This window comes from Tiliqua scincoides, chromosome 9 (genome assembly GCF_035046505.1).
Source record: "Tiliqua scincoides isolate rTilSci1 chromosome 9, rTilSci1.hap2, whole genome shotgun sequence".
NCBI lineage: Eukaryota > Metazoa > Chordata > Lepidosauria > Squamata > Scincidae > Tiliqua > Tiliqua scincoides.
Window position 1 is genome coordinate 34822968 of NC_089829.1, and position 144179 is coordinate 34967146.

Sequence of the window (144179 nt, forward strand, 5' to 3'; positions counted from 1 at the left end):
GAAAAGCTGAGAATGAGATCATGAAGTAGCCAAGGCTTCAGGAGCAGAAAATTGTTTTGTTTAGCATCTTCTGAAAGAATTTTAAAGGAAGTTAGTGGTCAGAGTGGATGGATACAGTGATGCAAATAATTTTTAAAAAGCTGTGGTAAGGACCTCATGAGAATTTCTTTCAAGTCAGTCATGGGAAGGTTTGTACCTCTTTACTGAGGTTCAAGACTTAATGTTAAAACCCTGACAGTCAATCCTATGCCAGCTGCTGCCCTGCAGTACAGCAGCACTGAAACAACCACTGCTGTATCCTGTAAGAGATGCAGCCAGAGGTCTTCTTGGAGTAAGGGAACATTGGTTCCCCGCAGCCCCATGGGTCTACTCGGATCTGCTTCAGCTGTTTAGCTGGTACAGAATCAAGGAGATTTATGTAGGGCTCTGAAGCCTGGGGGTGGGGGGGATGGATAGCATGCAGCAGCAGCCTCTGCTGTCACCCTGCCCCCTTCTCAGGCCTGAACCACCCCCAGTCTGCACTCCCTCTGTCCAGTTTTGCCCCTCCTTGCTTCCCCTCCATTCTTTCTTTTGGCAGAGAATTTACCATTGACAGGTCCCGGAGGTTGTCTGACCTGCTCAGAGGCCCAGTGGTGTCTGCTTCTGGCCTCCCCACCAGTGCATTTCCTGTCCCAGCCACAATGATGTGCCTTGCAGCATGTTTGTGATGGCCATTGCCAGGACAGTGCACAGGAGACCACCACTGCCCAGCAGTAGGATTGGGCCCTGAGAAGAATAACAATGGTGACATTACAAGGTGTGCATGCCTTGTGCCATCATCCATGCAATTCCCAGTAATCTAATTGAAAAACAATAGCAAGTTTCAGCATGAGAAATCATGATGTGGAATTTTGCAAGAGAAAAAAAATAACCTCAAAATCCACTGGAGCAGAACCCATGCATCAGCTAGTTGCTAGTCTTGGGTTGTTTTTAACTGGAACTGATTTTCCATTCTTAGGATCTCTGATACTCTTGAGGCAAATGGAGAAGACAGTTTCTCTTCTGAAGAAGAGCAGGAAGATAAAAAGACAGATGTGAATGTGGTTCATGATGAAGAACCAAATACTCAGGGCATCTTTCAAAAAGAAGTAGCCAGCTCCGAATTGCTCGTGGATTTGGTTAATGGCCCAAATCATTATTGCAGTGATGATGAGGATGATTTAGCCATTGCTGAGAATGCTGTACCGACAATATGTTTCTCTCATACTGTGGAACCTAAAAGGGTTTGTATTGCAAGCAATGTTCGATATTTTTACTGTGGGGATTGTGAATTAGCAGTACTGCCAGGATTTTCTCAATAATCATGAAAGCTAGTAAATTTTATGTAGGTGGAAACTGAAATTTATTTTCCCCAGAATCTGACATCCTCTTCACTTGAAATGAGCAACCAAAAGAACAAATCTGTATATCTAATCTCTGTTCTTGTTGTTCAGTTTAAAATAAATAATTGGTTATAGGTAGGAAGTGGTATTTTCTGGCTGTCCCTGTACCCTATGATCCTTAGACATGTGGCCAGAGTGGATCTCTTGCTGTCATACATACTGAACAAAAGGAACTTTCACTGTAAGTTCCCACTCTTGTTCAGATGATATAAAAGGACATCAAGTTCGCTGGCTCTGTCCTCTGACTGAACAAGAGTTTTGCATTACATTAAATTTGATTGGGGCTGTACCTGGTTAAGAGTTCAGATGTGCCATACCAGCAAAACTGTTTCTACAACTCTTAAGTACATTTCTCTTCTTCAAATTATATAAGAAAGTCTGATGTAACATCAGCTTAATGTCCAGTTGATCAGATAATAAAAAGTCGCGTTACTTATTCGATTAAAAACTTGATTATTCATGCAAGTTTTCACTTCAGGTACGAATAAACACAGGAAAAAATACAACTTTGAAATTCAGTGAAAAGAAAGAAGAGGCAAAACGGAAACGGAAGAATAGCAATGGCAATGGTCATTCAACTACGGAATTGCCCAACATCAAAACACCAGCAGACATTTACCGGTATGGCATGAGAGAACTGGTGGATGGGGCATGGTTCTTCCTCCATGGTACAGTTGGTTACATATCAAGAGCCAGAAGCTCCAAGCTAAGAATCTTAATTTTGTTACATGCAGCTAATGTAATTTATATAGCACGTTCATTTAGCTTTTGTCCATCAAATCACAGCTGATGGGAATATCTCACCTCCTCTATGTTGCTTGTATTTGGCAATTATTAACTCAGTGTGAAACAGCTCCTTTAAAATGACTTGTATATTATGAGAATGGGAAAAACAATAAATATGTGTTTCATTTTCGTTATGTACTCGTTTGGGGGAAATTTAGCAAATGTAAATGTACATTTACATTTAGCAAATGTACATTTAGCAAATGTAAATGTAAAAATTTGCAAAAGAATACCAATAGACAGCCACTAGAAAAGACACTGCTGGGGTGAGGTGGGCCTCCCTCTGCTAAATAAAAGAGGAGCACCCACTAGAAAATCTAGTGCCTCTTACCCAGTGAGCAGGATAATTCATACTGGAATGTCATATTCCCTACCCCGTAAAACAGTATATTCTTGGAATCTGATTGCATCCATGGCAAAACATCTCATGGCCTCAACAGCTCTCTAAAATAGTACTTTGAGTTTTGTTTAAGGATGTTCCAACTTCAGCTTTGCTGTCTAATCCACAAAATTGAGAACTTCTGAGTGGATGGTTTGATTTTAATTTTGATAGCTACAACTTTGTGAATTGCCCTGATTCTTGTTTACCCATGCTTCCCATACTTTTATTTTCTAACTACGGTAGAAAAGTGTCTCTGATACTCATCAGAACTCCATGGATGTGATACTGATGCACCCATCCAAATGAAGGATCTGGTTTCTGAATGGAAATTATCTTGTTTGGCTGATGGGTAGTTGCACTGGCTATTTGGACAGTGATAATCTCTTCTGAAGGATGATCAAACAAGGCAGGATGAATCTGAGTTGCAGAACACGATCTTTCCACCTTGCTGTGAAGTCGTGAATTGTCATGTCTAGGAATTTTTAAAAAGCCTCAGTTGGAGAGTTGGGCAAGCAAAGTCACCATAATTAATTTGTAGCAGAGACAGAGCGAAATTATTGTGGATTTGTCATGCAATCCCCCTCCCACCCAAAGAGTTTATTAACACTAACGTTTTCCTTTACAGAGTCTTTGTTGATGTTGTGAATGGTGAATATGTCCCTCGTAAATCAATTTTGAAGTCTCGAAGCCGGGAGAATAGTGTTTGCAGTGATACCAGTGAAAGCAGCGCTGCTGAGTTTGATGACAGACGAGGAATTCTGAGGAGCGTGAGCTATGATGATACGACTTACAGTGACAACAGTGAAGGCATCTTGGAGGAGGAAGAGGAGGGTGAGCAGCAGCACTTTCCCCCCAAAACCTCACCTGTGTCAGGAACTTATGAGGTAGTGTACCCTTTTATTTTTTCCTCCCTTTATAGGAATAATTATTGGGACTGATAAGAAATCTCTTGAACATTAATTTCATATCTCGTAAAGTGGTTCATTGGCTCTGCTCACCCTCTTGGGCAGAATGGAAAACTTTTCCAAGGGGGAGGAATGATTCTCTGCCTAGAGCTGTATTTCATTGACTGATGCATACAAGCAGACATCTCGGCAAACCAAATTATTTTTTTCAGACCATATGGAAAAAAATGTGTCACAGTACTCTTTCTCAAGTCAGTTTTTTGAGGGGTGTCCAAAGTCTGTAGCAGCAAAAGGCAGCAGAGACTGTGGCACCTTAAAGACTGACATATTTATTGCAGCACAAGCTTTCACGTACTACAGTCCAGTTGAACAGTTGCATGCATGGAAATCCTTAGACAGGTATATGTTGGTGTAGATTAAAGGGGAGGAAAGGAAAATGGTAGAGTCAAATGTCAAAGGAAATACAAAAGACTGGACTTGTTGACATGCTTGAAGTATACAAGATAAGCAGAGTGGCAATTCACAATTGGGGATAACAACCTCCTAGCAATGCTAAGTTAATTGGCTCTGCCATATGATGATTTCTTGTCTCAACTAAGACCTGATGTTATAAATTCTAGTTTAGGCTCTGATCAGGCTCTGATCTCCCTTTTGAAACTTCTCATTTGAAGAATTGTCACTGAGATCTGTGGCAGAATGTCTTGTCAGGTTAAAACTCTTCTCCCACTGGTTTTTGCTAAGAAGAAATGCTTAAGCATCCACTTGTGAAGCTTGATCCTAGATGCATTTACCAGAAAGTAACTCCCACTTATTTCAGTAGAACTTGCTTTCAGTTAAGTTTGCTTAGGGTTGCAGTAGAGAAGAAAATAGACTCTTGCTTTGTGTTCAGGTGCAAAAAGATCTAAAGGCTCACACAAAGGCATACCTGGAAATAAGTAAGGTTGCCCAAAGTTTGATAAAAGTCTCCGTGAATTTATTGAATCGCCCTTTAAAATATTTTAAGCCAATGACGACATCACATCTTAATTCCATAAGCTAATGATGCATTTGGTGAAGACATTCCTTCTTTCATCTGTCTAAATTTCCTGCAGATCAGTTACAGAGGGTGATCCTGAGGTATTATAGGAGGAGAGAATTTCTCAATCACTTGCTCCACATCTTTCTTAATTTCTAAATAGTCCCAAATGCTTTAGCCTTTCCTAAAAAGAAAGTTCTCCAACCCCTGGGTTGAACTAGAAATAAGCACATTTTTCTCACGAACTCATTAGCTGCAAATGACAGAACAGAAAATATGCAAATCTTGACCATATTTTTAAGATATGGGAGAGCTCAACTATCATGCAAGCCACCATTTCAGCAGTGACACCTCAGCACAGCTGATGGTGGCGCCAGAAGAGCCCAAGGGCCAGATAAAGAGCTTCCACTGGTTGCTTCTGGCCCCTGGGGCCTTATGTTTGACACCCCTGACGTAGGCTGTAATCCTATCTTACTCACAGGAAACAAACTCCTCTACTAATAGTGCAGTGAGCACGTTCAGCTAGATAGGCATACACCCTCCTAAAAATGTGGTGTGGTGATAAGATTAAAGAATATGCCCCTGTCACAATGAAAGGAGTCTTCACCTCACTTTTCAATTACAATGGCTTGATTTCGATTATTGGTAACCAGTATTTCAAATATTCATGATTTTACTTTGGCATTTACCGCCTGGTTTTTTTCTTTAACTTTTTGGTTCTGGATGTTGCTGAGTTATGATCTGCGGTTATCACACAGCTCTATTTGGTGGCAATGGGGCTTTTTAATTGGTAACTTTGTGGGGTGGGGTATGTATGTAAAAGTATGATTGTATTTGAGTTCAGTTCAGCAGACGGCTTCTAACTTGGTGGCAGAGCACCGTCTTTGCCGGAATTCCCAGGTTTAGGCTTTCATATCTTCTGTTAGAAGGCTGAGAAATATTTCTGTCTGAGCTTCTGGAGAGCTGCTGCCTTTTGGAGTTCAGACAACACTGAGCATACAAGTACTTGAAGCTAACTTACAGCCCACTCCTAAGGGCTTGAGCACCAGCATTACAAATGTACCACCGGTGCTGGGTGTCACAAACATGCCGTGAAGCACATTTGCAGCAACTGGGGAGAAGGGAGCACCTGTGCTGAGCCTCAGTGCTGCAAGGACGCTGGCAAAGAGCGGCTGGGAGTAAGTAGCACTGCTTGGTGGCGGTGCAGTTTCTCAGAGTAGGGGGAGGCATTCCAGGCGGGGGAAGGTGTAACGGGGAGGGCCTGAGCCAGGAGGGAGGTGGGACCTACAGAGACATTCTCCACCAGATCCTATGCCCTGCACCAGGCCACAAAGCACAACACAAGACTTCTCAAGTCTGCACCTCCAAAATAGCTGGCACAGACTCAAGTAGCCCCATTGCAGGGCCTGGGGCTTTCTTCCGGGGAAGGGAACAAAAGTTCATTCCGTACTAAGCTGGACACTTTAAAAGGCAGCAGCTTGTGGCATTAAAAAAACAGCCTTGCCCTCCTATTATGTCAGTCCTGAGAAAAGGTGACTATTGTGGATTGGTTCCTTTTATATATATTTTTTAAACATGCAAAAGCAAACATGGAAACCTATTAGGTCATACACCTGATATTCCTTCCTATCAATGATGATAAACATTAAAGTCTTGGAAGTCATCTACTTTCTGTTCTTTATCTGAGAGTTATGCCTTTGCTTATATATATTTGTGTGTGTATGTGTAAAATTTAGGGCTTGCACAGAATGAAAAAAGAGTCTTGGTAGGGCATCTTCCTAGCAATCTTCCTCCCCTTAAAAAATATATTGAGCTTGTCTGGCGCTTTCCGCATAATCTTCTTTAACTGACTTCTTTATTATTGTGATAAGGGGAAAGGAGACACAAAATGCGTTGGTTGCCAATTTGTATGCCAGGTGTCAGCTGGAAGCTATTTAAGAAGGCTAAGATATTAAACTATGAGAACGTAGTATATGATGGAAATGTTGACAGACCCCAAATCTGCAAAGTTATCCTATTTGCTAAGCAAGCTTCAAAATTGCCCATTGCATCATCTGTGATGTTCCTGAACATATGTCAGGAAGAAAACCAGTTTTAGTTTTGCTTGTTTGTTCTGGATCCCTTATACAATTACAAATGAGTGCATGTAGTATTTCTTACGGCACAAATGTTTGTTCAGATTTTCCTTGAGGAAACCAGATTTCTTTTTAGATTAATTATCGGTTCCATATTAATTATCGGTTCCATATGTAAGACCCTGCCACCAGCTTTAAGGAGTATTTGTATTTTTGACTTAAAAAAACATAGCCCTTGTAGTAAGACTGACAACAGAGTAACAACATAGCAAGCCGCCATATTGAGTCTTGCCATTGGTCTTTCTAGTATTACCTGCGTTGTCCAGGCAGCAGATCTCCACAGTTTCAGACAGGGTTTCTTAGCCCTACCTGCAGATGCTGCCAGGGATGAAAACTGGTGTTTTCTGCATGCAAAACCTGTGCTCTTTTGCTGAGCTGCTGCTGTGTCCCCAGCCTTTAACCCCAGCTTCGCAACTGCATCTCAGGAGCTCCTTTTTGAGTCATTGTTTTTTCTCGTAGGCTTTCTCAGGGACAGTAGTCGAGAAGGAACCTCTGTCTCCTGCTTCTGCACCACACCTGCTCATCGCTCACCCTGTCCTGCCTACCATTCCGGAGCAGAAATCTGAGGAAGTTCTTTCTGAGGCCTCGGAAGAAACCACAAAGAGGGTTTCAAAGTTCAAAGCTGCCAGAATGCAACAGAAAACAGAGATCCCACATAGACAATGGAAGTTTGGATGTTAATGCCTCCTGGCACAATACATTGAGGTGGTTTCCCTCTTGCTCATGAAGCGACAGGCTGTTGATTCAGTTTTGTTCTTGTTTAGACCTCTGTTAATGGTATTTTTTTTTCTAAATCCGTAAGGAAACACTTCAAAAATTCTCCTTATTTTCTTAACATCCCAATATGCAGTCAGCACCTTTGTACATATTTGCCTTACAATAACAGCACTTGGAATAATTTTCAAACGAATAATCTTCATAAAGCTTTTTTTCTCTGTGTGTTTTAAACCTAAATACAGGCCGTTTTGTGCCAGATGTGATGTTCTACATACCATATGGGTCGTTTGAAAGAAACTTTGCAACTTTCAGAATAGAGCCAACAATTATATTTCCTGACTTGCTTTTGCATTTTAAGACTTGCTTGTATCCCCCATTGTTTTTGTAGGGTTTGCTTTTTAAGTGTCTGCTGACGAATCATTTTTTTCCTACTAGCATAAAACCTCTGATTACTTGTATAGAATCTGTGAAACAGGACACCGTATTCACCTACTTTGCAGGGATGTTTCGTTGATGGACAAAAATGGTATTTTATAAAATTAAACTTTTCAAGTAAAACAAAAAAGAAAATCCAAAACGTTGAGAGCACTTTCCTTTTTAGGTTGTAATAAAACAGGATGGAGACGTTTTTCTTACTTTCAAATCCCTTGCAATGTTCTTTGACCTTCGTAGCATAAAGCAGTCTCTTATTCTCTTTTCTTTTCTTTGTGTAGCAAACGTCTGTTAATGTCAACAGAAATTACATGCCTCTAAGTAGAAGAGTTTGACCCTAAAGTTCTTTAGACTTGGAGACTCTCCCATTCATTTGTGTATTAAAAAATTTAATTCAGTTGCCATGAGGTGCTCCCAGAAGATATCAGACCTATATTGTTAACAGGAGTTTGCAACGTGGCCCTGTAAATGAGAGGAAGCAGCCTTATAAGCCCACTTCTTACAGATTGATTCAGCCATGTGCACAAACACCAACTTGCACTGTTTTTCCTACAGCAGCATCCTCTGCTTAGAAAATTATAGAGATCCAGGTAGTAGGAGTCCCTTCCAACCATCATTTTTACAATAGGAGCAAATGCTAGTGTCCCCCTACAGTTTTCTGAACTCAGTCCTACAGTCTCAGTCGTTTATTGAGTCTACATACAAAATAGTCTCCAACTCTGGTCCACCATGAAGTGGAAATGCTCTTGTAAGTTTATGCAAGCAGGGCTGCAAGGTCCTCAATGGTTGCTTCTGGATATTTGGAAGCTTTGGAAGTTCGGAGCCTGTGTATCTGATGCAGCCATGCCAACAACCACTGCATTCTGCAGTGGAGAGGGGGCAGTCACGGAGGCTTCTTCAAGGTAAGGGAACGTTTTTTCCCTTACCTCGGGGCTGCATTGGTGCTGCAAAGTTGGATAGTATTGGGCCCTTTGAGAAGCAGTGAATTCAAACTGACTTTTGGTGAACTGGAGTGACATTGAGGTTTGGTCAGGTCAAGCGCTGGTCGAAAGCCCAAGTCCAGTGGCTGGACCAGTCTCTGAACTCTCAGTGCCAGTCCTAATGCATCAACAGGGTATGGGGGGGGGGGTCCAGTGCAAAGCTTTGCCCCACAGTCCCCCAGCGCTGTGCCTAAAATTCAGCAGAAGAATTAGCGCTATGTTAACCACCTTGCATTCTTGACCTGGGGTACTCTATAAGCCAGATAAATGATTGGAAATGAATTACCTCTTTTGTCTTGGGCTTGGCTCAATTTTTCATGCCATGACTGCATTCTGCACCCAGTGCCATCTTTCACGAATGAAGGTAGCCCTGAGCAAGTGCTAAGTGGAAGCATTTTACAGTATGGATTCAGTATGGATGTAAATCTCTAGATATGTAACTTCTTTCTAGAAGTGCTTTTCAGATTTCTTTGGTTAGTGCACAAGTAAGGTATGGAACTTACAGTTCAGCATAAACAAATTATCTGTTATACCTGTGGAACATGGAGCTCCTGGTTGTTGGGGAGTCAAATTAAAGTTCTATAAAAAGAAAAAACATCCTTGCAGCTAAGAATCGCAAACTATTGCTCTCCTTCCTGAACTTCTGTTGGTCTTTTTTTTTTTTTTTTTTTTTTGTACAATTTAGCCACTATTAGAAGATTGGAGACTGATGGAGAAGCAAAACCTGAGCATCTTCTAACCCCTCTCCAGCTTTGTATTAGATCCAGTCTGGAGTGATGCTCGTTATGTTAATATACAGGGTGACCCAAAAGTAGGTGTACAGTAAATGATAACATTTATTCCACCTACTGTCCACCTACTTTTGGGTCACCCTGTATGTACCCCATCTTTCCCCAACCAAAAGGTGTCAAAGGCAGCTAAAAACATGAAATATTACCATAAAAACAAGAACCCTTAAAACATATCCAAGTCTTAAATTATGCTCTGTGTAAACATGAAGTATGGGACCTCTGCACTGCTTCATAGGATAGGGATGAGTGTTTGAAAATAAGGAACATCTGGCGATCTTCCCTGGGAACTAGAGTAGTTTGGTGGACAGGGTGCCAGGATTGGCTGTGGGAAGTCCAGGCTCAAATCCCTAGTTAGCTATTAAGCTCCATGGGTGGCCTTGGGGAGGTTAGTCTCACTTAGGCGATGGGGCCAAGCTAAACTGGCATTTTGGTTGAAAGAATGGATGAAAATGTGGCAAGCATCTTTTAATTCAGAGGCATGTTTGCAATTTTAGTACTGCTCATTAGGATGTCAAAGAGAAAACAGTTTTCTACTTCTGTGTCATGTACTTGATCACTGCATAATTGATGTGGGTCATTGGCCATGATAGAGACTGGTGTATCATGCTTACATTCAAGCACTCCCTGGAATAAGTGTACTGAGCACAGCTGCCCTGCCTCTTCTCCCCCACCCCCCACCCCCAGTTTGAAAAAACTTGGTGGAGATGTCATTCTGATCTGGACCCCTCTTGATTATTTCTTTGCATCAGGGCAGTTATTTGGGATGCAGGCTTGCAAATATACTCATTGTAATTGGATATCGCAAACCTCATTGGAGGTGTTAATCATTAGCTTGATACATGCTGAAATGTAGATTTTATGACTCTAAAGCATATTGCGTTAGTACTAAAATAAGCCATCAATGCCAGTCCACCCTCTATTCACGGCTAAATATTTAAAGGAGGTTATTTATAGCTTCTTTAATGAATTCTTGGCTAAACAAAATGAAATTATGTCCTAGAAAAGTAGGAGCTATTTTGTAACCAGAACAGTGCATCTATAAAATATAGTGCTATGAATATGTATTTTAAATAACAAAGAGATTGAGATCTCATCGAGCAGAGCTGGTTAATTAGACAAACAGGTTCTGATCCTAGCCATTCTTACACTGCTGTAAGTCCCATTCCCTTTGTAAGTCCCAATCTAACAATAGGATCCCCTTTTCTCTTCCTTCCAGCTACCATATTGCAATGCCAGGACCTTATCCTGTTATTCTCAATGGCAGGCATTGACATGTTACATTAGGCTGGAAGACAAGTAGGTCTTGGCCACATTGCTCAGGTGCTGGCAGATGACTGTTCCAAATTCATCATAGCATTACAATCTTCCCTGTTCAGGATCACTACCATTCTGTGATATGGGCACTGCTATCTTAGACTGAACCAGATCATTGAACCAACTAGCTCAATATAGTTTACACCAGAGGTCTCCAAACTTTTTGGCCAGAGGGCTGCATCAAATGTCTGGCACAGTTTTGAGGGCCGAAAAATTTTTTAAATATAAAGTTTATATAAATAAATTAGAGCACCCTCCAGATGCAACCAGAGCATAGTTCAGAGCATGTTTGGCAAAGTGGGCCAGGGACTTTCAAGGGACAAGAGGCTGGCCACGGGCCAGATAGAGGCTAGCTGCAGGCCGCATCTGCCCCCAGGCCGGGGTTTGGAGACCCTTGGTCTGCACCAACCAGATGGAGATCCCAAAGAATTGAACCCAAGACCTTCTGCATGCAAGGCAGGTACTCTACCACTGAGCTACAGCCCCAGGGCTGGCCCAAGTCCTCCTGAGGCAGTGCATCAAATGCCCTCCCTTAACCCAATGATGTGCCAGGCTCTGATCCACACACTATCATTTTTTAACTTCTTAACCTGCCTCTGAAGCTGATTGTGGTGGCTCCTTTTTTTTTGAGTAGAGCTAGTTGCTAATGTACAGACTAGATAAATCCTCCTAAAAGTACCTACTTTGGGCTGGTTTGCACGCATCTCAGTTCCATAGGACCTGGCATCCGGTGCTTGCATCTCTGTACCTATATAACCTGGAAAGACAAACGCCCAGTTAGACAAACCAGACCTATATGCATAGTGGAGCTTTTAATTTCAGAGTATGTTGAGGGGAAGGAGGAACAAACCCAAGCCTTGCTCTTTCGCCCACTGTGTGTATTGAGTATGCATCCAGAGCATGCACAAACTGCCTTGAAAATGTTTCATACGTTGACATCCCTTCTCTAACAGGTGTTGGCATTGTTGGGCATCTGCCAGTGCTACTACAGCCTGTTTACTCTGCTTCTCCTTGACAAAAGAACCACCTTCCCTACCCCTACAAACAAGCAAAGGGGCAGCAGCCTTGGTTCACCAGCTCATCCACCCTCTCGTAGAATCACACAGTTGGAAGGAACCTACAAGGTCATCTAGTCCAACCCCCTGCTTGTGGCAGGAAAGTCTCCTATAGCATCTCCAGCAGGCCTCTGTCGAACCTCTGCTTGAAGATATCCAGGGAGGAAGAATCCACCACCTCCCATAGCAATCTGTTCTATCCCTGTGGGCTGTGGTAGAATCTGGGCCAGACAGCCAGGAGAAAAGATGGTAGCAGTGAAATGTAGACACACACAAACACAGCGCAGGAGAAAACCCCATCAGACCCACACAATTAGGCATCAGCAGGGTCTGTAAATGGTTTTCTGAGCTTCAAGTTAAGGCATATTCTTTGTGCAGCATTATTTTGTGCAAAGCTATCTGTAAGTGCGTCTCTTTTGTTTTCTGGTAGCATCAGAGACGTTTGTTGCCACTTAAATAATAATGAGGATGATCTATTTATTTCTTTACTTTTAATTTCTCGATTGCTTTTTTCCTCGGAGGCAATGAAGTGTGTCTGATGGGCACCCTTGCTGTGTTATTGTGTCAGAGTGTTTAAAGGGCATAACTGGGGGGGCATGCCTATGGCGCAGATGTGTGTGTCTACTCAGAAGTAAGCACTGTTGAGTTTAATGACGCTTACTCCCAGGTAAGTGTGTATGGGATTGCAGCCCTAATCACAGACTTGGTCCTGCCCCTTGGCCGCAACTCCCTCTCTTCCCTTTCCTGCCTATACCATCTCTGCTCTAATTCTCTATGATCCGAGGGCTGAGGCAGGTGTGCAATCCTACTACATGTGTTCACTTACCATGGGCATTTCAGGTGTACTTTTCCTTGCAGCCAGGCTCTATATTCGGAAACATCAGTTATTTTAAAAGCATAAGAAAATCCCCCCCCCCCAATGGATCAGGCCAAAGGCCCATCTAAAACATCACAGCCTGTTTCCTGCAATGGCCACTAGCTGCTTCTGAGAAGTCACAAGCTGGAGAGAAAGGCAGGCCAGGAAACACTCCTTACCTCTGGAAAGCCAGCACATTTGGAACAAAGAGCTCTAGTCTCACCTTTGCAAGCTAGATTTCTATGTGCAGGGTTGAATTTTTCAGTATAGTGGAGCATTCAAACATTCCACACAACCCCCCTCCCCAGTCTGAAATTACACCATTGTAGGAGGGATGTACCAGGTGATATCTTGACTGTCGTCCAACTCTTATTTAGTCCTAAAGAGCTTCTAATAATAGGTGCTGTAACCAGGGGCAACGGCCACAAAAATTTATAAGAACTTTAGAGCACTTGGTGGGAATCAAAGAGATGAAGTCTGAATCAAGGAATGCATAAAACTTTTGTAGCAGGGCCAGCCCAGGATAAAAGGAGATTTGCTTCGAAAACTATAACACTTTTCTGTAGCAAGCTTAATATAAAGATTCTTGAGAATATTGTTCATGCAAGATGGACAGCCTCAAGCTGGAGGATGAGTTTTTTGATCCATTGCTCTTTTCTAGAGTGCTAGGGATAGCATCATGAGGCATAAACTGGCCTCACCCTCTTCTTCTGTTTGAGGACTAGCCACGCTGCCCCTTTCAAATTCATATATTAAAGAGAGAGAAGCAGATTTCTGTGCCTTTCAATACAGTCTCCAACAGATGTTTTAGCTGTTCATTTTAACAGTGATTTATGTTGCAAACTATGAGCATGGATTAAAAGGAATCAGATTGTGTGTGTGTGTGTGTGTGTGTGTGTGTGTGCGTTCGCCATGCAATATTTTTGTAATACAAATAGCTCTGTTCTAACCCACATTAACCCCATGATATGTGAATTTTGCCAACTCCCACTGTGTCTTTTAAATCAAATCCAGCTCATCACCAAGTGTGTTCTAATTTCTAAACAAACTTGTCTTCCAGTGGAAGTCCTTTAATACTCTCCTGAAAATTAGACAACCTAAGATGAATGGAGTATCTTTGTTAATTATGGAGTTTAATTGATCAAAACAACTGGACAGGGTTTTATTTATAGCAATTTCACGCTGGATTGGATTCTATAATATTAGCCAGTATCTTTTTTTTTTTTTGTAAGGTTAAGATGTGTTTTTATTCAAATAACCAGATAGTCAGATACAGAAAAGTTCTGTTTAGTGGTGTTGCAATGACACAGGTGTGTGAAGAGGGAGTAGGGGAGGAGCAGTGAGAAGACAGAAAATTCAGATATCTAGTGGCCATTTCATATGTTGCTTTTACTCAGTGCATGGTTGGTCTGTAGAACTCCTTGCCACAGGATGTGGTGATGGCATCTTGCCTGGATGCCTTTAAAAGGGGATTGGACAAGTTTCTGGAGGAAAAAACCATTACAGGTTACAAGCCATGATGTGTATGCGCAACCTCCTGATTTTAGAAATGGGCTATGTCAGAATGCCAGTGCAAGGGAGGGCACCAGGATTAGGTCTGTTGTTATCTGGTGTACTCCCTGGGACATTTGGTGGGCCGCTGTGAGATACAGGAAGCTGGACTAGATGGGTCTATGGCCTGATCCAGTGGGGCTGTTCTTATGTTCTTATGTTCTTAATTGTATCAGATCTATAGCCAACCAAGCAGCCACTAATCTTACAGCCCAATCCTATTCATTCCTCCCCTCCACCACTGATACAGCAGCACCAAAATGGTGGGGAAAAGTTGTGGAAGTCTCCTCTGCGTAAGGGAACAATAATTCCCTTACACTTGGATGTAAGACTTTGTGGCGTGGGGGGGGGGGTTCTACTCAGACCTGCACTAGCTAAATGGCTGGTCTGCATGGACTTGTGTGGTGGGATCAGGTCCAGGAAGAGGGATAGTAGTTAGCATGCCCTGCTGCCACCAAACCCACCCACTTTCAAGATAAAATCTGCCCATCTGCTGCCCCACCCTGCTTCATTTCGCCCCTCCACTGCTCCCCTTCCACTCTCCTGTCCACTCTCCCCTTCCACCTTCCCTGCCATCTTACCTCTGGTAGCAGCTGTCTGGGGTCCAGCTGGCACTGGCGGGAAGGCTCCAGCCTTCCAGCTGGTGCTCCAAGCAGCAGACTGACTAGTGCGCTGTTGGAGTGCCTTTTACAACTGGCACTGAGTTCTATGACAGCTTTTACAGCAGTCAGTACCAGCGAAAGATGCCAGACAGCGTCACAAGGTGATTATAGAATTGGGATCTTAATTTCACAATTATCAGTATAGCAGTATCATAAGCATGTTACAGTCCTACCTTTATTAGGGCCAACCAAAATGATACACAATCTTGTGCAGCCCTAAAGGTATTACTATAATGTAGCATTTGGAGTAACACAGTTACCTATAGTTTATAAGATGCATTGGCTGGTTTGGATTACACCCCCTCACCCAGAGTTAGGAAGATTAGGAAAGTGAGAAGAGTGGTCAGGATGTTGCCCTGTGAGCATGCATATCATTTAATGCACAGGCTTGAGTGAATGATGGAAGTATTGTCCAAAACCATCCCCGTGTGTTTGTCCCATGATGTGTTGTTCCTTCTCCAGGTCTCAGAACCCCAGTGGAGAAAGTTCTGTGTCAGCCTGAGTCATTCTCCAGGTAGGCCAATCGACTGGGGCTTCTATGGAATCCAACCCATCAGCTACCAAATCTACCAAAAATGGCCTTCCCCACTTTTTAAAGAGAGCATGGAATGCTGCACTTGCACATTAGAAGTTCTTGGCCTCTTGTGAGACCGCAAGGCATTCTTGGGCACTATCTGGCCACTGCGGCCAACAATGGGTCACAGTGCTAAAAAGATAGGGAAGCACTGTGCTAAAAGATGTGGTGATGGCCATGAGCCTAGATGATTTCATGGGGTTTAGACAACTATATCTAGGATGAGACCACAGCGGCTACTAGCCACAGCTACCTCCAGTATGCCTCGGAGTACTAGATGCAATGAAACAATGTCAGAAAATCTCCTTCTTGTGGGCTTTCCAGAAACCAGCTTTCTGTGGGAAACCGGATGCTGGACAAGAAGAGCCTTTGGCCTGATCCAGCAGGGCTCTTCTTAAATAAATAGGACTTGGCAGGGAGCAGTATCTGGTGGATGCTCTTTCTGATCTCGACAGCAGTTTCTCCAAGCTTCATTTTCCTTACATTCTTCAGCCAAAACAGGGAAAGGGCCTTTGCTCTGAGCCTGTCAGCAGAGCTGAGCTGCAAATCCCACCACACATTCGGGGAGGAAGCAAACCTCTCCTCTTGGGTCTGCTTCTCTGGCTCCACAGGATCCCGACCCTGCTGTTCAGTCTGTAATTAATTTTGCATGCCAGTAGGTAGCAGTACTGAGCAGAAGCCACAACAGAAAGCTGCCAGTCAGTGATGATAATTTATTATTCATTTCTGTTATAGGTGGGGTGTGCAGACAGTTACAGTAATAATTACTAAGACCAGAGTGTTTCCTAGGCAACCGGTTTTTTTCCCCCTCATTCATGCTGTTGCGGGGAGTATGCCTGTAAAGCATGACATTGCTGTATTCTGAGGTTTGTTGCCCTCCTGCTGTTCCAGGTTTGAGGTTAGTTACAGCATCATAAGGGGCTCTCAAGCATAAAAAGCTCAGGCTGGGATTAAAGCCCAGAGAGAATGCTATCACCAAGTCTCTTGCTCTCCTGTTTCACTTTTAAGTAACAAGGTTATAAAAATGCAAATGCCATTTCTAGGTGGTTATAACTAATATTGGTAAGGATTCCTTTAAGTTGGCAAACATTTTTCCCCTTTGGTTTTTTTTTGGGGGGGATGTGTTCACGCACACACAAAACGCCATTTGATTAAAAACAAAATTGCAAACAGGGCTTTCTTTTTCTTTGCTTCCTTTTTTTTTTAACTAGAGGGTTGATCAAGCTGAAATGTTTAGCATTATAAATCAATGGGAAGCTGCACTGTGGAGCTAATTGTCAGTGGCATGTTCTTGTTTTTTTCTAGCCTTTTATGATGATGGTTTTTAAAGAGCAAAGGAACACATTTCTGCAAGCAGGAACTGGGTTCAATCCTGGATGTGGTCACACAGCAATGGAAGCCGGCACTGTTATTGGAAATCTATCAATGGATTGCATTTTCCTATATTGCTAGGCTTTTCTGTGTGTGCGTGTGGGTTTTAAAGAGGCATTTTCCTAGCATCATCTGATGATGAAATGTAGCAATTTTCATTTCGCTGTGCCAAGCCAAAAGAATTTGTCACAAGGTCTAGGAGGGGCTGTCTGGAATTTCTGACCCCCTTCCATTGGGAAGGGAGACATCAAAGCAAACTTCAGCTGAGACCAGAGATCTTATCGCCTGTTGGTAGACGTCCAAGCTTCCTGCTTTGAGATGATCTATCCTTTTCTTCACGGGTCTTGAGATATATGATTATTGCATTTATATGTCTTTAAAAGGTTAATGGTGGCAAGGGCAGTTTGGGATAAATGTGGCTCTGACATGGGTGCCTGCTACATTACAGGCCATACAGTATTGCTGGTGAAAAACATGGCTCCAAAGAGTTCTGTAATGTTGATGTGCAGACTAGTGCAGAGCAATTTTCGGTCAGGCGGAGGTAGAAGGAAGATGGGGATCTACTGAGAGAAATATCTGAGTAATTTGCAATAGATCGCCTAGATTCCCAGTGGTTAACAGACAATTAAAAGACTCTTTATCCCTTTCTGGATGAGGCTGCTGGGGAAAATCTCTGGGAGCGGGAACCAGGACTGGATTTTTGTGTGAGTTCATTTCTGATCTTGCAAATGAATTCTAGGGCTGAGCAGAGGCTCAGAGACACCCTGTTGCAGTTTCTGTTTCCACAGCATTACTATCAGTGCAGAGACAGATGTTCCTTGCCTAAACAGATCTTCAAAGGGTAAGGTATTTGCTCATCCGCCCCTTTTCTCGTTCGGTGTCACTTCTGCATTTTGGACAGCACCTGTTGCATTCTGAGGAATACGCTTAAAATGGCAGTCATTTTTGCCAATGGGGAACTTCTGGGTTAGGAAAACAAGGGGACTGCTCCTTTAAACCAGCTTTGATTTAGTAATTTGCTTGGTCACCTCTGGTGACCCAACTCCCCACCTGGTGACGAAGCAGCCAAATTTTTATAAACAGGAACAGAACTGGGTTTTATTCTTCTCCTTTCTGGGGTCTAGGCAGAAACCACAAATGGCTGCTGTGAGCTTCGTTGTTACTTGGGAGAAGGTAGCCGCACTGAATGTCCAGCGCAAATGGGATTACTTCTGAGTAGAGCTGCAAAGGATTGGGTCGTCCTGGTAAGCCTTGCAGCTGCTGCATGTGACCCTCTTGCTGCTTCTTTCCCTGCTTCCATGCAGTCCGTCCCACCCCTTCCCACCTTGTTTACAGATGGGATGGGGACAACAGGAGTGTGGTTAAAGAGAACTCTCTCTCTCACTCACACACACACACACACACACACACACACACCCAGCAGCAGCTTTGTTTTTTCCCCATGGAATTGTGGCTTGCTTTTTAAAGGGAAAGACTCATTACTTGCATCTTTTTGAGTCACGAAAATGCTCTGGGTGACTGGGAAAGTGCCCCATTAAGACTCATTTTAAAGTCAAGTGGGGGGGGATACTCCTGACTTGCCCATCCCTGCCAATCCCCTTTTAAGGCCAGATGCCATCACCACATCCTGTTGTCTCTGGTCTTCTATTCTTCAGGTAAAGACTTCTGCTTAATTCAACAAAGAAAATAGGAGATTTCTTCTTTAATATGCATATTTAAAACAAAATGAAACCAAGATTACCTTTCAAGTCTGTTTGAGAAAAATTGGCTGATGTAATACAACAACGCTGATGTCACAAGCAGGAATCTTAACGTCTATTTGCTTGAAACTACTGTTGACCTCATTTTGCAAGAAAAATGCACAGCATTTGGCTGTTAGGTTCACAACATGCAGTTTCTTTTTTAAAACTTGAAAAAGTTCAAGGTAGGTGTGTGTGTGTGTGTGTGTGTGTGTGTGTGTGTGTGTGTGTGTGGAGAGAGAGAGAGAGAGAGAGGATCTGTAGCAGCTCAGTGAAGTTTGCTCCCAAATCAGTGTTTGTTGAATCACCCCTTTACTCTCCAAAGCAGCAAATTCCAATGACCCCATCATCACAGAAGCTGGGCTGAGAACTTGTTTGCTGAGGCAAAGAAGACTTTCTGGGGCAAACTCAGCACTGGTAGGAAAGGTTTAGCCTGCAATCCTAGAAAGATCCACTCAGATGTAAATTCCATTGTGTTCAATGGGGCTTACTCCTAGGAAAGTGTGTCTGGGATTACACCCTAAATTTAGCTACCAAACATTCTTCATCACCTTTCAGAATTTTATCTTACTATCTAGTCTTTCTTTTTTCCTTAAGAGGAATTGTTGCAATATGGTATTAAGAACACATGCACCCTCCCTTCCCACCCCAATTCCAAATCCATTTCTCCCCCTTCCTTCTTTTGGTTTAAGATTACTCTGCATCCTAGACAAAGGAAATATTTAAACTGTTAAATCTGAACAAAGATACAGTCTGCATATGACTTCTCTGAAGCCCTATAAAAATTCTTTAAAATTGCCTATTCACTCAAATTTACTGAGTGTAGCAAAAATGTCAAAGGCATAAAGTCAGAGAAGATTGAATAAAATAATGCAGAAAGACAGATTAGTCATGCACAGACCCACACAGCTTTTCACAGCACACAATACCACTTTTTATTACCGCTCTAACTTTACAAAGGCTATGCTCAATACATAGAGGATGATACATGGTCAGTCATGTAATCTGCCTTTGATTCGGAGGCTCATTTATCTGGGCCCTTTTCACAAAGACATTGATGAGAGATTTCACTGTTTCCACAGCATTGTTTTATTTATCATATATAATGGCTGGTGGAGGGGGAAAAAAGTCGGAGTTATGTCACAGATTCCCAAATAAAGGGACTGGAGAAAAGAGGTGGTTTGACAAAAGTTTTCCAAACACATATCTTTACACATCTCTCGCCCAGGGCTGATCCTCAATGGGGTAGAATCCTGCTTCAGGCAGCAAGTTTCACAGGGAGAAATTGTTAGGGCAAATTGTCAGATATTGACAGTCCGATCCTTTGCACGCTTGCCTGGGTGTAAGCCCTGTTCAAATCAGTGGGACTTGTAGACACACATAAGTTTGCACTGTTTGTTTATCTGATCCTGACCACCATGGGGTGGTGGGGGCACCATGTGTGTTTCCTGCCCCAAGCATTTAACATCTTGGGTTGTTTCTGTTCTCATTCTTCTGTTCTCACCCCCCCCCGCTTTACCCCCTTCCACCCCTTTTAATATTGAAAGCTGTCAAAAGCGATTGAGAAACAACATTTTCTAACTTGTTTACAACACACGCTCTCCCTCTATTCTCTCTCTCTTTCTCTTTATATATAAAGCTGTCTTGAAATTACCTCCCTACCTCCCCTGCTCTTCACCATGTTTTAAATTTGAGCAATATTTTAATTATTTTTAGAGCGGGATATTTATTATTTATGCATTCACAAAAGAAAAGCGACTATTTGTCAGTCACAGTTTTGTATCTTGCAAATTTAATAAAGAGCAGCCCTTAAGATAGAATTTCTGAGCCTGCCAAGATTGACAAAAGCCAGCTAATGCAGAAATGTCAACAGCAAACCTTGTCGGCCACTCTGCGATGCCTTGCAATCAACGGAGAGCGGAGGCTGGATGTAAACAAAAATGTATATCCAGCAAAATACCTGTGGGGGTGCATGAGTAGAGGAGAGAAGCCACCAGGGCTTAGCTCTGGCAGAGGTGGTAAACCTGTGCCTGGCCTGTACCACTTCCAATTGGAAGTGGGGGGCTCAGAGAATCAAATCTGTTCCCTTCTCCCTGAGCAAAATGGACCAATTCAGTACCAGGAAGCTTCCTGTGAAATCTGGATTTAGGAAATCAGAAAAGACCAAAGAGGAACAAGCAGAGCCTTCTATTGGCTAGTTTCTGCTAGATTTTCCCCACACAAATGCAGCTGAAAATCAAGATTATGCCTCTAAGGTGGAGTCTAGTGAGGAGATCTTGTATGTTGTCCTATTTGTGCGTTACGGTTACATTTCATGTTCTTTCTGCACTTTGGTGGAGGTGGATAATATTTATTTGCTTACGTACCCTTCTAGACACGTTATCACCCCATTGAACGAAAGTGTCCAAAGTGTCTTATGCGTTTAAAAACATCGCACAATATAAACCTCAACTTCGACAACAAAATGAGCAACTGCAAAACAAGTTGTGCAGCCATAGCGTGGTGGTAGAAGGCCTGCTCTGCCTGCAAAAGGTCCAAGGTTCAACCTCCCATGGGCAACCTTGAAAAGCCACTACCAGGCAGTGTAAGCAGTACTGAGCTACGTTGACCAATGGTCTGATTTCGTTTAAGGAAGCTTGGTATGTTTATGTTTAAAATCATTAGATGCTATTCAGCTTGACAGCATCTTCGAAGCACACTGAAATAAGCGTGTTTTTATTATTTGTCACAGTGTATGGAGAGACAGGGCCAGGTGGAACTTCCTTGGGAGGGCATCATACAAAATGTTGCGGCATGTTCACCCACCATCAGATCTCTGATCATGGATGTTCACAGAGCAGATTCTCTAATGATAACCTCAGTGTATGGACAGATTTAAATGGGGCAAGGAGGTTTCTTAAGATAATGCAAGAAGCAGTTAGAAGAGAGTAGTTGGAGCAGTTGCAGAGACTACATTTAGAAACCACTCATTAGACTGGTTCATACAAGCATGTTCACCAAGCAGTATCGAATGGAACCTTGCATGTGCCCCTGAGGCATTACAGATTCAAACCATTGAAAGATATTTCATAAGGCTCCAAAGACTCCCAATGCTTTTCAGAGATCTACATTCAACTGCAATGTTCTACTGGTGGATATGTGCATGTGCGAACCAGCCCACAGCCACTCATCCATATTTCAGCCATTCTTTAGCACGGTTGGAGAGGCATTGGCAGGGTATCCTCTGATAAATATAGCAACTGTCAGTAAGGGAGAAATGCTAACCTTGCATTTAACAAAGAAGCCTATGATTTAATGCTGAAAGATTTTGTGGGGAAATGAAATATCTCTTTGTTTTTCTTTTTTAAAGGTAAGAAAGAACAATGTCAATGGAATTTCGATGACTTTGCTCAGCCCAGGAGACAAACATCTTTGAATAGCCTGTTGTGTTTGGCTTTGACGAGTCAGAGAATCTGAATGGGAACATATTTAAGAGTCGTGCTAAAGCAAATGAATAGGAAAGAAACACTTTTTCAAGAGAACAGCCAATTAGATGGAAGTCAGTCCACCCTTAATGTTCTTAGGGACTCTGTGTGTCAGTGACACTTATTTTGTCTGTCCTAGGTTTCTCAGCAGGACAGGGAAAAGCTAATACCACCACTTTGTTTCAAGAGGGAGTGTAGACAATGGTGAGTCTCTGAAATATGGAAATTACTTTTGAGTTGAAAGGAGAGAGGGAATGAATATCTCCACGTAGTCTGTCCGACTCCAGAGAGTTTAACATTTTCATTTCTTAGAGGTCAGTTGCAAGATTTTGCAGAGTTTGGATGAAGTTATTATTTAACCTTTACAAATTTGCGCTAAACAGGCTGTGTTGGGTAGCAGTTTGTGCTGCCCGCCAACTTGACAGAAGTTCCTTGGGCCATCAGTATTTGTAGGGGCTCTAATGAAGCAACATGAGTATGTATCCCAGAATGTTTTGTAGCATGCCAAAAAATGCCAAGGTGAAACTCTCAGATCATACATGCACCATGAGACGTATCCCAGCATCTTGTTGCCTTTCAAGGATATCTGTTCAAAAAACCCTGGAGAAATTTCACTTGTCTTAGAGAAAGTGTTTCAGCTTCTCTTGAAAGTCTCAGATGTTTCTCCTTGGGGGGAACTCTGAAATTTGTTTCATATAGCACTTTTTGAAATGTTGATGGGATGACACAGGGCACGTATTGCAATGGCCTGCCCAGCTAAGCACATCCACACACAACCTTTGACTTTTGCTTCAACGCTGGCACCTGCAAGTGTGGCTGCATGCTGCCCCTCCTGTCCCCTTGCCACTGCCCACCATATACCATGGCAGCAGAGAATGGATACTTATGACCACTGTCCCTCGCCTCAGAGCTCAAGAAGTCGCAGAGTGAAGATGCTGAACTTTGAGAGCAGAGAGTCCACCCTAAGTTCAGACGAAGTAAGAAATAACTAGAATGGGAAAGAAGGGCTCCCTGTCTGCTAACAAAGTATCAAAGTGTTTTGTTGAACAGTTTCAATGATAGAGCAGCACCTGAAAGAGAAACACAGAAGTTGGGTAGCTGATAACCTCCCAGCAGGGCTGTTGGGCCATTTGTTGGATAACTTGCCAACTAACAGATCCCTGAGAAATCCGGATGCACCAATTGGCTCACTGTATGCTATGGAGTTTACACCACACCTGCAGTGACCACTGTCAGCCCAGCTGCAACCCAGCAAGGTATCTGACCTACTCTTTCCAGTCAAGCCTTTGTGGCTTTGCAAACTGTAAGTGCACCTTTTCTGTGGTGGCACCCATTACATAGAACTCCCCCACCACTATGATTCCATTGGCCCCTTCATTGTTTTTATTTCATTGCTTGGTAGGAACTTTTATTTTTGGCCAGACCTTTGGAGTTTACTTTTCTCCTGCTGATTCTTACTTAATTATTTTGGACTGGCTTATTTTGAAGGTAGGGTGGGCTGCCCCCTTATTATTCTGTGGTTTTTCTATTTTTTTCCTTGTATATTATGTTTATATTTTAGGTCTATAAGCTACCCTGGCTGCCCCCCATTGGGAGGGGAAAGGCAGGATCTGAATACTTTTCAGTAAATCAATGAATATAATATTTCTGCTGGAATAAATAGGGTAGTGTTGGACTTCTAGAACTGTGCCGTTGTTCAAATTCCCCTGTCACATGAAGGAATCTATGAAATAGATTCAGGAGTGCCTAGAATGGATCCTGAAACAGTCCCATGAAAAGAAAGGTTTCTTTTGTTTTCAAACAGGTTAGTATCCTATTCTGAAACTTTTAACCCCTTGCCCTCCTGATCAGGAGTACGGCTCCCAGTTTCAACCAAATTAAATGGCAAATGGAAACAAGTGCTGCTTTTGGGCAAAAATTTTCCCTGGTTCCGGCAGGGCAAATCATTCTATAAATGGCACCCTGAAATAGAAATTATTCATTAAGCCAACATATAGAGCCATATGCTTGTAAGTATAGTAATGATGACTTAATGCATGTGCTACAGTATGAATTTTATAGCATCTGCAGCTGAGAGATCGTCTTGAAAACAAAAACCGGGCCGACTGAAATGGAAACTTTTGTTACTTATAATGTTAATGAAACCAGTTTATCAGGCAGTGCAGAGGAAGTGGAATATTTAGTGCCATTTAATGTCTAATCATCAGCATTTCTTTGAATAAATCACATTACATTGTCTAAGACCTGAAAAGCGTATGCTTGTAACACTTTTAATAAGGAGTTGTTTTTATTAAAGGGACACCCTTTCTGCCATTGCTGGTACTATTGTGCCTTTTAGAAAATGTATATTTGGAACTTCCTGATGCTGTTGTTTTACTTAATGCCACTGAACTGGAGGAAGTCTTTAGTGCTTCCAGGATTCTTGCCTCACCAAGGCAATAATCCAGGGGACTTTGACCCAAACTCAGCAGATACATACTAGCAGATGTCTGGATTAAAATGTATGGTATTGCCTTGTCTTCCTTGCTTTGCAGTGGCTTAGTCAAGAACAATGGCTGCTAATTTGTGGCCATCCAAAGATGGCAGGACCACCTGATTTTTCTGAGATGGCTTTTTGCAAAAATGTGGCCAGAGAGAAAAGAAAGAAAGAAAGGATGAGAAGAAACATCACCAAACTATGTGAGAATGTCATGATTTAAAGTACCCTCCTCCCTTTTCCTGCCTGCAAAAAGCAATTGTGGGGAGGCTTGATTTGGTTTGGGACTAGAATGAATTGAAGGGATGTCTAACCCCTCCCATATGAGACAACCTGTCCCTTTAGGTCAGGGGTGCCCAAACCCCGGCCCGCAGGCCACTTGCATCCTGCTGTGGGTCCCCTTCCGGCACCTCCAGTGGGCACTCGGCCCTCACCCTAGCCCATGCTGGCCCGCTGCGTGAGCTCCGCGCCTTGCTTACCCTCACTGCCGCTGAGGTCAGTGGCAGCAAAGGAAAGACGAGCCCAGCTGGCGTGCAGGGCCTTTTATAGTGGGAAGGTAACATGAGACTTGCAGGTCTCGCGTTACTTCCCACTATAAAAGACCCTGCGCACTTGCCTGCTAGTCTCTTCTTTCTTGCCCATGGGCTGGGCTGGGCTGGGATCTGCTCTGTTTGGCTCGGCTGCCCTCCCCTCCCTCCCCTCCCCTCCTGCAACCTGAGCCAGGGGAGAGAGAGAGATCATGAGGGAGGGGAGTCCAGCCCAGCTTGTAGCACATCTCCCTCCCGAGGGAGAGAGGGCTGGTTGGCTGGCCAGCCGGCCAGGTAGGCAGGCAGCAGCAGAGGCACATGGGCAGGCAGGTAGGCAAGCAGCTGGGCAAGCAGGCAGGCAGCCCAAGCAAACAAAGGAGGAGGGCGAGGGGGCAGGTGAGCAGGCTGGTATATGTGTGTGAAAGTGTGGAAGATCCCCCCCTCCAACTGTATGTGTGTGAATGGGATCATAAACTGGCATGAAGATTCCCCCCCCCCTTATTAGGGTGAATGGGATCATAAACTGGCATGAAGATTCCCCCCCCTTATTAGGGTGAATGGGATCATAAACTGGCATGAAGATTCCCCCCCCCCCCTTATTAGGGTGAATGGGATCATAAACTGGCATGAAGATCCCCCCCTTATTAGGGTGAATGGGATCATAAACTGGCATGAAGATCCCCCCTTATTAGGGTGAATGGGATCGTAAACTGGCATGAAGATTCCCCCCCCCCCCATATTAGGGTGAATGGGATCGTAAACTGGATTGAATTCATTCATTCATTTTCCGGCTCTAATATATTCATTTATGTAAATTTATTCAAATTTGAAATGTAAATTAATTCTTTTTTTTTCCGGCCCTGACACAGTGTCAGGGTGATGTTGTGGCCCTCCTGCCAAAAACTTTGAGCACCCCTGCCTTAGGTCATTGTGGGGGAGGGCTCCTACATGTGCCATCATTAGCTGAAACTAGACTTGCAGCGATGTCAGCAAAGGCCTTCTCTAAGGTGGCACCACCTCTGTGAAACTCCCTCCCACTTGAGCTATGAATGGCATCCTCCTTGTTTAGCCTTCCAGGCAGGGCTAAAACCCTTTTTACTTCATCTGGGCTTTCTCCCTTTAATTTTGTTGCTTAGGTCTCCTTGTTTTATCCCTTGGGACTATTAATGGTTTAAACTGTGTTTTTTTCCTTTAAAATTGCTTTAATTGCTATATTATTTTAAATTATTATTTCATTTGTTGTATCGAGCACCTTAAATATAAGGGAAAAGGAAGAAGAGCAGTATTTTTAAACCAGTCTATCCATCAATCAATAAGCAAGCCCTTTGACACTGCACCCCAGTCACAAACCAACCCCCTTTCCTCCCAAAGTTGCTATTAGTTGTGGTAGCTGAAACCCAACAGGCATCCATTTCTGTGGCTCATAAGTGCCCCCTGAAAGCTACCTGTCCTTGCATTTGAAGCCATTCTCAGCAGCAAGAACAAAGCGGAGGCATCTCCTCCACGTTGGTCTTGCCTCTGGGAATGACTCAAATGGTGAGGGGGAGGAGCAGCTTACAGGGTGTATGAGGCGCCCTGCAAAACTAAGCACTTTGCCCCTCCCCCCAAAGAACACTGCTGCTGCTACCCAGATTCACCCCTCTCTAAATGCATATAGTGATGATCTCAGGTTATTTTGCTTATGTGACTCCACTGCTCTGATTGGGTTCTATACATAATAAATAATAATGTGTGCCTTTAGACCCCACACATGCAATGGTATCCTGCCAAGATACTGGCACCATAATTAGAATCTTCTTCTTTCTGGGAATTCGTTTATGTCAGAGCCTCAGTTCCATGCCACTACTTGCTATTGAGCTGTAAGTCTCAATTTTCACTCACTTTGTTTGGGCACCTTGCTGATGAAGAAGGTTGCTATGCTACCCCTCAGTGTAACCTATGCTTAGGGTAGGGGCCAAAGCTCAGTGATAGAACACTTGCTTGGCCTATAGAAGGTCCTCAGTACCATCCTTGGCATCTCCAGGTAGGACTGGGAGAGGCCCCTGCTTGAAGCCTTGGGGGCCTTTGCCAGTCAGTGCAGACAATGCTGAACTAGACGGACCAGTACCTGACTCAGTCAAAGACAGCTCCTTATTTTCAGGTACTTGCCAACATGAATGAATCTATGGGGCTGTTGTGATATCCTGATAAGCACACCCAATTCTGGAGAGTGGTAATTCTGAGTGGATATATGACCTCAGATTGGGCTTCAGCAATTGTAGTGTAGCGTACAGCTGGTGTAGTGTAATGGCTGGAGCTGCAATTCGAAACACACCTTCCTGAGAATAAGTCCCATTGGTGGCACCATGGCACTTACTTTTGAGCAGACACATGTAGGCGTTGCGCTGTGAGTCAGAACTTCTGCCGGTTTGATTCTCAGCCTTGGTCTTCCCCATCTGTGATATAGGGATAATAATAATGTACTTTACAGGCCTGTTGGAAGGATTCCATCAAGATAATATATGTGAAGCACTTGGCACACTCAGAAGGCACTATACAAGGCTATGTATTATGTTTGAAGCCTTTGTCATTTGTGTTTGTAAGTATATGTTTTTAATCCCCACGGCCCAACATCCAGCTGCGGCCCAAAGCATCTGGGCCAAACCATGACATTTGACGAGTCTATCTGAGGGCTTGCAGCATAGAGTCGAGCTGCATCGTCAGTGGTTCATCTCATTTTTCAAACACACAAAAAAATTAACCTAGCTCCATTTGATGCTCTTTTGGTTGCCCACAGCTGTCTGGCGCACCGTAACATTTAAGCGAACTGCAATGAACCTATAAGTCATCATAAATGAAAATGATGGCAGTCATCTTCAGGTCCCTTGATTAATGGAAATATGGGCAGTTGGACACAGACTAGATGGTTATAAATGCTACTGTCGGAGCAAAATAATTACTGTATTAATAAGGAAGCAGTGAGAAACCGGACCCAGGGAAAAAAATATTATTTTCGCTCCTGTGTCATTTTGGTGTTGCATGCTGATTGTTTTGTGTGTCTCTGTGTGCATCTAGGTGTGCGGGCATGTGTGTGTGTTGTCTGGAAGCTTTTCAGATAATCTGATGCACATTTTACTACAATTACTATAGAGCAGCTTGGACCCTTTAGATCCTTTTCTACACACATCTCCCAGAAGATGGATTTTTTTTATTGACATAATACTAGTTCTAACTAGATCTTGAAGATTGACTAAGTTGGCTGTTGTGCACATACCATTTTGCGGGGGGTGGGGTATTTTTAAAATGAGAGAGAAGGGAAAAGGAAACAGAAAGGAAGGGGGGAAAAAAAACTGGCATATCGTATTGTACCTGAAACACTATTCTGATATGTACTAAATATTATGACTACCACAAGCCCAGCAATAATTGATTCACCCACACAGCCATTTAGTCTGTGAGCTGTTCGTTTTACAAATTCTACAATCTTTTAGAAATTCTTTCAGTGGAGAAGATTGCTGCTTGGCTTCAGATTCATTATGGTGATTGAATCCTCTTCAAAAGAGAACTGTTTAAAAGGAGCACATCCATGTGTGTCTCACTCAGAGCGAAGGCACATAGGTTAAAAGCTTGTCTGTGTGGCATAATTCACGACTGCTATGCCAAACAATCACTTTTTATTGTGACCTTCATAAGATACAAAAAGGCAACAGTACAGAATGAAGCTTTTCTTTTTCTTTCTTCTTTCTTTCCTTCTTTCCTTCCTTCCTTCCTTCCTTCCTTTTTTTTTTTTAAACAGCACAGTTTTAGCTATCCAACATCTAAAGCTCCTGGAATTTTTAATTAAACAACCAATTAATAATGTAGAATAGAAAGAACTCTCTCTTTTTTTAAAAGATGCAAAATCCAAATTAATCAGACTTACATATATATAAACTCTCACCCACCCAAACCCCTAACTGTATCAAGGAAAAATATGTAGACTAGGTATTTAAATATTCTGGCACACCTGAACCTTGGCCATCCGTCATTGTTATGACTTAAAACACCGCAGACTAAATTAGGTTTTGTTTGTATAAAACCGAGAGAGTCAGATGGTTTGAATGACAAAATTAGAACATGCTCAGATCACTGGAACAAAACTGCATTAAAGGGAAAGAAGGCTGATAGGAGGAGGCAAGGGCTGCTGGTGTATTGTAATTATTTTGTGTTTGTGTTTTTCCTTCTGTCCTCCACAAATTACTGTAACAGTCAAAAGCTGAAACTGTTCCTTTGGTGGAACAACAGCTGTTTACGTATATACACTTCCTGGGTATCACGGTTATAGGCGGAAGAAAACCTTTTAGCATATCACAGAATCACAATCTCTGTTGTCTCCATTGTGTCAATCAAGCATCATAATAAGAATGAACATCTGAATCCTCTAGGTGCATTTACCCCAGAGTTTGTCTCATCAGGAGCTTGCAATTCTGCACTGTAGCAAATCCACCAAGCATTTGGGAAGCAGTACTGGGATGAGATGGGTGGGGAGGGGTTACCAGGTTGACCAGTATGTTGTAACTTCCCACAACATGGACTCTGCCTTCTGTCTTGATTCCATGCTTGAACCACTTTGCTGTATCGCTGCCAGTTTGATGCCACTCAGCACAGGATCAGAACATGCAAGGTCTTTGGTGGATTAGACGAAGAATCTATCTGGGCAGGGGTTTGAACTGAGCAACAGAATAATTGCTTGGCATGCAGGACCTGTCAGGGACAACCCTAGATGGGGAAAGGAAGCACCCCACCCGAAATGCTGGAAGTACTTCCAGTTGGTGTAGATCAGGGGTCTCCAAATCCCGGCCCCGGGGGCCAGATGTGGCCCACAGCAAGCCTCTTTCTGGCCAGTGGTCAACCTCTTGTCCCCTGAAAGCCTCTGGCCCACTCGACTGAACATGACCAGAACTGTGCTCTGATTGTGTCTGGAGGGTGTTCTGAGGGCCAGAGAGGTTGAATGAATGAGACCATTCATTCATTTGTTCACTTATCTAAGTTCTACCTCTAATTTATTTATTTAAATTTTATATTTAAATTTTTTTTCCAGCCCTCTACATCACGCCAGATATTTGATGTGGCCCTCTGGCCAAAAAGTTTGGAGAACCTTGGTGTAGATGATGATAACCAGTATTTATATACTGCCTTTCTGGTCACCTGATTGCTCCTTTGATTTTATTCAAGGCAGTTCACATAGGCAGGCTTTCTCACTGCTCATGGAAGCTTCCAGTGATCTCAAACTGGCAACCTTTAAATGTTATCTTTGGGCTAACGGTGGCTGTACCCTCTAGACTAGACCTCCTACCCTACCTGCCAAGCTGTGTGGACTGTGCAGTTTTTCAGCCATACTGATATGCCACGCAGTTCACAATAACAAAATCAGATTGTATATAGGAGAATGCAGTCACCTTCTTTAAGCTACCTGCCTTTAAAAACTAGGTGCAGTCGATTGCACAAAATGAAGCCACCCTAATGTCCAGCTGCAGCCATGGCTCCTGGTATGGCTTCCATTAAAGCAAAAAGAGATCCTAGGAAGCAGATGTTTTTCAGAGTCCTTTCCCCTACTCTGCTAGGAGACTAGGGGGACAACCGTGCCCTGTTGTTGCTGTTTTTGATCTGGGCTGATGATATCAATGCTTCCCAGCCATAAGAACGTCAGGGACAATCCAGTCCTCTTGCTGGGGTTGCTGCATTACTAGTAGCCCAATCTTAAACCACTTTTCAGTGCTGATGCAGTCACAAGGTAAGGGAACAAATGTTCCCTTACTTTGAGGAGGCCACTGTGACTGCCCCCCCCACACCACAGGATGCAGTAAGTGCCCCACTGCCATGGCTACATCAGCACTGGAAAGTTTGTTAGGACTGAGCTGTTGGTTAAATGGTCTCAAAATACAGGGTTACAAATAGGTTACTGCTACTACTACTCAAATTTTCCCCAGCCGCAACTCACCTGTTCTGTGGAGGAGGGCACCACAACCCACCTCCTTCTTCGGTAATGGGCCTCTGCTGGCCTCTGGAAGCAACTGGAAGTCACTTTCACGAACCTGGAAATAAATTGGAAGTGACTTTCTAGTTGTTTCTGCAGTCCCATGGAAGCCTTTGGAGGCCCAGAGCAGCCTCCAATTGCATCTGGAGGGCTCTAATTTGGGCTCCAATTTGGAGCTCCAATTTGGAGCTGACCAGATGCAAGAGCAGGCAATGGGCCCTGCCCAGGACCCACCAGACATTGGGTCATGACCCACCAAGTGGGTCACACCCACAGTTGGAGAAACTCTGGGTTGCTAGGTTTATCCTGGTATTCAATCTAGCTGTGCCCAGCCAGAGGCTTCCTGCATAATTGTGGGAGGCTTATACGTATAACAGTCTTCGACTGTACTCTGCCTCCAGCACCTAATACACAGATTAACCACTGAGCGCCAAATCCTGTCCAGTATCAATCGTGCTGCATCCTGCAATAGGGGAGCAGTCACAGAGGCCCCTTCCAGGTAAGGGAACATATGTTCCCTTTCCACAGTGGCTGCACCAGTGCTGGAAAGTTGGATAGGATTGTGCCCTGAATGTTTCTTGTCGTGACCAATAGTTATTGATCCCCCAAGATAGACCCATCAGTCAGAGGTATGGTGTCACAGACCAGTACTTTTCAACCAGTGGTTATGCCAGCAGGGAGGCCTGTGCTGCCCTGCCAATGCTACATCTAAGAGATTGACTGGACAGCACAGGTAAAGCTGCGCCGGGCAGTGGAGGAGCATGGGGAAGATGGCAGGGAGGTGGGGAGGGGGTGTTTCTGGGTGGCAGAGAGTGGAATGGGGGTGGATTGCATCTGGAAGGTGAGTGGGGTTGGATGCGGCCTCCTCTGCCATATCCTAACCCCCCAGCCCTCCCATAGTTGCATCAGGTTCCTGGATTTGCACTAACTAAATAGTGAAGCCCTATGAGGTCTTGACAAAAATATCCCCTTACCCTGAGGAGACCTCCAGCCACATTGTAACCTGTGCTGGATACAGAGCAGACCGTGAAGGCTGGATGTGCCGGCGCAGATTAGGATTGGGCTACTTGATGCATTAGCCATCATTCATTGTTGTTGCTTATTGTTTGAGCATCTGATCTCGGAAGCTAAGCAGGGTCAGACCTGGTTAGTACTTGGATGGGAGATCGCCTGGGAATACCGGGTGCTGTAGGCTTATACCATAGTCTTTTGAGACTGAAGGTTGCCAAACATTTTTCTTCCCCAATGAACTGGCAAACAAAGATCTTGTATTTCAAACAGTTCATTGGACCAGGATGCCCATATTGGCAACCTTCAGTCTCGAAAGACTATGGTATCGCGCTCTGAATGGTGGTTCTGGAACAGCGTCTAGTGTGGCTGAAAAGGCCAATTGGGTTTCCAAGTGCAAGAATGTCAAACATCTGAGTGACCTGCCCTTCCCCATAAAAGGCCACTTGGTCAGATAAAACAGGATCAATGCTCACAGATAATACAAAGTAGGGACATACACATACACTTTGTGATCTGCATGGGTTTGACGACAGAAGCAACAATGTTTTATGGGGGCTTGTCCACTTACCTTGCTACAAATGGGAGCGTTACCTCAAGGATCATGGAACAGTGTGAGAAAAGAAAGAAATACTGCCTAGAAAAGTAGCATCAGGACTTTTGCTTTATTTTGTACCTTGTACCTTGCCCTTTAACCTGCTTGCCACCCACTCCAACTCCACTTGCTAACTGAGCAATGCTTAACTTTCATCCTCTGCATGTTATCCTTTGACTTTTCCAAACTTTTAATACACTTCTTGTATTTTTTGTATTTTGTATTGTATTTTTACTGTTTCACTTGCCTGGTCTCAGTTCATGGGAGATAGTGGGTTGCCGTCTTTCTCAGTCCTTCACATTGTGCAGCTGGCTAGTTTTAATCCTTCCTTCTGAGTTTGGAGGCATCTGTATTAACCTGGGAAAGAGACTTTTTCCAAAACACTCTCTGTCTTGGCTTTTTAGCTTTGGGTGGTAGCAGTGACTACCATTTTCTTCTTAATTCCCAATCTACCAAGTAAGATAAGTGAAACTGAGAGCAAAGGAAAAGTGCTGTCCCTAACAACTAGCCATTGTGGCTGGTTTGCTTCTGTCCTTTCCTAATAGGCCATTTCATTGGAGAGATACATCTGTTTGGATGCCATTGACTACCAAACAATTTGTATATACTGTATATCAAAGGTTCATCTACCTCCATACGAATCTGCCCTTTCCCTAAAATCTTCTGGGGATACCAGAAGATTCCATAGTTTTTAGCTTTGAGATGTCCATTTAATACTACCATGTGAGAGATATTTTTGGGTGTTGCTTCAAACATGTGGAATTCCTTCTACAGGAGGGGAAAATTGGTTCCCTCCCTCTTAGTGTTTTGATAGTGGCTGAAAATGCTTTTGTTTCAAGCTTTCTCTGATGAGGTTATATGCCCCCCTCTTGATATTATTTTTATTCTCTGCTCAATTTATTTTTTGCTTTTACTTGGATTTTTATATATATATAAAAGCATGTGTGTGTGTGTGTGTGTGTGTGTGTGTGTGTGCTTGGATTCTTTTAAAATATTGTTGATAAAAATTGGATGACTCTTGGAGAAGAAAAGTGGGATATAAATCTTTTTAATAAATAAAATATTAAAATATTGGCTTTAAGCAATATGTTGGCCTTTGAAAAAGAAGCCCTAGATTGTTTCATATTCAAATTTTGTTTAATATCAATAGAAAAACGCTGTTGAATCCCACAGTGTTTAGGTCTTGAATAAGAAACTCAGATTTCCAATTTCATCTTCTGTTTCTTCTTTGTCCAAAGAAAAGCAACATTATTAATCTCAGAACTGTAATTTTTCTGTGGAATTGGAGTTTTTCAGCAAAATCTGTCATTGTCCCTCCCACACATTTTCATTTTCTGTTTTCATCTTATGATTTTGAATTGTGTTGTTTCAATATGTTGTATTCAAAAATTAATTTTTTCTATGATCATTTCAGCTTGAATCCATACTGCTTGGGGTGACCTTTAACATGTTCACAGAGAGCAAAAAAATGCAGGCACTGAGACACACAATTCTATTGCATTTAAATACGTTGCATGTTATTCTGTGGGTTTATCATAAATCAGTGGGTAGAGCACTCTGGAAAATGCAAGGCAGGTCAGCGGAATCTTTTTATTTGTTTTTTAATTCTTTATAGTTCTGCAGCTTAACACAGAAGACCCCCGTCCACATAAAATTTGTTATTGTAGTAATAATTTCTGGTGACATTTATAGCATAAAGACTTTCTGCAATTTTTTATTGATAAATCTGCTATGAATCAACATACATGAACACAATAAAAATGCACAAAATATATGCACTATAGGGGAAGTTTTGTCAATAGGGCCTCACATTGATCTGCGCTCTTTGGGGCCGTCTGCAGTGCTGCAGTGTGCATTTTGCTAAAGATGCAAACTGTTGAGCTGTCTCCAATAAAATTAAGTATAATATGCATTTGAAGTGATATTCACCTGGAAATTGAGCTGAATGTTCTGAAGCCTGGCTTTTAATCAGTGTTAGATGATGATACCCTCAGACCACCTATCAAGCAATCAAATTTAATTAAAGTCCTTTCCTTGAAGGCCAGGATCCTACAAATTGTGCAAGTTCAATACAGCCAGGGGACCTTAGACTTCTCCTTCTTGCACAACAACCTTCCGTGCAGTTAGCAAACTACTTTGGAAGCTTGCTGTTTCATACAAACTCACATGACCTAATCCTAGACCTGTTCAAGTCAGTGAGTTTAGGCATACCTGATTCACAGGACTAGCCCTACCAAGAAACAGAGCTGCTTGAGCCAATGGATTATGGGCCACCTTGGGCACGTACACACATACACACAAAAAAGGCCTGGAAGGAAAGGAAGGCAAAATGACTTCACATTGCTTTTCTCTGGCTTTCCCAATAGAAAAAGAAGGAAGGGGAAGATATCTGAAACAAGGCAGGAACTGAAACACATTTTTGTGAACTGGCATGGCAGTTGTCATTCACAGGAGGACGAAAGGCAAATCCCAGGCATGCTGGTAAGAAGGCTGGAGCCTTCCCTCTGGCGCAGATGGTTGTCAGGGGCCTGTTGGAGCAAATGCGTTCAGTGTAAGGGCATTGGGATGGCAGAGAGGTGGTTGAACGGGGCAGGGGAGGGCAGAACATGGTGGCAATAGGGAGGGGCGGAATTGGCGGAGCAGTACATGCCATCACAAAACCCCCTTCCTGGACATTCCACCTGCATGGATCAATGCAGCTTGCACCAGCTATATTGCTGATGCAGGTCCAGGTCAACCCATTGCAGCTGCTTGTCCCCTTACCTTGAGGAGACCTCCAGCAGCCAAAAATTTCCCATGGGATGCAGTGTAGCCCGTGCTGGTGCTGCTGCATTGCTGTGCAAGAATTTATGTTGGATTGGCTGTTAGTGCTTAAAGTAACACATTGGATTCTGTAATACAGGCACGATCCCTGATTGCTGGTTCTACTGCAAGGCTGCCATTAAATTTAGGAGACCAGAACATGAAGAAACGATATGTAGGCATGTATTTATTTGCTCATGTGGCGGACGCTGGAACAGGCAGGCCGACTGGCCTACCCTGTATTCAGCACAGGGTTGGGGCTGGCTGCAGCTCAACCCAGGGCATGGGGAACCGATTCACCTTACTGCAGGTAACGAGACAACAGCCCCAATGGGGCTACTTAGATCTATGCCACCTAAAGAGGTGGCACAGATCTGAGTAGCTCGGCACTGAGCTGAGTCACCTAGAAGTGGGGTTAGGATCCAACCTAAGTGCTGGATCCTGGCCCCACCCCTGCTCCATCCCAGGCTGCCCACCAGCCTACCTGCCACCCACTGTCCCCATCCTGCAGCACCTCCATTCTGCCCTCCTCCCCAGACCCCTGCACCAACCTGACACAGCCAGCGCAAACATATATCTCCTCCAGTGCAATGGGCTGGAGGTGGCCTTTTTATCCTTACAGCACTTTTGCAACACCTCCAGGCCAGTGCAAGAGACTTGCGCTGGCCCAACAGCTGGTTTGGATTGTGCCCTGTGAACAGATGGAAAACAGCTGCAAATGCTGTTTTGCAAAAGCTTGTACTGTTTGTGAAGAGCTGTCATAGGTAAGCTCAACAGCAGTTGTCTCCATGTGTTCTTGGACAAATGCAAGACTATGTTTGGATTAGGTTCACTATTTTCACACAGTGGTCCAGTGTGAAACAGCCCTTCTGTGACTGACATGTGGAAGCAGACAACCTTTTGCTTTTATTTTAAAAAAATCCTAGAATCCTTTGGGTAAGATGGGAGGAGTCGTGCCTCAGTGGTAGATGGAAAGCTTTATATGTAGAAGGTCCCAGGTTCAATCTCGGGAATCTCCAGGTAGGGCTAGAAAAGAAAGAAAACAGATCCCTGTCTGCAGCCCTGGACAAGTTGGTGGATCAGGTGTATAACCTACTATAAAGGCCCCTCATCAGGAGAATCCATAGCTCTGGGCAGGGCACCTGTTTTGCATGCAGAAGGTCTCAGGTTTAATGCCTTGCATCCCCAGGTAGGACTGTGTAAGATCCTGGACAGTTAGATGGACCAATGGTCTATCTCTGCATAAGACAGCTTCATATGTAAGGAGAATTTTAATGCTGATTTGGCACTAGACATAAACTGCTTTCACTTAAGCCAAACTCCTTGGAATCTTTTGTATTTCATAAAAGAGCTTGCTGAGAGTAACTCAGAAACAGATAAATATCACTGTGGAATAGGTTTGGTAGTTACTCTGTATAATAAAGTATTCCAACTTGCAATTGTTTGTGCGTTTAAAAACAGTAAGGCTAAGACATCTGAAAATTAGAATTCTATGTCAGACTGTGAATAGCCCACAAGCACGCAGCCTTTCATTAAAATCTGTTTGACATTTTTGTTTTGTGCAGAGAGCCAAAAGATGCCAGAAAGCTTGATATTTGTGATTACATCCTTCTGCTAATACAAGACGCTCAAAAAATTGTATTAAAACATTAGCTGCAAAAGGCTGAGCAGTGAAAATACAAATAAATAAATGTAGCTTTGGGTTTTTCCCCCTGATTTAAAAGGGGACTAGACCACAAGATGCTCTATTGAATTTAAGACTTTTCTAAGCAGAATTTAATTTTTGATTCACCTTCCTTATAACAGAAGTGCATTGACAAGGGATGTGTTAATTCTATTTTTTTTCAATCCAATGTGGGGGAGAAAGAGGGGGAAGTGCAAATTTTTAATCGTTCTTCAGGAATCATGTAATGATCGCATGTCACGTGACCCAGTAGAAAAAGATATTATTTTGTCACAATAATGCGAGTAAATTATCTCACCGGCAACTCGCTTAAAGGTCACGGAGATCATCTGATGCAGAAGATGGAAATTTCTCCTGCCAAAACAATATTGACAGCTTATCAAGCAGGATGGGGAAAATACAATGATATAATAGAATGTAAGGTAAGATAACACTTGCTACTGGAGGCAGAAAATATGACATGGCATTTCAATTTTAAGGTTATGTGCACGATGATATGGTATAGAAGCTTGGAGTCAAAACAGGGTTCCTTGCATGTGAATTTTATTAGCGTGAATCCAAAGACAGTATTTAATGTACAGAGAGCTCATTATATGAATCTTATGGAACGAAAAGGGCCCAGCCATAGAGTAATTTGCAAATAGCTGATGTTTCCTTGTTTCAGGATGGATGTTCTTCATCTTCTTCTTATAGACTAAGGATGTGGTCCACACATGTAACCAAATGGGTGATGCTATTTCTCAGTTTGCAGGTGGGGATTGCATTGACCATTACTACCCATGTTAAAAAACAAAACTCCCTGCAACTCCCTAGCCAACTCCTGATGTTTCCCCTGGCCATTGACCAGAGGAACCACCACCACTGGGACACTGCAGGAAGACCATAATAGTAAGGGAAAGATCAGCATCATCTTAGTCAGCAGCCAGGAGAAGAGCAGCTGCAAAGAGAGAGAAGTCTCTGCTCCAATTGTCACTGTCCTAGAACTGAAGGGAAACCCCATCACTGGCTTGATGATTAAGGGCAGCTGGGATGTTCCTGTCTTGAAATTTGCTGTTAGTCACCTTGGAGAGTATTTTGATAGAAAGTACAGAAATAAATTTTCAAAATCAACTCCAAGTTGTGATATGCATCAATGCAGACTAAAGTAGTACAGCCCACTCTACCGTCTGAGGATTTTACCACCTCGTTGCATGTGTGGACTAGGCAAGGGGACAGAATCTAAAATACCATTCAACTACTTCCATGCATCTGGCGGTGGGGGGGGGGGGCAGGGCTCAGTATATCTGCAAACCTTCCAAGATTGGCCTGGAGTGCCCAGGAGGCTGTGAAAGCAATCCTGAAGATTTTGACAGGGCATCCAGGAGGTATTGCTGAGGATTGGGCTGAGATGGGGCAGATCTTAGTGACACTTGTGCACACCGAATCCTATACCTGGGGGCCATGCCTCCAGAAGGCTCTTCAAGGCTATGTCAGCAAAAAAGCTGACATAGCTTTGAGTCCCATGGGGCAGGGGTTCCCAAAGTGTGCGTCGCGACACCTTAGAGCTGCGTTTTTCAAACTCTCCAGGTGTTTGAAAAGTGCAGTAAGTTGTTGTGGGGGCAGGGGGAGGCAGCGGGGGCAGGGGCAAGGCAGCGATGCGATCCCCAGGATTGTGCCGCTCAGGGGGGCTGCAGGGACTGGGATGCACTCACCAGTCCCTGCAGCATCGTCCTGGAGGTGTGGGGAGCCATGTTCGAATGCCTGCAGGGCTCCCCAGCTGGTTCAAAGTGAAAGCAGAGCGATGGTGCTCCATTTCTGGTTTTGCGGAAGTGCAGCATGATCGCTCTACTTTCACTTTGAACCAGCTGGGGAGCCCTGCAGGCGCTTGCACAAGGCTCCCCGCACCCCAGGAAGGCTGCTGCAGGGACTGGTGAGTACATCACAGTCCCTGCAGCCCCGTTAGCAACGCAATCCTGGGGGTTGCGTTGCTGCCTTCCCCCCTGCCCCCGCCCCTTAAGGGGGGAGAGGCCAGGGCCTCAGTTGTGACGCCTCAGTCTGAATACCACTGCCTTAGGGCATAGCAGCACACTCACGGGCAATGCGGGATGTCACTGATGGCCACTCCTACTTGTTTCCCAGGTGTTGCCAACTTTGATCTCACAAAATTTCACAAGATTTCGATGCCACCTTCTTGGATCTCATAAGATTTTGCAAGACCCAAGATGGTGGTGCTCAGCTGGGCCAGGAAGAAGAGGCAGTGGGGGGTGTCATAATCCAGGTAATTTTGGGAACCACTGCCATAGGGGACTATGGAGTAGTGGAGGAGATAAGTAAATATTTTTGCTACTTCCTCCCCAGTTGGCCTTGTTCCCAGCTGGCCCATAAAATGCAGCAGCCACTACGTCAGAGGTTCCACACCCTATGGGCTGACGCAAGATAGGATTGGGCCATTAGTCACAGAGACTAGTATGTCAGGGATATGTTTGTAGATCAACCTTCTTTTCAACATGCTAGTTTTCTGTGTAGAGGGGTGTGTGTGTATTCGCTTGCATGTATGTGCATGCAAGAAATATTATGGTGAGCCTGTGGGCTTCAACCAGAAGTTTGAAATGGCGCAGCCCAAATATACTGAGGTTTACCTCCTCAGTGAGACCTAGACTTAAATGGGTTAACAATGTAGTGGTTTTATTTTAATTGTCTTGCTCTAATGTGTGCTAAGATGAATTATTTTATGGTTTTAATAATTGTAAGCTGCCTGGAGGGCTTCTGCAGAGATGGGATATAAATGGACAAAATAGAATAAAATCAAAATCAAACTGGGAAAAAAGAGATGCAGCTCAAAGCTATCTACTTTTACTATAGCTTCTTCAAATATCTTTGAAGCTACCTGAGCTCCAGGGAGGGTGAGGCATTCCCCATTATGGCAAAACTAGGTGGACCTGTTGAGGGCAAGGGTGGAGTGGAACTGTGCACAGTGTGGCATGTAGCACAGCGAAACATGGAGTTGGAAGGGACCTTGGAGACCCTCTAGTTCAACCCCTCTGCTCAGTGCAGGTGACAAAGAGATGTGTAGTTGCCAGTGATGAACCGGGGCCAGGGGGGAAAATGCCCCGGGCGCTGTGCTCTCTGCGTGCTCGCTGCACTCCCGCCACCTCCGCCTGTCATGTTGCATTGCTCTGCCTGCCCATCCGAGTCATTCCATGGGCAGGAGACATGGTTCTTGGTTCTCAGTATGGTTCATGGTTCTCAGTATGGTTCTTGGCAGCCATTGAGGAACCTTTTGAGGCTTCTCCAGCTGTTTTAAGCAATACTTCTGGTTTTGTCAGGAAACCAGAAATATTGTTTAAAACAGCCGGTGAAACCTCAGAAGCCTTCTTGATGGCTGGGGAATGTCACATGAGGCTCTGTGAGCCTCGTTAAGTATCTGGGAGGGGGTCAGCATGCTGGAGGGGGAGCAGCATGTTGGGGGGGAGCGACATGTCATAACCCTGCCCCAGGTTGTCCTGAGGGCAGGTCCGCTACTGTCAGTTGCTTCATCACATGACCAATCCATAATGAAAGCCATATTTACCGTGTAAAGCACATGTTGTGCATGTAGGCTAGTTTCAACTTCTGATATCTCCAGGTAGGCCTGGGAAATCACTCCGGTGAGAGAAACCGAGGAGAGGTATTGCCAGACAATGCTTCCCAAATCCCTAAGACAGCGGTTCCCAAAATAACCCTGATCACAGTGCCCTTCTTTCACAGCCCCCTGTCATGAGAGGATAAGATGGTCACCAGCACTTCTCCGAGACAGTGCACAAACCGTGCCAGAATCACATGAGATCTCTCTCAAACTGTGCAAAATCTTGCTCAAATTGTGTGAGATCATGCATGATCTTGGCCCAGCAAAGGTGGCAACACCTGGGAGAGGCACAGAGAAGAGGCTGCTGGGGACATGCTGCTGTGCCTCTGAGCTGAGGTGCCCTTGGGCACTGCGCTACACAATTTGGGAACCACTGCCCAAGACCATACCATTGCAAGATTGTACTGATCCTTCATGTGAGCTAGGCCCAAGTCACAAGTTCTGCATAACAGCGCTTGAGCATAATAAGAGCAGTGGGTGGAAGGACAAATTAACAATATTCTGGTATCCGACAAGAATCTCATTTGATGCTGCCTTCATTTGAAATTGAATGGAAAAAAACTTTAGACGCACATGCAGATTATTCTGATCTGTCTTGATTTATATCCTTCCAGCATTTGACAGTAAGCTGTTTTTGTTTGTTTTTTTAAAAAAAACCTGATTTCCACTGAGTAATGACCCCGTGGGTAGCAGGTAAAGTAGACATTCTTTCTCCCAGATGATATTTTACAGCAGACAAGAAACAGATTTCTCAAACCAAACAGATTCCAGCTGAAATGCAATATATTTTAGAATGGCTATCTTCTTGAACATTCATAGCGCATCAGAAGTTAGAACAGATAGTTGCTGGGTGTTAAATACCCTTTACTTGTGCTCTAGAAAAGGGAGACAAGGAAGCTGGAGAGAAGAAAAGGAACTGAACAGCAACACGGCAATGAGATGAATAAGCAAATTGCTCCTGAAAAAGGAAAAATCTTCAGAAGCAACCAGGTAAAGAACAGACTCTCAACTCCACCAGAGAGAGAAAGGTTCAGACAGACACCTCAAGACTCAGAAGGTTTCCTTTGCCTTTCCCTCGTGTGTGGGCATGCTGCAGACAAAAAAGACTTGTGTTTCTGATTTTCACATCATCAATGCAGATTCACCCTCTTTAATGTCGTCTCTTCTGTTCTAAATGCACCCTTGGACAAATACCAAGTAAACTTTTCCCTGTCCTTTGCCAATAAAATTTCAACAAAGCCTGTTCTTACTCTGCTTTGACATGGCAAAAATCTGCTCTGAATTGTCCTCACAAACATAGGGCCTAAAATGATGTTGAGGGGCGCATGAGGTGGCTGCTGACCCATGTGTGTCCCCAAGCTGCTCCGTAAGAAGGTCAATTAAAAGAAATGTGAGATGTGAGGTTACTGGATTGGATGCATCATGAAACCTGAGGTTTCTAAGGTGGGGCCTGGTGATGTCAGACATGACTGCCAACCAGTGACATAGCTAGTGGGGGCAGTGGGGCCGTCTGCCCTAGGTACCAGCTTTGGGGGGGTGGCACCACAAGTGACCAAAATCGCTAACAACGCAGTCTTTAGGGATAACACCATCAAATTATGTACCATTTGATGAGGAATTCACAGCAGAATGCAAAAAAAAATTTAAAAAAATGGAGTGAAATATTTTCATTCTCTCAAAAGTTATGGCCAAAATACCAGACAACAAAAATGTATGGAACCCTATGGAAAGTGAAACTGAGCCATATCACGTGTTTACTCATGAATAGGCAAGCTTGTCTTAGTCCAGAGGTGTCCAAAGTTTTTGGCAGGAGGGCCGCATCAGCTCTCTGACACTATGTTGGGAACCAGGGAAGAAGAGAATTAATTTACATTTAAAATTTGAATAAATTTACATAAGTTTACATAAATGAATATATTAAAGATGAACTTATATGAATGAATGAAGGTCTTGCAATATCCCAAGGCCTATAAAAGGCCTTGCACAAAGCAAGGCTGGCCTTTCCTTTGCTGCCGCTACTGCATCACAGACGTGAAACAGCAAGCAGTGGAGGAAGCCCTTATCCCACAGCTCACATGAGAGGTCAAACAGTTGCCCTCACGCTAAGAGCAATTGCATTGGGCCTCTGCGGGCTCCAACAAATCTCCGGAGGGCCAGAGGCATATTGGAGACTGGGGGGCTCTCTGAGGGCTGCATTGAGAGGCCTCGAGGGCCGCAAGTGGCCCCAGGGCTGGGATTTGGGCACCCCTGCCTTAGTCCATCAGAAAGGGCAGGCTGAGAGGAATCCAATGACACTAGAATGGTCTTGATCAGATGAACACAGCCCCCAAAAAGCATCAGAGAAGAAAATCTCTCCCTCCAAACTGAAGAATGTATTGAGCCCTTTGGAAAGCAAAACTAAGCCACAAGGTCATGTTTACCCATGAGTAGGCAAACGTGCCTAGGCTTGTGGTCATGTTGGGAAAAGAGGACTACAAGGCTACCAGAATGGTCCCTGTCTGATGAATGTGGAGCTCAATAAATGCTCCAGAAGGCAGCTCCTCCCCCATAAAAATAATAAAACAGAGGCTTGAGCTGGTAAGGTGAATTTTTTCTATTTTAGATTTCTCAAGCCAGGTGGGGCCTGATAGTGATATGATTTAAATTTAAGAACTTAAATTGAACTAGGTACCGGGTACGGCTGAAAATCTCACTGATTTTTTTTTTTTTGGAGGGGAGGAGTGATATTGCAGGCAGGCTACAGAGAAAATTCACTTGGTGGAACAGGGCTGGCTTCCCCTTTAATTATTTGTTTTTCTTTAACTTAATTATTTATAATTATTTGTTTTAATTTGCTTAATAATGTCACTTCCAGCCATGACATCACTTCTGGTGGGTCCTGGACAGATTGTCATTCTAAACAGTGGGTCTCAGTGCTAAAGGTTTGAGAACCACTGTCTTAACTCGAAACGGACCAATGAGATATCTTCGGGGTGGGGGGGTGAAACCCTAGTGACCAAAATTGTGGAAATCGGGGCCCCTTTTAGGAATAATACCATTGTGCTATATACCATTTAATGCAGAATTTCATGCATTGCTTGTAGGAAAATATTCACTGCATTTATTTTACGGCCATTATTATTATTCATTTCATATCATGTCTATTGCTATCTCTCAGTCTCACCTACTTCACAGGGTTGTTGTGAGGACAAAATAAGGGGAGGAATTGTGCACACCACCTTGAGCTCCTTAGAGGAAGGGTGGTGTAGAAATGTTAAAAAATCAACCGATCAAGTTTTATAGGAGTGACAAAAATTTATGGGCACTGGGTGTCAAATGACCTAGCTACGCCATTGCTGCCAACCCTTGAAAAATATGTCCAATAGTAAAGGGGTGGAGCCTATTGGCAGTCCAAAACTGTCTTGAGATTAACCTTTACTGCCCATCCACCTGTGGAAAAAAGTTCAAGAAATAGGATCATCTTTGGCTTAGGTATAACTCCAGTGTGACATGGCTGAGTATCTTCCTACCCTGATCTGATAAATGGCCACCATTTGCAGGGGCCAGAGAGGATATTTGGGATACACACATCAGCTGCTGTTACATGGAAGATGTTCGCACGTGTGTGTGTGGGGGGGTCTCCTGAAAGACAAAGAAATTCTTCACTCAGGAAATAGTAACTGTTGCCTGTGATGAAGAGTTCTTATACTTGAACTCTGTTAGATGTGACAGAAAACTGGAGCACTTCTTGGAAAAAAAATCATACTATTCGTTTCGGCGCATTGAGAGATGTGCCTTTCTTTTTCTCATCCAGGTTCAGAGCCATGCAACTCCTGTACCCTTGCAGAATAAGGCTCAGATTCTCATTGCAGTTTTCAGGCAGGATTGTTGTGTCTTCTGCAATAAATACCTTGCTATGCAAACTGTTTTGTGAGTTTTTATTTGTGGAAAAGTAGTATACAAATATTCTTATTGATAATAAGAAGAATGATAGAAAACCATTCCTGAAAATCTTCAGTATGATCTTCAGCTCATAAAAAACTAGTTCATGAGACTGTAAGAGACTGAGGGCACAATCCTTTTGGCTAGTACAAGTCCCTTGTGCAGGTCAAAGAGTGCTGCGAAAGTGCCGTAAAGCACTTTTGGGGTGGGGGGAGGGCGAGTGGTGGGTGTTCCTGGGGATGGGCAGGCAGGCAGGGAGTGGGAGGCATGGCCACCGATTTAGGTGGCGCAGATCTGAGTAGCCCCATTGGGGCTGCTGCGGCTCTCCCTAGGGTAAGGGGGAAAGTTTCTCCTTGCCTCGGGCCCAAATAGCCCCAAATTTGTGCTGAATACAGCGCAGGACTGCCAGTCTGCCTGTCCAGTGCAAGTTAGGATTGAGCTGACCAAGCCGAATCCTGAGTTCTTCAGTGCCAGCAGTACGGGGTACCACTGGTATTGGATGTCATAAATGTGCCATAAAGCATGTTTACGGCACCCTCTGTGCAGGGGAGTGTGGCAAAAGAAATGTAAGAGGGTGATATGGGAGGCCAAGTGAGACTATGAGGAATGTATGGCCAGCAACATTAAGGGAAATAATAAAAGCTTCTTCAAATATGTTAGAAGCAGGAAACCCGCCAGAGAAGCAGTTGGCCCTCTGGATGGTCAGGGAGGGAAAAGGGAGATAAAAGGAGACTTAGAGATGGCAGAAAAATGAGTTCTTTGCATCTGTCTTCACTGCAGAAGACCCTGGGCAAATACCGCTGCCCGAACGGCTCCTCCTGACCAAGGAATTAAGTCAGATAGAGGTTGAAAGAGAAGATGTTTCAGACCTCATTGATAAATTAAAGATCAATAAGTCACCGGGCCCTGATGGCATCCACCCAAGAGTTATTAAGGAATTAAAGAATGAGGTTGCTGATCTCTTGACTAAAATATGCAACTAGTACCTCAAAACGGCCACAGTGCCAGAGGATTGGAGGATAACAAATGTCATACCAGTCATACCAGCAAATGTCATACCAAGGGAAAAAGGGGGGACCCGGGAAACTATAGGCCGGTCAGCCTAACATCTATGGTGGAAACTATGGTAAGATGGTGGAATGCCTCATCAAAGATGGAATCTCAAAACACATAGATGAACAGGCCTTGCTGAGGGAGAATCAGCATGGCTTCTGTAAGGGTAAGTTTTGCCTCCAGACCTTTTAGAATTCTTTGAAAAGGTAAACAGGAATGTGGATGCGGGAGAACCCGTGGACATTATATATCTGGACTTTCAGAAGGTGTTCGACACAGTCCCTCACCAAAGGCTACTGAAAAAACTCCACAGTCAGGGAATTAGAGGACAGGTTCTCTCCTGGATTGAGACCTGGTTGAAGATCAGGAAACAGAGAGTGGGTGTCAGTGGGCAATTTTCACAACGGAGAGAGTTGAAAAGCGGTGTGCGCCAAGGATCTTTCCTGGGACCGGTGCTTTTCAACCTCTTCATAAATGACCTGGAGACAGGGGTGAGCAGTGAGGTGGCAAAGTTTGCAGACGACACCAAACTTTTCCGAGTGGTGAAGACCAGAAGTGATTGTAAGGAGCTCCAGAAGGATCTCTCCAAACTGGCAGAATGGGCAGCAAAATGGCAGATGCGTTTCAATGTAAGAAAGTGTAAAGTCATGCACATTGGGGCAAAAAATCAAAACTTCACATATAGGCTAATGGGTTCTGAGCTATCTGTGACAGATCAGAAGAGAGATCTTGGGGTGGTGGTGGACAGATCAATGAAAGTGTCGACCCAATGTGCGGTGACAGTAAAGAAGGCCAATTCTATGCTTGGGATCATTAGGAAAGGTATTGAGAACAAAACGGAGAATATTATAATGCCTTTGTACATATCGATGGTAAGACCACAACTGGAGTATTGTGTCCAGTTCTGGTCACCACATCTCGAAAAGGAAATAGTAGAAATGGAAAAGGTGCAAAAGAGAGCGACTAAGATGATTACTGGGCTGGGGCACCTTCCTTATGAGGAAAGGCTACGGCGTTTGGGCTTCTTCAGCCTAGAAAAGAGACGCCTGAAGGGGGACATGATTGTGACATACAAAATTATGCATGGGAATGATAAAGTGGATAGAGAGATGCTCTTTACACTCTCACATAACACCAGAACCAGGGGACATCCACTAAAATTGAGTGTTGGGAGGCTACAAAGCCCAACATGGAGGCTCTCAACTCAGCACTGGCAAAATAGCCAGCACAGACTTGAGAAGCCCCATTGTGGGGTTTGGAGCTTTTCCCTGAGGAGACCTCTGGTGGCTCCAGCAGTGCAGCTGGATGCAGCGGTAGCCATTTTGGTGCCACTGCAGCCGGTGCCACCTTTAGGATTGGGCTGGCAGGGCCCAATCCTATCCACCTTTCCAGTGCTGATGCAGCTGTGCCAATGGGGGCATGTACTGCATTCTGCACAGTCACAGGGGCACTCATGGGGGCTTCCTCAAAGTAAGGGAATGCTTGTCTGCTTACACTGGGGGCACATTGCAGCTGCATTGGTGCTCCAATGTTGGATAGGATTGAACCCTGAAAGTGACTATGCATTGCAGTGCATTACAAAAAATACGCTATTTATGTGGCACATCAGATTTTTCAAAATACTTCAGATACATTATTACAGTTAGAGACAGTGGCAGTGATTGGGCCATTTGGAACACTGACCAAGGATCCATGGCCATCAGAAGGCCCATCCGATCAGGCTGATCCCTGAACCCTCACTAATGGCGGCAGTAGCGCCAACTTGCCATCACAGCACACTCCCCATCAGAGGGTAAGCAGAGGTAACTTTGAGGGCCCAATGCAGGGCTTCACCACAAGCCCTGCACTGAGCAATCCTTAAAACAACCCTGTAGTGTTGGTCAGTGTCATTATTCAGTGTAATCATTATTCAGGCCATATTTTTACCCAGTACATGCTGCATCTACTTTCCTGAAGGGTTTTTTCTTTGATGTGGAAATTACTAAATTTTTATTTATTTGTGCATTGTTACCTCAGAGCAACACCTCTTGGCTCCTTCCTCTTCCCTGAATATAACATCCACTTGGTGTGGAAAAAGTGGAAAGAAGAATTAGCTTGTTGTCTGAGTTTAAGAAAAATAATACCTTTGGATCATCGCTTATGTGTTGAGGACTGGAGGGAAAATGTATCACTATTTTTTGTGACATCCAATTTATTGTATTGTTTTTGTGGATGGAGAAAGAGACCCTTGTGTGTGTTTATGTACATAGCCCAGCTTCTTCCCCTTAGCTTTTGAAGTATACAGTATGGTATCAGCTTTGAGTGGGAAGGGTTGCACAGCATCCTTTTGTATTTCCCTTTTAAGAGTTGGATATGACTAACCATTAACATTATTGTGGAATATTCAGAGAGTTGTACCTTATAAAGAAGAGAAGTGCTCCAAGGAGAAACATCAGTTCTTTTTCATGAAAGAAATACTTAAGAGCCTGCAAACAGCTCTTCGGATTGAATCATGATGTGATGGGTCATCCACCGCTTTTCTCTATAAAGAGGCAGTTCTATATTCCCCTTATATGTTATACATTGAAAGAAGAATGGGGCATTCATTGGAAGGATTTCCAAGACAAAAAAACAAATTTTGCCCTCTGAAATGTTAATGGATGAGCCTGTACTTTTGAAACCTTCCCTGGTTCTGGGGACAGTCAGTATCACATCTTCAACAAAAAAAGCATCCGTTTGCCAAGTTATAATGTGCCGAGAGACATATTTTATGTGTTAAAGAAAGTACAAACACAACACTGAGGAGTTTAACACTTGTTAGAGTCCAGTGTTCCAAGATATGTATGCTAAAATATCCCAGAAGCAAGGAAAAGATTTCTCTGGCAGCCAACCTTACATTTTCAAAAGAAATAAGCCAGGACTTAAAAATAACACAACTGATTTCAAAGCAATTAAGAGGTAAGTTACCATTCTCTCTGTGGCCAACAGAAGCACTGTGGAATACTGTAGTATGTGCTTGCCAGACACCTTCCCGCAATATACATCCTCCAACAATTTATAGATGCAAAGATACACTTTTGCAAGCAACACGTATTGTCACTGTAGGAATCACTGCCTAACATCACGCTTTACATATTTCTAAAGTTTCTTCTTTGACTGCTGTACACTAAACTGAACATAAAAACAGACTTAAAAAAAACCCTTTACAAATGTTTTAGCATAATCTTTAATAATTCAGAACAGATCTGATTATGTAATAGCTACAACTTTTGTGTAACTGTTGTGTTGAAAAAGGGGATAGAAGGGACTAGTATTTTGTGCATATCTGTGTGCATTGACATGCATGTGCGCTTGAGTTGATGCATTTGCCTTCCATTCAGTGATTTAGAACAAAACAAAACAACATGTTGCATGAAATGCATAACGTTATCAAGTTTTGTTGCCGTTTTTCATTCAAATGGCACACGATGGAGGGGCAAAATGCGGGAAAAAACTGCGGTGGAAGGTGGCAGGGTCTTGGAATATCACCCCTTCTGTGGCTTCATCTGATCATGGCTCCCAGATGTGCTACCTTAAATAGAAAAAAAATGCTTTCATAGAAAGTCAATGGGAACTTTCTTTTAAGATCCATTTAAAATAGTGCACAGGGCCCAACCCCCAGGAACAGATATGAAACCATATCAGAGGCAAAGTCCTAAAAGACCTCCTATCCCTTGCCATGGTTTCATCCAGTTTTGCTAGCCCACATACAAGCATATTGCAGATATCAAAGCATGTTTTTGATGGATGTCTCCAATATCAACCAGTAATACATCCAGGGGCATGGAGAGAGTGGTGAGAGGGCAGTTTGGAAGTGGGCAGCGGGCGTTTTGGGTGGGGGAGGGCAGAACAGGGAGAGGATTGGGCCCGGGAGGGTTTGGGGGAAGTGTAGGCCTCCTCTGCTGTATCATAATCTCACTCCTGTGCCAGGTAGCCCTACATGGGCTTCCCAGATTTGTGCCATCTATATAGCTGGCATGGAATGAAGAAGCTCCATGGGGTGACTGGGGTTTTACCCAGGATAAGGGGAAATATATCCTCTTACCCCAAGGAAACCTCCAGCCTCCTCCTAAGCAGCATTAGATGCAGCACAGGCCATGTGGCTTGGTTTCCCCAGTGCAGTTTGGGCATTGGGCTGTAAAAATCTCTTCTAAGCTCCTCCCTTCAAAGGGGCAATGAAACAAGTTAGACTAGAGCATGACTGTATCTTGTATTTATGTGCTTTTCTGGTCTACTTTCTATAATGATAGTTTAATATTCTATCCCTGGGTTATTTTAGGGCAAATTGTTCAAACTATGTTTCCAGTCTGAAGCAAGCTGGGTTTTTTCCCCATCAGGCTCTGACCAGGCTGAGCTTGCAAAGACAAGCTCCTGCAGAGCTCAGTTTCCTACCTTCCATCCAAACAAGAGTCTTTTTCTTCATTCTTTTGCTGCCGATCTCTGCTCAGGTAGGCCAAAGTGCTTACTTCGTCCCTATTCAACAAGAATTCCAGAGTCTTAGAAAGGGCAAACAATGGCCCTTGTTTGTTTTTTTCAACGCTTTAACTGGTTCACCAAGGAACTAAGCCTTGTTAAAAGGGATTTCAGACTGGGTCATCTAGAGTTTGAGGGGTTCAGCAAGAAAAGAAAAGAGTTTTGTGGCCCTCCCCGCCTCACAAAGCTTTTTCAACAGCTGTTCAGAGTGCTGAACTGAAAAATGTGGTCTTAGTGGCTAGAACTAGTCAATGAAAAAACCAGATTATAAAAACAGGAAGTGGGGTAGAGTGAAATAGCCCTCATGTTTTTTTAAAAAGAAAATCTATTAGTTGTAAAAACAGCAGTACACACCCCACTTATTCCAGTAATTCAGCTACTTATTGCTTACAACTCATTGGATTTTTCAGCTCAGGCCTGAAAAATCTGGACAGAAGAAACAACAGAAATGACTAGTTAACTGAGAATTCTCTCTCCTTACTGGTCAATATGGACTTAGGGCTGTTCAGGGCCCTGAAGATATCATACAGGCTCAGTGACTCATGCAGACCCTTTGCTGCAAAGCTTAAACTGTTTTCCCCACTGTTTCACTCACATGGCCTATCTCATCCTCTGGTCTCCAGGGCTTGCTTTTTAAAGAGGTAATATGCAACAAACTCCCCTTTAAAATATCTGGTTTCTGTAATACAGTGGTTTTCAGCCTGAGGGCCCTGGCCTCTTTCCCCTTAAGGGGCAGAGGCAGGGGGGAGGCAGGGCCCCAGGATCATGCTGCTCAGGAGGGCTACAGGGACTGGGATGCACTCGAATGCCTGCAGGGTTCCCCAGGTCATCAAAAGTGAAACTGGAAGTGGAGTGCGATCATTCCACTTTCACTTCTAACTAGCTGGGGAGCCCTGCAGATGCTCAAGCAGGGCTCCCCGCACCCCTGACAGGCTGCTGCAGGGACTCGTGAGTGCATCCCAGTCCCTGCAGCTCTCCTGAGCCTTCCCCCCGCCCCCGCTGCCTCCCCCCACACCCGCAAGGATTTACAGCAGTGCAGACTTTTCTAGAGGTTGAAAACCACTGCTATAATACATTTGAATTTATTCAGAATCCCTGGTAAAACATTCTGGGGAGGCCTGTGCAATGGAATCATTGGGAAGATGTTGCTGAGTTAATAAATACTATAGTCCTTGGTCAGTTTTTCAGTATTTAAAGACCACAGAGGCATTGCATTTCCAGTGTGGTTGTTGGATAGCTATATTCTTTTAAACCCTAGGCTGGTTTGAACACACCTATGAAAGCCTACAGGCACAGAAAGCCAATACAAGTTACTCAGAGTGATGGCAAAGCAAACGTATGTCAATGTTGCAAATGATTTAATCTGAGCACAAAATTAGGGTGGTTTGGTTTGGTTTTTGCACTAACTCAACAACAACAACAACAACAACAACAACAACAACAATAATAATAACTTTATTTTTACCCCGCCTTTCTCCCCGAAGGGACTCAAGGCAGCTTACAACAGATTAAAAACATAATTTAAAAACAAGTAAAAACATATTAACACATCATAAAAAACAGCAGTCAGAATAAAAAATAGGTAAAAAGAGCATAGAGCAGCAGCAAGTCATAAAAGAATCAGGCCTGTAAAAAATATTAAAAGATGTTAAAAAGATGTTAAAAAGGCCGAGAACTCAGAAGGCTTGCTTAAACAGAAGGGTCTTCAGGCCTCGCCAAAAGGTCTCAAGAGAGGGAGCCATTCTTAAGTCAAGGGGAAGGGAGTTCCATAGCTTTGGTGCCACTACTGACAAGGCCCTATTTCTTGCAGCCGCCCCACGTACCTCCCTAGGCAGCAGCACTTGTAAAAAGGCCTTCTCTGTTGACCTAAGAGGACGAGCCGGATTGTACGGGAGTAGGCGATCTCTAAGATACCCTGGCCCAGAGCAGTATAGGGCTTTAAAGGTCAATACCAGCACCTTGAATTGGGTCCAGAAATGAATGGGCAGCTAATGCAGCCGCTGGAGAAGCGGACTGACAGAGTCGAACCGCCTACCTCCAGTAACCACACGGGCTGCCGCATTCTGCACTAGTTGCAGTTTCCGAACTGTCTTCAAGGGCAGCCCCACATAGAGTGCGTTGCAGTAATCTAATCTTGATGTCACCGAGGCATGGATCACCGTGGCCAGGTCTGCACGATCCAAGTACGGTCGCAGCTGACGCACCAGCCGAAGCTGAGCGAAGGCCCCCCTAGCCACAGCCGCCACCTGGGAATCCAGGAGCAGCTGCGAGTCCAGGTGGACCCCCAAGCTGCGGACCTGCTCCTTCAGAGGGAGTGCAACCCCATTCAGCGCAAGCCAATAGTCCAGCACCTGCATCGAGGATTTCCGAACCAGGAGAGCCTCTGTCTTATCTGGATTTAATTTCAGCTTGTTAGCCCCCATCCAGATCCTCACTGCCTCCAGACAGCGCTCCAGGCCCTCAACTGCCACCCTGGAGTCTGGAGAAAAGGAGAGATAGAGCTGGGTGTCATCGGCATATTGATGGCACCCCACTCCAAAGCTCTGGATGACCTCTCCCAGCGGTTTCATGTACATGTTAAATAGCATGGGGGACAGAATTGAGCCCTGTGGCACCCTGTATCTCAAGGGCCAGGGTGTCAAACAGGCATCCCCCAGCACCACCATCTGGGACCGACCCTCCAAGTAGGAGCGGAACCACTGCAAAACAGTGCCTCCAGCTCCCAACTCGGCCAATCGGCCCAGAAGGATACCATGGTCGATGGTATCGAAAGCCGCTGAGAGGTCCAGCAGGACCAACAGGGACACACACCCCCTGTCCAGTCCCCGGCGTAGGTCATCCACCAAGGCAACCAAGGCGGTTTCCGTCCCAAAGCCTGGCCTGAAGCCAGATTGAAAAGGATCCAGATAATCCGCTTCATCCAAGACCCTCTGGAGTTGGGACGCCACCACCCGCTCAATTACCTTGCCCAGAAACGGGATGTTGGAGACTGGCCGGTAGTTATCTAACACAGTGGAATCCAGGGAGGGCTTCTTCAGGAGGGGGCGAACCACTGCCCGTTTGGAACAATCTAAGTATTGTTCCAAATCTGACCTTTCTTACTGTTTGAAAATTCTGGCTATCAAGGAAGGCTGAAAGCTTCAGTTGTAACTGACAGTCATTCAGCAATTGATCAATAATCTGCCTTGAATAATGGTCTAATAATTTGCATCCATTGCTGTCCAAATGCTCATGTCCTGAATAATTATATTATGGACCTTATTGTAAGCTGTAGTGGAAATCTAGAGAAGCACTCTGGTGCCTTTTTACCCAGTTGCTGACTTTACATCTCTTCCTCTCCTTACCCCTCTACCCCCCATGCCTTGCCAGCGAGCTTGTGTTCAATTCGCATATGGCATTCATTTGAAAAAAATAAATTCTTATGATGAATACATTTGCCTTTTCCCCTCTTTTAGCATCTTTTGACCTTTTGAATAGTTGCAGCCAAAAATTCAATAACGTAAACACTTTTGGGATACTGACAAATCAGAGATTATATTTCCATACATTTTATTTCCATCCACATCTGTGAATCTAATATTGACCTGGAGTTATCTGTGATAGAGAAGTTATTAATTTTGACAGATATAAGGGAGAAGCTAATATCCTCCTTTTTACAAACACCTAATATTAATACTACGGGATGTAAACGGGAGTTCCAGAATATCATGGATGTTGGGTGGGGATGGAATCATACTGTTGATAATGAAAAGGGGGTAGATTAATTTTGGGGGAAAATTGATGATACTGATAAAATGTATTTCTTGTGAAGTATACATAGGATGTAGGAGGTAACATTTTAATGTAAGAGTTTCTTCTGCTTAACAACCTACAGTTGTCTTTAAATGTTTATGAACTTGCTAATTTTGCATATCAAGGAAGTAGACTATTGTCAAGTCTGGCTTCAGCTCATGGCATTTGTGCAGCACATGACATATCAGTTCCTTCCCCCCACCAATAAGGGGGGGGGGGTTTCAGCAGCCACAATTCAACTAACAGCTGAATAAACAGGGTTTTTTTTTGTGGGGAAAGGGTTTTTGGGGGGGGAGTATTATTTTTGTGGCAGCTGCCATTCCTTTCCCCCATATCGCAGACCAATGTAATGTTGAGGAGCATTTTGAAGAAAAAAAATGGAAGCTGTCAGTTGGTAGCTGCCAAGAGAAGCTATCTGTCCTCTAAATGTTGTTTTGAGAAACACCTTCTCTGCACAGAATTCTGGGTAAGTTCAAAGGAACTTAAGAGTTCTAGCTAAATGTGGAACATGTTCTTTGAATTTCTAGTATCCTGAAAAGGAAAAATGCTAAACAGTTGTAATAATGCATCATTAGAATCTCCACTGTCTCCTCTAGTATTTAATAAAAAATGTAAATGTCTTGTCTAATGAATGAGATAAATTCAGTTTTAAATTGTGTATTTCTTGCCTGTTTTCAACAGAGAGAAAAGCTTTAACAAATACTTCCATCTACTTATCACCTGCTAGATTATAAATATCTTCTAAATCTTAATATCATCATGTTTGGGGTATCATGTTGTGTGTTTTTAATTTTTTCTTTTTCTTTTTAAACTTGTACGTTATGTTCCTTCTCTTCCATGACACTGTAGATAAAAATAGTATCAAGGAAGAGAGACAGATGTCCCTTTGGTGATTTTAATAAGCTCTTCATTACCCTTAAAGTCAGATGGAATGAATTCAAAAGTTTATTCCTTATTTTTGAAAAGAGGGAAAGAGGTGGAAGGATAAAATCAGCAAAGATCCACCAGATGAGAACTGACATATAGCAGACAGGTGGGGTGATTACACTCTATGTAATCAGTCACATAGCTCAATTCTACCCCCCCCCCCCCAATAAATTCCACTTGATTCAATGCAATTCACCCTCAGGATTGAATAGGAAAGGATTGAAGACATGCTAAATCTTCCATGTTGGAAAGTAGGTGCGATACTACCTGCAGGCCACTAGAGGCAGTGTATTGTCTTGCAGGCAGATGACTCAGAGACTACAACATAGTACTTGTCTCAGGCCTTTAGTCTTGACCTCCTTGACCTGTGGGGTGTGGTCCTATCTTTCCTTCCAGATATGCAGGGCCTCTCTCTCCACAAGTTCTGTCCAGCTTCATGAAGTCCACCATGCCATGAGATCTCAGACACTATTGCAAAGGGAAAAGCTCTAATATTCCTTGTTCCAAAGTTTAGGATCTGTACAGCCAAATGAGATGTATGCACTTGTGAATTGTGAGTATTTTTCCTTGAAACCGTTTTACTGCCTCTTCTCCTATTTTATGGTTAGCAGCAAAGTAGCAGGGGTTGGTGAGGAGAATTTGAAAAAAGGGTCTTCTGCTTAAATTCTCTGCTTGGTTTAGGCCCCTTTTTTCCTGCACTGGGAATCCCAGCACAGACCCTTGCTTTCAGAGTAAGAAGACTAAAGAATTGTATCTTATAATGAGAGACAGCCAGGTTATTCGCAGGAGGAGGGGTGTTGTCATCCCACTATACTAGGGAATAACCTCAGAAAGTGTGGCATTTTGAAAACAGAACTTGGGAGAGAAAAGAATAGATGCAGACCAGTGTAGGGTTACTTAGAAGGATATCCTACACCTGAGTGAATGTGCATAAGTTCAGAATGGATGAGAAGAAAGAAGGAAAGGACAAATTGTCTGAATTCACATTATCTGGACTGGATGAGTAAACCTGCCAGTGGGTCATGCCAGCAGCTAGGGCTGGCCTTTGGAGCTGTGGGGCCCAACTGGAAACTTTTTCTTGCAGGGCCCCAGGTTCACAGTCAAGGTCTGTAGAATCGTAGAGTTACAAATAAAATGTTTATTAGAATTTATATCTCTATGGTAGAATGGAAAGCAATCAAAATGTGCGCTTAAAAAGTGCATGTGAGTTTATGGGTCAAATGGAATGCTCACAAATACACATTACTGACTTTTTAAGAATTCAGAAGAAAATTGAGATAATTGCTATTGTCTATATATAAAACCTGCAATATGATGTTAGGTGTCTGATGCAATGTGTTGTTGTTTGCATTGGACAAAACTAGTTTACCCTAGTGCGGGGATCCCTACGGTATGGGGCCCAGCTGGAAGCAATTGATCCAATTGGCTTAAAGCCTGCCTTGCCAGTGATAGCTATTCATATCTTGGTTTCCTTTTCCTCTGGGTTTGTTTGAGTGTATGGAAGCCATGAGAAAGACACTTGAAATCTGGTTAAGGTTGCAATCAGCTCCCCAACATTTGGAGAAGTAAAAAAAATCAAAGCTCATCCACTCCTTTTGTGTAGGCTGAGGGCCCAATCCTATCCAATTTTCCAGTGCTGTTGTAATTGTCCCAGTGGGATGTGCACTGCATCCTGTCGTGGAGGGGCAGTCACTTGGGCCTTTTTAAGGTATGGGAACATGTTTTCCCTTACCATGGGGCTGCATTGTGGCTACACCAGAGCTGGAAAGTTGGATAGGATTGGGCCCTGAGTCTCTCTCTCTCTCTCTCTCTCTCGCTTCTGCATGTTACTTGTACTGAAACTGAAAAGGTGTCAACAAAAAAGGATATTTTTCATTTGCTGTTGTCTCTTCATTTTGCGGCATGGTGACTTAGTTGTGTGATTGTTTAACCTTGTCTCCAAGCTGCCATTTTTTGGGGGGGTCTAATCATGTTAATGCTGAACAGCACATTCCTGTGTATGTTTACTCTGAGGTAAGGCTTACTGAGTTCAGTGGGACAATCCCAGGTAGGTGTTCATAGGATTGCAACTCAAGTTAGTTATGATTAAATATGCAGTGTGAACCTATGCTTGTTTACAGGGAGGCAAGTTCCATTGTGTTCAGTGGGACTTACTCCCAGGAAAATGTGCATAGAATTGCAGATAGACTCAGTGAGAACCACAGGCTAATCACATCTTTGTTTCCTTTGAAATAATTCTACTGTGCTTAGCAGGATTTACTCACAAGTAAGTAAACATAGGGCTGTAGCCTTACAGTGCAATCTTAAACATGTTTACTCAGAAGTAAGGCCCTCTGAATTACTCACACCAAAGTTGTATAGGATCACAGACATTATCCATGTAACTAGATTAGGGCCAGGAGCAAACAAGTCATTTATTAGTTTTACTATCCCATTAGCTCAAGGCAGATAATATATTAATACTTAACATTTGTATAGTGTTTTTGAGTGTACAGAGCATTTCATATGTTTATCTTGCTGTGATCCTCCCAACTATGTAAGTATTACACAGGCCTACATACATTTTGCTGTTGTAAAAGTAGACCTATTGGTTATATTTGGAGAGCTGAATCAAAATATGTCATTGCTTTTACCTGATTGGCTCTAGTTTTGGGAGTGTGGCATAGTCCCCTTATATGCTGATTCAAGCAGCTTCCTCATGAGGAAGCCATGGCATCAGCTGGTACCGAGGAAGCTGCTGGTACCAGCATATAATGTGACTATGCTGTACACTCCCAAACTAGAATCAGTTAGGGAAAACCAATGCCATTTTTGGATTTGGCACCCGAAAAGTATCCTAAACATCCTTGGCAACTTAAAAAAAAAGATTTTTTTTGTAGGCCTATGTTATTATCTCCATGTTCCATCTCAGGAGCTGAGAGGCTCACCTAAGGCCATCTGGTGAGTTCATGGAGAGATGAAATTTGAACCAATAAATTCCAAATTTGCTGCTTAGTTTCTTAGCCAGTACTGTACTCTACACCAGTTCCCAGATTATAGACATTTCAAAGCTGTATCTAAGTCTCCCAAAAGGCACACAAAAGTAATGGATAAGGATGGCTGAGGAAAGAATGAAGACTAAAAGGAACAAAAAAAGCACACACATTATTTTTACTGTCTAACTATCCTTTTCTTGTCCCTGTTGCTTCCCTTCTCTAAGTTTAATGAACTTCACAGATGCAAAAAAAGAGAAAGGAGTGAGCACATTTCGAATTCCCTTCAAACATGGTATATCCAGGTCCCAAACAGGTGGCTGGGAAAGGGAGGAATCCAGTCCCAGTCCATGAAGATAGAGGTGGTGATGACAGTTTAATCCTACTTGCTTCTCTCTTTTGCTAACTCTCAGGGCCATTTATTCTTCTAAATGGCTGCTGTGAGGGGAGGAATGGTTTAGCAACCCTGTATTCATAAGTGGAGGGACATTTTGTTAGAACATGGAATTTACTTTAAAAAGAGAGACATTTTGCAGGTTGGAGTCTAATTTTGGGTGTTACAAACCCTCCAACCACTAGGTAAGGCCACCCAGCTTGGCTCCTATTAAGTCTTTTTTCCTAATGCACCACTTAAAACAGTGATTTTTTATCTCATAACACCCTGACAAGGCACTAAAATTGTCAGGGCACACCATCAGTGTTTTGACAATTGACAAGGAACACTATTCTGCTGGGGGAGCGCATACATTCATACATGAATGATCCTACTAATAAATGGCCCTCCTCCAAACACCCGTGGCACACCTGTGAACCATTCATGGCACACCAATATTCCACAGCACACTGGTTGAAAACCATTGACCTAAAATAAATGTCCTGCTTTGCTTTTATAATGAATATTCTCTTGGTTTTTCATGAACAAGACAGCTACCACTTATTTACATAGTCTTTGAAATACATTCTTGTGAAGGCTACTTTCCAATCCTGATGGACTAGGTGTCTCTAATGCCTTTCCTGATGCTATTTTTGAGGAAAGATCTTTTGAGGTAGCAAAGGGCAGATATGCTGAGGAGCTGACTCTGCCATTAATATATCAAGCTTGTTGTGATAATGTTAAGTCTGGAGAGAATTTTCCTTCCAATTCTTGTGCATGTGGCCAGCAACTTGGATAAATAAAACTGGGCCCTATCTAGACATTTCATAGAATGGTGATGAAGCTGAGGGGGACAGATTTCAAGGCTGTTCTACTTTAGCCTGCAGGTGAAGAGTCATTTTTCTTCTTAGTATTTATTTATTTAAGAGACTTATAGGGTGCCCAAGGCATATCTCTTTTGCATATCTTCATCCTGCATGCAGTGAATCGGTAAATTAGGGCGAGGGCTGCCCTAAATGTTTGACTCCAATTCGCTCCTCATTACAACATGCAATGTGGGGTTTTTTTTGGGGGGGGGGTCTGTTTTTGCATGAGGAAGCCTTCTGAAATATCATTGGGCTTGGCCACACCTTTAATTTGAAGTGGAACAGGTGGGACTTTCACCACCTGGCTCTCTGCATAATATATGTGATATATGGGTAATTATTATATACACACACATTGTATATGTGTAATATATGAATGAGGCGACTGGTGCCTGTGAGGGAGGAACTCAGGCGGTGACTGTTGCCGGTGAGGGAGAAATGGAGGCACTTCTGTGGCAGTGAACTGTTGTTGGTGAGGGACGAACCGAGGCGGTTCTGAGGCAGTGACAGCTGCCTGTGAGGAATGAAGGCAGTTCTGAGGGTATGATTGCCTGTGAGGAACCAAGGCAGTTCTGAGGCAGTGACTGTTGCCGGTGCGGGAGGAACCGAGGCAGTGACTGTTGCCGGTGCGGGAGGAACCGAGGCAGTGACTGTTGCCGGTGCGGGAGGAACCGAGGCAGTGACTGTTGCCGGTGCGGGAGGAACCGAGGCAGTGACTGTTGCCGGTGCGGGAGGAACCGAGGCGCCTCTTAGGCAGTGACCGTTGCCGGTGCAGGAGGAACCGAGGCGCTTCTTATGCAGTGACCGTTGCTGGTGCGGGAGGAACCGAGGCGCCTCTTAGGCAGTGACCGTTGCCGGTGCAGGAGGAACCGAGGCGCTTCTTAGGCAGTGGCCGTTGCCAGTGCAGGAGGAACCGAGACGCTTTTGAGGCAGTAGCCATTTCCAGTGCGGGAGGAACCGAGGTGCCTCTTAGGCAGTGGCCGTTGCCGGTGCAGGAGGAACCGAGACGCTTTTGAGGCAGTGGCCATTTCCAGTGCGGGAGGAACCGAAGCGCTTCTGAGGCAGTGACTGTTGCCGGTGCAGGAGGAACGGAGGCAGTTCTGAGGCAGTGACAGCTGCCTGTAAGGAAAAAAGGCAGTTTTGAGGGAGTGATTGCCTGTGAGGAACCAAGGCAGTTCTGAGGCAGTGACTGTTGCTGGGGAGGAATCAAGGCTGTTCTGAGGCAGCAACTGTTGCCAGTGCGAGAGGAGCCGAGGCAGTGGCTGTTGTCGGTGCGGGAGGAACCAAGGCACTTCTGAGGCAGTGACTGTTGCCTGTGAGGAACTTCTGAGGCAGTGACTATTGCCGGTGCGGGAGGAACCGAGGCGCTTCTTAGGCAGTGGCTGTTGCCGGTGCGGGAGGAACCAAGGCACGTCTGAGGCAGTGACTGTTGCTGGGGAGGAATCAAGGCTGTTCTGAGGCAGCAACTGTTGCCAGTGCGAGAGGAGCCAAGGCAGTGGCTGTTGTCGGTGCGGGAGGAACCAAGGCACTTCTGAGGCAGTGACTGTTGCCTGTGAGGAACTTCTGAGGCAGTGACTATTGCCGGTGCGGGAGGAACCGAGGCGCTTCTTAGGCAGTGGCTGTTGCCGGTGCGGGAGGAACCAAGGCACGTCTGAGGCAGTGACTGTTGCTGGGGAGGAATCAAGGCTGTTCTGAGGCAGTGACTGTTGCCGGTGTGAGAGGAACCGAGGCAGTGACTGTAGCCGTTGAGGAAGGAACCGAGGCACTTCTGAGGCAGTGACTGTTGCCGTTGAGGAAGGAACCGAGGCACTTCTGAGGCAGTGACTGTTGCCGGTGAGGGTGCAACGGCGGCAGTTCTGAGACAAGGCACTCCATCAGTGTTTTGACAATTGAGCAGGAAAGTCAAGCAGCTGAGGTGACCCCAAACTATACAATTTCCAGTCCATGTAGGACCGTACCCAGATGCTATAAAAACGGGGGGGGGGGGAATGCATCCCTCCTTGCACATTTGCTCAGTTTTGCATCTGGAATGTCGGGTTTTGTTTTGGGCTTCTGGTTTTAACCTCCTTGCAACCTTTTCTTTCATTTGTTTTAAAACATTTATATCCTGCTTTTTCCTCTTGTAACGAAATGCCCAAGGCGGCTAACAATATTGTAACTATTACAACAAAAACTCATGAAAATATAAACAACCTTCAAAAACAAACAATAAAACAACCACAAATCACATGAGCAGAAAAGCAGAACAAATTGAAATATTTTGAGCCCCCTCTGGAAGGTCAACAAGGAGGGCTCTGCTCTTAATTTTCCAACCCCTCCCACCTGGTTGCCCTGATGGGCTAACCTGTTCCTACCCATGCCGTTTCCCCCCCCTTTTACCCTTTTAATTATCATTCCATAGTTAGTGATATTTTTTACTCCTTTTAGTAAATCTCTTTTGTTTTACCTCCTTGGGCTCAGTTCATTTCTCAAGGAACTGGTTGCCCCAATCTGCCAAACCACTTGCATTCTACTCCTGGCTTGTTTTTAAGGGGTCCTCTGATTTTGGGGTGCTCTCCCATAGGTTTTTTTTATCTGAATTCCCCTTACTTTGGGTGGTGGCAGCAATTTAAACTACTTTAAAGCCAGTTTAAACACCTGTTCCAAAGGGATATGGGGATCATAGGCACTGTTCCCTATGGATGGTAGTCTAGGATGGTTTAATGCAGAGCTGTTCAAACTGGGCATCGCGACATCCCAGCTTGAGAGCCCTGGCCTCTGCCCCCTTAAGGGGCAGGGGGAAGGCAGTGACGTGATCCCCAGGATTGTGTCGCTAAGGGGGGCTGCAGGGGCTGCGATGCACTCATCAGTCCCTGCAGCAGCCTCCTTAGGGTGTGGGAAGCCCTGCATGACCATCTGCAGGGCTCCCCAGCTTTCCAAAAGTGTAAGTGGAGCGATCGTGCTCCACTTCTGGTTTTGCAGAGATGGAGAGCGATCGCTCCACTTTCACTTTTGAAAGGCTGGGGAGCCCTGCAGATGCTTGCGCAGGGCTTTCTGCACCCCAAGGAGGTCGCTGCAGGGATTAGTGAGTGCATCTCAGTTCCTACAGCCCCCCTGAGCAACGCTATCCTAGGGATCATGTTGTTGCCTTCCCCCCACCCCCGCTGCCCCACTTAGCATTCTGTGATGGCACTCCAGAACTCGATGATGATGATGATGATGATGTCATTGCTGAGCACTCTGGAGCTGCTCTGTAAGATCTCCATTCAGTTCCTACAAGGAACTATAGGGAACACTGGTCACAGGATGGTGACAATTTATACCCTGATCCCTGTGCCTTATCATCCACTATGATAAGACATGGCAAAAGGGAAAGTGAGCAGAGCTTTCTTGAGAGCTCTTTGTTTTATTTTTAGGCTACTTTTTATTTTTTATTTTTTTAAAAATAACAGCAGTAGTAATAATACCAAAATTTGGCATGTTCTTTGAGAGAATGTCATTAGGAGGGGAGTGCATAAGATGGAACTGGGGTGAGGCTAAATATATGTCAGATGAGTAGCTTCACCTCTCTTATTATTGGACCTCTCTGGTTATATCAAGGAAAAATACTTTTAATGTATCGCTTTTCTTAATCAGTCTATACATATAAAGAGCATGGGTTCAGGGGAGAGGGAGAAGGAAACTTTTAACTCCATCAAAATCAGTGGAACTTACTTCAGAAAAATACGCATAGAAAGAGAGTGTTAATTAATCAATTAATTAAAATATTTATATTCCACCTTTCCCCTCCTGATAAGGAGGCATCCAATATGGTTAATAATCCACTTGAAATCACTAAAAAAATCCCATTAAACAACAATTGAAACAAAATGCAGTAATTAATGAAACAATCAAATTAGAAAAGCAATTCAGCTCAGAAAAGACGGCAAACAGAGCAGCAAAAAAGAACACAGTGACCCAAATCCCAGAGAATTAACAAAGCAATTGGAATCCCAAGTACTAAATGAAATAATTAGGCCTTCAAGTTGCTATTGGAACATGACACTGGGTCTATGGAGGCCAATCTGACCTCCTGTGCCAGGCAGGTCGCGTGTTGGGTGCCGCTGTGGAAAAGGCCATCTCCTATATTGCTGCAAGATGAACTTCTGTGGTCTGTGGAACATGCAAAAAGTTCCAGTTAGTGGAACTCAAGGGGATGGGCACTTTCATACAGGTAATATGCTGTTATTGCTCTTTTAAAAGCCTATCATGCAGAACAAAAACTTGACTCATCCCAAAAGCGCTTTGCCTCTTCTTTGGAAAAAAAGATTCTTTCTTGTGCTTCTACTGGCTGAAGACCTAGGTTTTGCTACTATTGTTTAAAATTCTGCAGTCTGCATATTTGCAAAATATGAGTACATTGGGACTGAGACATAAAGGAAGTGTAAAGGATACATCTCTTTCAAGCCTCTGTCCTGGTGAGTTGGTCCTTAAGAGGTGCAGGGAGGATAACACAGGGTCCTTAAGAGATGCAGGGAGGATAGCAAATGTCATACCAATCTTTAAAAAGGGAAAGAGGGGGGACCCGGGAAACTATAGGCTGGTCAGCCTAACATCTATACCGGGTAAGATGGTGGAATGCCTCATCAAAGATGGAATCTCAAAACACATAGACAAACAGGCCTTGCTGTGGGAGAATCAGCATGACTTCCGTAAGGGTAAGTCTTGCCTCACAAACCTTATAGAATTCTTTGAAAAGGTCAACAGGCATGTGGATGCGGGAGAACCCATGGACATTATATATCTGGACTTTCAGAAGGCGTTCGACACGGTCCCTCACCAAAGGCTACTGAAAAAACTCCACAGTCAGGGAATTAGAGGGCAGGTCCTCTCCTGGATTGAGACCTGGTTGAAGACGAGGAAACAGAGAGTGGGTGTCAATGGGCAATTTTCACAATGGAGAGAAGTGAAAAGCAGTATACCCCAAATATCTGTCCTGGAACCGGTGCTTTTCAACCTCTTCATAAATGACCTGGAGACAGGGGTGAGCAGTGAGGTGGCAAAGTTTGCAGATGACACCAAACTATACTGAGTGTTGAAGACCAGAAGTGATTGTGAGGAGCTCCAGAAGGATCTCTCCTAACTGGCAGAATGGGCAGCAAAATGGCAGATGCGTTTCAATGTAAGTAAGTGTAAAGTCATGCACATTGGGGCAAAAAATCAAAACTTCACATATGGGCTAATGGATTCTGAGCTGTCTGTGACAGATCAGGAGAGAGATCTTGGGGTGGTGGTGGACAGGTCGATGAAAGTGTCAACCCAATGTGCGGTGGCAGTAAAGAAGGCCAATTCTATGCTTGGGATCATTAGAAAAGGTATTGAGAACAAAACGGCTAATATTATAATGCCATTGTACAAATCGATGGTAAGGCCACCCCTGGAGTGTTGTGTCTAGTTCTGGTCGCCACATCTCAAAAAGGTCATAGTGGAAATGGAAAAGGTGCAAAAGAGAGCAGCTAAGATGATTACGGGTCTGGGGCACCTTCCTTATGAGGAAAGGCTATGGCGTTTGGGCCTCTTCAGCCTGGAAAAGAAATGCCTGAGGGGGGACATGATTGTGACATACAAAATTATGCATGGGAATGATAAAGTGGATAGAGAGATGCTCTTTACACTCTCACATAACATCAGAACTAGGGGGCATCCACTAAAATTGAGTGTTGGGAGGGTTAGGACAGACAAAAGGAAATATTTCTTTACTCAGCGCGTGGTCGGTCTGTGGAACTCCTTGCCGCAGGATGTGGTGACGGCATCTGACCTGGATGCCTTTAAAAGGGGATTGGACAAGTTTCTGGAGGAAAAATCCATTATGGGTTACAAGCCATGATGTGTATGTGCAACCTCCTGATTTTAGAAATGGGCTATGTCAGAATGGCAATGCAAGGGAGGGCACCAGGAGGTCTCTTGTTATCTGGTGTGCTCCCTGGGGCATTTGGTGGGCCACTGTGAGATACAGGAAGCCGGACTAGATGGGCCTATGGCCTGATCCAGTGGCGCTGTTCTTATGTTCTTAACACTTGTTCATTTTGAACCATAACAGTCCTTTTCTTAATTATGTTGCAGTAGTAGTAGTAGTAGTGAAGAAATGTAGTCTATTTGTCTAATAATTAATTGTAAACCATTACAGTCTATATTCTTGAACTTGTAACTCAAATTATCATTTCAGATTTCAGTCACAGGAGATTTCTGCTGTCCACTAGGCTTCAACATGCAACATTGTTCATGAATATTACTACAGCTACTGTGAGTATATACGTAATTTGACTTCCGTCAATTACACTTGTGTATATACAGTCACTTTACCAATTCTCTATCATATGGTGTTGACAGTTTGTGGCCTTTTTAATTTATATGTTTTATGGTTAAATCATAGGAAAGCTCTGCTGGATCAGAGTCCCCTGTGACTAGTATTCAGAGGTAGCACATAGCCATTATAAGTCCTCCATGAATTTGTTCAATCTCCTTTTAAAACCATCCAGTCCAACTTCCTGTATCTCACAGTGGCCTGCTGTGACAGAGTGAGAGACTCCACTCAAAAACATAAGAAGAGTCCTGCTGGATCAGGCCCAGGCCATCTAGTCCAGCTTCCTGTATCTCACAGCAGCCTACCAGATGCCTCAGGGAGCACACAAGATCACAAGATACTTGTATCTCGCTATGACTCCCTTGAATCTGGCATTCTGTTTGTCCTCGCACCCCCCAGTGAAGACACCAGATTGTGACTTGGGTTAAGCTTGGGCCATTTCATTAAACACAAGTGACCAAATTTTAAAACATGAAACTTACTGAACACACCATTCCTCCTTTGCCAGTCTGGGGTAGGCGAAAACACTGCCATCCATGGCCAATTTGGATGACAGAAAAAAAATTCCTACCCGCTCCTCATGATGTGCGACCAGCTAATCACAGTAATACTTACCCATCATGGCTTGTAACCTGTAATAGAGTTTTCCTCCAGGCATCTAGGGTAGATGCCATCACCACATCCTGTGTCAAGAAGTTCCACAGACTAATTACACACTGGGTAAAGAAATATTTTGTCTGTCCTAACTTTGTCGACATTCAATTTTAGTGGATTTCCCCTAGTTCTGGTGTTGTGTGAGAGGGAAATGAGCATCCCTCTATCCACCCTATCCATTCCCTGCATAATTTTGTATGTCTCAGTCATGTCGCCCCTCTTTTCTAGACTAAAGAACCTCAAATGCTGTAGCCTTTCTTCATAAGAGGTGCCCTATCCCATTAATCACTTTGGTTTATCTCTTCTGCACCTTTTCTAGTTCCGCTATGTCCTTTTTTGAGAGGTGTTGACCAGAATTGAACACAGTACTCCAGATGTGGTCTTACCATCGATTTGTACTATGGCATTACAATATTGGCTGTTCTATTTTCAGTTCTCTTTTAACAATCCCATGCATTGAATTGACCTTCTTAACCGCTGCCACACACTGTGCCGACACTTTCATTGAGCTGTCTACCGGCACCCCAAGATCTATCACCGACAGTTCAGAACCCATTAGTCTATATGCGAAGTTTTGATTTTTTTGCCCCAACATGCATACTATATACTTACTTACATTGAAACACACCTGCCATTTTGCTGCCCATTCTCGCAGTTTGGAGAGCTCCTTCTGGTACTCTTCACAATCCCTTCTGGTCTTTACCACCTGGAAAAGTTTAGTGTCATCTGCAAACATGGCCACCTCACTACTTATCCCTGTCTCCAGGTCATTTATGAATAAGATGAAAGGGGCGCACTGCTTTTCTCCTCTCTCCATTGTGAAAATTGTCCATGGACACCCATTCTCTGTTTCCTGTTCCTCAATCGATTCTAAATCCATAAGAGGACCTGCCCTCTTATTCCCTGACTGTGAAGTTTTCTCAGTAGCCTTTGGTGAGGGACCATATTAAATGCCTTCTGAAAATCCAGATATATAATATTCATAAGTTCTCTTGCATCCGCATGACCTTTTCCAAGAATTCGAAAAGGTTTGTGAGGCAAGACTTACCATTAGAAAAGCCATGCTGATTCTCCCTCAGCAAGGCTTGTTCTTCTATGTGTTTTAAGATTTTATCTTTAATGAGGCTTTCTACAATCTAACCTGGAGCAGATGTTGGCCTGACAGGCCTGTAATTTCCAGGTCCCCTCTCCTTCGTTTTTTTAAGATTGGCGTGACATTTGCTATCCTCCAATCCTCTGGCACTATGGCAGTTTCAAGGGATAAGTTGTGTATTATAGTTAAGAGATCACAACTTCATTCTTCGGTTACTTAATAACTCTTTGGAGGATGCAGTCTGGGCCCAGTGACTTATTGATCTTTAATCTACCCACTCTGCCAAAGATCTCCAGCAGCTCATGGATCGTTTTAGCAAGATTTTGGACTGACGATCAGCCTTAAGAAAACACAGGTCATGGTTCAGGATGTGGACTCACCTCCCTGCATTACAATCTCTGCGCATGAACTGGAGGTTGTCCATGACTTTGTGTACCTTGGCTCAACGATCTCTGACACTCTTTCTCTCGATACCGAACTAAACAAACGCATCGGTAAAGCAGCTACCACGTTTTCCAGACTCACAAAGAGAGTCTGGTCCAACAAAAAGCTGACGGAACATACCAAGATCCAGGTCTACAGAGCTTGGGTCCTGAGTACACTTCTGTACTGCAACGAGTCATGGACTCTTCGCTCACAACAGGAGAGGAAACTGAACGCTTTCCACATGCGCTGCCTCCGACGCATTCTTGGCATCGCCTGGCAGGACAAAGTTCCAAACAACACAGTCCTGGAACGTGCTGGAATCCCTAGCATGTATGCACTTCTTACCTCAGGGCTGCATTGTGGCTGCACCAGCGCTGGAACGTTGGATAGGATTGGGCCCTTAATTCCTTATTCAAGAGAGACCTTTCAGGCAGTGGTATCTGCCCAAGGTCTTCTGCCGTGAAGACAGATGCAAAGAACTCATTTAATTTCTCTGCAATCTCCAAGTCCCCTTTTATCTCTCCTTTCCCTTCCTCACTGTCCAGTGGGCTGACCACCTCTCTGGCAGGTTTCCTACTTCTGACATCTTGAAAAACTTATTTTATTCCCCTTTATGTTGCTGGCCACACGTTCTTCAAAGTCTCTTGGCCTCCTGTATCACTTTCATCTACTGTGAAAATTGTCCAGTTATTCCTACTCTTTGTATCCTATTCTTCACCCAGTATTTTTAACCTATCCATCAAAGGACCCACCCTTGTATTTCTTTACTACTAAAAGTGTTAAACAGGCTTTATATTCTTTCTTTTGGCTTGACTTTATATTCTTTCACTGGCATGGAGACTGATTGAATTAACAAGTTGTTGGAGGAAATTAGTTTCCTTTTTGGTGTTGGGGGGGAAGCAGAGTAAAGCAAGCAGCAGACCCCCCCCCCACCTTTGAGTATCACCCTAGGGAACCTCCCTCACCCGGTTGATTGCTAATCAATAAAAAGACAGAGGCAGTGGCTTGTTAAAGTTGCAAAAGAAGTTGTTTACTCAAGGTTCCACTGAATGTATATTTACAGCATCTGATTAGGATCAGAGTTTCAGCTAACACTTAGAGATAGCAAGGCCCTGCAGCTGCATCACCCTGCATTCCTTATGCTGAAGATGGCGTGGGCATCAGAGCCCTGGTGTGCACATCTTAACAGGTTGGTGATCAGAGGAAAAAGGGGATGTGCTCAGAAGAGAAGAGAAGGATAAAGGGTTAGGGCCACACCCCCCACAAGGATCACAAAGAGAACAGGTAGAAATGTCAGGGTCACTGGGCAATAGTTTGACCCCTTCTGGACAGTATCCTGCCCCTCTGGACAGTAGATGGAGTTGCGCCAACTCCAACACAAGTTACATATTTTTATTAGAAGCTCAGCAATTTTACATTTGAATTCCTTATGACTTCTTGGATTGGTGTCATCTATATGTGATTATCTGTTAGCCTTTAATTTGTCAATAGGTTATAGAACAGCCGTTTTAAGCCTTTTTAAATCTCATGGCACACTGACAAGGCGCTAAAATTGTCAAGGCACATCATCAGTGTTTTGACAAGGCACACAGTGCTGCTAGCATGGGGTCACATGCCCCAGTGGCCCTACTAATAAATGACCCTTCTCCACTCCCACGGCACGCCTATGGACCATTCACGGCACACCAATGTGCTGTGGCACAGTGGTTGAAAATTGCTGTTCTAGAAAATCATCCTTTGTCATTTCTATTTGACTGTGTTCTTCAGGGTTCTTCTGTGAGAAAGTCAGTTCAGGCACATGTGTCTTCCCCATGTTTTCTGTAGTGAGGATATATGCAAAGGGTTTGTTGAGCTTCTATGCAATCTCCGTATTTTCTTTAAGCTTTTTTCATTCCCTCATTATCAACAGGAGCAGTCCTGCCTTAATATAATACTAAATACGTAACAGTTCCATACAATGCACCTGAACTAGTTCAAGTGAAAATTCCAGACTTAAAATTGGTAGAGCCCAATTCACATGATGTCAAATGGCCTCCACCATACAGTGAGTTAAATGCCCTTCAGAGCCACTCATTACAGCATGATAGTTCATCTGATTACATTGCTACTTGGTAAAAAGGATGTTAAACCCACAATGAGGCACGCAAACAAAATTCCTCATCTTGATGTGGCCTGAAAATTGTGCTGACTGCATTATAGCACACAAGCTGCTTTGCTATGCAGCAGACTGTAATGTGCTTGAAACTCATTGCATATATATTATGAAAGGATATGTGAAATAGCCTTTATTAAGGTGCCCCCACAGTCCTTGTTTCCTGTAGACCAAGAGTCAAACTACATGTTATGATGAATCCATTCTTAAGAGATGGACTTGAAACAGGAAGCACCTCTCTTTTTTTGACGAAAAGCAGCCTCATTTGACAGATCCGGACCCATGATTTTCAGAAAGGGAGGGGGAAACAGTTTTCTCTCACACCATTTTCACACCCCAAATCCCAAACCTGCTGTTTGCCCCCAAAGCATCTATTTGCTTCAAATAGCCACTTCAGGAACAACTAGCAGCCCTGGGAAGAGCAATTTTCAGCAGGAAAAAGGGCCAAGGTGGAAGTGTTTGCATGCCAGAATCGCAACTGGATTGGGTCTCACAGCTCCTTTCTGTCAAGGAAGACATTTGTGGTTTTAAGCCTGTCTCTTCATGATGGATTCCTCATGACAAAGAGTTTGACCTTAATGCAGCCACTGCTTAGGAGCATTCTCTGTGTTCATATCTTTCTTAAATGCTATAAATCTTTTTCATACTTGTCTACTGTTAATTTTCCCCCCAAGCTGAAGAGGCCTACTATTTAGTCCTTCCTAGCATGGGAGTAATTTCTCATACCCTGATCGTAATACCCTGATTGTTTTTCCTGTATTCTTCTCAACACGGATGCTTACAGCTATTCTCAGTAACTTAGGTGTGGCTCCATCATTGATTTATATGGAAGCATGCATATATCTCTCCTTGTACTCTTTGTGATGTCTACCTGTTTTATTGTCAGATGGATGACTGAGAAATATCCTGCATATGGTATCATCAGCATTATGACCAGAGAAACAACACCTACAAAATCTATTATTCATTAAGTGTAACCAATATATAATTTAAAACAGTGGGTTTTGTCAAATAATGTTAGGTCAGCATAATTTTCTGCCTATTACTAATATCTATAACATCTCTGCCTTAGTCAGCTCTATTTAAATATGCAATCATTTACAGCTTTTGACTGTATTGTGTTCACACTCCCAATTTCCAATATTCAACTACTACAAATTTTATGCTGACATCAATAGCAAACTATTAAAGACAGTATTTCATTATTGGTTTTTCATCCCAAAAGTTATTTACAATTATATACTAAGCACTAATATTAAAGGAAACCATTTAAATGAGGTGCTATCTGCTTTAACAATATGTCTGTCACAGAATGAGATTGTGTTTAAAGATTTTATCAAGAAATGGTTGTTTGCTGAGGTTATGTTTTGTCCATGAAATATGCATTTCATATCTCTTTCATTTCATTAACATAATTTAATTTGTGCTTTGCATTTTGTGCATAATACATATTTGATTTACAAAACAAATATTTCCATTAGAAAATGAATTTCATGCAGGCAAAAAGCAGAACCAAATGATGTATTGAAGGAAAATAAGAAGAAATGAAATGCATTTTCTCAGTCTATTAAAAAATCTATGGCATTGACAGAAAGTGCACTTAGTGCTACATTTAAAAAATAGCACATATGTCAATGTATTAACAAATAGAATTGGAAATACAAATATTTCCCTATATCAAGCCAAGAATCTCTTTATTTTAATTGAGTTGATTTAAAAGCCCCCAACTACAATTTAATTTTTATTTCATGATGTGGTGCAGTGGCTGCATATTACATTACATCTGTGCAGGGTTAGCAGTCAATATGCAAAGAGATTTTACCTTTTTAAAAAGTTACCATTGACAAGAGCAACAAATAATGTAATGGTCTGAAAATGTGAAATTATTAATTTGCTGATTGCCTTTGAATGTTTGAATAAGTGGGTCAGTTTAAAATCAGGATGAAAGATCTTATGAGAGGTTATTTTAAGATCATGACCAGGCAACCTTTCTTTCCCCATCTCAGAAATCACCCAAGAGTAGCTTGTTGGTCCTCCAGAGCAGTGGTTCTCAAACTTTTCGGTATCCAGAGCCTTCCACACCCCTAAACAGAGTCTCAGGAAGCCCTACTGGTCCATTTATGGAGTCTTGGGGAATCCCAGAGTGTAACTGCAGAGTTGTGCACTGCTGAGCTGAGCAGATGGTGGCCACCTATGATGTGCTTTTGGAGTCCCTGAAGGGGAATCAGGGAGTCCCAGGGCTGCTAGGAGCACATTTTGAGAATTGTTGCTCCGGAGTATTACAAAAGCTGCTCATGACTGACATTATTTAGGTGTAAGAAAAAAAAATCAGACTTTTGTTAGTGGTCTGGCCTTCTAATATAATAGAATTTAAGACAGATTAGTACCTCAAAAATTAGTTGGTGTGTAGTAGCTTTATCCAAGGATTCCTGAAATGAGTGAAGCTTCCCTCTCAACCCACACAAAGCTGGGTTTGTAGATAGATATGTTCCAGTTGATTATTCAGTGATATGAGTCACAACTAAGATTGTCAACTCTGGCTGAAATATCTGATTGGAGATTTATTTTGCAACCTAATGTAATGTTGGATACTTTTGGAAACCCTGTCAAAGTCTCCCAGAATGCTTTAGTAGTCAACTAGAGATGGATACTTATTCCTGGACAATTCTAGGGCTGAGAACCTAAAAGATATATGTGAACTGACTATCTGAAAGTATGATGTAATATGGAACAAAAATCTATTGCACTTTTCCATTCATTTCTTGGAAGCCTCATGAAGGAATGAGATGGGCAGTGAGGAGGAGTTGTTGGATGTTAAGCAAAGCAAAAGCACAGGGATGGCAGAGCATGGTATGAAACCCCACAAAGTCTGCAGTTTGTAACAGTCCTAAGATGGAGTAAAGGAGGACTTAAGCAGACTCAGGGCGCAATCCTAACTGGCACATAGGCCGGCATAAGTCCCCCAGGAGGGTCACATGTGCCTCCATGGGAGGAAGCTGCGTCGGCGCATCCAGATGCGCTGATGCGCAGAGGCTGGCTAAAGCCTCCGTGGCGGCTTCCTCGCCATCGCTTGTGTCAGCACACCTGTGCCGACACAAGCGGCAACGGGAGGCATGGGGGGCAGGGAGGAGGCAGGAGGGGGGCGTTTCTCGGCAGGGGGACGGCGGGCGATGGGTGGCCTCGGGGGCAGGCGCGTGGGGAGCTGGGGGCGGGCTGGGACCTGGCAGTTATGCCGGTTCCCAACCCCCATGCCTACAGAGAACAGAGCGGCTTCAATCTACTCCACTCTCCTCGGACTTGCGCCACCTCCAGAGTGCCGCAGCAGACCCATTGGGGCGAGCAGCCCTTACCCAGGGGTAAGGGGAAGAGCTTCCCCTTGCCCCTGGCTGCTGCAGCCAACGAACCTACGTTGGATGCAGCGCAATCCTCCTGGTTTGGATTGCGCCCTCAGTGGCTACAATCCTATGTACACTTTCCTGGGAGCAAGCCCCATTTAATAGAGTGGGACTTACTTTTGAGTAGACCTGCTTAGGATTGGACTGAATGTTGTTTAGCCTCACTAGGTTCTAAACAGGGTCTCAGTTTACACCAGTCTTCTGGGAAGAAGAGACAATAATGGCTGTGGAAAAAAGGAACTGTTAGACTATTCTGAAAACTGGGGAATAGCTGCTGTTATTATTTCATCATATTTCATCAAAAACCCTGAGTGCAAATGAAGATCTTTCAGGCTTATAAGGTTTAGGAAATACGAGGAAGAGTTTCACTATTTAAAGGTGAAAGAACAACTTCAGGGAGAGATGAGAAAATAAATACCTCAGCTTACCTAGAGTATTTCCATAAATTTATTAGTAATAAGAACATAAGAACATAAGAACAGCCCCACTGGATCAGGCCATAGGCCCATCTAGTCCAGCTTCCTGTATCTCACAGCGGCCCACCAAATGCCCCAGGGAGCACACCAGATAACAAGAGACCTCATCCTGGTGCCCTCCCCTGCATCTGGCATTCTGACATAACCCATTTCTAAAGGTGTGCCCCTGTATTAATGGGTGTTCCATTCCAGAACCCCTATGGAGACCCAAATCTGTGAATATGAGGGGATGCCCCCACCCTCTGGAGGCGAGGGGAGTTGGGTCCCGGAGGATCTTCTGAGCCCCACAGAGGCTGTTCATATCCACGTGTGGCCTCTGTGGGGCTCAGAATGACTGTAACTAGCAAAAACCTGTGACTTTCAGTTTTTTGTCAAAACCGGAAGTGATTTTTTAATGCCTTATAAGGCATAGGGAGACCCAGGGAAGCCCTGGAGGGCTCTGAAGACTCTTTGCAGCTCCCCTTGCCCTTGGGGGGCAGGGATGGGCATGGAGGCCCCTCCTGCAGGTAAGTGAATCCACCGATATGGCCTCCCTGTACCATGATTTTTCATAAAAAGCTACATTAGATAATAACGGCAAGTAACTAGGGTCTTTGCTATACCTAAGGCTAATTGAAGAGAGTAGAAATGCAGATCTGCAAGCATCAGAAGGAGGCTAGGATTAATTAATCCACTGCAAATTAGTCTATTTTTTCAACTGAACTTGTGGGATATAGGCAAAGAACCTGTGGGTAACAAACGAAGAGCTGCAGTGTTTTCTTTTTACTAAAACCCTTTGGCCTATGAGAGTCTAGAGCAGTGGTTCTCACACATTTAGCACTAGGACCCACTTTTTAGAATGAGAATCAGTCAGGACCCATTGGAAGTGATGTCATAACCAGAAGTGACATCATCAAGCAGGAAAATTTTTAACAACCCTAGGCTGCAATCCTACCCATTCTTACCCAGGAGTAAATCCCATTTACTATCATTGTTAAAGAATGTACATAGTAGCTTGTTAAAAGTACAGGTCTGTAAAATTTCCCAAAATGCAGTAACATACCATGGTAGCATCAAGTCTAATATATTAAAAATAAAGTATTGAATGAATGGGGACCCACCTGAAATTGGTTCGTGACCCACAGTTTGAGAAACACTAGTTTAGAGCCTTTGTGTCATCCCTGAGGGCCTCATCACCTCCCACCTCATTCTGTTGTGTAACTTTGGGTGCAGTCCTAACCCCTTATGTCAGTACTTTCCAGCACTGACTTAAGGGCAATACAGCTCTGATGTAAGGGAGCAAACATTCCCTTACTTTGAGGAGGTCTCCGCGAGTGACACCCAACTGCAGGTGCAGCACACATCCCATTGGCACCGCTATGCCAGTGCTGGAAAACACTGACATAAGGGGTTAGGATTGCGCCCTTTATGTCCAAATAGATGCACTTAAGATTATAGGCATATGGGAGTCAGGTTGTTCTTGTAAAGTAAGTTACCAAACAGCCACTAACTTGGTTGCTTATGATTTCTTAATTTTCGTACGTATTGGCCTCTTAAGTAGTTGAAAGGATTTTAAAAAAATTTTCATTTCATTCTAGCCTAATGAAAAAGTTGACATGTTGAATGTAACATTGGATGAATTCACAATTCAGCCCTTCCGTCTAGCATATTACAGCACATTTTGAGTTCTACTAAGCTTAAATTGCTCTTGTGCATTTGCTCTTTGCTAGTCCCCTGGAATTTTAGTTCATTTTGGGCCAGTTTTCCGTTGGCATTGATCCACTCTGACAGACTTCTGTTCACTGCGAACTAGCAAGCGCTCATAAATTGCCCTAGAAGTGGAACTTCAGTTAGATCCTCAAAAATACACAACACTCAACTCGTAAACCAAATTATGACATTTATGCCAGCATAAATCAGTAGTCATGGGTAAAATCTCAGTGGGGCAATGAATTCAATGTCACAAAAGAGAACCATAAAGCAGTCAAAAATCTGGCCCCCCTACCCCATCTGTAGTATCTCTAAGAAAGACATAGTCCCTTTAGTTGGTTTCCAGGTCTGTGTTTCTGTGACTTCAAAGTCACTGAAAATTCAATCGTATACTTCATACTGTATTTCAGTTCAGCCATGGACTTGCTGTTAAGCCACTCCTCTCTTTTAGTTTTTAGTATTGGGTTCATCCTATGTGGCCTGTTTTATGGTTAGACTTTGATGGTGTCTATAAAGTGCCACATACCTAAATAAGCTGCTCAAAACAATAAAGGGAACACTTAAACAACACATCCGAGATCTGAATGAACGAAATATTCCTATTAAATGCTTTGTTCCTGACATAGTTGAATGTGCTGACAACAAAATCACACAACAATCATCAATGGAAATCACATTTATTAACCCATGGTGGTCTGGGTTTGGTGTCATACTCAAAACTGAAGTGGAAAAACACACTACAGGCTGATCCAACTTCGATGTAATGTCCATACAGCAAGTCAAAATGAGGCTCAGTAGTGTGTGTGGCCTCCACGTGCCTGTATGACCTCCCTACAATGCCTGGGCATGCTCCTGATGAGGTGGCGGATAGTCTCCTGAGGGATCGCCTCCCAGACCTGGACTAAAGCATCCGCCAACTCCTGGACAGTCTGTGGTGCAACGTGGCGCTGGTGGATGGAGCGAGACATGATGTCCCAGATGTGCTCAATTGGATTCAGTCTGGGGAACGGGCGGGCCAGTCCATAGCATCAATGTCTTCATCTTGCAGGAACTGCTGACACACTCCAGCCACATGAGGTCTAGCATTGCCTTGCATTAGGAGGAACCCAGGGCCAACCGCGCCAGCATATGGTCTCACAAGGGGTCTGAGGATCTCATCTCGGTACCTAATGGCAGTCAGGCTACCTCTGGCGAGCACATGGAGGGCTGTGCGGCCCCCCAAAGAAATGCCACCCCACACCATTACTGACCCACTGCCAAACCAGTCATGCTGGAGGATGTTGCAGGCAGCAGAACGTTCTCCCTGCCGTCTCCAGACTCTGTCATGTCTGTCACATGTGCTCAATGTGAACCTGCTTTCATCTGTGAAGAGCACAGGGCGCCAGTGGCGAGGTTGCCAATCTTGGTGTTCTCTGGCAAATGCCAAACGTCCTGCACGGTGTCGGGCTATCAGCACAACCCCCACCTGTGGACGTCGGGCCCTCATACCACCCTCATGGAGTCTGTTTCTGACCGTTTGAGCAGACACATGCACATTTGTGGCCTGCTGGAGGTCATTTTGCAGGGCTCTGGCAGTGCTCCTCCCGTTCCTCCTGGCACGAAGGCGGAGGTAGCGGTCCTGATGCTGGGTTGTTGCCCTCCTACGGCCTCCTCCACGTCTCCTGGTGTACTGGCCTGTCTCCTGGTAGCGCCTCCATGCTCTGGACACCACACTGACAGACACAGCAAACCTTCTTGCCACAGCTCGCATTGATGTGCCATCCTGGATGAGCTGCACTATCTGAGCCACTTGTGTGGGTTGCAGACTCCGCCTCATGCTACCACTAGAGTGACAGCACCGCCAGCATTCAAAGGTCACCCAAACATCAGCCAGAAAGCATAGGGACTGTGAAGTGGTCTGTGGTCACCACCTGCAGAACCACTCCTTTATTGGGGGTGTCTTGTTACTTGCCTATGATTTCCACCTGTTGTCTACTCCATTTGTGCAACAGCATGTGAACTTGATTGTCAATCGGTGTGGCTTCCTAGGTGGACAGTTTGATTTCACAGTAGTGTGATTGACTTGGAGTGACATTGTGTTGTTTAAGTGTTCCCTTTATTGTTTTGAGCAGTGTATTTATTTGATATATTATATCCTACCTTTCTGCCTGACAGCAGGCATCCAAGATGGTTGATAAGACAAAGCAATTGATACACAATAGATACACAGGAAGCTGCTTCATACTGAAGAACCTGTGCTCCCTCTCCAGGATCTCCTTTCCAGCTGCCATCATCTTTGAGGAGATCAGACCCAGGAGCTATGGCAGCCTCACTTCATTGACACTACTTGCTATTTCAAAGATGGGTAGCGTAAGGTTATATAATTCTGATTTTATTACCGTGAGATTCTTGGTAACTGTTATGGAAAGTAGTACACAAATTTTATAAAGGAATCACAGAACTGCATGTGATGCAGTGGTGGTCCTGGTAGCTTTCCTGCCAGGAGCCACACCCCATTTGCCACCTCCCTGAACTGGAAGTAATTGCGGCAAAGTCATTGTCACCACAATTCCGCGCCACTGCCTTTTTCCTTCCCCTTTTAGAAAAAAGGGCGAGGAAGAAGGTGGCCCAGACTCTGATGGAGCCTTTCCCGTTGCTGCCAAGTGGCATGCAAAGCTTCATCTGAGCTTTTTCATGCTGCTTTTAGCGGCGCTTGCCTATGGGCATTGCTTTGAGCAGTGCGAGAAAGCTCAAACAGAGCCTTTTGTGCTACCTAGCAGTGGCATGAAATGCTCCTTCAGAGCTTGCAGCGGCATGTGCCTCCTCAAAAATTGGACGAGACGTGCACTGTTTCTGACCGGCAACCCGGCTGTTCTAAGGTCTGCCCTCTTCTCCTCCCCTTTCTTTAAAGAGGAGGAGAGAAGGGCATTCCTCAGATATGGTCGAGAACTGTGCTTATAGTGGTGTCAGCAATGCAGCCACTGTTTGCGCAGTTCCCTGCTGATCTGAGAGCTGCCCTCTTCTTCTCCCCTTTAAAGGAAAGGGTGGAGAAGAGGGCAGCCCTCAGATTGGCACAGCACTATGCTGACAGTGGCTGTGTGAGAGCACAGCCAATGTTGGCATGGTCCCAGATCATGTCAGAAACTGGTAGCGGGGGGAGCAGGTTGCAGCGCCGCCCCCCCAAGCCTGCCCCAAGCCTGGCATTGGGAATATTTGCCCCCATTGCCCCCCTGGGTACGCCACTGAATTGATGCCGCCTTCTACTGAGTTAAAAAGTCATGGGGTGGCGATGGCAATGACCGAAAATATCTCCAATCCATGCTCTCAATTTTACTGGACTGCTAGGATTCTGAGAACCAGTACAAATGGTGTAATTGGCATAGCAATCACAGGCATGTCCTGGGGAAAAAGTACCTGTGTTTCTTTACGAAACTTTCAGCTATCCTTCTTCTGTACTACAGAACATGGGAGGCTGGCACTATGCTTTCTATGAATTTTCAAGCTGTGCATACAAGCCAGATTTTGCTAAGGCCTTTCTAAGCCCAGTAGTAGTGTCAGGCAATTGAACCTTGTAGGAAGAGGACAGGCGATTTGCATGTTTTGCTGGAGGTAACTTGAATAAGTATTACTCTTCATTTTCTTTTGTCTGCTGCAGGGTGGTGGTGGAGCCCAATGAGCATCTAACCTGTTTCTGCAGGGATGCATTGCTTGTGGTGGCCTGCTGCCACAGGCTTGAGGAAAGCCCTATGTTCCAGTGTGAGAACCCCAGAGGTTTAATTGGGCTAGAGGGAAGCAGAAAAAATTAAATTGTGAACAAGGTCAAAAATTACTGCCCTTAGTCAACCTTGAAGAGAAGATAATGACAAAATTATTTTGCTTTTACATCGAACTCTGCATTCACAGCATAAGCAATTTCTATCTTTAAGTTGATATTAGAATGTCAGCAATGGCCTAATATTATTTTGAATGAGGAGGAAAAAATGCAGATATGTCTAAAACATTTCAGTGGGGAAAAAGCCCAGTTTCTGTACACACAAAGCAGTGATCTAAAGAAAATCACCAGTGTCTGTTCTGTGAGGTATAAAAATAAACTCTTGTCTCTAGTTACTTTTACATCCAGTGACAAGTGCCTGTATTAAGTGAGAATGCAGATGAAAAGTAACGTCTTTTTATTTAGCATCCACCTGAAACTTATTGCAGTTTCTGGCAGTGAGTGGGATCATGAACATTAATTTTGAAATTGTGTAATTAAGATGTGGTATAGCTATGTTCTTTCTCTGCAGACACCCTCTAAAACTATCTTTCTGCTCGACAGCAAGTGTATGTATGGACTACTTGTGTATTAGATGATTATGCATAAGGTCCTTAAGGCATTGAAGTAAATGGATAAGGGTATATAGACTTGCTTGTGTGGTTGATCTGGCCCTGGAGAACATTTGAGGTTGAACTAGATATTATGACAAATGTGTTCTGAAACTCAGATCTGCCCCAATTACATATAAATATGGGCGAGGATTAGTTTTAGCAGTTGGAGAGTCAGGACTGGAGAACCTCCAATACATACCCATAGTTTATCACACCAACATCTAGGGACTGGGACCATAGTAGCGATAGAGCAGCTGCTTTGGATGCAGAAGGTCCCAGGTCAAATCCTTGGCTTCTCTAGATATGGACAATACTGAGCTAATGAGCTCTCTGCTCTGACTCCACAGAAGGCAGATACCTATGTCTGTCTGTCTGTCTGTCTGTCTTCCCCCCCCCCCGGTTACTTTTAAATTCAGCATTGCATGATGCTCTTCTAGGACAGGGGTCTCCAAACCCTGGCCCAGGGGCCAGATGCGGCCCATGGCAAGCCGCTATCCAGCCCGCAGCCAGCCTCTTGTCCCCTGAAAGCATCTGGCCCACTAGCCAAACATGACTGGAACTATGCTCTGATTGCGTCTGGAGGGTGTTCAAGAGCCAGCGAGGTGAATAAATGAATGAATGGGCTCATTCATTTATTCACTCATCTAAGTTCCATCTCTAATTTATTTAAATAAATTTTATATTTAAATTTTTTTTTCCGGCCCTCAACACTATGCCAGATATTTGATGCGGCCCTCTGGCCAAAAAGTTTGGAGACCCCTGTTCTAGGAGAAAAGGACATGAAGAAGAATTAGTCATCCCCACTTATCTGTGTATCCCTTTTGGTATTAAAAGGAACCCAGGACTGGCTGGTCTTGCCATACAGCAACCCAAAATGGCCTCTTGAAAGGGCAGTGAATGGACAAGCCCCCACCATTTACCTGCTGACCTCTCCAACTTGCTGCTCCACTGGAGGCTCTGATCCTCCTCCAACTTGCTGAGAACAAGTCAGAAGAGGACTGCTGCAGCAGTAGCCTCTTCTCCTTCCACTGTTGCTGGTGGAAGAAGTAGGGGGCAAACTGCTGTGATTCCAAATCCCTTCTCCCTGCTTGCTTGGTGCTTACAAAGTAAGTAAAGGGAAGGGGCATGGGGGTACATCTGCTTGTTTGCCCTTCTCCCCTTTATCCAGGGGGGGCATACACACCCACATAGAAGCAGCATTTGGGATTCAAGCAGTGTAGGGGTATGTGCTATACCTGAACAGACTGCACTTTTTGTTTAAACAAACACATCTACCAACATCATACTTGCTTTGCCTGTTAGCTGTTTCACTTGGGGGCAAGTGTCACAAGCCAAGTGCAATAAGAAGAGCAAGTGGGCAGTGCTGGAGTATTTCTATGCTGTTATTGCTTTCTGGATTATTACCTCCATTCTCAAAGCATTTTGTAATTCTGAAGTTCTACTGTGAAGACACCTGCCAATTAGCTGATTTGGTACAGATATCTCATTTCTTATGTGATGTTAAAATACTGAGCTATGTATCGCTTCTAAATAAAGCGCATTGGATGTTGTTGTGGAATAGAAAACAGAAATGTGCTGATACAGGGAAGGCGGCTTGTTTGTTAGCAGGGATATTGGAAAAGCTCCATCTCCTCTAGCAGGACAATCTCATCATATTAAAAGTTATGGATTTCTTGCTTAAGCATTCCACGTGCAATGCAGGACTAGGAATTTTGCTTCTGATTATCTAGAGAGAGAGCTAACAAAACTTCTTTGAAAAAGAGAAAACTTAGCATCTCTTTAATGTGTCTGCCTTCATATGGGAGTTCATCACCACTGTCATGAAACAGTTCTTCAATTATACTGATTGATCAGTTTAGTAAATCAGTACTGTTTACCTGCTCAGAAGCAAGTGTTGTTGGAAGAAGTGTTGCTCAGGAGCTGGTGCATTACTATGCCGTGTTGTTAATGTGTGATGCTGAAATGAGTGGGACAGCATGCTCTTGCAGTGTGTGCTTCTGTTGGTTTTCATGGTAGCAGACTTTGCAGTTAAGTGTTTTGAGTGCTATGTATCTGATCTTGTCGTTGGCCTCTTGATACACCAGCTTTGCTTGCTCTCTCACTCCAAATCTATCAAATCTCTTCTCAAAATCCACATTTTCTATGAAACCTTTGCGTAGCATTTTCTATGAAGCCTTTCAGTCCTCATCCCTATCTGAAACAAGCTTAAGCAAGTGAAGTTACACAGATTTATGTTCATGGTTTAACTTCACCTTCTCTTTTCCTCTCCTTTGTCTTTCCTGCTATGGAAATTTTAGACTGTAAGCTGCTTGGGATCAAGACCTGTTTTGTTTTGCTTATGTAGGCTGATGATACGGCATCATCCTAATTAACTTTGGGCATAATCCTATCCTTGCTGGAACAGGCAAGCCTCTGGGTAAGGGCTGCTGGCCGCTATGGGTCTCCTCAGACTAGCAGCACTTCTTGAGGTGGCACATGTCCAAGGAGAGCAGAGTGGCTTGAAGCCATTCCATTCTCCCCAGAAACGGGGATTAGGATCCGGCGTAACTGCCGGATCCCAGCCCCAGCTCCCACTCCCTGCCTGCCCGCCCCCAGGGTTGCCCACCACCTGCTCTCCCTCCACTCAGGAATGCCTCCCTCCCACCTCCTCCCCGCCTGCCTTTTCTGCTTTCGTCGACTCAGCTGGGCCGGCACAAGTCCAAGAGAGGAAGTTGGCGCGGAGGCTTGCATCAGCCTCTGCAGGCCAGCACTTCTTGGAGCGCTGGCCTGGCTTCCTCTCAGGGAGGTGCAAATGTGCCTTTCGGCACATTTGTGACACTCCTGGGCTTGCGTTAGCCCAAGGGCGCCTCTGGATTACGTCCCTAGGCTGTGTCCTAAACTCACTTACTAGACAGCAAGTGGTATTGAACACAGTGGAACTTACTTCTGTGTAGGCACACATCAGATTGTACTGTGAACTCATATTACTTTAAAACAGGGGTGCCCAAACCCTGGCCCTGGGGCCACTTGCGACCCTTGAGGATTCTCAATCTGGCCCAATGGGAGCCCCCAGTCTCCAATGAATTCTGGCCCTCTGGAGTCTTGCTGGAGCCCACGCTGGCCCGACGCAACTGTTCTCAGCATGACAGGCAGCTGTTTGACTTCTTGCCTGAGCTGTGGGACGAGGGCTCCCTCCACTGCTTGCTGTTTCATGTCTGTGATGCAGCAGTGGCAGCAAAGGAAAGGCTGGCCTTGCTTTGTGCAAGGTCTTTTATAGGCTATGAATGATTGCAAGACCCTTCATTCATTCATATAAGTTCCATCTCTAATGTATTCATTTATGTAAATTTATTTAAATTTGAAATTTAAATGAACTCTTTTTATCCCGGCCCCCGACACAGTGTCAGAGAGATGCTGTGGCCCTCCTTCCAAAAAGTTTGGACACCCCTGTTTTAAAACATAGTTGTGTGAAAGCCAGTTGGTGTAGTGCAGCATTTTTCAACATTTGTTCCTCATCTACCACTTTGCATGATCCACCTATTGGAAGTACAGCCAGAAGTAACTGGTGATGATATTATCATCGGTTACTTCCAGGTTGGAAGGCCAGATGCGATGTGACAAACACCAGTAAGAGGCTCAGGACAAATGGGAGGGCTTTGTGAAAATCACGCTTTGTGGCTCTGCTCGCCATGCCAAGCCTCCTAACCCTGTCTTGTAGTGTCGTTGGTCTCACTGCTGGGCAGCAGGTGTCCAGGGGTCCTGTGTGTACCACCAGATACCACCTCAAGTACCACTGATGTTACCTGTACCACTGGTTGAGAAAAATAATCTTCAGGAAAAGGAACCTGTTACCACTGATCAAATTCTCAGCCTTGTAAAGTTGCATTTCAGTTTTGTGTATGTGTTTTGTTCCAAAGTTGGGATATTACTTGTGTAGTCAGTCTAGTTTGGCCTTTTGTCAGGTTAGCTATCATTAGTTGTAATGCTTGGAATTATTGGGAACACTCTGGTCTAAGTGGTATGTGATGCAGTTGTATCTTTGAAATTTTCACACTAATACATATGTCTTTCACAATATGTTATTGAAACCTGCCAAATCTAGCAAAGCGAATACATAAAACTGAACAAATTTTATTTATAAATACATTTATAAAACTGAACATTCAATGCAAAGAAGGAATTATTTAAAGTCACATTTGATCCTCATTCAACATTTAATCTGAAAATAGATTAGCACTGATTCAATTAATTTATAAAAATTAGACACTTCCAAACTTAACATGGGTATGACTCTCTCGCTATACTGGAAATCCTTCCTCTGAATTTAAATGCATGTGAAAATTAGGTGTTCATTGATGAGGCAGTGCTCTGCATGTGCCCGGAGGTCTGTTGCATCATGTATTTCAGAGATTACGATAGTGAAGATAGGTTCTGAAACCAACACTGGGTGTGCCCTGGCTCATTTTAGCTGGGTATAAAGTAGAAAAACATCTGGAGGGAGGAAAGAAGGGAAAGTACCACTGTTTGAATCTGTGACTAGTGATATTGTGTTAAGCTTGTGGATCTGTAGCACTCTGAGTTAAGTTTTGTCTATTAGAAGGCACTTTAACAAGCCCATTTTTAGGTATTCCAGCTTTACCTAATGCTCCTTGCTTGTGTGTATGCGCAGGCGCCTAGATTTATACTCCCAACTGTGAAAAACTTCAGAATTGTTTGACCCTGTAAACACTAAATTCATGTATCTCACCCTGGGACAAATGCATTCTTTTAAAAGCAGCATATGGGCAGCCTTGGACTGATGTTAGTTTATTGTCACTGCTTGATAACGTTTAATGGAAAAGATACAAGAGTGCCAAAGAATTTTAATTATTTTTGTGATAAAGTTATATGTTCGGCCTTGAAAAACTGAAGATAATGCTGGGATTCATTATTATTCCCAGTGTGTTTAAACAGACGACACAGAATGCAAACAAAAGCAGATGAAATTTGAAAAGTATTATCAATATTGCAGATAGCAGATGCCCTTTCCAATCAGAACAAGAATATCTTCTATAGCAACTTTATGGTTGAGTAGTTTATTCATTTCTATTAGAAGGTTGTACGTTTCTAAAATATGTAGATGATATCTAGGAAACCAACCAACCAGTAGGGTCATTTTGCTTGTTTTCCTAAATTTATTATTTTCACTTTTGCAGGCTCGATCTGAAGTGCATTAACATGGGAGCAAAATCTTGTTGTGTTAGAATTCTATCTTGTATATTTGACCTTTCATGTGTTTCACCCTGGTTGTGGGAAGGAAATAGAAAGAGGTGTTTTACAACTATCTCTTGTTACAATGCTACGTTTAAAATGGTGTTTTTGCTTTCTTTTGTGAGTTTTAAAAGATGGAACTATAGCTGTAAATTTTAAAAAAATTGACACAGGCCTATCACAGATTTAATAGACAAGCCAAAGGGGGAAAAAAATGACAATTTGGTAAGTTATTTTAAAATGTAGAACTTACCTTGTTTGTAAACCTCTTGGGGCAGAGACCTGTCTGCTCTGTGTAAAGCAGCATGTACATTAATGATGCCTAATAAACAATTATAGGATCAAATTGCACGCGCACACATACACACACAATATAAAGATAATTATTGTCTAGTGGCAGCTACACATGTATCTGCCTAGATTTTAGTATGTAATTTGGATTTTTTTTTTTTGCTCATATGGCTGTTTTAACGTGCAAGACACATTTCATATAATCCTATAGTTGAGTAACTTTTTCACTCTCTCTAAATTGATTTTGTGGTATACTGCAGAATCCATATAAAGGATGTGGAATTTTCAAAGTGCTTTCAAAGAATTTCTCAGCATTTTATAGTTGTGTGGTGCAATTCAGAAGCATTTGGCTTTGCAGCAGTCTCCAAGAATAAAATGTACTCCATAAATGTCAGGACATTTTTTTTAAAGAAAGTCAAATCTTGAGTTGTAAAGAGTTCCAGCACTGACTCATGTGTTTCTTAGCCAACAGGAAATGGTCTGAGTTGATTTTGTGCCATGTTGTATTGAGTGCAATATAACACGAGTGTTAATAACTTAGGAGAAGACATGGCCACGGGAAGCAACAACCCTGGCTGATGGACTGAATTATGTATAGATAGGGCTATCTGTTAATATATGTCATCACTATAACTGTCTGGAATAGGTATATTGGATTTGATATATGACAAAAAGAAAGGAAGGAAAGTGCCTACAAAGACCTTGATTTAATTAACCCGGAGTGTTCCACCTAAGGTTGAGGTTTAGAATGTTAGCAGAGCTGAACGAATTAAGCAGTCCCACACACAGAAAAACTTACTTTTTGTTAAAAGCTTTACTAGAACAGAGATAGACCTGTAGTCATTGCTACACAAACATAAAAAATAAGACAAGACAAGAAAGTCAAACGAGAAGTCTAGTAAAAGTAGGAGACAGCAAGCCCACAAGGCTTTAAATAAGCAACAAACCTCTCTGACTGTGGAGACCAAGACTTGCTGTTTATATACCCTGGTGACTCAGCTCACATGCTGCCATTTTTCCACCAAAGAAGATAGGTAAAGCTAGTGTTTAAAACCATGATCAGCAGGTCTCCAAATAGATGTGTGTATATTATGGTATAATGCCTATAACAAGTTTTTGGAGAGGGATTAGGATGAGTAACACCTTCTTCAATGGACACAGTGTGGTAGCGGTAAAGGGGAAGGTTTTTGGGTGCCAACTCTTGAAAAACAAAATCTGTTACATGAAAGGTAGGTCCCAAAGAAAATGCTATTTTCTTTTACCATGCACAATTGTTACATGTGCTTACAAGTTGCTTGCTGCCAAGTAGTGAAAGAGTGTGCAGATCAGATAACTTGAGCAGTTGAGCTGCCTAACAGACTTGTGTTGCATCACCTGTGTGGTATGCCCCTGTGCAGAATGTTGTTAAGCAATTAAGCATTCAAAATATTCAGAGGGTTAGCAGTACTGGCCACAAAACAAAACCCAAAGTTTCTTAAAGAGTAATAAAGTTACTTAAATAGTAATAAATTTAGAGTACCCATTTTTGCTGAACAAAGTGATAAAGATGATTCCAAAGACAATTCCATGTCTGAGAACTTAAAACATGTGCAAGGCAGATCCTTCAAAAGTGAGCCAATCCATAGGCTACAAGTCAAGTAAGGCCGCAATCCTAACCAATTTTCCAGCACTGATATAAGGGCAATGCAACTCCTAGGTAAGGGAACAAACTTTGCCCTACCTTGAGGAGGCTTCCATGACTGCCCCTCAACTGTAGGATGCAGCCCATAGCTATGCCAATGCTGGAAAGTTGGTTAGGATTGTGCCCTAAGTCACACTCATGTATGGAATTAAGCATGTAGGAGAAACTTGCATGCATGTTTTCACTGTCTTAATGACTATGCTATACACAGGACAAGACAAGATTCAGACCCTCATTTCATTTCTTTTTCTCTCTCACACTCACTCAGAATTGCACACAGTAGCTGATCCAGGGTGCTGGATGCTTCTCACAGATTGAGCTGAGCAGATGCCTTGTCTGCATACTTTCCATTTTGCAGGCAAGTCCTGAGCAATAAAAGTCAGCAGACAAAACCAGTAGTGAACTGGTTAGCAACAGTGGATTCATCTCAAGCAATGGATATAATTGGATTGAATCTGATGAGTGTACCTGCATTGTCACTAAAGTGAGAGCAACAAAGAGTAAGAGGTACAAACCACTCACTGCTATTTCTTTTTACCTACCTGTGCTTCTGTCACCTTTTCCTTGCATCTCCCCAACCACTAACTAATGGAATGTAAAAGCAGTCTGCATGCCTAGTGCTGCTCATCCCAGCATGTACCACTCAGGAAATGTGTGTTATTGGGTATGGCAGCCATATTAAATTTTTCATGAACTTGAAACTGTATGTGTACACACATACTCTTTGTCTCCCTCCCCATCCTTGATTTTCCTTGCCCCATATGCATACATGCACAACCAAATCTTAAAAATAAAAAAAATGAGGGCAAGAGAACCACCTTCCCTTCTTCTGTCCACAACTGACGCTCCAGACTGTGCACAAAAGTGGGTTTTGGTGGTCAGTTGGCAGTCCTACTTGCTACAGAGCAATAATCCATTTATGAATTTAGGATAAATTTAGGATAAACCTTATCGCGGGAAACAATATTGATCGTTCCAGGTTTTTTGATAATCTGATGTGCAAAATATCTGAGCAGTATTTGTGGCATGACTGTCAACAAAGCTCAGCTGATTTAATGAACTCTTTAATGAGTTCTAAAAGAGCTATTACAAGCTCCAGGCCCATTTGACAATTCTGGTCTCCCTCTGATCGAGGGCCACACTAGTGTGTGCACAGTGCATGCACACCACTGGTCTTCAGCTTGTCATGAACTGGGACCCACATCAGACCCTAACCTGCAACACAAGACCATCTTCAAAAGCCCACTGGATGATAGGCTGAATGATAGGCTTGCCATGTTTCCTCTTTTTTCCTACCTGGTGCAGCCAATCAGCATGCATTCCTTGTGTGTCATTCGGTTCTTTCCTTCTTTCCAGGGTAATTGGAAGGATGGGCAGAGAGCAGGATGGTAAACAAAATTTTTGAAAGGTGGAGGATGAGAAAAAGCGTGCAAGGCAAGGCCTAGAGAAGAGAGGGTGCTGCTGCAGCTGGGGAGAACAGATGGAAACTGAGCAGGCCCACTTGAGATGTCGGGGGCGGAAGCTTGGTCAAAGAAATTCTTCCAAAGTGTCCAAAAGCATTTAGAACCACTAACCCTGGCTTCTGTTTGGAGTGTGCACGTCGGAGCTCCATTTTAAATGGACCTAACTCAGCAGATTTCAACATTGGGTGCAATCCTAACCCCTTATGTCAGTTCTTTCCGGCACTGACATAAGGGCAATGCTGCTCTGAGGTTAGGGAACAAACATTCCCTTACTTTGAGGAGGCCTCCATGAGTGACACCCAACTGCAGGATGCAGCACATGTCCCATTGGCACCGCTATGCCAGTGCTGGAAAGCACTGACATAACGGATTAGGATTGTGTCCATTGTCTGCTTTATTTAAAAAGAACTAGTCATTTTTGTTTTTCGCGCATATTTGCCTTGTCATAAATGCCATCAGACTGAATGGACTTTTAGTATTATCAGAGACCCTTTCCCTCCATTAGTCTGTTAAATTGAGGCTTCACTGTGTAATAAACTATCATGACATAGGTATCTCCAGTAATGAGAAGTAATGTAGGAAGTATGTTGTGCTTCCCACTTATGAACAGGCAACTTAGGAATGCTCTTGGGAGCATAAGTGAAAGTACAAAATATGGGACAAAGTTTGCCTCTTCCCTGCTTACCCAATGTATTTTCTGTGGTGCATCCATTGCATGGGCACAACAACTAGGAAATGGAAGCATTTTTTTTTTTCTAATGAGCACAATCTGGAAATAGGCGTTCTCTGTTTTCTCAGGATCTGGAGAAACTCTGTCTCTGCACTGTAAGCAGCACAAAGCTGCACGTTCCTGACCAATGGCATTACAAATGCAAGAAATTGCCTTGCTGATCACTCCAAGGCCCATTGAGTCCAGCGTTCCATTTCTAACACTAGATGGCCAAGTGGCCCTGGAGGAAGCTTGCAAGTAGGATATAGACCGTGCTCGGGGAAGGAGCTGATACTCAATGGTAAAGAATATGCTTTGTGAGCAGATGCTCCCAGTTCAATCTGCAGCAGCTCCAGGTAGATCCAGACCCCTTTCTGGAACCCTGGGGAACCACCATCAATGAGCACATTCTTGCTTAGAGGACCCTAGGATCTGACTCCTCCCTTTTAAATTCTCAAAGATTTCAGTATTTCTGCACATGGTGATACATTCATTACATCCATGGTATGCCACATGTGTGGTTAACTCCTCTGACAAGATTCAATTATTGCAATTAGTAGTATCAGTGGTGTATCAACAATGAATGTGAACATTTATTTATTTAAAATATTTATATCTGTCACATCTGTCCCCAGAAGGACAATCAGAGTGACCAGCAGCACAGTTTAAAACAAGCTTGATATATCAATGAGCACTAATAGTTCTCAATTATGTTGGTGCCCTTTGGCTATGTATATGAAGCCAGAATATATCTAGTGGCTCTAGTTACCCCATGGTCTTGCGTTCATGTATCTCTGTATAAAACATATAATAACCCTTTATGATGAAATCCAACCTGCAATTTTACCCTTAACAGTACAAATGTTGTCAGAACCAAATACCCCAGAATAAAGCATAATCTGTTTAAAATCCCAGTGTAAAATTGATTAAAATGAAAACCAGCATTGTAGTTCTTTTCCCAAGAAAAGTACATCTACAGGTTTCTTGCCTATGCCCTATGATTATATAATAGATTTTAAGTCTCTGATATCTACAAATCTACATCGAAATATATTCTATAGCTGTAGGAAACGGCTCTGAATTGTTAACCTTCTCCCCGGGTACTGGAGGCAACACACTGCGAGATTAGATGTATATTTTCTTGGAGATATGCCACCCATCGAGGAGTCCATATTTACATCTTTTGTTGATATTTTTTATAGATTAAGAGTCTCTTTACTTGGGTGATAATTCTCCTAAGTACTGTAATTTGCTGCCTCTAATATTTGTCTTGAGTCCTAGTTTGCAAAATATATTTGAAACCACTTTATAAAGTCGCATAATTGCTTCTTTGTAGAGCGGATATAATGAGTAGTTTCTTTATCCAGCCTTTATCCTGTTAACCTTAGAGGTGAGTGACTGCTTGCTGGAGTAGTTGGGGAATGTCTTAGCGCTGTTGAGCCATTTAATTTCAGGACTAATTTCATAGCAGTGACACAGTATTGGCCATGAGCAAGCCTGCAGTTATTTCAAGGATTTTCAGTTAGGACCTGATGCAATGCTAAAATGCAATGGAAAGAAGTGCGCATGTGGTTGGTTCTTTTTTTTAAGAATTGATCTACTTTTATACACACAACTGCATAATAATATTGATGTGCATAATAGATTTTTACTATATATGGCATGTTTGGCATTGTAAATAAGAAGCATTGCTAAAGCTCATTCCCCCTTATTTTCTTCCTTTCTCTTTCCACTGTATACACATTTATTTATGATAGGTTTACTCTGCTCTTTTTCCATGCATTATACTGTATATTCAAGGAAATGAGTGAGTCCTAATGCATCTAAGACTTCAGGCTGAAATTCTGCTCTTGGTATCTGCTTCATCTGTTCATGCCTCTTATTCCTCCTGCTTGTTTGGCTGTTTCCAAGGTCTCGTGCATGCATTGCAAGGCTTTTTCATTTTCAGAAACCTCTTCTACTGCACCACAAATGTCTGACAATCATGCAAAAAATGCCATGCATTATTACTGTTATGAATATGTATATGCTGCTTTTCAACAAAAAAGTTGTCAAAGCTTTATGTATATTTGTTTTATATTTCACTGTTAGATGTGTATCCTGTTATTCACCCAGCTGCCCCAAGCAGTTCACAAACAAACAAGACAGCCTTCCGTTGAAGGAGGGATTTTCGAGAAACATGTCAAAGCTCCATCAAAGGTCATGCAAAGCTAACTGTGTGGTTCTCTGGATTGGTATCTAGGTATGGGTCACTGGCCACAAGATTTCAGTTGATAGGATACTGTATGATGGCAGGCATAATAGTCTGGAGCAACTTATTGCTACATGGAGCCATGCAGTGTGCTGTGCCATGCCATATTGTACTGTGCCCCACTTCTTTTTATTTTCCTCATAGACTGTTATATTTTGGGAACTTGACTTTGACCTTAATTTTTACTTGATCTTTATCTGCCTCTGGTCTCACACGTCCATAATCTGCCCTGAAACGTGACTGAACCCTGCTCCCTGTCAATGCATCCAGCTAATACCTATGGTTTTTAGAATTCACCTTCTGAAGGTTCATGCAGTAATATAACATAGGATTGTAACTGTAGCAGTGGATGGTCATTGCAAAGATGCTATTTGGCAGAATTTGGTTGCACTGTCATGCTATAAATTTATCAAGTATGATAACATTTTCCCAGTGGTGTTGCTAGGGGGTGTGGGGAGTGCTGGCTGCACCGGGCGACATGCACAGGGTGTGTGTGACACCACTACTATCGATGGATAATTTCTACAGAATGCAATGAAACAAACAAAGTTGAAATATCTCTATTCTATCAAAAATTATAGCAAAATAACTTCTGTAAGGGTAAGTCTTGCCTCACAAACCTTCTAGAATTCTTTGAAAAGGTCAACAGGCATGTGGATGCGGGAGAACCCATGGACGATATATATCTGGACTTTCAGAAGACGTTTGACACGGTCCGTCACCAAAAGCTACTGAAAAATCTCCACAGTCAGGGAATTAGAAGGCAGGTCCTCTCATTGATTGGGAACTGGTTGAAGACCAGGAAACAAAAAGTGGGTGTTAGTGAACAATTTTCACAATGGAGAGAGGTGAAAAGCGGTGTGCCCCACGGATATGTCCTGGGACCAGTACTTTTCAGCCTGTTCAAAAATGACCTGGAGACAGGGGTGAGCAGCTAGGTGACTAAGTTTGCAGGCGACACCAAACTTTTCCGAGTGGTGAAGACCAGAAGTGATTGTGAGGAGCTCCAGAAGGTTCTCTCCAAACTGGCAGAATGGGCAGCAAAATGGCAAATGCGCTTCACTGTCAGTAAGTGTAAAGACATGCACATTGGGGCAAAAAATCAAAACTTCACAAATAGGCTAATAAGTTCTGAGCTGTCTGTGACAGATCAGGAGGGGATCTGGGGGTGGTGGTGGACAGGTCGATGAAAGTGTCGACCCAGTGTGCGGCGGCAGTAAAGAAGGCCAATTCTGTGCTTGGGATCATTAGGAAAGGTATTGAGAACAAAACGGCCATTGTACAAATCGATGGTAAGGCCACCCCTGGAGTATTGTGTCCAGTTCTGGTCACCACATCTCAAAAAGGACATAGTGGAAATGGAAAAGGTGCAAAAGAGAGCGACTAAGATAATTGCTGGGCTGGGACACCTTCTTTATGAGGAAAGGCTTCAGCGTTTGGGCCTCTTCAGCCTAGAAAAGAGGCACCTGAGGGGGGACATGATTGAGACATACAAAACTATGCAGGGGATGGACAGAGTGGATAGAGAGATGCTCTTTACCCTCTCACATAACACCAGAACCAGGGGACATTCACTAAAATTGTGTGTTGGGAGAGTTAGGACAGACAAAAGAAAATATTTCCTTACTCAGCGTGTGGTCAGTCTGTGGAACTTCTTGCCACAGCTTGTGGTGATTGCATCTGGCCTAGATGCCTTTAAAAGGGGATTGGACAAGTTTTTGGAGGAAAAATCCATTACGGGTTACAAGCCATGATGTGTATGTGCAATTTCCTGATTTTAGAATTGGGCTATGTCAGAATGCCAGATGCAAGGGAGGGCAGCAGGATGCAGGTCTCTTGTTTTTTGCTCCCTGAGGCATCTGGTGGGCCACTGTGAGATACAGGAAGCTGGATTAGATGGGCCTATGGCCTGATCCAGCGGGGCTGTTCTTATGTTTAAAAAACCTCAGCAGGACAGGGCAATGGTACATCACCACACTCACTGCTGGGAAATTGCCCTGCCCACTTCATGAGGAGGTGATGTACTGGCCTCCCACATCAGGTGATGCAAACTCTAGTGACGCCACTGCATTTTCCCTCGTGGATTTGGTTACCGGAAAACAGTATGGTGAAAGCATGTTGATAATGGTGATGTTAGGACCGCAGATCAAAAGGACTGTGGCATTTTCTCTCATAAAAGGTCAATTGTGTCCTGGAACCAGAAGCACTGTGTCAGTCAAGTGGGAGGCAGTGCCTCCCTATTTGGTGTTTCAGACTAATCCTAAAAAATAATTTCTGGTTATTATGTGATATTAAAAACCAGCAACAAGTAATTCTCAAACCCATATGTCTTCTTTTGCAGTTTAATCAAGACCAGGCTATGAATCTTATCTTCCCCTTGGTTTGAAATGTGTTTACTCCCAGCCTCCAAACATGCATAGGTGCAAATGCCTATAATGTGAGGTGTTACTGGCATTATTCTGAAGGAATTCTATAATAGCTGCTAATAGCTACAAGAATTTTTGCTGCAGTTGACATTAAAGGGCTTATTCCAAGGAAGTCCTGCAAAGGAGTTAATAATATTTTCCCTTGTCCATTCACAAATACCTTAAACCGTGAACATCAAAAAAGCAATCATGTTTTTAATTCAATGTATTGTTCTGTTGAGTTTAAAAAATGTGCTTACGTGTCCATCATATTGTCCACACAATGTCCTCTGTGTGTCTGAAGAGCTCAGCTAGGTCTTCTAACTTCTAGTCTGTGTGTGTATTTTTAAATTTGGATGAATGCAAGATCCAGGATGAGAAATGCATTAGCAAAACTGATTTCTCTTGTTACTTGTTCAAAAGGCTGCACTGTACAGCACAAATGATTCATAAGTGTCCATTGTTCAGAGTTCAGGATAAAGAGTTCAGAATAAAAGCTTTGCTTTAATGTGTGCTCGTTGTACTGTCTCTTTCAGTGAGACTGTTCTCAATCTCTCTCTATATATATCGACACTAAGAAAAAAAGGGCGGGCAAATGATATTCAGAGTTGTTTAAGCAGAAGCCCTACTTAATTCACCAGCTTCTTGAACATAACTCAAGTTACTCCAAAAGTTATGGAAATAGGTGGGTGATTCGTATTTCAGCAGAAAACATGTTTAGCGAAACAGTGCTCCAAAATTACAGGTCTGGATTTTCCTAAGAGGGAACCCATAGTATTGGTCAGCCATCTCTTTGAAAGTTAGTTCCTAAGTATTGTAGTCCTTGAGATTCTGTTTTGGGACTGGTGTTTTAAGGATTTTAGTCGGTTTCCTGCTAGTATTTTAAAACTCTGTGCCAACTTTGCCAAACCCTGTTTTGGGACTACCCTGCTTTATTTTGACCCATGTCTCATGATTTTTATTATCTGCATCTCCTCCCCATTTCTTTTATTTTGCTTTGTTTATGAAGCATTTGGTGGGGCACTGTGAGATTCAGGAAGCTGGACGAGATGGGCCTTTGACCTGATCCAGCGGGGCTCTTCTTATATTCTTTTGTAGTCTTTCAATGCATTCCTTTGTCTGTTTGGTTTCCTCAATCAGTAGGTTGTTGGTCACTGTAAGTGGAGGAAAAGGGGGAAGGGACTCGTCCAGTTGTTCGCTTTCTTGCCTTCCTTCCATGGAAAGGGTGTGTGTGCACATGCACCCAGAGGCAGCAATGGGCAGGGAATTCAGATGATGTGGGGTGCAAGTGTAACTCCTAGGAAGGGCTGTTGCTTGACACTAGATGTTGTGCCAGTTTTGCCCTTTACGCATGCTGCCCAAGGGTGCCCCTCTCCATCACAAGGTGCCACTGGATTCTTTGTAGCTTTTGAACTATGCACTTCTAAATGTGTGTTCTGAGTTAGCAATTCCTCATTTTTAGAGACCATTGTTCATGTGAGATGTTGGAGGTGGAACAAGCTATAGGCAAAGCCATTCGGAGGATTTTGAAGTGGTGAGATATTTTTCCAAAAACTTGTCAGCAAGTGAACTCTGCCTTGTTTATTTCAGTCACAGCGTCTTGTTTTATTTTAACTTCTTGTGGCTCTAGAACAGGGGTGTCCAAAGTTTTTGGCAGGAGGGCCACATCCTCTCTCTGACACTGTGTTGGGGGCCGGGGGAAAAAGAATTAATTTACATTTAAAATTTGAATAAATTTACATAAGTTTACATAAATATATTAAAGATGAACTTATATGAATGAATGAAGGTCTTGCAATAGCTCAAGACCTATAAAAGGTCTTGTACAAAGCAAGACTGGCCTTTCCTTTGCTGCCTCTACTGCATCACAGACATGAAACTGCAAGCAGTGGCAGGAGCCCTCATCCCACAGCTCATGCAAGAGGTCAAACAGTTGCTCTCACACTATGAGCAGCTGCGTCAGGCCAGTGCGGGCTCCAACAAATCTCCGGAGGGCTAGAGGCTCATTGGAGACTGGGGGCTCCCTGAGGGCTGCATTGAGAGTCCTCGAGGGCCACAAGTGGCCCCAGGGCCGGGGTTTGGGCACCCCTGCTCTACAGCAACACTGTGTTTTTTTTCCTTTAGGCAACTTGTATCATGGCTGAGCATAGTGAATGTACTCTGTAAAACCTTTCTTATCAATGGAATGCAACAAGCTAGTGCAATCATCCTTTCAATTATCTCCTTCATCTCAAGTGTCACCAACTAAGTGCTGGCATAGTATTCTTTGGATGTTTCAGATATTGTTACTTGCTATCTTTTCCTTTTTCTTGTTATAATTGTATGTGTATTGGATAAAGATGAGGAGGATAGCTCAAGTTTTACCCTTATTATCTTCAGGCAAAACTCTGCTGGATTTGCTCTCTAGATTCATTTTGTCTCCCTTCCCCATGTTTGGACACTCATTGGGGCATCAAGAGGAAGGGAAATAGATAGGATTTGGTGAAATCTTGTTTTGTTTGACTCTTTTGCTGGGATATATACATGAAAGCAAACAGCCTTTCTCTCCATTGCCTTGTATTCAGTATAGTGATAGGGAAGGGTAATTACATAATGCCAACATCAGCCTTGAGTTGCTCCAGGGCCAGTTTTGTAACCAATTGCCTTGTCTCACAAGGCAGCAGAATATTGTAGACTTGTCAGTTTCATATTTGCACCAAGAAATCATCCAGCCATTGCCATCTTGGATTTCTCCTTTGGTTACCTTGCATTGAAGCATAGTTGTAGCTTGTGATTTGGTATTTGGAACAAACTACACATTACAGTAGCTGCTTTTTAAATAGTGGGCTTAAGACTGACCATGTCTCTCTCTTTGCAAAAAGCAAACTGTCAAGTTCAGATTGTGATCTTCTGCTTTTCAACAAGTTCACAAAGTGGCTTTTAATATAGAAAAAGAAATGGTTCCTTTTTCTAAAGAGACTCAGAAACTTTTAAGTAATAATAATAATAATTGGGTAAGAGGCACTTTTTCAAGTGGGTGCTCCTTTTTTAGCAGGGGGAGAGTAACTGGCCCACCTCACCCCAGCACTGTCTGTTCTAGTGGCTGTCTGCTGGTATTCATTAGCATCTTTTTAGATTGTGAGCCCTTTTGGGACAGGGAGCCATTTAGTTATTTGATTTTTCTCTGTAAACTGCTTTGTGAACTTTTAGTTGAAAAGCGGTATATAAATACTGTTAATAATAATAATAATAATAATTTTATTTATACCCCGCCCTTCTCCCCAAAGGGACCCAAGGCGGCTTACAATAGGTTAAAAGCAGATTAAAACATAATTTAACAAACAGATAAAAACATATTAACACATTGACAGATATCATAAAAAACAGTAGTCAGATAAAAAGTCAGGTAAAAAGAGCATAGAGCAGCAGATCATAAAGGAATCATGCCTGTAAAAACATACTAAAAGATGTAGAAAAGATGTTAAAAAGGCCATGAACTCAGAAGGCTTGTTTAAATAGAAGGGTCTTCAGGCCTCGCCGAAAAGTCTCAAGAGAGGGAGCCATTCTCAAGTCAAGGGGAAGGGAATTCCATAACGTTGGTGCCACTACTGAGAAGGCCCTATTTCTTGCCGCCGCCCCACGTATCTCCTTAGGCGGCGGCACTTGTAAAAAGGCCTTCTCTGATGACCTAAGAGGACAAGCCGGATTGTACAGAAGTAGGTGATCTCTAAGATACCCTGGCCCAGAGCAGTATAGGGCTTTACAAGTAAACAAACAAAAATGCCCAAGAGAGATACTACTGTCACTGGAATGAATAGGGACCATTGCTGATCTGTTAAATATGAGATAAAGGGCGAAATCCTAACCCCTTATGTCAGTGCTTTCCAGCACTGACATAAGGGCAATGCAGCTCTGAGGTAAGGGAACAAACATTCCTTTACTTTGAGGAGACCTCCGTGAGTGACTCCCAACTGCAGGATGCAGCACATGTCCCATTGGCACCGCAATGCCAGTGCTGGAAAGCACTGACATAAGGGGTTAGGATTGCGCCCAAAGGTGTCTTTTATCCAGTTAGCATGACTCCTAGTCATCCAAATTGATGCCTGAGCTTGTAAGAAAGTTGTTTTAAAACAGTCATGGCAAAATAAAACATTTTTAGGAATTCTATAATTAGATTTCAAACAGGACATTGTTGATCGATGTTCCATTATTGTCAACAGAATTGTGCAAATTCAGTAGAATGAAAGGGAAAGTGAATAATGCAAAGTGCAGTGGCTACCTACTGTATCCAATAGCGTCAAAGTATTGCCATGAGTCCAATGACAATAGATCAGGGCAAGCGATGGAACGGGCAGCAGGTTCAAACTCTTTATTAAACAAAATTTTCACAGCTATGAAATGCAAATGTAATGCACGGCCCTACCAAATGTCTTGACTCGCACAAGTCAGGCTTCTTTAAAGTCACATAATTGTTTTGGGAATTTTAAGTTTTACATTGACTCAGGTGCTAGAGGAAGGAATGTTATTTGAGCAACCTGGGGAGGAAACCTGTCCGGAAAAAAAATCTAAAGGAAATATCGTGTGACCAAAGTGATCAGTGTGAACATTCATTCAATCTCCCTTTCCTCTCTGTCATTTATGTGCTTTACAGATGTGTATGCCCTGTGGTTATTCTAGAAGCAGTATGCCCTGTGCTGTGATCCAAAGTTATCCTCCAACATATTGCTCTGCCTTTTGGTCTTTTAGGATTTCTTATTCATGCACACAGAAAGGGAATATTTGGAACCATTCTTTATCCTTCAAGGAATGTGCCAAAGAGCTGTTCTTGAGGGAGGGCCCTGGAGTATGTGGTTGGTTTTAGGAGTTGTTGGAGCTGGTGCAAGAAGTTGGAAGACTCTCAGTAGTACTGAGACTGACCAAAACTTGATTAGTGGAACTGAAAGGTGAGAATGGAGCTTCCTTGAACAAGGTTTGGAAGGGGGGTTAAGATAACAATAAACTTTGGTAGAGCATGGTGTTGGTGCCAGGTTGCTGGAAGCCCTGAGACAACGTGTGTTGAATGTTACCGCTGCCACCTGTACTGAGGTTGCACACTTGGCATGCTTGGATCCTCCAATAGGCATGGACTCTTGACCAATGCCCATGCTTGCTGACCCATAATAATAATGATGCCATAATGATTTCTAGTGTTCTGAGTGTTTCGCATGCATTAGTTTGTAAACATTGCAACAATCCTATGGGCTAAGAAAGAATGGCTTCTCTAAGGCTACTCATGAGTTCAAGGCAAAGATGAGATTAAAACTCAATTTGTAGCTCAAACTCTTTGCCACTGTACCAGCTCCCAGTAGAAGACTATATAAGCTAAGTCTGCGTGGCAAGGTATAGGATCCTTTTGGGTTCCTGTGACCACCAGCATCCTGGTGGACAAAGAAGGTCCATAGGCTGTAACTGAGCTGCTTTTGGCAGTGCAGATGGCTTGGTTGCTATTAGCTTGAAAACCTGCATGTGCCAACATCCTGTGCTTGCACTGGCGCAGCTAGATCATTTGATACCTGGGACCCATAAATTTTTGACACTTCCTCATAAAACAAAATTAATTAATCTGGTCTACCCGCCCAACAGACCTCAGCCACAGAAGCTGAAGTTCAACCAGCAGCCCAGATCTACTCTGGAAGAAATGGCTCCGGAGGGCAGGCAGAATGGGAGCCCAGTAGAATGTGGCTCCAGATCCACGTGGGAGCACAGGTCTACCCACTCAGCAAACCTCAGCCACATAGGCCAAAGTTCAACTGGGAGCCCAGGTCTACGTGCCTGGTTGACCTGGGATCTGGAGTTAAGAGTGCTTATGCCCCCCCCCAAACACAAACACTGTATACGTTACTGACTCAGTGACATATTACCCCTGCAGGCTCAATATGGTCAATAACCACTGATAGACTATAGTCTACCATGAATGTTTAGAATCCACTTTAAAACTCAGTGTCCAAAAACACTCAACTTTCCCACCAGTGATATCACTAAAGTTGGTGTCACCTAGTCTGGTAATTCATGGTGTCACCCCCATTTATTTAACTATAGAACAGTACAGGTTACCAAACCAATCAGTAGCCAGCCCAAAAACAGTGGCCAAATTGATGACACTCACACATCTATTCAGGAGTTTGTCTATTGGCTCTGATACACGGAAAAGGGAGCTGACTCATGATAACATTTTACTGGTTCCATGCTGTGTCATAATAACACATTGTTAGCTTTTGTAACACCCAGACTCATCAGTCAGTTTTGAGTTAAGGAAATCTACTACTTTTGTTACATTAGACCAGTGATTTTCAGCATTTTTCATCTCATGGCACACTGACAAGGCACTAAAATTGTCCAGACACACCATCAGTTTTTTGACAATTGACAAGGCACACAACACTGACAGCAGGAGCTCACATTCCCAAATGGCCCTATTAACAAATGATCCTCTCCCAAACTCTCGTGGCACACCTGAAGACCATCCGCAGCACACCAGTGTCCCATGGCACAGTGGTTGAAAATGAGTGCCAGTGTCCCATGGCACAGTGGTTGAAAAACAGTTGTCTTTTTGTTTTCTGGGGTTTTTTTGGCGATAGCTTTTGATAGAATTGAGATATTTTACTCTAGTTTGTTTCATTGCATTCTGCTGTGAATTACACACCAAATGGTATATAACATGATAGTATTATTCCTAATAACTATGATTTTAGCGATTTTGGTCACTAGAGGTGTCACCACCCTGCAGTTTGGCACCTGGGGCCTGTGGCCCCCTCGGCCCCCTGTTTGGACACCACTGCATCCTTCTACAATTCTTAAAGATACAGTTACCCTAATATTAAATGGTTTTCTGACTGTCACCCCTGATCTTTTAGAGTGTGCACTGGCTGTGCCTGTGTTGGCTTGCTCACTGGTCCCCAGATGGCCAGTTTGTTCTGAAATTGGCAATTCTATGTGAATTGTCCTATTCTAGTGTTAGTCCCTCAGAAAAAACAATGAGCATGCCACTTTTGTCATAGAAACTGACAGACTGAAATGGGCATGAAATCTGATCATCTGAAATGAAAACGAAATCTGATCATCAAGCCCTAAGGCAGTATTCTGCACATAGAGCCCACATGTATGCATCACCTATATCAACCTCCTTACAGACCCAAACCATCCTGATTATTAAACACCAGAAGTGAGGCTCCCATGTCTGCTTGCCTGATTTGGGGAATAATTTAGCAAAACCATCCAGATGGCTCAACCGTGTTCTCTGTTAAAAAGATTTATGAAGTGCTGCTATACTCATAACATTAGTCAGTTCTGAGCATAGTGATAAGCTCCCTATTCTAAATGGCCTACATCCAAATTTGGCTGGCTGACATGAGGGCCAGTCACACAAAGAATTTCCCCACAATTCTCTGTGCTTTCAAATTTCGCACAGATTCGATACCCAGCATATTGCATGCAATGCGCAATTTATTTGCACAATGCAAAATTAACTTGCAGGATTACCGCAATTTTGTGGCAGTGGCTACTATTTTAGAGAAGAAACAAATGATCAAAACATAGAAGTGGAGGATCCATTGCTGGAGTGTTGGACTGTTCAGTTTTCTCTCTCCAAAAAAATCCTTGTACATAGTTGACTGGTATGTTGGAAGAAAGTGTTCTTGCCTAGTTCCCCTATGTGTGCAAGAAGAGGTGTGTGTTTTTTTTTATGTGGTAGGGGGAAAACATTCAAATGTTTGATCTCCCTAATAAAACATGCACCATGTATCTACTTAAAAAGAAAGGGTGGAGATTAGTTAAATTCGTGGGAAATGGCCAGAGTAACTCCATTTTCTGAGCTGGTACACCTCTGAGTTCTGGATGCTGAGCACAAATAAGTTTGTGGTTATGTCAGAATGCCAGATGTAAAGGAGGGCACCAGGATGAGGTCTCTTGTTATCTGGTGTGCTCCCTGGGGCATTTGGTGGGCCGCTGTGAGATACAGGAAGCTGGACTAGATGGGCCTATGGCCTGATCCAGTGGGGCTGTTCTTATGTTCTTAAGTCTGAAATTTTCATGCCTTTTGTGAGTTTCCTAGCAGCATTTGATTGGAAAATGCCACATTCATAACTGTGGCATACATGTTTTATGCTTTGTATAGCACTGTGTGTCCTGAATGCAATATTTACAGTATTATCAAAAAGAAACAGGTTAATCCATAAAAAACATTCAGCGTTTTGATGATCTCTGTGCTGTGCATTCGTCCAATGGAAGCTGTGTATTCTAGCTAGCATTTCATCAATGAGAACAGTGTATTTTAGGTAGTGCATGGTCAATTACTTACTACCATGAAGCAGAATGGTAGAGGAAGAGGAAATGGCAGGCAAGGTAATCTACCCCAGATGCCTTCTTCATCAAGAAGTCTGTAGTTCTCAGGGATGAGTCACAGCCTGACTCACTGTCCTTGGAGTAGCTTCTCCTATCCCTCAGCCATGTATGAAGTGGTGATCAATTATATAGTACCACTCTAATTCACTGGTGTGCACAGTACTATGAACACATCTACCTTAGAACAGTGTTATAATTACCTCCTATAGCACTGTTTCACACAGCACTCTGTTTTTCAGAAACATGACCACAGTGTTGTAGGACGTACTTTTCTTCTCTGAATCAAAATTCTGGTTTATAACTGGACAAAAAATTGTCTTGAAAATCCACACATGCTGCTCAGAACTCTTTGAGAGAGAATAGGGTACAAATAGAGACTAATAGATACTTGTTAATTTTTGATAACAACTCACAGAGATTTTTAATGTGAGTAGAGATGTTTCATGTGCCTCATTTTTGTGCATGTGCAGGTGTTGCTTTGTGAGATGCTTTTTTTTTTTAAATGAATGACTCTTTCTCTCTCTTTGGGATCTGCACCACCTAGAGCAGTGTTTCTCAAACTGCGGGTTGGGTCCCACTAGGTGGGTCACGAGCTAATTTCAGGTGGGTCCCCATTCATTTCAATATTTTATTTTTAATATTAAACTTGATGCTACCATTGTATGTGAATGCATTTGGGGACATGTTACACATCTGTACTTTTAACAGGCTACTATGTATATGCTTTTAACAATGATAGTAAATGGGACTCCTGGGTAAGTGTGGGTGGGACTGCAGCCTAGGATTGTTAAAAATTTTCATGCTTGATGATGTCACTTCCGGTTATGATATCATGTCCGGTGGGTTCGGATAGATTCTCATTCTAAAAAGTGGGTCCCTAAACGTTCGAGAACCACTGTCCTTGAGGATAAAATGCAGAGCAAATCAGTTAAGCATAGTAGGAAGATGGAGCTTTTGCATCTTGCATAGAGATTGATTTCTCAGAAAATCTGCTTAAACAGGGTTACAACTGCTTTGCTATAGACTCTTAATTACAAAAAGGTACTGGTGGTAAATAGCATTAGGTGAAAGGACCACGCAAAGGGAAAGGGGGCAGGCAAAGCCTTGAATATCAGCGCCTCGAGAGGCAGAAGCTGGAAAGCAGCTCTTGGTGTTACAAATTTCTTATGAAGCCCGTGGCAAAGCTGTTTTAGCAGCTTTTGAGAGAGGGATGCATGTCAACCCTCTTGTAGCTTTTTTTGTGGAAATGGGTTCCCCACAAAGAAAGGATCGCAGGCCAGAGAAAGGGTTCTGTTGTCTGTCTTGTCCAAAGGCTTTATGAAAGTGAAGATTAAAAATGAAGTGAATGTTTGTTTCTCTCCACAAGTTCTTATGTACTACTTGGGCAAACATGAGACTGAAATTTTATGTGACTAAGTTTAATTATTTGTGGTGGTGTAGCTATTATACAAAACACACAAGGACTGTTCCTTTACTGTGGGTGGTACAAGGCAGCAAACAGCTGTACATGTGGTGCAGAGAGAATTTAATGCCCATCATAACAAAAGAATCAATCTCGGGAAAGATTTCTTTGGAGATAGTGCTGGCTTTGGTTATAGATTTTCTTATTCGATATGAAAGCATTTTTGTGATGACAGCTTATTGGCATATCCTCTGCAAGTCCAATAAAGCAGAGAGCTGCAAAACTGCAACACTTACAAATAAGGCAGTGTGCACACACAACCTAGATCAACGTAATTTTAGCACAGCAAACACAAAACAGAAGCTGTATATGACTTCTTAGCCTTTGTGCACATCTGCATTATTATAAATGCTAATATAATTCTGCAATGATAAATAATTAAACAATTATGGTCATGAATCAATAAGTTTAGCACATTTTTTCATCAGCAAATTGTACTGTATAAACAAGAAAAATAAATTACCAATTCTAATTTTTTTTTTTTTCTGGAGAAAATTTCAAGCATTTTATATCTTTTAATTAAAAGAAAGTATTATTAGAATTCAATGTCAGATGCTTAGAACTTAAAAAAAATAAAAATCCAGTTTTATCCAAACACCATTAAGTTGTCATGTTTTATGTTTTTGAATCTGATTAACATTTTGAGGTCTGACTCTTGTTATCATCTTCTTTGTTTCTCTCTGCTAAAACCTCTCCCAAGTTCATATCTTCTGTAAACACAATTTATTGGCCTCAGTGCATGTTAAAAAAAGGGAAAGCTTTGAAAATGTCTAGGGCAGAGCTAGAGTTTTGCCTTTTTAAACAAGGCAATAAATATTTTTTCTGTATAAAGACTGCATGTAGGGAAGCTAGAGGTGGGAAATACTTTATAAACATTTCACTGTAAGCCATGTTTCGCTGGCAACTCAAAAACTTAAGGTACAATATTTGGTTTTTGTGATGAAGCCATTGTGCTTCGTATCTTGAACTCTTTCTAGAGCTGGCAGCATAAGTATGAAAATCAACGGCTGCTACCTGATTTAAGAAATACTATCTATTAGTAGATTAAATTTGCATACTAACATAGTTCTAGTAGAACAGAACAATAGTTATAATGAAAAAGAGCAAGTTTTCTGTGTTTCTGATGTAAGGTTTCTGATGTAAGGTTGTAGCAACACGGGAAGAGGAATTTCTCCTTTTTGTTCTCTCAGGGTATGCATATAACATCTCCTGTTTCTCACTCTCTCACACAAATGAAATGACTGAACGGTACAGCTATGTTTAAAAACAAAACAAAACCCTACCATTGTTATTCAGGCAAATAGCATCACAACTACCTTCTTAACTTGGAGTGTGGATGGAGGAGTAGGATACCAACAACTAACTGCAAGAATTCCATTTATTGTTTTTAGTCTACAAAGTCAGTTCCAGTTTATCTCTCTAACCAAGGTCTACTCTGTTTCCACTTAGGTTTGCAGCATCCTTGTACATAGTAGGGTAGGAATTTGTAGGTTAGTACACCTGACAGCAGTGCTTGATCTGAAGCTTTCCTAAGGGAATGCAAATCCATCCACTAAGTTTTCCCCTGAGTATAATCCTAATGATCTTCTTACAGCTGGTTCTACCTTCTATGACCTACACTTCATAGGAACTACATGCTTTCTCCCTATATCCCAGCTTATCTCTTCTGAGTTCTGTCTATCTAGCCTTTACATATGCACCAAAGGGACAACATATTTAAGTGTTCTCTTATCAAAAGGGGCTTTTAAATTGCTGTAAGGTCCTGTTAAGTCTTCATTTGTTTGTCTTCACAAAAATTTTATGAGACAGATTACTTTTGTTCCCATTTTACAGATAGAAACTGAGGAAATCCCTACAATTAACGCATAACACATGTAGGACTTAAATCAGACTCAAATTCAGCACTATTCACTGGGCCCCACTGTTTCAAAAAAAATAAGGTGTAGCAAGCACATATTTTATCTGAGGCATAACATGTTTTCTCCTTAGTAAGCCCAGACATTTGCTAGCTTTTAGGGGGCAGGCATTTAAGTAGGAATTATTTATTTACTTATTTAAGATCTCTCAAATTGAAGTACATGATTTACCCCAGTATGCTCCTATAGTTACCTGTTACCTGTTGTAGGAGGAGATTAGTAATGACAGAAAAGCAATTGCTTGGCAGCTTGGTTTCAGATCATCTTGTCAATAAATCTTTAGGTTTTTGTGGAATCCTAGGCTGAATAGAACCAGGGCCAGCTCCAGGTTTGAGGACCATCAGCCCCTTTCTACAAGTACATAAAAAGCTTTCACTCACTTGAACACACCACCCAACACTCGCAGACAGGCCACACAGAGGCAATCACTAAGTGTACAGTCAATTTGACTTTGCATGAGACAATGGCAAGGAAAATTACCAGGAATTTCGTGGGTCTTTGGAGAGGCTGCACAGCAGGTGGTGGCTGGTACGGTGGTTCTTGGGTCGAGGCTGAAACGGGGATGATTTGATGCAGCACCAGTGGGTTATACTCCACAGACAACAAAGCAGAATAATGGGCAATGACTGAGTGGAGAATAAAGAATGAGAGGCTCTGAAGCCAAGGATTTTTGCCCAGGAGAATCCTATGTGATTGCTATGGTTGACTCAATTACGGGTTCCTCTGTTCCTAGTCATGGAGCCCCTACTGGGTTCTGCCTTTGTTTTTCCACCCAGTTGATGATGCAGTGAATGGTGATGACTATTTAGATCTGTGCTAGATTGGAGCTAAGTGGGAGCTCATTCATCAGGTTGGGGAGGACCATGGAAGGTATGAAGCTTTTCCTTTGTTTTACAGAAGTCGTTTCCCCCAAATTCAGGAGTCCAAAGAGATGGCTATGGTCACACGACACTCAATATGCTGCTCCATTTGGATTTGGAGCTGGAAGCCTTCATCTGCATTTTGGAGACATGACAATTTTATTTACATTTAAGTCATAAACTGGTTGCAGTTCAGATCTGGACCTTTAAGCTCCATAGATCAATTAAGGAGTGGGGATTGACTACATGGTTCACTGAAAAGTGGCCTTCCTAGATCTCTGGCCTCTTGACATTAGTCATGTACAAAAGGCACGTTGCTGGTCTGACCCTTTGCTCTTTAGGCAGGCACTGAGTCCACTTGCTGAGATGAGTGTTTCCTGTGCACCTTTAATTAAACACTATAAACAGCAAAAATTATGACCAGTGTTTCAAACCCACTGTACCATATACTTCCCCAGCAACCATTGGTTTCTCTCCTGTTCCCAATTTGCTTTTTATGGCCTGTAGAAAGGAAATCGCATATGGGTGGAAGCTGGTGCCTTCAGAACTTCACTATTTCTTTCCACTGTTGCATCTGCTTCTTTTCTTTAACTTTTTTTTTTTTTAATGACAGTCCATTTGTGAGTTAAGTGTCTTTCCCTTTGATACCAACCCCAGTCTTTTTGTAGCAATCAGATTTAGTTTCACCATGTGGCTCTTAGCACCTTCTTTCTTGAAATGTGCTTATCCTGTATTTGAGGTATCAGAGCCTCATGGTACATATCACTCCATTTTGCTTGTTTGTCATTGAGCTTTCCAAGTCAGACAGCACAGGAGTTGAAACTTTAGAATTCCTAATAGCTGCCTTTGTAGGGCTAGGAAGTCAGCTTCCATGATCTATTTTTGTGCGTTAGCTGTGTGGTAGGATGTGCTCGTGTTGCTTGCTTTTGCTTGAATCTTTGATAGACCTGAGTACCAATGTTAAGGAAAGAAAGCAACACCAATGGATCTCTCTTTAATGCATTATCAGTTTTTAAAAAGACTGAACATACCTGTGGATGCCTGTGTATACAGGTATGCACCACTTAAGGATGAGAATATGTTCTCCAACCCCTGTTGTTATGCAGTTAGGTCATTAAGTGAACATTTAGTCCAATCTACTGCCTTTGTTGTGTAAACAGACACTCCCTGCCGAACTGGCAGCACAGCCTGGCTGCACAGGCTACTGGAGATAGATTGCCTCTTCTTTGCATTAAGAGCTTTTCTGTTGTGTACAGACATACTGCTGCAGACTATGGGAGACGCAATTGCCTCTTTAAGAGCATCTTTATTGTGCTTTGACCACTGTCATATATGCGATCTGTCATTAAGCGAATGGTTTTTAAGCAGTTGATGCCTGTACATGCCACTTTGTAAACTAGCGTAAGCAAAAGAAGAAATAAAAGAAAAGTGCTGCCCCAAGGAACTTAGTCTGAATTATTTCCTTTTTCCATATTTGAAGTTTTTAAAGACAAGTGAAATGGGTCTTGGATTTTACTTTGAATTGATCTGGAAAAATACCTTAAACAGATCTACTTAGATTTAGCTTGCAAAAGTGAATTACATGATGCACAGCAGGTTTTTAAAATATTCAAAGATGTTGCTTTCATGCTTCAAATCCTTGAAAAGCCAAATACATTCACTTCTGAAACTGTATCTTGGTTTTCACTGTAAAAGGAAAAAAAATAAAGAAAGTGTTTAATAGCACATATGGCATAATTTTATTTGACATCTGTTTTGTAACAAACAATATTTAGCTCACTTATTTGCTGAATGAATACAGTGCATGCTGCAAACAAAAAGTCCAATGAACAGTTTTTTATGTAGTTTGTAATATATCAATATTTATTGTAAAAGAATGCAAAAACTTAAACATAAGTGTATTGATCACAGCATGCAAAACATTGATTAATGCATGCTCCCAATGTGGTGAAACTCTATATAATTCCTTATGGGGTATGAAAATAAGGTAGCTTTTGAAAAAGAGTAATTGATATTTTCCCACTGGTGACATTTAGGCATGTGCCCTCTCCACTTAATTTGTGTCATTGTATAGGAGACAGATGTCAATATATTTTAGGATGCTTTAGCTCATAACAGCAAAAATAGTGAGACTATCAACTTAATTGTGCAGAGTGATTGATTCTAATGAAGGACATACCCAAAATGCACTTTTTTTGTTGGCAGACATAGTAGAATGCTGTTGTGAATTGAGGAGTCATGCACAAATAAATTTTACTTGAGCAAGGATTAATTCTGTGTGGTGGGTTGTGAGGTTGTTTTTTTTCCAAATGCTTTATATAAAATGGCTTCTACTTCTGAATACACTGGTATGATTGATAAATACAAAATGTTTACATTTGGATCCTACAGAATTGGGTGGGAAATAGGAATGGAGTTGAGGGAAAGTTGAGCTCTGGCAGTGATGTCAGGAGCAGGATTGCTCAGATGCTGCCATTAGAATTTATTCAAAGGAAACTAGCTGAAAGGTAGCATCATATTTATGAGGCAAACTGAGAAATTTTCCTAGGGGCATATGTCTAGCCCAGGGGCCTCCAAACTATGACCCATGGTTCAGATCCAGTGCACCAAGAAAATCCTCTTGGACGTGGCAGTGGCAAAGCCTTACCTTTCCACCCTGGCACCTCCGTCTGTGTACCTGATCTTTGTAGAAACTCGCACTGGGCAGCTGCTTCCCCTAGGAAATTGGAGTGCAGAGCCTTTTGGAGCGATCAGCAGTGGAAACCGCTGCCTGGTGCTAGTTTCTACAAAGATCGGGTGCAAAGATCGGGGAAGGGAGCGGAACGGTAAGGCTGTGCCACTGCCACACCATGCCAGGGAGGATTTTCTCAGTGCACTGTAGGCCATAACCTGGCAGTCCCTGGTGTAGCCCATTATCTTTTCTAAGTGCTGCCTGGCACATAATATAGGGATAAGTTAGCATTAAGGTAACAATCATGTGCAAATCTACCTGGGAGTAAGTCCTATTGGACACAGAGGGGCTTATCTCTAAGTAAATAGAGTCCTAATCTAAGCGTATCCCCTGGGGGCTGGGGCTAAGAATAGGCCCTCACTTTGGCTGTACTTGTCGTAAGAGGCGACTAAACAGCCACCGGGTAGATGGGACTCGTCAGCCTAGGAAGGCAGCTCATCTGAGAGAAGGAAAGCTCTGATCCCAAACCTCCATTGCCTTGTGGCTACATCCAGTTATGGAAAAGGCTTCAGGAGTCAACCTCGAGGCAAAATCCGGAGTCGGAGTCCCTGAGGCAGTTCATGGCTGAACACAGTCACGTTCTGGCAACTCCTGCGACGCCACTGGAACCAACCGTATTGGCCTCTGCCTTTCCATTGGACCATTTCAGTGACGTGGAGAGGGGGGATTTGCTGCATGGGTAACAGCCTATCCTCCATACCTACTTTACCCAGGCTTTGCGCACTGGAAGAGGACACTGTTCCAGAACCACCATTCAGAGCGTGACACCATAGTCTTCCGAGACTGAAGGATGCCAACAATCTAAGTGTAAGATTTCAATCCTATACACAAGTGGTTCTCTAACTTTTTGAAACCCTAGAGGCTGCTGCCTGATTTATAAGTGCCAAGGGGTGTGGCTATAATGGTGACTGGGCAGCAGTGCTCTCCCCTCCAGTAGCGGCTTGTTTAACCTTTGATGCACATAGTCTAATCTGCCCTGTTGGTTTTGTAAACGATCAAAAATTGGGTCACGACCCAATTGGTTCTACCTAATACCATCCAAATGCTCAAATCTGTATGTAAATCAAGTAAATATTACAAAGACCTCATAAGTCTCCATGTTCTTCAAAGATAATCAGAACACAGATTCTGGGACTTTTTTACCACTTGGAGAAGTGGAACGCAACACATAATAATCCCTAAATTGACCAGAATGGTCATTGCCATTACAAATGCCTCTCATCTGTGTTATTTTTGTGTAAATGCTAATGGACATTTAATACAACACTAATGTATGAGGCTCAAACATAATTTAAGCATCAAGTATAAAAAGCAGTTATGGACTACAATCCTACATGTACTTCCCTAGGCATAAGTCCCATTCAGCTTTACTGGGTTTAGTGGACATGTATAGGATTGCAGTTTTAGACCCTGAAAAACTGTTGTCTTCCACCAGCACCTCTCTCTGTTGGTAGGCTAAACACATTACCAACAATTGCATGCAATGGTGCCCCTTTTCATAGGAAAATCTGGAGGGGGTAATTAGAGCAGAGAAGTGGCACGAAGGTCCTTAACCATTGCCCTGCTTGCTGCTGCTTCATTACAAATCTCTTCCTCCTGAGGCGGACAAGCAGCTGCTGGGCTTTTGTTACTTAAACATCCCCTTACCACATATTTCCGCCCGAACATCTATTGATTATTTTAAAAGTTCCAGCAATGTATTCGCTATTTCAGCAATGAATACGATGTTAGATTAAATGTTCTCTTCTTTCATTGCAGTAATTTTTCCTTAAAAAAAAAAAAGCCATGGAGTGTTAAACACAAGATTGAATTAGATGCCAAATTAGTCCCTTCCTCTAGTGTTCTTAAAGTATTAATTATTTGTAAATATAATGAAACGCTGGATTACGAAAAAGTTTGGGGAAGATGGGAAATATTTTACAGACCATAATTATGAGGAAGGGTGTTAGTAAATCTGACTGAATTGCAAACGTAAAAGATTCTGATGGCCAGAGTAAAACCATATATTCAGGCTTTCTAAATGAACACTTTTTTTAAAAAGTAATTTGTACCATCTGTGTCAAAATTTGGAGCCTGAAAAGCAAAAGCAGTGGAACAAATGTTGGTTCCATAAAACAGTCCTAGTTCATTGTTGAAATTGTCACACATTAATGTTGCAGGCCATCTGGGTAGACAAAAGACTCTAACCAGATTGCTAAGATGATTTTATTGGTCTGGTATTAATCAGTATGTGGCATAATATTTAAGCTAAAAGAAATGATGAGGTGAAATGGGTGTCTGTAGCCCCCAAACACAGTGATAGTTATATATTAACCTTATTATACCATGGAGAGTGGTGGAGTTTTTATTGATTTTTTTAAAGCAAAGATCATGTAAATAACAAACCATATGATATTTCCAATTTGGAAAATAAAATTTAGAACTTTAAGAAGTAATGATTGTTGGCATGTTGGGCATTAGAGATTTAAAAGCTACAGCATGGTTCCATTAAATTGTGGCACAGCCACAGTCATGTTGGAATTAAGTTTAATTTGTCTTTTGTAACATAGTAAATCAGATTACACTTTGCCTGAAAGCATCCTACTTTTATTTTTTCCTACCCCTTCCCATATTTGGAACTTCCATACACAATGCTGGCAAGTTTGATTCCTTCTTGGGGATTAATTTTAAAGGGAGGCGGGTCCTTCTGGAGGATGCATCTTCTGTTCTGGTATCTGTGCCTGCCGACCCCAGGTATGTGAAGGTTGGTTGTACAGGGGAAGTCACTCGCTAGTAAGGCTATTGGGGGGGGGAAGGCATAGATGGAACCAGATACATTTAGGGGGCAGCGTTGTCCCCTATGTTAGATTTTTGAAAGGAAAACAATGGCATATTTGATAAGAATGCCTCTATGTTGACCTGGACATATTGGGTTGTATCCAAAGTAAATAAGCCACAAACAAGCACCATTGCTTGAAATCAACAAGACAGATTAGTTGAAACTAACTCAAGTTCCATTAATTTCAATGGGTTTCAGTTATAACTGACTTTGGATATAAGTCATTTTCTCCGTTGTAAGTTCTGTTGCTTTTAATGGTGTTAATTTTCAAGAACGCTTGCTTAGGATTTCAGCCTTATTTTAAGTTCCAGTTTATGATTCAGCATAGTCAGTGATTCAGTGAGTCTAGGGAAGCTACTTGTCTGGAGTAGTGCTTACCACTTTCAACCTACAATTGCCTATTTTGGCTGCAGAGGGAGTTTCTTCTTTGGTCACATATTCTGGGAAGGATTCACTGACCTTGGAAATATGTTTTGGAATAGCATCCTGGTGAAGCTGAACTTGAGAGTAAGTCTCAAGGTCTTCATACAGGAGTACAATACGCTTATTCTTAGAGGTCTTCCTTCTTCATTCCACATGCAGAACACAGGCAATGGTACCTGTATAGTGAAATGCTGCATTGGCCTAACCTTCTAACATCTAGATTTGTTGTGCAGGATCTGACCAATGATTACTGCTGGTAGGTGTAAATTCTGGTCCCAGATGGGGAAGTGCGTGAGTCCAAGACTTGGTTTATCCAAGACTTCGCTCGAAGTCATGAACTATGGTTTACCCATGACTTCACAGAAGTCTGAACCCAGCCCTGATATCTACACCACAGGATTCTGTAGAGCTATAGCCTGCTGAAATAAGGAAAAATTAAGACTGAGACATCATACTTGTACCATATAGAACTTGCACAAAGAAGATGTGATTGCTAATTGAGGTAATTGAGTGAATAGCTACCATGTGCACATATGAGACGGCAAAAGGGGCTTGTGTGTTGCTCTTGTATCCTCTGCAGAAAGCATATTCCTACTAGTTGTAATGTAGTTCATGTAAGTCATGCATCTTGCATACATAGGGCCACATTTTTTTTTTGCCAGCTTGCAAAACCACTTCCCAGAAATAGTGTCATAGTGCTGCAAAAGCAGCTTTATTATTTGTATTGCAGCTGGCAGCAGTCCCTGGAACAAAACCTATGAACCATGAGTTGATGCCAGGAGGCGAGGGGAGGTAGTGTATTGTTAGACACCCAAGGGCCCCTGTTAGAAGCAGAGTCCCGTTGCACTGGCTCTTGTCCAGACTTTACAGGAAAGACCAGAGATCACCCCCCTCCCCAAGAACAGGAAAGGGTGTCTGTGTGCAACTGTGTGTGTAGTGGGAAAAGGCAAAAATATTTAGAATGCAGTTTATATACAGAAATATTTAGAATACAGTGTATATTTTTCTTTCTACTTTCATTAATAATCTGGTGATATCTGGTGATTGCCATTTGTTTACAATAAATGCACCACATACATATATTGGGACTACTTAATAATGACAACTGGCACCTTAAAGATTCACAACTGTGTTGTGGCATAAGCTTATGTAGACCAAAGCCTACTTGGTCAGAGCTGTGAAATGTTACTGTGTTAGAATTCTGGGAATCTAGATAATTGTGCATTGGAAGTTCACAGCTATAGTTCTTCTAACAGCATCTCTTGATACTGAACATTGCCCACCAGTGGACCTCTTCAGGCTACTGGCAGCAAACTTGTGTCTATAAAGTGAATGTTGCTTCTTCTCACTACGGAGCCTAATTTATTTTGCATCTAAACAAGAACACCCGTTTTCTGGTTTGGATGAGAGGCAGTGAACATTTCAAAGGAATGTATGGGTGACCTGGTTGGCTGATGTTGACTAATAATGACTGAAAAATGTCACCGCAGCCACACAAAACATGTTTCTTTATCAGCCGCATACAACAGAGATGTGGATTAAAATGCTATTAACATAACCGATTAAACATATGAATAAACAAGTCAATGAAATCAATAATGATGGCCGGTGTCATCTTAAAGAAATGGTGCTTTAATGTGGCTTATTGAGTTGGTTGGAGGGATTACTAGAAAGGCAATGAAATAAAGCATTACTTGGAAAAAGTCCGTACATGACATGCTGTCCAAACCATGTTACCTACAATACCAAGTTGTTGCAGTGGCAGAAATCTGTATTTGGGAATGGAAATCTAATTAGCTACCCAGCAAGAGACTGGGCCATGTTTCTTGTCCAATTCATGTAGGCATTATTTATCCTGGAAAAGAAGGAAGGTGATATGATTTAGCTCCTTCAAGGTGAGCATTTTAGTGGGCTCTGCACCAAAGGAGTCCCAAGAAAATGGGTAAACTAGCATACAAGAGGACTGGTAATAGTAGAGAGAGAGAGAGAGAGAGAGCAAAAATCAAGAACCATGATTGTCAAGATCACCTGTTGGTCCAGAAAGAGCTTGAAGTTCACCTGGATATACTTCTAGGTAGCAAGAGTTACCAGGAACCAATACGTAAAGATGACTGGTGGTTGAGATCAGCTGAAGCCAGGTATCTCAAAGGCCTTAATCTAAACTATGAATATATGAAGCAGCAATCACAAGCCCCAAGCCTGCTGGTTCAAAGTGGAATGTCCTGAAATTTATATAAGGACCTTCATAATCATGTCCAAAAAGTCTGCAGAATTTTAGCACTGATTGATACAAATTGATGTTGATGGAAATTCAGCCCTCTACATTTACATATGCGCTTTGACATGTGTACAGATTGAAACTTGTCTGTGTTGGGTCAATTTTTTTTTTTGAAGACTTTCCTGGATGTGGTAAATCTTACACCACTTCTGGAAGATGTTCAAGTTGGACTCCATCTGACTTCAGAAGCAAAGGAACTCTTGAGCCGGGAAGCCACCACCACAAATGTCACTTGTGTATTCTTGTGATCCGAACCAGATGCTGAAATGGTTATCTCAAGATAATACCCTCTGCCTGATCTCAGAAATAGGGGGTGTGGCAGTCCCTTGGGCAGAAAACATTGAGGATTTTTAGAATGAGTGCTGATGTAACTTGGTCCCTCCAGTTCATAATATGGTTAGCCACTAAATTTTGCTTCTACTGATGTTTCCAGCATTCAAGAGCAGCCATTTGTACAGCTTGTTATAACTGTCAGATTTCCACTTGAAAGAAAGTGGTATGACCTTCCCATTAGACCAGTGAGTCAGTATAGAAGCACCCGAAAATGATGAATTTGAGTCATAAAGGTGGGTAAATGTTGTCATTTCTGAACGTTTCCAGTCCAGGTCACAAAACCTTTGGCCACAATTGTTTGTGTTTTCTGACAATGGCCTCAGTTGGAAGGTCAGTAATAAAGAGCATTTACAAATACAGGGCAAGATGAAACAATTTAAACTTATGGACATTTGTAATAGGTCTAGGTTCTCCTGTATGCTATTATGTTGGACCTTTTTAGATAAAAGTTAATGACAAATGGATCTTCTATTATTCGATGGTATTTTGCCTCTGTAAAACTATTCCTATTGGGAAGTGACAATGTTGCTATATTGTCAGGCTGTCAAAACTGCTATTGGAAAGAAAAAAAAGTGTATGTGGTGTGTTGAGTGTTCGTAGTCTTGCTCTTCCAATAATAAACTCAGCCATTGCTTACTACTATTAATGTCTGAGGAGATGATGAAGTGGTTAAGAATCTTTGTAAGTTTGAAAATTAGCTGTGCTTTGACCAGTGTTAAGGTTTCTGGCAATTGCAGTTAATCTTTAGTCCTAAACTTTTTCTACACAATATGGGATAAATCAGATTTATCTGTTGCTTGTTGCCTTCATGGGACAAAAGGCACGTTCTCTGCATGATGGATTGTCCCCTGAGATGTTGGATTCAGTAATACTGATGTATTCCAATCACAAAGCTCCATGCAATATGTCAGTGTAGTTTAATTCTGGAATGTATAGCATCATGTTAGGATCCAACATAACTTTGCAAGATTTTCACTGAACTACTACACTTTAAAAAACACAGAATGTGAAATAGGAGCCATCAATGACATGAAGGGCAAAGGAGTCAGGCAGCTTGTCAACTTATTCATATTGTGTAAGTATCTGTGGTAACTTCCTTCCTATTGACAGTTACTGTTAAAAAGACTGTCTTAAGTGAGTCGGCATAAGATGTTTCCAGTCATCTCATGAAAATCATAGTTGTCTGCAGTGGTGTACCTGGAGGGGGTGAGGGGGGCAAAATCCCCAGGCGCCGACCCTCTGGGGGCACCTCCTCAAGCCTCACCCCCCTGACGCCAGTTCACCTTTTTCTTTAAAGGGAGAGCAGCTGGCAACTCTGCCAGCTTCTGTCCCTTTAAGAAAAGCTTCCTCCTCACAGAGGAGGGGTGCCCAGGATCGCTCCTGGAGAGGCAGCGAGAAGCGAGATCCTGGGCACCCCTCCTCCATGTCTGAGGGTGTCCCTCAGAGGCGGAGGGGAAGCGGCACACACCTTTGGAGTGCTCCTTTGGAGTAGTCTGGGACTGCTGGAAGCAGCACCCAAGACAGGCGAGCATCCAGCAGCCCCAAATCGCTCCATAAAAGATCTCCGTGCCACTTGTAAGTGGCATGGAAGGCTCCATCAGGGCCTCGGCTGTCTCCTTCATTCCCCCTTTTTTTCAAAGGGGGAACAGAGGAGAGAGCCGCACAGAAGTAATTGTGGTGACAATGATGTCACAGCAATTACTTCTGAGTCATGGGCGGGGGCGCGGAAAAGGGGGTGTGTGGGAGTGGAAAATGGGGGGGTGCCCCAGGTACCAAGACCCCCAGGCACGCCACTGGTTGTCTGAGTCCACTGCAAGACTAAAAGCAGCTTCAGTTGTTGTGAAACTCAGTGTAAGGTTAACTAGGAAAGAGACTTTAAACTCATGATGGCACTGCAATCTCTGCTAGTTTTGCTTAAAGAGGCACTTTGCACAGTGGTGCTCCTCTTATATTTAGCAGCTGTCCCTATTCACCCCCCCCAACATAGTGTCGTTTTAGTAGCTCTTTGCTGGTGTCCCTTCTGCCTTTTGTGCAGGATTGTGACGGGAAACCATTTATTTATTTTGCTATGTAAACCGCCTCATGAAATTTTATTCATGTTGAAAAGTGGTATATAAATATTCGTAGTAACATGGAGAGTGAAGAGTTCCATTAAAAAGTTTGTTGTTTCCACTCCATTATTGTTTGATATCGGGAGAGATGAAGGCTGTGAGAGTTCATGCTGAGAAAACACTGGAGGAGGGCCCGTCTGAACCTTCCCTCATCTTTTTGCTCTTATCCTCCTCCAGCTTCCATTCCCGCCTTGCCCTTCTTCCATTCAGCCCCCTCCCCCCCATCTTTCCTATCTTCAGGTCCTACTCTGTCCACCTTCCCCCTCCTCCACTTTGGGAAACTTGTGAAGGGCTAGAGTTCCATCCCTCCCTCATAATCTGCAGTTTGTCAGTTGATTTGCCTGGGAGTGTGCGAACGCCAGTGACATCACCAGCCATTGCTCCATCGCCCAGCTGATAGGCAGAACCTCATTTCCTGCCTACAGGATTGCTGCAACTGGACTTACAGGGCTCCAAGGCACCAAGAGGGAAATCATATATTGACTGAGTTTGCTAAGGCTTCTACAGAAGACTACAGAAAGGATACTTCCTTTTTGAAACAGAAATGTTGCAAGCTCTAGGAAGAAATGTTGCAAGAAATGTTTTTAAGCTCTAGGGCTCAGTATGAGCCCAGCAGAGGCCGTACAAATGCCTATGGCCTGTGCTGGGCTTAGAGGACCCTCCGGAGCCAAGGGGAGCTCTGCTAGGCAGATGCGTTTACTTGTATATGCAATTTCACATAACCATGGGGTTCTCGAATGGAACCCCCCCATGAATACGGTGGCACACTTGTAATTGCACCTGTCAGTTTTGCTTCTGCAGTGAATAATTTGGATTGGGACTACAGGGGAAAGAGTTAGACAGGCTCCTCTCCACATGCTGCTGCCCTAATCTAAACTGGTTCCTCACAACTGCTTTTTTTTTTTTTTTTTAAAGAAAGACATTGGGAATTCCAAACACAGAACTCCCATGTTGTGTCAAGTTTTGCCCTGTATAGTCAAGTACTCACCTGGTGTTTACGGTCTAAAAAGATGCAAAAGATATGCCAGCAATATGCACTGACTGCTGTAAATCCATGGGCCTGTTCTAATGTACAGAAGTTTTGTTTTTTTCTTATAGTGTACATGCATGTATTGTGGACTCTTGGTTCAAGCTAATTGTCTAACTTTTGTAGGAAATTTGTGAATAGATCTAGCTTTATGTAATGCTACTGGGAAAATACTGAATTAGTTTTTTATGGTATTAAGACTTGCAGGAACAACCAGAAACATTGGCTGGGTCTATGACATTTCTTCTGCATTCATTGCAGCTTATTCTCATTCATATGTGTTTACAAAACTGCTTTTTTATTTTTGGAATGCTATGTAAAGTCGCTAATCTATGTTAATAAGAGAACAATAGGATGTAAAGTGAAATGGTCAATTGTTCTCTTGAATTCATGGGATTCTGTTGCCAGGCTACAAAGAGAGGTCCAAGACTTTTTTCTGAATCTGTAAAATGCCCTTATTACCCCAAACAAGGGCAACTAATGAAAAAAAATACAAACAAAAAAAGTAATGCTATAATCATTACAAACTAATACATATGCAGCATAATTGCAACTTTGTTTAACAAAACACTTAAAGCTACCAGACAATATTACATACCTGAATGTATCCCAAAGACAAACATAGCAGCAAAGGGAAAAAAATGTATTACACAAAAAAGTAAATGTCTCATGGATGGTCCATATGTTATGATAAAGGGGAACTAAAGCCTTGGAGGCAGCATGTAGTTGACGAAATAATTATTTTTGGTCCTTGGTGGGTTTACCAGACTTTTAAGTTGTGATTTTAAAAAATGTGCATAGCTTCACCCTTAAGAGAAAAGAAATTGTTTTCGGAAGTCCTAAACTGGATGTATTCTACACCTAACAAACACATGGGAAACTTAGCTATGAGAATACATTCCTAAATGACATGAAGTTCTTTCTCTAAAGTATTTCAGGATGGAAACCAACATGACATGTGGTGCCCTGCTGTTCTTCAATGTTGCATGATTAGTGTAAAACTATGATGATGGGCAGGATCCAGTTGTACACTGACACAGAAACATTGAAAGTATTCTCCACGCAGTTTTCCCCCATCATACATCCAAGCTGCTATTTCTCCTGCAGTGCAAAATGTACAGTGTGCATTTGGTTGCCATACAAAATATCATATGAAACTAAAGGTCTAATCCTATGCAGTGCGTACCTGCTCACCACCAGGGCACACTGTTGCAAATGTGCCATAGGGCCTGCGCTGGTACAGCACTGGTCAGAGGCCTGTGATCACTGCCAGGTGCTCCATGTGAAGAACCTGGCGGCAGAGAGGTAAATCGGGGCATGGAGGAAGTGGGGAGGAGGAGTGGTGGGGGAGAGAGTGGGGCGGGATGGGGTGGGACCATTGGAGCTCAGCTCTGCTGGATCCAGGGCCCTGTGTTTGGCTGCACAGCCTGATATGAGGCTTCTTCATTCTGTGCCGGCTAAAGAGCCACCAAAGAATTGAAAAACCCCATTATGGGGCTGCTTCCTTACTTGGGGAAGAGGACAAATGTCCTCTTCTCCCGAGGAGTTACCAGTGGCTGCCCGGTTGCATTCAGGTTGCCACAGCAGCCATTTTCGGCTCGCCAGGCAGCTCACGACTGGGCTAAAAGTAATAAACCATGGTTAATTCCTGGTTGGCAACCTTCAATCTCGAAAGACTATGGTATAAGCCTACAGCACCTGGTATTCCCAGGCGGTCTTCCATCCAAGTACTAACCAGGCCTGACCCTGCTTAGCTTCAGAGATCAGATGAGATTGGGCATGTGCAGGATAATTCCCAAGTTTTGCCAATCCTGAGCTTCAAGGAGTGCGGGGCAGCCAAAAACAGCTGCCACTGTATCCTGTGCGCCCCAGGCAGCCGCTGCTGCCTCCTTGGGAGAGAGTGACTTTCGTTCCCTTCCCTCGAATACGGGAAGTAGCCCTGTAATGCGCTACTCAATTCTGCGGCGGCTCTTGAGCTGGCGCAGAATTGAAGAGTTCTGTGTCAGGCTGCACGGCCCGAAACAGGTCTCAGGATCCAGTAGAGCTGAGTTCTCCTGGTCCCACCCCACGCCCTCCCCTTGCCACATCTCCCCCCCACCCTCCCCCTACCCTCCCCCAGCCCCTGCCCTGGAACGCTACTCACCACACTTCCACTCACCTCTTGGCCACCTGGCAGTTTGGGTGACCACTGGGTGGCACAATGTGGGCCCAGCACTGGAGCTAGCTCAGTGCAGGCTTGTGCTAGGCTAGTTCTGGTGCTGGGCCTGGTGGCAAGGGCTGCTTATATGCTGGTAGTAAGCCGGCACACAGGTCTGGATTATGCCCTTATTGGTTCATGATGTTTTTCTGTATTAAAAAGTAATGGTGGTTTTTTTAGTTGAGTTGCAAACTGCTTTGTTGCAAAAAGTGGATTACAAATCCATAAATAAATAATAACAGTGTTGGGAACTTGAGAGTCAGTGACTCGAACTCAAGTTGCAAAAATGCATGATTTTTGCTGACTCTGCAGCTCGTGAGTCATATGTGTGGAAGACTCTGAAAAAGACTCAAGTCAAGGCCCCCCTGACTCGGCACTCATCCCCCTGCATGTTGACTTGAGTCTGCCTGTGTCTGGGGCTGCTTGCTTACTGTTTCTGCAGCATGGAAAACTTTGATGCAAGCATTCTGACTGGCGAGCAGCAGGGAGTTCCAGCCAGGAGGCAGGAAAGGGTTAATGTAAGCAAGAGCAGAGAGGTGGCTCTCTTTTCTCATCTCTGATAGGAAGGAACAGATCATCATTGGGCAAAGGATGGGCATTTTCATCTTTCCATTGGCTGAGGGAGAGCAGGAGGAGGAGCCATCATGGCTGTTGGGGAGGGGAAAGCCTCACTGAACGACCAACTACAGTGGGACTACTTTTGAGTAGGGCTACAAGGATCGGGTCATCCTGGTTAGCCTCACAGCTGCTGTTTGTGACCTCCCTCTTTCTGCTTCTCTCTCAGCTCTCTCACTTCCTCCCTGTTTACAGATGGGTAGGGACAGCAGGGGAGTGTTCAGAAATAACTCCAAAACACAGAGCCTGGCAGCAGCCCCATTTTTTCTGCCTCTGGCTTTTTAAAGGGAGGGGGAGATTCAAGTCAAATCCATTAGAGTCACTAAAGGGTAACTCGGAGACTTGGAAAGTGCCCCCATTATGACTCTTTTGAGTCGAGTTGCAGGGAGCGGTGATTCAGTGACTGGACTTGAGTCAAGCCTCGCTGGGTTTTCCCATCTCTGAATAATAATAAATGAAGATTGAAATCCTCCACACACTTACCTGGGAGTAAACCCATGGAATACAGCGGGATATACTTCTGAGTAAAAGTGTTTAGGATTGCACTGTAATACTGGTTTTTTTCCTTTGAACATCTGGTGTAATCATATAAGGAGAAAAAAATCATAAGATCAAACTAATCAAAAGTTTTTATATGAGATATCGAAAGTTACATATATGGGGTGGTTAGAAGGTTTAGGAATCAGATATATATCTGTCACTTTATCTTGCATGTTAACAGAAAGTTCAATCTTAGTGTTGGATATTGGAGGCGTACCAAGGAACTTCAGCAATAAATCTGAATAACAGCTACTGGTCTGTATGCTTGCACTAGTTGCACATCAGAACTTGCTCAATGAGGCATAGAGTTAGCCAGTCACTACCACAAAGACAAACCACTTTTTTTTAGCACTTTGTCTTGCTAGCAGTGAGAATTGTAACAAATAAGACCAGTGAAACCACAGCTAAATGCACACTCCTTTCCTTAGCTTCCTAGCCCATAACCCTTGTTCCACCTGGTTCCCCGTTCAACAGAAGCATATTTCTAGTCTTCAGCTCTGGATTATGTGTAATTTCAGTTGAGGTTACTGAAGTGAGAAAAAAGTAGATCTTTTAGTTTGGAGCTATTTTTATATTCATATATTCTTCTATCTTATCGAGCATCAACCATACATTGCTGAGACTTTCAAAAATATTTATTAGTTTAGGGCAAGTCATGAAGATCCATTTACATTGTTAAGTTGAGAAACGTATCATATTGGTCTGGGTTGGATATGCCGTCAGCCTCAGTCATATTGCACCCCTGGACTTGGTTCAGGAAGTACCAATGCTTTCTCTTGTTGCCATATTCATATTAAATTTCTGAATCACACAGACCTACAGACTAGTGAATTTGAACACAGTCCAAAAATCATTTAACTTCCCAAGGATGGTTGATATATTAAAATAAAAATGTATTACACAGTTAGACATTAACAATGAAATTGAAAAAGACTGGGAATGTAAAACTTTGCAGTGACTAAAATATACTGAGGTTAAAATACGGGGTAACTTTACAAATCACCATTAATTTCTTTGGCTTTCATTGCAATAACATTGATTTAATTCATTAGATTCCTTTCTGAATCTATATTTCAGTTTTAGAGTTGTCAGTTTGTGTTAATGACAATTTTACCCATCTGTTCTAACATGAAAACGAGGCTTCATACCACAGAGATGATAGATCTTGAATAGTTTAAGAAGTGCGATTTTTCTTTAAGGTATTCATTTGGATTATGTATCCTTTGATGCCCTAGAAATTAAGCCTAGCTGAGGAAAAAAAACCCTCCAAAAAACCTCATATAAAACTCTAGATAATATTTAACAAAAATTCAAATGTCATATTTTGTCATTTCAGACTGTTGGGTGTTACACATTTTACAGAGAAAATTTCAAAACATTCCCATTCGTTTGCTGTCTAATGGCAAAGCCATAATTTTGTGTGTCAGCATATCAGAACTCCAGTAGATGTGAAGGGAATAGGAATTAGTTCCTTTAATTTGGCCATTGAAATGGTATTACTGCTACACAGGCACTCTGAACCTGAACCTTTACAATTATTGTATGAAAATCCCAGCATACCCTGAGAATAGCTCTAATATGTTAGGTTGCAATCTCAGTTTAAGGACTTTGCAAAACTAGCATAACACCTAGCTTTGTGACATTTAACCATAAGTACATCTGCTAGCACAAGAAGTGAGTGGACACAATAAGATGATTGAGGATTTGGGAACTGGGTGGCTGTTAAAGTACTCATGATCAGTCTGCATATGTGGAGTGTTTTATATATGGAATATACAGTGCTGTCTTATCAAAAGGTACTCTTTTGAATGCTTGAATGAATACTCCTTTGAATGTACTCCTTCAGTGCCTTTCCCTTGAATGCTTCCTACTGAGTGATTGTGGGCTAAGAAAGAGAGATCCAAAAACTCCAGGAATCTGTGTTAGTCCAGACCAACACAGGCATGGTAGAGATATAAATCCCTTTAATCCAAAACCCGTCATTAACATATGAGCTTAAAGCAGGAAGTAGTGGTCCTTTTCAACCCTAGTGACGGATCACCTGGAGAGACCTGGTTCTGCACAGGAGTACAGCATGCAGTAAGGTAGGGGTGTGTGAGCCCAATCCTATGCTTGTCTACTCAGAAGTAAGCCCCATTAGAGTTAATGAGGCTTACTCCCAGGAAAATGTAGATAGGATTGAGCTGTGTGTGTGTTTTAACTCTATCTCCATCCTTTTCATGCTAAACATTACCTTGGCAACATGACTCTTTGCCCTGAAGCAGCTATTTCTGCAAACAGTTGCTTTGGAGGGGCAATTTTCAGAGCAAAAATGGCAGAGAAAGTGTTAATCCCACCACCACCACCACATGGTGCCCTACTGAGCCAAATCAGGCTCACCATTGCAGTTTGGGAGCTTTAAGGAACCATTTCGAGTTTATATCCTGCTTTCAGGCCATCTGCTAATGACAGGTTTGAGGTAATGTCCACCACCACGAATGACAATTGTCAGTGTGTCCTATGTGAACAGCTTCTTTCAAGAATGGAGCTTGGTGGAATTCCCTGCTGGTCTGCCCCAAAACCGCTGCTTTGTCCCTGCAGTCAGCTGTCATTTATGCTTTGAGATGGATCTCAAAATGTGGCTGGCAAAAATGACAGAAGAAAATCAGACCCAACAAGCTCCCTCAGACCCAGCCTTCTAATTTCAAAATACAAACTGTTGGGGAATTTTGCACTTCAGGGACCCTATTTCTGACAAATTAAAAACCAACAAAAATATTATGCTTCTGTGTTACCTGTTCAAGTGTACAGAATGTACAAAAACTTTAATCAAATACTCGGGTTTGCTCAGTTTTAAATTGTGTTAGTTTAATAGTTTCTATTCAGCTGTTTATATTAATGACATATTCCCATCTAAATATATTGCTGTGCTGAAAAGCCATCAAAACATTTCTAAGGTTGAATGAGTGCACTTGCCTTCATGATTTTTTAATAAAATGATCTCTTTCTATTGAACTGCTGAAAAAATAAAAGATTGCATAATATATATATACACACACACATACACAGTTATAGGGAATATTATAAATATCAACAGCAACTTCATTTACTGTCTGAATGTTTTATTTTGGTTCATAGTGACATTGAAGCTGAGATATGCACATTACTGTATTGCAAAGAGAAAGGGATAAAAATGAGAGATGCAATTGATTATTTTCTTCACATTGATTTAAATCCTTATTATTTGAAGAAGGAGCTGATCATTTGCTAATGGTCACAAAGCCTTCTAAAGAGGTTTACCATTTCTCCCCAGTCTGTTTTTTGTTCAAATCCTATCAATATTCATATGTCTTTATTATTCATTTTAATGCATAGCTAGGTAAGAACCCAACTACATAGATCTGAAACAATCAAATACCCCATTGTACAAGCTCAGTACTGTGCAGTGTTCTGAAGGGTCCATTTTTAAAATTTACCTTGAGTTACTTTTGTGCTTGTGGCAGGGGGTTTCCCTGATGCAGGGAGTAGAACAATCAGATCTAGATTGAAATCAGCATTGTCTACACCTGCTCTCAGTGGCTCCTCAGAGTACCAGGTAAGGCCCAGCTTTACCAGGAGGTACTAGAGACGGAATTTGAGAACTTCTGTACAGCAAGCATGTGTTCTAATGCTGAGCTATAATCCCTCTGCAGTGCACATGTATAACCACAGCAAATGTGCTTAAAAGTACTTTTTTTTTTTGCAATTTATTTTGTCTATAATCTTTGAATCTTAGTGTGATACACCCACCCCTCAAGCCTCTTGCTTTCTGAAATGGCCCCTCTGATTGAATTGGGAACTGTAGTGATTGCACACTACTGTTGAGCTGTAGCCTGTCCATTGCATTTTTGTAGATAGAAAGCCCAGGAGGTAGTGCTTGCATTAAATGTCTTGTGTGTTTAAAAGAGTAAATGTTTTGAGCTAGTTTGGTGTGTAGCAAGTATAAAAAGCACAAAAAAGAGGAAAAAAAATAATGCAAAACTTATTTGCCTTCTCAGTCAATATTTTATCTTGTAAGACACAACACACAATTACTACAAATAAAATTAGAGTTGCAATTCTATGCATACTTATGTGGGAGTAAGCTATGCTGAACCAGTGGAACTTATTGCTGAGTAAACATGCAAGGGTTGCGTTGAAATTGTTTTCTTCTAGGCTTGCAAGTATTAATCTCATTATCAAGGCTTCTCTACAAGTCTTTATGTCCATTATTCCCCTTTATTTGACCACTCAAGAAATTCTATCCTGTACTCCAATCTGAAAAGTATTTGTTGGAAACTGAATGAAATTAGTCCCTTATGAGCTAAGTAATTGTAAAGTTACATTACCCCATGGAAGTGATAACTGATAAAATCTGACAATTTCAATTTTAAAGTGGCTGTGCTTTGGTATGTTGAAGTTGTGATAGCCCTCATATTTATAAACCTATAGCTTGCTAGCCTCACATACATAGTCATGAAGAACCAGCTACACTTAATGATAAAATTACTTTAAATATTGATTATACAGCAGCCTGTGTTAACAATAAATATATTACCTACTCATGCATAAGGTGTAAAGCACTATGTTTGTGATCTATTTAATTTTCTCCATTTTTATTTAGTTCTTGGAATTCACAGGTAAACAACTGTTACTAGAATATATGGCAGCTGTAATGAAAGCAATACCCTTATACCTGTGGATGAATGGAAACTGCTGCTGCATTAGTGCAAAGTCAAGCTTATTTGTTTGGTCAGCATTGTAAGCCAGTCTTACTGTACTTAGTACAGCATAAGAAGAGCCTTACTGGATTAGACCAGAGAATCATTTGGTCCAGACCTCATTTCCTACAGTGAACTACAAACAGAGCAAAACGAACAGAGTGTGACAACAATTGCTGTCTTCCATTGTTGCTATCCAGCAACTGGGCTTCAGTGAATACTGTCTCTGAACCTGGAGCTTTCAATTAGCTATGACTAAATAGTTGTTGAATGACCTAACCTCCCTGATTCTGTCTAAAAACGGTGGTTTGTATCACTGAAGCAGGGGAAAAAAGGTGCTATGATGTTGCATCATCACATAAATATTATGTAGCAGAGAAGTGGAAAGGGAAGCAAATGACATGGACGGCATTGAGAGGCTCGGGTACTCACTATCCTAAATATGCTCCACTCAAACAGATGCTCATCTGTGTACTTGATATGCTACACAGAGCAAATATGTCATTGTTATGAAGTGGGTGAGGGCCATCATGCTGCAGGGATCTAGAGCAGGAGTCTCCAAACTTTTTGGCCAGAGGGCCGCATCAAATATCTGGCATGGTGTGGAGGGCCAGAAAAATTTTTTAAATAGAAAATTTAAATAACTAAATTTGAGATGGAACTTAGATGAGTGAATAAATGAATGAATGGGCTCATTCATTCAACCTCTCTTGCCCTCAGAACATCCTCCAGACACAATCAGAGCACAGTTCTGGTCATGTTCAGTTGAGCGGACCAGAGGCTTTCAGGGGTCAAGAGGTTGGCCATGGGCCGGAAAGAGGCTTGCTGTGGGCCACATCTGGCCCCCGGGCCGGGATTTGGAGACCCCTGATCTACACCAACTGGAAGTACTTCCAGCATATCTGGCCCCTGGGCTGGGGTTTGGGGACCTCTGATCTAGAGGAATGCCGCCATCTCTAGATAAGGGACACTTTGTAGAGTGTCTTCAGTAGAGGCTTGGTTAGAACTGGAGAGTATGTTTTGCTGTCATTGTAACAGTGTCCCCTGAAGCAGTGTTTTAGCTTTTCCCATTGGAGCAGGTGGAAGCTGCTAATAATAATATTACAGGTATTTATATACCGCCTTTCTTGGTCGTCAAATTTCTCCTCAGACTTTAATTCAAGGCGGTTTACATAGGCAGGCTGTACTAAATCCTTGTAGGGATTTTTACAATTGAAAAAGGTTCTGACTTTCAAGAACCACAACATTTCAGATAGATCTTTTATGATCTTTTATGAAGCTATTACTTGACACAAAGGAAAAAAAATTGAGGTGTCATTATGAACATAGAATGTTATGAGGGCAAAGCTGCTTCTCCCTGTGGTGACCCTAATGTGTGGAGCAGCATGCACTGATATCCTTGCTGATGGCAAGCAGCCAATCCAAAGTTGGAGCTATTCAGAATTGATCAATTCTCTTGATAGCCCTGACCTGGGTTCTATTTTTTAAATGAACTAGGGCACAAAAAAGAGGTGAAAGCTGTACTGATACATGTGTGCACACTCAATCATGCATGGTAAGCTGTTGGAATGGGAGTAATTCTGAATGGAACAGACTCAGAATCTAGTTCTAATGTGAGGCACTCAAATTACTTATTAGTTATTACATTTATACTCATCTTTCTTCTGTGGAACTTGAGGTGACATGGATTAACCAACTGTGCCTCCTGAATTTTTTTCCCTATGGGCCACCATAGCTATATAATAGTTTTCATAAGATTCTCAAGAGGTCTCCCATCCACCTACTGACCCAATGCACAACATTGCTGTGTCATGTGCTGCAAACTATACCCGGGGAATAAGCATACTGTCAGAGTAAAGCAATAGACTCCAAAACACATTAGCTAGAAATAAGGTGTCCTGCAGTGCAGACATGGCCAAGCAAAACTTCCGAATGGGTTGGAATAAGCAATTCCTCAATGCTATCTTTGTGTCTCTCTTCCTGCCTGCATTTACTGGGCTGGCAGGGACAGCTGGGCCTGTTTTGATTTTTGTCAACAGCAATGGCGTTCCAAAGTCATAACTCTCCGTTATGCATGGGGACTTGTTTGCATTATTGCCTGTAAATGCGGATGTTAGCATGCATTACCAATAGCAGTTGGTGCTATTGTTTCAGTCTGCCAAAACAGAAGCTTAAGATTCCAAAGCTTAAAATGGAGGAGGTGGCAAAGTTTGCAAGAAATATGGGTAGAATGCTTGGGAAACTGTAGTTATTCTTTGTGGGGGAGGGAAGGACAGACTGATTTTTCTAGGTTTCTCTGTTGTCCATACAGAGCCCTTTGGCAATTAGATGTGCTGGGGTGTGGTTAACACAAGCAAATTGTACTCCAGAGTGCTAAAAACAAGGCATGGTGCAGTGGAGTGTGCCTGCCTCATCTCCTGGGGTGTGATTATTTAAGGATAATGACACCCCCTGCAGAGGCACCTTATTGCTCTTTTGCAAAAACAGTCTTTATTGAGGGGAATTAATTGCATTGTTGTTGGTGGAAAGAAATAAGTTTAATATTTTGAAATGATCTTGCCAGTTTGTGCTGCTTTGGAGAGAAGCTTTCACAGATATGTCAAATAAATGGCTGGCTTGGGAAAGTCAATGCACATATTTTTGTTTCGGATTCAGTGAATTTTAAAAAAATATCCATATTAAAAATTATTCTCAGAAAAATTATTCCTTTCAGACTGACTGTGATGCTCCATTCAAATCAATGCGAGTGTTGCTATTGACGTCAAATACAAACAAGATTTTATCCATTGGCAGTAGGAAGGATACCAATTTTTTGAAAGTTAATTCCTTTGGCCTTGAGGGCATCCAAGTATTTGTTCCTAAGGTCTTTTTAAAAAAAATCTTGTCAGTCTCAGTGTTAAAGTAAACTAAACATACTGTACAGTATTTTCAAGCTTCAGGCTGGCAGGCAAATGTGTTGTTATACTGTACCCCCACAGCCTATTTACAGTTCACATAGCAGCTGGGAGAATAGCTTTTATGATGGGGATTTTAATTAGTGCCATGTATAAAAAGAGCAACGCTAATGTTGGCGAAACTTGCTGGTGCGTTGACTTCCATAAAAGGCAAACCAGTCTAGTGTCATGGGTTGAAATTCAGATATCAAGATTTTCTTGTGATATTGGAAGCTAAGCAGGGTCAGGCCTGGTTAGTACTTGGATGGGAAACTGCCTGGGAATACCGGGTGTTGTCGGCTTATATACCATAGTCTTTAGAGACTGAAGGTTGCCAACCATTTTTTTGTCTCAAAGTAGGATAAATCAACCTGTAGCATTTCAGTAACTTCAGCTGATGGTTTCTCACTCCCTACTATAGTGGTAGCGTTCCCTGGAAATGTTTCTTTTAAGGACCAAACTACTGTAGATGTGTCCCTAAATGTGAAACATGGCCTGATGTGGGGGGAAAATTTTTTTATTCATAGCACCTAAGGAAAATGGCAGAAGGGGCTTTAGTATGTTGCCCTCACTGTGGTTTTAATTGTCACCCCTCCCTGGTATATTATTTTTAGTTTTCAAGTACCTTTCATTGGTTTTCAATGAACAGGTTTTTTAAAAATTAAAAATATCATGCAAGGGGCCACAATCAGGATCAGAACTGTGATGGGGCAAAGTACTAAATTTTTCGAGCCCTGTGCTGTGGGGTTTTTATTTATTTATTTATTTATTTATTTATTTATTTATTTATTTATTTATTCATATCCTGCCGTTCCACTCCAGAAAAGAGCACTCAAGGCGGATAACAAATGAACTCCTACCCCCCAACTCCCTTGAGATGTCAAACATATTACCCTTCGGCAGGGTTGACCCACAAACCACACAACCTCAACCACACACTCCACACGGTATTCAGTCACTCACACTTCACTATTAAATTATTACTACATACAACACCCCCTCTCTGTGAACTCTCATGCCCCCTTTCCTCCTCTCACAGAACCAGAGGTTTCCACCTTCTCCCCATCCCCCTCTCACGGAGCCAGAGGACACCAACTTCTCCTTGGGATCCTTGCTCCAAGACCAAGGTTAACACTCCTGAAGCACAACCAAAACTCACTCAGAATACATCTCCTCAACCACCAACTCAGTTCTGCTTTCAGTCTCACACAAACCCTGATGCTGACACAAAGCCTCCTAACCCCTTCCAGATGTCCAATCATAAAAACAGCAAGGTACTGCATAAAAGGGGAGGGTATAGAGCTGGTGATCAGGGATCCAAGATGATGAGCCATTCAGCAACAAGGGCCACAGCAAAGAGTCATAGAGTCTTCTCATCCACTGTCTTGATCATAAGAACATAAGAACAGCCCCACTGGATCAGGCCATAGGCCCATCTAGTCCAGCTTCCTGTATCTCATAGCGGCCCACCAAATGGCCCAGGGAGTACACCAGATAACAAGAGACCTCATCCTGGTGCCCTCCCTTGCATCTGGCATTCTGACATAACCCATTTCTAAAATCAGGAGGTTGCGCACAAACATCATGGCTTGTACCCCATAATGGATTTTTCCTCCAGAAACTTGTCCAATCCCCTTTTAAAGGTGTCTAGGCCAGACGCCAGCACCACATCCTGTGGCAAGGAGTTCCACAGACCGACCACATGCTGAGTAAAGAAATAATTTCTTTTGTCTGTCCTAACCCGCCCAACGCTCAATTTTAGTGGATGTCCCCTGGTTCTGGTATTATGTGAGAGTGTAAAGAGCATCTCCCTATCCACTCTGTCCATCCCCTGCATAATTTTGTATGTCTCAATCATGTCCCCCCTCAGGCGTCTCTTTTCTAGGCTGAAGAGGCCCAAACGCCATAGCCTTTCCTCATAAGGAAGGTGCCCCAGCCCTGTAATCATCTTAGTCGCTCTCTTTTGCACCTTTTCCATTTCCACTATGTCTTTTTTGAGATGCGGCGACCAGAACTGGACACAATACTCCAGGTGTGGCCTTACTATAGATTTATACAACGGCATTATAATACTAGCCGTTTTGTTCTCAATACCCTTCCTAATGATCCCAAGCATAGAATTGGCCTTCTTTACCGCCGCCGCACATTGGGTCGACACTTTCATCGACCTGTCCACCACCACACCAAGATCCCTCTCCTGATCTGTCACAAACAGCTCAGAACCCATCAGCCTATATCTAAAGTTTTGATTTTTTGCCCCAATGTGCATGACTTTACACTTACTGACATTGAAGCGCATCTGCCATTTTGCTGCCCATTCTGCCAGTCTGGAGAGATCCTTCTGGAGCTCCTCACAATCACTTCTGGTCTTCACCACTCGGAAAAGTTTGGTGTCGTCTGCAAACTTAGCCACTTCACTGCTCAACCCTGTCTCCAGGTCATTTATGAAGAGGTTGAAAAGCACCGGTCCCAGGACAGATCCTTGGGTCACACCGCTTTTCACCTCTCTCCATTGTGAAAATTGCCCATTGACACCCATTCTCTGCTTCCTGGCCTCAAACCAGTTCTCAATCCATGAGAGGACCTGTCCTCTAATTCCCTGACTGTGGAGTTTTTTCAGTAGCCTTTGGTGAGGGACCGTGTCAAACGCCTTCTGAAAGTCCAGATATATAATGTCCACAGGTTCTCCCGCATCCACATGCCTGTTGACCTTTTCAAAGAATTCTATAAGGTTCGTGAGGCAAGACTTACCCTTACAGAAGCCATGCTGACTCTCCCTCAGCAAGGCCTGTTCATCTATGTGTTTTGAGATCCTATCTTTGATGAGGCATTCCACCATCTTACCCGGTATGGATGTTAGGCTGACTGGCCTATAGTTTCCCGGGTCCCCCCTCTTTCCCTTTTTAAAAATAGGCGTGACATTTGCTATCCTCCAATCTTCTGGCACCGTGGCCATTTTGAGGGACAAGTTGCATACCTTAGTCAAGAGATCTGCAACTTCATTCTTAAATTCCTTAATAACTCTTGGGTGGATGCCATCAGGGCCCGGTGACTTATTGATCTTTAATTTATCAATGAGGTCTGAAACATCTTCTCTTTTGACCTCTATCTGACTTAACTCCTTGGTCAGGAGGGGCCGTTCGGGCAGCGGTATCTGCCCGAGGTCTTCTGCCGTGAAGATAGATGCAAAGAACTCATTTAATTTCTCTGCCATCTCTAAGTCTCCTTTTATTTCCCCTTTCCCTCCCTCACCATCCAGAGGGCCAACCGCTTCTCTGGCGGGTTTCCTGCTTCTAACATATTTGAAGAAGCTTTTATTATTCCCCTTAATGTTGCTGGCCATGCGTTCCTCATAGTCTCGCTTGGCCTCCCATATCACCTTCTTACATTTCTTTTGCCACAGTTTATGTTCCTTTTTATTCTCCTCATTAGGGCAAGACTTCCATTTACGGAAGCAAGCTTCCTTGCCCTTCACAGCCTCTCTAACTTGGCTGGTTAGCCATGCGGGCACCCTTCTGGATTTAATGGAACCCTTCTTTCTTTGCGGTCAAAGATCCACGGGCAAAGAGACTGATGTACCTGAAGACTGATGTTCAGGCTGATGTACCTGTATTTTACAGCCCTTTTTGCTTTTATCAATTAAAAAAAATCCCTCCCCATTGGACCATGTGGTGTATTTAAGCACTTGTTTGACCCTAAAGCATGTCATGGGTTTGTGTGAGCCTCCTTGTTCTGTTTGCCTGGTAGTATCTATCCTTTTACTTCTTATAGGCAGTGAAGCATGACTAACTACAGCTTCATTTTGTCTAAGTTCTTTTGGAAGCACCAAGGCTTTTTTTTTAAACTGCCAAGTCAGTCCTATGGCAAACCTGCAATGGCTGCTCTTTTACCAACACTTGTATTGCTGTAAGCTTACCAGCACCTTGTGGCCCCATAACTCTTGACAACTGGTGTTTAGATTTTTTAATTATGCTTTGAACTTGGTAGCAACAAAAGGAGAGCTGCCCTTGGTAATATGGTTGCAGATCAGATTGTGGATGTAATCCTACTTGAATGTAAGCTTCATTGAACAACTTACTTCTGAGGAGACAAGCCCTGCTAACTGAGCAAAAAGGCACTTTTTCAATTGGTACTCCTCTTATATTTAGCAGGGGGAAAGTAATTGCCCCTCTTCATTCCAGCGCAGTGTCTTTTCTTGTGGCTGTTTGCTGGTGTTCTTCTGCATTTTTTAAGATTGTAAGTCCTTTTGAGACAGGGCACCATTTAGTTATTTGATTTTCTCTGTAAACTGCTTTGTGAACTTTTTTTGTTGAAAAGTGGTACATAAATATTCTTAATAATAATAATAATAATAATAATAATAAAGTGATATTTAGTGGTTGTACCAAAACCACTAGGACTATGCAGTGTTAGTTTCTTATTTATATGCCATGCGCCTCTGCAATTCCCTGAGTGGTTGATTTGGTGTAATATCTGCTGCATGGGTGCAACAGCTTCACATTTAGTCTAGTTGTGCTGTTGTCTGTTACAGCTGGCAATCAGATCGGGCCATTCAGAAATGCTCGCACTGGCTCCTTCATTAGTTGTAGGTATTTATAATATATGCACACTGTCAATGTGCATGGCACTTAAAGCAAAAAAAAGGGTCTCTGATTCAAGGATCGTACAGCTTACATTTTGACAGCAGGGAAGAATGCAAAGGGTATGCTAAGAGGTCAAGGTAAACCGACAGAAGATGGTAGCAAAGGAAGATGCAAGTTGCAGTTTACTGTTACTATCAAGAGCAGAACACAAATACACCTCTTTATGTCTGCCATTCCACAACTCATTTATCTCTGGAATAATCAATGGCTAATAACTCACTTATCTTTGGTGCTAATGTTTAGTATCCAACGCTGAGTGTTGTTTCTTATTTTATGAGACTCTTTGCATCATTTTTATCATCTGCTTCCCTTTTTATGCTAATGGTTCTATCTATCAGCTTCAGAGTAATAGTGCAGGTATATGCTCCTTCTAACTGGATGAATGAGTACAGTAAGATGGATGTATTTGTGTTGCTTATCAAATATGGAAACAAATGAGAAGGAATGAAGTGGGCACCAGTGTGCCATCACAGAGGTTAGTTCACCTGAATGTGCTCAACAGTCAGCAAATGATGCTTTATAGCAGTTTCCCAAAGAGGAATACTAAATCCTGAGGGGGCTTGAGGAGAGATGAAATGGGATAGGATGGAGGAGAGGTTGGCATGAGGGGGAAGGAAATTGCTGCCCAATAGTCTCGTAGCACCATGAAAGTATTTGAGAGTGGCAGGCAGCTGCAAAATAGAGATGGAAGGCATGGGCCATAAATAGATTCAAGCTGTATGAATAGATTACCCTGTGCAATATGGATGGTAGAAAAGGGAGGCTGGCTTAGCTGGTTGTAGGCGAAGCACTCTTCTCTCCTCAGCCTCCCATACGTAATATTTGGGATAATAATAGCAGCCTACTTTACAGAGTTGTTAGGAAGGCTACGGAGAGGACATGTGTGAACAGGTATATATGACCCCACTGTCTGAATGCTAAACAGTACTTGCATGGTTATGGAGGAAACTAAGGGGGCTGTAAACACTGTGGCTCTGCAGAGTGTTTGGAGGGCTTGCTTATTTTATGGCTGACTGTAGAGCTCCTGATGCTTCCCAAAAGGCAGTTGTGCAGCATCCAAACCTATTGCAATGGACTTCTGTGGCCACTCCGAAAGCAAGTGTTTTAAGGAACTTGGAGGATGGGCAGCTTTGAAAACTTAAGCATCCCACTGTGTGTGTGTGCGCATGGTGTGCACACTTATGCGCACATGCGGATCCCCAGATTTTTAATACAGATTGTTGTTCAGTTTTCCAATCATCTACCACTGGAGTGCATTTGGAATCTAAATGCATGTCAGTTGTCATTTGGAAGGGTACTTAGGGCCTGATCCTGAACAGTGCGCGCTGGCTCACTGCTGGTGCGCACTGTTGCAAAAAGCCCTTACTAAGGGCCCAGCATGAGCCTGCGCTGGACTTGCTCCAGTGTTGTACCCATGTTCTGTCGCCTGGCAGTCACCCAGACTTTCTGGTGGTGGAGAGGTGAATGGGGGTGTGTGGGAAAGTGGGGAGGTGTCATTCCGGGGTGGGGGGGGGAGGAGGCATGGTGGGAGGAGGGAATGGGGTGTGAGGGGGTGGGACCAGTGGATGTCGGCTCCACCAAATTCAGAACCCCGTTTCTGACTACGTGGTCCAACACAGGACTCTTTGATTCTGCTGTGGCTTGAGAGCCACCCATTGAGGAACTACGTCCCTTACTTAAAGGAACAAAAGTCCCTTTCTCTCAAGAAGGTGTCAGTGGCTGCCCAGGGTGCATTGGAAGCTGTGGCTGCCATTTTGGCACTCTGGGCAGCTCAGGATTGGGCTGCCTGTTTTTCTGTTTTGGTACAACCGCTAAATATAACTGTGTAATTAACTACTACTCTTGACCAAACTGATGCCATTGGCATTGGTAAACTCAGTATTTTCCAAGGCTATGTGGAAGGGAGTAATGCTTTCCAATGGACATTTGGTGTCATTCTTTTTCAGTTCCAAGCTACTAGGAGATGTGTCATTCTTTACAGTATATCACCTACTTGTCTGTTTACTGATAAAATACAAAGGGCTTTAGGTCATGTAAAATTTAGATTGAACTACCCACCTGCTGTACAGAAGAGAAAGAAGACAGAGTTTTGTGCCCAATCTGAAACTCAGATGTATAAAAACACAGTGTGTCTGGTTCAGGTGTCTGAATCATACATACCTAATCAAAGGAATTTTTTTTGTTGCTTTCAAAATATAATCATGCAAGATGCTTGCCTACTCCTTTTCCATGTATTGTGTATCATATGGTGTATTTAAAATACTGCAAAGACTGATAGATGCATTAACACTTTTTCATTTTTTATTTATACCCAATATGCTCACATAAAAATAATTTCCATACATATGATTCAAACTGTAATTTAAGTCAGACTGGGTTACATATGCCATGCAAGGTATTAGGAAAAGAATTACAGACCAGCTTAGGGCCCAATCCTATCCAACTTTCCAGTGCTGATGCAGCCACTACATAACCTTGAAGTAAGCGAACAAACATTCCCTTACCTTGAGGAGGCCTCTGTGACTGTCCCCCCACCTCAGGATGCGGTGCACACTCTATTGGCATGGCTGCATCAGCACTGGAAAGTGGGATAGGATTGGGCTCTTAATCTACAAGGATGCACTTAAGAAAGTTTGGGGGGTATTATTTGAATTTCAATGTGTTCCATTAAATACGGACTCCTCTATTTGTATTTTAAACATACTTCAAGCAAAGATTCAGGACTGTTGTCAGTTGCTTCCCATGCTTTTTAACTGCTGCGAAGCATAGCTACATGATCTTCTGTGCTGAGTCTCCTCTTGTCTCTGCTGTTCAAAACCTCACCAAACAGCGTAAGAGATTATCATTTAGCAGTTCTATGGAATTATGTGTTCTAACATAGTCTGCTTTACATTCTTGATCCTCTGAAATAAAGATGTTCCATCCAAGCAATGGAGGTCTCTTTAAATAAGGGACAACTTGCAGCACCATTACTTATATTAATAACTTTCTCTAGGAGTTTATTCATATTACAAGGTTTCACCAACTTTTTTTCTTGCCCTGTCCATCCCATTCCAAACTTATTCAGTGTCTGAATTGGGGGGGGGGGGTTGCAGAAGGGGCCTACGCCTTTACCTTTTGTGACAACCCACTTAATTTCTATTTAGAATGCATCGGGGATTAGTTGGCTAAAATTGTGAATGTATGGGATGAAGCTCATGAACTTTGTTAAAACCTCCTCTCTCCCTCCCCCAAGTTACAGCATGATCATCTCGGCACAGAACTAACAACCCATTCTGTTGGCTATATGTGAATCTAGTGTAGATCATGGCAACTGCATATTGAAGAGCATTGTTGTCTTCCATTACTTTCTTGCCTCCCAGTAAGGTCCTGCTGTTTACTCAAAGCACTTACCAGAAGGACAGAAACTAAGCAGCTTTTTTCTTCTGGTTTTCGTTTGCTGAAGTCCCTCTTGGACTACATGGAGACCGTCAGCCACCACCTTCATGCACTTCTTTCCAGCAGTAATGGATAAATCCCAAGCACTCATGACCTTCCTGGAGCAGCCCTGTGACTCAACCTCATAGAGGTCCCTCCTAGCCCACACTTAAGAACCTTGAACCTCCAATATTCCATCAGAGAAAAATGCAGTCCTGGCCCAAGAGATATCATTAAATGTATTATAAGTTCAATGTCATAATGGTATCTGTTTAAAAAATGTCATTTCCATTGATTGGCTTTATGCCTCAGTATGCGCTTAACGTGCATTGGAGCATAAGGTTTTGTCTATAAATTTTGTCTTATGTAAATTGAAAGACTGAGGAAGAATTTAGTGTGTGAAAAGAGTTCTTTAACATTCTCAAAATTCCCCAGTCTTTTCCAATTTCTCTAACTGAAGGGAAATGGCTTTATAGTGGCCCCCAAACTCTAAGATTTACATCTTGCTAATCAGTAGTAAATTCCTTGGAAGGGAGTCCAATATAACTTCTTTAAAAAGTGGTAGTAAATTGGGCTGCAGTTTGAAAAATGGTGAGCCAGCAGATAGACTGTTGGAATTATTTGTGAAATACAAGTTGTCCATGGCTAGCCTTAGATTTTTCAGTGGTCTAGGTATGATAGTGGCCTGTGAACAGAAATCTAGCTATAGGCCAAGTAGAGTCTTCGAAGTGATAACCACTCTGCAGGAAACATAGCATTTACTCTATTAGCTATAATGTGGCATCAGCAGAAAAAATGCTAATGAGGGTCCTGGAGATAGTCAATAGCAGTAGCCCCCTGTATCTGTGGACTCAGTGCAGTTTCAGTTATCCACGGTTCACAAATTTTCCCTGTTGCACTCATGAGGTACTGTTTTTGTTTGCCTTCCTGTCATTGGGTTGTACATTCAACTGACAAATATTTCTTATGGCAAGGTATTCTCTGCATTTGCAGAATCCTGGAAGAAGAGAATCCCATAAATGACTTTTAAATAAAAATGTTTGAGTTTGTGTAATAAGTTTTTAAAGGTGAAGGAAACCCTCCTGAAGAGACACTATTTCATAACTATTTTTGTCCATGGGAAAACCTGAAAAAACAGCAGTATATGTGTTACATCTTTTTATTGCAGTTAATGGCGCTTCATTTTAATTTTGGTATAAGTAGGGCATGTGTTGACTGGAGAGAGTTGTATAAATCACAGCTTTGTGATTTTTTTTTTAAACCCTTGTTTTGAGTTATTATCCCTTTCATTCTAATGGAATTCAGCCAGATTTTCTGTGACCTTAACACCCAATCCTGCAAAAGATTAGCCAATTGCTAGCTAATCCTTATAGCTGAACCCACCAAGAGGAAGACGAAAGACAAAGGGAAGCAGCACATCCATCGAGCTGATGTATAGTTGGTAGACAGGATACTGGATGCACTTACTTTCTGACTGAGATCTCTGTGTGAACTCAAGTTCAAATATTAAACATGTAAAATATAGAATTTAGTGATCACCCAGGTAAAAATATGACACTCGCTATAATAATCCACGGGGTTTGTTTGTTTTTTGATTTTTTAATTATTGTAAATTGTTTTTAATGATTGTTTTTCATGTTGTACTTTTAAATTGTAAATCGCCTTGTGTGCCCGTTGGGCACAAAGGCGGGGTATAAATTAATAATAATAATAATGAAAGTCCATATTGTTTATTTCTCTCTCTAAACACAAGGCTGGAATGAATAATCATCCTTGAAAGAGCCATAAAAGAATGATAGATTAGCATAGTAATCAATTGGTTGGATCACCCCAAATCTTGAGAGGCTTCAGGATGTGAAGGGCCATCCTTGAGTGATATCTTCAGGTCTCTCCATTGAGAAAACTCCAAAGGCCTACCCTAGCTGACTTCCACATTTCATAAACTCCCAAGTCACTTGATGTACTGTTTCTAGCTCTGTATAGGCTAAATTATCTCATCTACAACAGTAGGAATCCCTGCCTTTCCTGGGCGCTTAAGAAACAAACACTCAGAGGTATCTTTCTCCAAGTATACCTCTCTGGTAGTTAGTCTGTACAGCAAGGAAACTATGACACAATTCATAAACAAATACTTCCATGTTTCATCAGACCATGAAGCAAGCTAGTGGTGCTAAACAAAAGTTCAGCAGTAGCAGGAACATTAGTTGCAGGAGATGACAAGATTTGATATATTGAGGATAGCTTTGTTGGCACAGTGATCCCAATCATATGGCAAACTATGTGCGCCCACAAACCATCAGAGTGTCACTGTAATGTTTTAAGTTTCCGTGTAAATTTCTGTGCCTGGAGATGCATGCATGAAGCTTCCCTGTCCACTGAAAGGAACTAGAAAACCCTCCTGCACAAAAAAACCATGTGTGCATGACACAACACATAAGGTTGTGGATAGGAGTGCTTGGCAGCTGTCCAAGGAAGGTCAAACGGGAGGAGAATCTTATGATTAATGTGTTTTATAAAAATGAAATGAAAGTCCTTTTCAAATGTACATAAATTAGCTCAGTGGGTAACAATCATTACGTGCATCACAAGTATGACATTTGTTGTTTTGTGAAAACTCTTTCATTACTTGCTACCCTTTACATAGGGGACAGAGCTGGTTAAAAATCTACATCTTTAATCTACAGGTAATTAACTGATGGACTGATCTCACCATTTAATCTATTATTACTTTCACCTCTTATCTTAAAAGAGAATACCTCTTAATACAGTGATTTTGACAGTTATTTTCATAAACCTGCCAATCTCCCTTCACATCCTCCTTTAAAAAGAATGTCTGTTCTTCCTGATGGCAAGATGTGTAGATGTATGGGAAAGTTCCAGACACATACTAAATAAAGTTAGGGAGCTTGTGGAAGCATCTTATATCTTTTCAGAAAGGTTGTTGCTGTCCTCTGGCATCAAGGTCAATGGAGCCTTGAGTAATTTATTATTTCCAATCCCTGTCAGTCATGCAACTTTAACTTGTCTGACATTCTTTCCTTTGCTATCTGACCATGTGAATGCTTTCTGATTTGTGTCTATTTTTGTCATTATGTGGCATCTAATGAATGTTTTTTTGTATACTATATTTGCATCCCACCCTGTTTTCTTCCTGTTTCACCCTTACAACAACACTGAGAAGGAAACTGCTGAAAGTTCAATCCTACAGAGCACATAAGTGTTTCAAGTGCTTGCAGACATTATCTTAGTAATACCTGAAAAGTAGACCTGTAGTACTGTTTCCTTATTGCAGATCTGAACTGGAGTTCAGGCAAGCCACCATTCAGTCAGTCTAGCCCAGCCAGCATGAATTTGTGGCTGACAAAAGATTTGAACTGGGGTCTTCTCAGCTTATATCCCACTTTTAGCCACTTTACAACATCACCTCCAACGTATACATCCTAACTTTTCTTGAGGCTTAGATCCCTAGCTGTTTTTGGATAATTTCTGTCTGCTATTTGCCCTGTTTGGGTTTGTTGTTTTAATTTTTAATTTTTCTGTATTTCTTGTAGAATATTTCACACAAATGCATGTGTGCCCTGTCAGAACTGAGTTGTGGAGCCAGGGGCTAAAGCTAGGAAGTCAAGTTGGGAATCAGAACACACCATGGAATCTGCGCTTCCCATTGACAACAATTACGTACCTGGCTAGGCAGAGTCATTACAGTTTCTGAGAACCCTCTACTATCTAGGGCGGGGGTGTCAAACTTGTTTCATAAAGTGGGCCAAATAGCATTCCTGCTGCCTGCAGAGGGCCAGAAGTGATGTCATTAAGCAGATGATGGCAGAAATAAGCAGTTTGTTCTCACATAGAAACTCATTTGCTAAAATGACATAAGGGAAATTGTGCTGCAAATGACACAAGAGAAAATCTTGATAGTGTTTTCAAGATATGAGAGCCCAATTATTACTCTGGGAAATCCTAATAATCATGTGGGCCATCCTTTCAGCAGTGCTACTTCTGCCGCAGTGTCACTTCGCAGCTCAGCAGCTCAAAGGTATTCTATGAAGTGACGCCCCGGCAGAGGCGGAACTGCTAAAAAGGTGGTCTTTATGATAATTGGGCTCTCCCAGCAGTGTCTCCCTTTGTCTGGGCACTGTCCAATGAACACTTGAGACAACACACATGGGAGAAAGGGCCACTTTATTAGTATTTTAATATGAGAGACTGAGACCTGCAGTTGCAGGGGTAGCGAAAACCCCTGTGTGGTGCGGAGGCGGGACCACTGGGCAGCCCCAGAGCCAACTCTGTCCCCCAGGCTGGATGTGCACCCGACTCCAATCTGCACCCCGTTCTTGGGTGATGCAGCTCAACCAGGTCTGTCGCATAAGGGGAAGGCAGCCACACCACAGGCTGTGCCGCCTCGAGCTGCTGAGCCTCTGAGGAGGACCCCCGCAGTCCCGGCCAGGTCCCCAGTCAATGTCCTCATGCCGCTGAGCCCTGCTGTTGGGTTCTGCCCTGCCTCTGCTGTCTGAAGGTGCAGTTCAGAGTCCCAAGCACACCTCTACCACACCACCTGCCACAAGGAGGGGTCAGCCTAGCGCTTGACCCCCCCCGTTCCCAAACGGGGAGAAGCGCCTTAAGGCCATCCTGCAGGTATCTCAGAAAGATGTCCGCCCCCTGCTCAGATAAGTGCCCCCATCTCCTCTGTAGAGAGCAGGCATTGAGAAGGCAATGGCTGGATGCACAATGACGCATCGACCGATCCGTGCCACAAAATGACCAATCTCTTTGGCAACCTTCCTCCTCATCCTCTCCACCTTAGCACAGCGGCTGGCACCACGCCACACCCACCGCTGTAGGAAGTCCAACCAGACCACCGTGATGCTGGGCAGCCAACCCTGAAGGGTGGCGAGCTCCTTGCCTGCTGTGGGCCTGAGCGGCAGACCAGACATCCCACACAGATCATTTTCACGCAGGTGGATCACCAATACGTCAGGCGACAAGTTCTTCTTCAGTTACTCCGCCATTGAGGGCAGCAGCTGGCCCCACAGCATCCCCCACATGGCCAGCCAGCCAACTTGCATGGCGGGGCCGAGCCCGAGCTGCGTTGCAAATTGCCTCGCGGCCGCTCATTTACAGGCCCAAACTACAATGGAATGGCCGCAACCATTCACGAACCGGCTTCTCACCCTCCTGCAGAAGGAGAAAGAGAAGTTATTGCCACAACCCCTGCCCTTTGCAGCACCCCCCCATAAAGGGAGGGGTGCCAATGAAGGAGCCTGCCTCTAAAAGATCAGAACGTACTGCCTAAAAGCTGCAGAACACCAACATCCTATCCACTGAATGTTGCCCCTGGACAGGCACAACGCTGCGGCTGCAGAAGCCGCTTCAATATGCGGGGAATGAAGGCTATACTCCTTTGGCTGCAATTCCAGGGCTATGAGGGCATGCAAAAAGACCACCCTAGACTGGAATAAAGTCAGCGGGGAGTCATCCGCATGCTGGAACAGGGCTCCTGCTCGCGCTGCTGAATGTGCTACTTACTCCTGCAGCGCTTCAACCGGGCACAGCAGCAACCCGCCTGTCAAGCAGGTTGGAAAACATCGCCCCTCTCTTAAAGGAGTAGGGGTAGCTAAGCAGGTTGTCATCAGAACATCGCCCCTCCCTCACCAGAGCAGGGACCACTCACCTGTTAAGTGAGTTGGTGGCATCCCACCTGTCAAGCAGGTTGGAAAACATTACTCCTCTCTTAAAGGAGTAGGGGTAGCTAAGCAGGTTGTCATCTGAACATTGCCCCTGTCTCACCAGAACAGGGACCATTCACCTGTCAAGTGAGTTGGTGGCATCGCCCCTCTCTACAACGGAATAAAGTCTTCGTACTTGTTAGTGGGTTGTTGACAGCACATCCCACCTCTCCCACTGGAGCAGGAACAGCACGCACAGTAAAGCAGTTGGTAACACTGCCTGTTAAGCAGGTTGGTAGCAACATTGCTGACATAACGTCACCCCTCCCCTGCTGGAGGAGGGGCCGCTCACCCATTAAGCGGGTTGGCAACCTCACCTCTCTCTCCAGGAACTGGGGCAACATACCTGCTGGTGGGGTGTTGACAGAACGTCACCCCTCTCCCACTGGGCAGGGGTAGCACACCCGTTAAGTGGGTTGGTAATAACATCGCCCTTAAAGCAGTGGGGGCCGAGCACCCATTAAGCAGGCTGCTAACAGAAAAATCCTCCCTCTCAAGAAGGGCCACCATCCTGCTAAGCGGGCTGGTAACTGGACATTATCCCTTTCCTAGGAGGAGGGGCAGAGCACCCATTAAATGGTTGCTAATAGAACGCCCCCCTCTCGAAGAAGAAGGGGCCACAAATCCATAAGTGGGTTTGTAACCAAACATTGCCCCTCCCCCAGGAGCCGGGCCAGTGCACCCATTAAGTGGGCTGGTAACGAAACATCACCCCTCTCTCAGGAGAAGCAGCTACGCGGGTTGTTAACAGAACCTCCTCCCCTCTTCCAAAGGCCTAGGGCATTATACCCACTAAGTGGGTCTGCACCGGAACACCCCCCTTCTCCGAAAGGAGTAGGGGCAGTACTCTTGGTATGCGCGTTGTTGATAGAACAGCACTGCCCCCACAGCCCATGAGCAAAGAAGGAAGGGGGGCTGTTGCTGTGTCCTTAAAATACCTCTGCTCCCCCCTGCAACAGCCCTCCACCAATCCACCAATCCTCCACCTCTCAGGGGAAGGGGCTCACGTGTTCCGGCCAGGCCATACAAACTCTGATCTCCGTGCTTGTAATTGGGCAATCGAGATTCTCACCCTTCTTGGTCTGCCTCTTACCCTGTAGTGTTCCTTGCCTTCTGAGGCCTCCTTCCGATCTCTCCTTCGCAGAGCCTTGGCAGAAATGGCACTGCTGAAAGGGTGGCTCTAGAAGAGCCCAATTGTAATGGAGGCTAATAAAAAGCTTCCAAGGGCTACATCTGGCCCACGGGCCTTATGTTTCC

The 144179-nt window shown here is 43.1% G+C and overlaps 1 protein-coding gene across 1 annotated transcript in view; it reads left to right on the forward strand.

Annotated features, from left to right (window-relative positions):
• Positions 1–8004, forward strand: part of URI1 (URI1 prefoldin like chaperone) — a 49411-nt gene extending 41407 nt beyond the window's left edge. Inside the window, exons 8-11 of the mRNA XM_066637620.1 lie at positions 998–1262; positions 1900–2042; positions 3215–3473; positions 7104–8004. Coding sequence (XP_066493717.1) covers positions 998–1262; positions 1900–2042; positions 3215–3473; positions 7104–7325 — 889 coding nt within the window. The 3' untranslated portion in view covers positions 7326–8004. The remainder of the gene's footprint in view (positions 1–997; positions 1263–1899; positions 2043–3214; positions 3474–7103) is intronic.
• The last annotated feature ends 136175 nt before the right edge of the window (positions 8005–144179 follow it).